Here is a 102,414-nt window from a genome sequence, read left to right as displayed (position 1 = left end):
ACATAAAATAGGATTTTAGGTCGTCTATGGGTATTCTGGTAATTTGTGGTTGCTTATGGGCTTAGGTCGGTCTTGAAATATACTCGGCCCGCATTATGGCATCATCGTCGATCGACACCAAGGGTGCACCGTCGACCGGCGTTCCTTCATCTCCTCAACAGCTCTCTCTCTCTCTCGCGAGACAGACTAACCACTCTTCAGTAAAACGAGCATAACTTCTGATCTAACCGTTGAATTGACCTCAAACCGGTGGCATTAGAAATCTAACATGGAGTCGAAATAGAATATTTTTCCTTGACTCTAAATATTCGTTCTGTAGCGAGACGGGACTATACGAATATCAAGTCACATGATACAACCATGGCAGACGAGCTTCACTTGTGAACGCCCTATCGAACTACTATTTCTACGGAACACTCTCTGGACTTACGCTATAGGATTTGCTGGTTTGCGTTGTGTAAAAATCGTTAATGAATGAATGAGAGACATGTTTATTTAAAGAGAAGGAGAAGACCCACTTCCCACAATAACTGCTGTACATGGAAGAAAATCTTGCAGAGATCGAGGAAAGTTGAGTTGCGAAACTTATTCAGCAAGACGCTCTCTTTTTGTTTTAAAAAATTCTTAGGCGAACAGACAAAGTGCTGTTGTTTTGATACTAACTACACGTCGTTTAAAAACGAATTGAATGCTGTTTTTTATTCAGAAATGGGCCAAAAACGAAAAGTACTTTCGTCCAGAAAGAATCTTAAGAACCGAGCCATGAAACGTCGCGCGCGGGGGTAAGGGCAGAACCGAGCTGATCAACTTCCGTGAAGCCTTTGACAATTGGTATGTCTTAACACATATTTATAGTATAGAGAAACATTCAACTTACCCGATGTGGGACAAGTTGAGTTTATAACACTTGTCCATTTTGACAGTGTTTCACATTCCGAGTTCATCACTTCATCACATTACTTCTCATTCAATTTAGCTTTGTTTTTGACATATGAATATACTGGATTGTATCTCTCGTTACAAGTTTTCTAACAAGCTAATAATCCGGTCATAAAGACCACCTATTTGGCCGTAAAAGCCACCGGAAAAAGTCAAAAAGGTCAGCCTTTATATTTCTTTTATAAAACAGAGTTCCAACACCAACAAAGGTAATGAGTGAGCCAATGTTACTGACTTAAGCTTGGTTTCTTATAATCTGACATTATCTGGCATCTGATGATCTGATACAGGGGTTTAGTAGAGCAACACTACAAGGTGATGGTAACTGGGAGAAAGTCAATCATTTTGTTGAATATGAGTCTGAGTGGAGATATCGTTTAGTATTTTCAGCTATTGGAGAGATATTATATGGACATTCTTTTGTTGTTTCACTATCTGCGACTAGAGGGTGTGGTTATTTGTGCTTCAGTTGCATAGCACAATTATTCAGTTGTTGATTGATCTTTTCTGTAGACCAATATGCATCTTATAGTATATTACCTCTTGTGCAAATTGAGTTTGTTCGCTTCCTTGTTTCTCATGTAGACTCTCTTATTTTGCATCCTTTGCACCAGATACTAGAGACAGCTATTTGTTGCTGAGAGATACACTCGGGATTGATTAGATCATCTTGGCACTATCTGTTTCAGTGTGTCACCGAAATGCTGATATAGCAGATGGTCGAGTCATAATACAGAAAGTAGTAGCTTATCATCTGGCACAACACGGCATGGCATATCTGATTGTCAACCACAATACACACCGTGCTGCAAAGACTGGGTGTTATTACACTTCCAAAACTAGACGTTTTTGGAACATCTCCATAGCGAACAGCTCATGAGTTGTAATTCCCTCCAACAAAAAGTGTTTTGATTATGAGTTATGTAATTTATATCATCTCTTTAATATATACCACCCTAAAGAAGCAATCAACTATAGATAAATACAGAGTCAATACCCTTCTGTATACAATCATATTGTAAGTGAAATGGCAAACTTCCAAAAAAAACTAGGAGATAACACTTGTGCTATATATACTTGTTGTGGTAAGGACCTTATGATGAGGCTTGGCGTGTACGTAGGAGTGCATTGAGTTAACGACCAGTTAAGCATCGGCGATGAAGAAGACGGTTGTTCGAAATGTGCTGCGCTCTCCGGCGGTGGATGAAGCTCTGTGTTCATAAACAGCTCGTTGTCCATGCTCACAAGAATGAATCAGAAAGCAGAGATCTAAATGCTAGCAAACAAGAAAGGATGGTAATAGTCAAACTTGACGTAAGAGATTTCTTCAGACAAGAGGAAGTTTGGAGTGTGCCGGAGGAGAAGAAGAGCGCAAGTGGTAAGGAAATGCTGAAATGGTTGCAGTGGGATTTTTATAGTTGTGTAATATTTAAATTAACCAATAAATTATGTTTTATTAATACTACTAGGTAAGGAACCCGTGCGATATCGCACGGAACTCGTTTTGTATAAAAAAAATATAATGCAATCTATATAAATAATCAAGTTAATCTCAATGATTAAAATATGATTTGCAAAGTATATATATATATATATATATATATAAACCGTAATGTTCCAGTTATACTTTTATCAGAACAAATATTGCATACAATTATGTCTTTATCTTTTAAAAGGTTTTCTTACAATTTTAAATGATATTTAGCTCCAACCACTTCTTGAAAAAATTCAATTATTTGATTAAACCAGAAAATAATATTTTAACAGTTGATTATAAGTTTCTTCCACCGAGTTTAATGATACTAACCAGAGATCTAAATGTATTAAAAACAAAAAGTAAATAAGAAAAAAAAACAACCAGCGTTGGAGTTGGCCAGAAATCAAAAGAAAATTGTTTAACAGTCGCTTGGAGATAGCCGGTTGAGAGCGAAGATATGCATAATAATGAGAGTGAAATTATGATGGTATGATGGTTCAACAATTTTGTGAACAACACAATTTTATAGAGTTCAAAAGACATAAAATGGAAAAGATACAACTTTATAACAAAAAGATACAACCGTAATTACCGTTAATGATTATAAACGAGAAAATACAACAAACAAACATAAGTATCTATATATAATAGCAAACCTGTTTTTTTGACCTGCTGATGTCACCTTTTTTATAGGAAAAAAAAGTTTTAATCGAACGGTTGAAATTGTTTTAATTTGATGATCTAAGGGATAAAAAATTCTCTTCTTTTGAGTAGCTGACATCATCAAAAACTGTCGTTGTCATCTTCCCCGAATCGTTTCCTACTCTCAAGCAACACAACTCTCAAGTCACAACCCTTAAATGGTGTCCCTTATCAATCTATATATCTATGTTCCATGTTTTCTACACATCTTTTCACCCAGAATCTCACAATCAATTTTTACGTGATCGCCTTCGTAAAAAAATTGACAAATTCTCGCTATCCCCAATTTTTTAAAAGATCTTGCGTCTTTTAGCGTTGTTAATCTTTCATTTTTATGTGTACATGTTCGGCTGAATCTCGTCTTCTTTTTGGCTACGAGCAATCTGTTTCTATAATTATTTTTTTATTCCAATTTTTTTGTTTTCGAAACCCCCACTTTCGTTTCTGTTACTGGTATTTTATGATTCGCTGTGGTTTTAGTTTTTCGTTAACTCATGATTGTTTGGTGTTGTATCAGACAAAGTGGCCTTATCTTATCATATTATACTTTCTCTAGAACAGTAGTTATTGATGGTTTTGATCTAATACTTCTATTTATAACTTTTTTTTGACTGACAACTTATTTCTAATGGAATGGATGTAATTTCGAGTGGTTGATGTCTGGATTTTAAAAAAATATTGAACAATACTGAACAATACTTTCATTAAGCACGTTTAGATCTCACAACAGGAATGGCAAACATACAATCCAAACTGCTCAAAATATTGAGAAGCGAAGCAGGCAGATAATACGTTATCTCCTGATACTAAAGCTCCGCACAAGGAGACTGATGAAACTAAGAAAATTACAACGGATACGGTATGTAAACGATGCTTCATGGAAGAAGAAACAGAAGCACATCTGTTTTTTGATTGCCTATATGTGAAGCAAATTTGGAGGGCATCTGGAGTTCCAAATTCTGTCTTTAATGATATCAATGCGACACTGGAAGACAAGATTCAAGCATGTTTGGAGTTTGATTCCTCGACCAGGTTATCGCATTTTAATAACCTTCCCATATGGGTCTTATGGGATGTATGGAAAAGTAGAAACAAACTCCTCTTTCAGAATAAAAATATGCACTGGAGAAATGTATTGAGGTTTGCTAGAAATGATGCTATAGAATGGAAAGTAACTGATGCTCATCAGGAGAGGGTAAATTCAACAGATCAGACGCAGAATCAGAGGGTTGATGAGCTGAAGAGGTGGAGATTACCAACACAGGGAAGATTAAAGTGTAATGTGGATGGGTCCTTCTATAATGAGACTATAGAGGCTGCAGCAGGTTGGGTCCTTCGTAATGAGGAAGGACAATTTATAGGAGCAACACAAGCTAGGGGTGGTAAAATCGGTACAGCACTGGAAAGCGAATTACAGGCTATTTTAATGGCTCTGCAACATTGCTGGGCTCTGGGGCACAGAAAAATTATTCTTGAGAGTGACTGCAAGAAGGCCGTTGATATTATCAATAACAAGAGTCTCAACTTTGCAATGTATAATTGGACAAGGGAAATCAGATGGTGGATACAGAAGTTTCAAGAAATCAAGCTTCAATGGATTAAAAGGGAAGGAAATAAACCTGCTGATAAGCTTGCAAAATCCATCACGTCTACAATGGCTCCATTTTATTATCATTTCTATGTACCAAATGTCATAACTGATCTTCTTCATGAAGATTATGTATTCTCACATTTATCATAAATGGAAATAGATGTTTAAAAAAAAAAGAAACAAAGAAAATTACATATACGATCAGTCAAAAGTCACAACACTTCCTTCTTAAACCAAGGCAAAGGATCGCTGGAGACATTGAAAACCAAAGATCTAAATAGACAGGACCAACAGAAATTAAGAACATGGTACGGACCCCAACATTGTATGACCCGGCGAGGCCACAATGATAGTTGTGGGAGACCAACAACTTCTGATAGATCTATCAAAAACAAAGGCTAGAACTATAGAAGCCAAGAGTAAACACTACCGGCAACCGCAATTAGATGAGCCATTGACTGCGGAAAGAACCCAGTCCGGCAAGACCACCAACGGCAAAGACGAGGAAACTGAGAAAGCTTTCCTCAAGATATCGCATCCGTACGAGGACGTTCTTCCACGAGCAAGAGAAGCGGATACGTGGAGGTCACACCCAATTACCCAAACACCAGCATCGACAAGGCCAACGAGCGCTACAACAGCAAGGGCGATCACAAGACATGGAGCAAACTAACCACCGCAAGGTGAGCGCGTTTAAGTGAGCAACTCTGGACTCATAAAGCGTGGACAGTTTTGTAACGTGCATGTGTATTAATGTATATACATGCTTCTGAGTTTTGAATGATTGAAGTTTAATTCTTGTTAAGACATTCTTTTTCCATATATGGTGGTGGTAAAGAACATGGGAAATTTATGTACCAAAATTTTATAATGAGCAATGTGAAAATATTTCTATGAATTTAATAAAGAAACTGATGTCACTGTAGTTAATGGTAACTGTTTATATATTGAATTAAAAGGTATTTATTTTAAAGGGTGCTAATTAAGGATTCCAGTTTTTAAAGAGCAGTTATAAAAATAACACCCTTTAAAAAAAAATTGTGTGTTTGTTGTTTTTTTTTTGTTTTTTTAATTTTGTAAACAATAGTCCAATAATTACCATGATTTAGGTTATTAGTTTTAAGAAAATACGACATCAGGATGGAAAAATCGTTACTGTGTGTTACTATAATTTAACAGGCAATGTTTTAGAGTGACATTTAAATATGAGAAAAAATCATTCTTTGGAATAATTACAGATATTTTCAATTATTTAATTACAGATATTTTTAAATAATTGAAAAGTTCCATATTTTGTGATTCTAGAAATTGAAGACAAACAAAAACGTCATTACCACTTTGAGCAAAAATAATTAATAGGAGAAGTGCTAGAGTGACAGTCTTGGACGAATATGTCTTTAAGAAAATTAAAATTTACTAACTCAACAAAGCAATGATGCCGTGATAGTTAAAATACTAAGTAATATAAACAGTAAATAAAATATTATTTACCAGAAACAATATAAAATTTTGTCTAATATAAAAAAAGTTTCTACAATAATTTGAAGTGTCACTGTAATTAATGGTAACTGTTTATATATTGAACTAAAAGGTGCGATGTTAAGGGTGCTGACTAAGGGTTCCAGTTTTAAAAGAGCAGTTATAAAAACAACACCTTTTTAAAAAACTTGTGTTTTGTATCTACTAAGACTTTGATCTTGATATTTGTTGATAGTCATTGCAAAACATAAAACAAACTACAGTTAATTCTTTAGGTGTTGATAGACATTAATACATACTTTTATTTTAATGTAAGCAAAATAAACTGTATGATACAAATATATTATGTTTACATGTGGCCATAAGCTCTGTGAAAAGTGTTTAATTAGTTGACTACAAATAAACGGTCTTTGTCCTTTAATTATGCCGTTATTGTTTACCTTAAACAAATTACTATTTTAATATAATTAATTATAATGTAATATTTATAAAGTACAACACACCCATATTTACTTTCTCTTTTCAATATTGGTCTATATTTTTCAGATGTAATTCATTATTTTATTTAAGAACACCAACTAACACATGATAACAATTGTTTTTCTTATACTTTCCGGTTTTACTCTGGATGAACTTTACTTGTAAAAATAGTATTAAATATATTTGGAAATATTGTGACCAAATATATATCGGCTATTTCTGACTTTGTAGTATAAGAAAAACCAACTTAAATGTAAAATAACCGCATAGATATTAGGATCAAATCTACGAATGGTGGTGAGTAGTGAGATGCAAGCATATTTGACATTTCCAAAAAAAAATTCTGGGAGTGTTTAGTGGACAAAGATGGGTTGTTTTTTTTACGTAACTGCTATAATTTTTAATTAATTTATTTAAAAAATAAACAGTTGCCCTCTCTGAAAATTCTTTTGTACCATTTTGTCATTTTCGTTTGATTATTATGAGAAGTGAGGAAGAGTCACGTTTATAGAACCAGCAACCAAACATTATTTCACCAATTAGTAACTTGACATAATCCTACAATACTGATTTTATGATTTATGTTTTGATAACGTGTTCAATATGTATTGCAGTGCATCCTCATATACCACATAATCTTAAAGTTAAAACTGCTATTAAAATGAGTAATTCATTATTTTTGCAACTGGAAAAGTGGGGCGAAACACAATTATTAATCCTGAATTTCGAAAACGAGTAGATCTATCTCCATTTCTCCAAAACAGTCAACTTGTTTCTAGATATCTCTTTTTTTTCCATGATTCTGTTGAAGATGATAATCCTCAAGCCCTTTATCTTCATGGTTTGGAAAGTTTATGTGTATTTGAAGAGCTACACAATGGATGCTTTTATATTGAAAGAGCCGCAAACATTGGTGATGAAAAGGCAATAGTTATGAATGCTCTCATTTTTGTATGTTTTGGATTACTTGAATCTGGAGTTGATGTACTTGACAATAGAATAGCTGACTGGAACAACAACTTAAATGCGGTGACTTCATAAAGAAATCGAATTGACTTTGTTGCAATTTTGTGTTACTGGTCATGGTGTACTTGAAGGAACTTGGTATTGTCCATTACCAGAATGCGAGTTTAACCATGCATTTTTTGCATGTTCACTTTGTTTTTTATAGGCACTCTATTATTATTAAAATCTATGTTAACTTGTAATATCTATGTTAACTTGTAATATTTAGTTTTATGTTTCAAACGTTGTCAACTATTTCTTTTTATTATTGTGAATATAGTTGACTACTATACATTTGTGACCCAGCATGGTTAAATAGGTACACGCTGAACAAATGCTAATGATTTCAAACCGTGTCTGCGGTAATGTAATATTTGATAAAATTGAAATTGACTCTCCTGCGAATATGGACAAGTTAAGAAACGCGTGAACATTGTCGTGAAAGTGTTTCTTTAATCTTCTTGCAGACGAGATGGGATAACATTTTTGTTTACACATTTTGAGACTAATAAAATTGATAATTTTAAATAATTATCGGAAATAATGAAACTACATAAGTATAAATATCAATCAAATATAAAATTTCTACTAAAACAATTGATAAAATAATATTTTCGATTAAGTTGAATAATTGCCACTTTGAAAAGTACTTATATACGAAGTTCTCTATTAAATACTTAACTGAATATGTTACATAATTAAATTACTGAAAACCGGTATAACTGAAGACATTAATTTTATGTTTTAACCATTGTAACATTTGGTTCATACCTTTAGCAAGTGCATGACTGTGCGTATAAATGATTTCTTTGTTGAGAAAGAGTGGCTACAACTTCAATCATGGAACTACCTGAAGATATTGTATGCGATATTTTATCGAAGATTTTCAATCAGTCAAATAAATATTTTGGAATTGTAGATTGGTCAATTAAGAGATTTATAGAATCTTAAAATCGTCTTTTATTTTTTAAAAATCTAAAAATTAGGAACGTAATCAAACCTCCATACGATGAGAAGTATTTTTCTAAACATAGTAACTTCGTAGACGATTGCGTTCTTCTTAATAACAATGTTGAAGCCATGTTTTTATCTGGCATAAATGAATTATATTTTAAAAGAGACAAACATAAAGTTCTCAAATGATTAAAACATGCCGCAAGTTATATGCATGCAAAATCCATATATATATTAGGTATTATTGTTATTGGAGATGGTGATTTAACACAAGGCTCTACATTAATTAAGGAGATGTTTAATAGCAAAGGAATATTTCAGCTTACAAAATGTTATACAAGTCGTAAATCGCTTTCTTTGATGCTTTCAATGAAAAACACAATTTTTATAGAGACATTTTGGACGGAATAGAAGTGCAAAAATATTGTTATTGTGTAGATTGTTTAGTATAAAAAAAACTTGTTAAATTCCTTAAATATTTTTATAATTAAATAGTAAAAATGGTTTATTATTTCCCTAAGAGGTTATTAAATGTTTGAATTTGTTGCATACGATTTATTTTCCTTACATTAAAATTAAAAAATATATATCAATCGTAAAATAATAGTTTCAGTGATTATTATGTTCAATTTATATTAAAATATTAAAATATTAAACTAATTGAGATATGTAACATACCATATGTAACTAAATCTGGAACAAAATAAAAATACCAGTTGTATTGTACCTTAATAAGGTTTTTTAATATTATATATTTTATTATATGCAACATTGGTTGATTTAGTTAAATATTTAATATTTTAAACATGTTTTGACTGCAAAAGCATAATTACAACTTTAGATCAAACAGTGTGCCGGTATCATGAGAAGGAAGCTCCTGACGGTTTTGGTTGTGGTGCTGTTGTTGACCTTCTGCAGTTGAACATGCAAACAATGGCAAAGAAGCCCCCGCTGCAGTTTCATGGGAAAGCGCCGGTGCATGTGCTTTCAACAGGGGCAGGGAAGAGGATGAAAGCGGCGTTGAAGAAAACGGAGTTATGTGATTAAGAAGTTACAGAGGTTCTACCGGTACAACATAAGAACGCGAAGACATGTTAAGGAATGAAACTAAGTTTTGAAACAGTTTGGTTGGTCCTGTGTTTGAGCTTGGAAGAACTTTTACTTAAAGTTGCATCCCTTGGCTTAGTGTCCAAGCAATCCACAAATGAAATACCTAAACAAAATGAACCAAGTATTTGAAAATGTTTATATTTAATTTAACATCGTTTCCCCCGCGAACCGCGGGGGTCTGAATCCTAGTAGTTATAAAGAAAAAAAGCAACCGTTGAATTAATTGGGATTGCCCATAGTAATTGTAGGTTGGAGACACGTATGCCAATCTTGAAATTTTATTTTAAAAAACAAATATAGAAAAGGTTTTATAACTAATTTACAATTATGATAAAATGAAATTTTAGATTTTATCAAAATGGAAATATTAATGTGTTATTTTAATTTTAATATATAAGTTTAATACAAAGATAACCAGTATAACTACATTGTCAATTCCATATAAAGGTAAAATTATAAACTTGATAAAAACATATACACAAACAATGAAAAAAATAATCAATTTGGATACTTTGTTACTTTTTAAAGCAGTAAAATCTATAGCATGTTACTTATATGTTTAATTATATTTTTGTTTTACAAAAAAAAGTATTAAGAAATCGAGGAAAAATAAGCCAAGTTACAAAAAAAGAAATCGAGGAAAAATTACCTGGATTGATATCGATTGTCTTCTCGTTGCAGACCTTTTTGCACCAGTTTTTTTTTGTAACTTGATCAAAGGGATAGTTATATTTATAGTAAAATAAAACAGTTAGTAATAATTACTGGAGAAAAGACACGTCCCTCTATAACGTAACTATTATTACATTCGGATTTCTTAAGTAATTATAATTAAGAAATAAGGTACATAATTAAGGCTAAACATTAGAGTTACATTCTTTGTGGTATGATCAGAGAAAAATATATATCCAAAAAATATATATATATATATATATAAGAAATCAATTCATAAATAATTTTTTTAATGATGGAAAGACATGGCCCTTTAAAAAATAATTATTCATTCGAAACAGTTAACTTATTTTACATATAATGGATGGTTGAAAAAAATGACTGTAGAAATCTAGTGGATAATTTTACATAAAAAATGAAAAACAAAATTAATTTTACCAATAAATATCTTTATCACAGTTTTATTTCCTAAACAAACTATAGACTTCCATTTCTATTTAATAAAAATTAAAGTTGTTTTATACTGTTTTATGATTTTGATAAAATATTTACAAAAGTATAATTTTAAATTTTGATTGGGGCAGTGGAAAATGTTAGTCCGGCACTGGTTGGACCCCGGATCAGTGGGGGCACACTCGTTACAAATTATTCAATGGTTTTGTTGATAATGCGACAAAGCAAAAGCAGTCGAATGCACCTATACGCGTGCTTTAAATGATAAGTTTTCTTCACCTCAGTACTTTGTCATTACATCACATTACATAATAGTATGTTACTGCAATCACTATGCCATTTTGCTTGACAAGCTGGAGTAACTTCAACAGACAATGCAAGATCATGCTGATGCGTGGCCTTTCAAAGAGCCAGTTGATTCCCTCGATGTCGCTGATTACTATGACATCATTAAAGATCCCATAGTTAAGAGTACACTAAATTATCATGCTACGTAAATTCGTTTTGTTATCCTTCTACTATCCCTCGAAGCATTAATACCCTACAAATAAAGTTAATAATTTAGGAATAAATGCAACCTAGTCAAGAGACCTTCTTTATCTAGGATGAACAAATTTGCAAAGTAGGAGACAGGCCTATAATGTTTGTTCTGTAAAGAAATATTTGAACCAACATGGTGTATGTGAACACAGAGCTGAAGACAATTGCAAAGAGAGTAGAATCAGAAGAGTACTACGTGACGCTTGATATGTTTGTGGCTGATGCGAGACGGATGTTCAACAACTGTAGAACTTACAACTCTCCGGACACCATTTACTACAAATGTGCAACCAGCCAGGTAACAAGGCTTCTTTATTTTCTTAATTATGTTTTATTAATACTATATAATTAGAATTAGTAAATCAATATCAATCTGTTGCCGGGCCTTTGACGTTGAGCGATATATTGCTGATAAATGTGTGATTGTTTTACATTATCGACGTAAAATTTTACATGAACACAAATAATGAATTCTTGTAATCAGGATGAAGATTGAGATAAGACTGAGAGGAGTGTGGTTAATGATGAACTATTCAACGTGAGAGGATGAAAAAAACGAAAGAAAAACATTTCATAAAATCATTCATTTGGTAGAAATTTTGGTTTAACATATGAGTGACTGAACCAAACTCCAGCATTCATCAAACTTATTTCTTTTGTTGCTCGATTATCATGGGCTCAAAACGCAAAGATTCTCCGCCAAGACACGGGTCAAAAGAAGATGTTGCATCGCCACAGAAGTTCCTTGAAGGTGATGGCACTTTGCTTCCAGAAGATACCTCACCAGATGCTCCAGCCAACCCCAAGGGAAGCTTCAAATTTGGAGCTACCGGTTTGGAATTCGCTGCAGTCTGGACGGAAAGAGAGTTGAAATGCTCTTGAGATGTTAGAACTGTCATCTGCACCATAACAAATCAAGTGAATATGATTTTATTCTCTAGTGGAATCTGACCAAAGAAATAGCTTTGGAAGTTTTCAATTTAATTTATGATAAAGCTAACCCACATCGTCTTCCTGCTTCTGTTGCTCTCTTCATCACTCTCTTCGTAACGTTCTTCGTCACTTCCTACGAAGAAATCACTTAAGAAAGCAATTTTTTCGTAGTCTGTTTGTGAGATATCCATGACTCGTGCACCGCATCCTTTTATCTCTCCAATGGTAAAATTTTTTCGTGGCAGCCAAAGCAGCTGCCGCAGTAAAAATCTGAGAACCCAACAAACCCTCCACAATATCGATTATTATCACTACAAAACTCAAGTAGTAGAACGTTGTTGTTCAGTTCAGATGGCGAGTTGTTAACTCGTTTTATTTGTAAACGTAAGATGAACAAAACCAGATGGTCCGTCTCGTACGTGCACGCGTCCACTTTAACATCACAAGGATCTCTTCTTTTTGTCCTCGAAAGGACTGAAGAACTTTGAAGTATCTGGTGGTGCGGTGACTTGAAGGTCCGACCACTATGCAAGTTTTAAGTAATAGAGATTCTTGAGAAAGAGAGCTCTCAGACAAAAGGATACTTAGGGAACTTCCACAAGCACGATATGTGAAATACATAGGCACTTCTCCACCTGGTATAACGGTCATGTTTGGGTATGACTGTATAATGATTTCTTGTGCATCTCCATCCAAACTGAAGCAATTATTGAACTTGAAAGGAGCCTCTCCTGGAAATCTGTAAGAAGAATATGAAGAAATATCAAAGAAATCATTGTGCGGCTGCCCTGGTAAGTGATCACAGATTGTTGTGATAGCATGGTCTTTTGCTTGAGTAAAATCAAATGGGCTGCAGTAAACGCAAAACCTATCTTTTTATTGGGTTTAAACAACAAAATTTTATTATTATTCAACAATTAATAGAGTAATAGTGTTTAGTTAAGTTGAATAAACCGTTTAAAGAAAGAAGAGGAGAGAAATTTATGTGACGATAAGAAAACAATTTTTATATTAAAAACATAAAGGCAATAAGAAAAAGAATAAAGTATAGGTTCATAAGAGTTTTTTTGACATGAAAAATTGTGTCTAAAGCACTAAGGCTCTGAATGGTGACTGTGGGTTGAGCGGTACGGGACAAGCGATTTAATTGCAGTGCAGTTCTAACAGTTATAAAAATGTATAGATATAAAGTATATATTGAAATTTTTGTTACTGTTAACTGCGGAGCGATAAGTTGGTTACCATTCGATGCCTAAATGTCTTATAGAGAAATTGGAAAGCGAGAAAGTGTCTTCGATGTAAAAAACTCCTCATTCACATAGAAAAAATGAAGAGATAAAAAAATATTTTGTTTTTTATTTGTTTCTGATCTTTTGATCAGATATACATATTCGGCTTGTCCGATCTAATTAATACCTTCCGGCTAGCGGAATCATCTTCGTTTTGACGAGCTTTTTGCAGTGTCTATCAACTTAAAAAGATCGGACTTCATGAATCTTATGTTGTTTTCCGATTTAAGTTGATATAAGAAAGTTTCAGGCTTCACTAAACTAAAATTCGTTTTGCTCTGTTTCATATTCCTTTTGGTAAAGACCGAGTAAAGTCCCAATCATCTTTGATCGGATGACTTATGGTTTTAAACACCTTTTCCTCTTCTAAAATTTATAAATCCTGATATATACTGAGAATTACTTGCTTTTCTCTGGACATGCTTGAGACTAAAATTATATTTTTCCAAATCACAAAAAGGAGAAAAAGGTAAGAGGTAGTCTGGCACAAGTCAAACTTTATGTAGATGACGAAGCTAAGCTATTCTATTCAACATTCCCCCCTCCTTCCTCAGCCTTTTAACTCCTTTCACATCCCAAATCTCTCACCAAATCCAACAGTTACACTACTACCAAAACAGTACAAACTTGGACATACTTCGAAAAAAATAATGAAAAAGTTGCAAAACAAGAAGCCTCATTAAAAAAAAAACATATTATACGTAACACAATATGGCTCGTTTTCCCCGAAGCATATAAAGCTTATCGTTTAGATTAATTCATATTCTTTTTCCCTACGCATAAATACACATACACAACTTCAAAACCACACGGTATTTTTAAAACATACTCCAAAGTGTTGTCTCACTCGCAATCTGTCACGCTTGTGGCTTCAAAGCACCCGTGTCGGCAAAAAACATCTTGAAATGCACCCAAACCCTCCTCCCCTTTTCTGCAGTTTAAATTATCAACATTTAAAATACATTATCCTTAACAAAACTCGATGAATTAAAGCTAATTAAAATGTTAAAAAAAGCTACGTACCTTTGTGGATTTGAGGGAGAGAAGTCGAGGAGACACCTTGTACAAGTCTTCATCCACAGGCTTAGGCCTCGCCGTCCTCGGCTTCACAACCGGTGTTGGACAGCTCCTCGGCGCGTTAGACTCACGCGCATCCTTCTTGAACTTGTGTTGCTCCTTGGAGGTGGTTCTTTTCGGCTCCTGGCCCACCTTAGCCTGAGAACAAACAATGTCCCAGGAACATATAAATCAATGCGTCGAGGAGGAATGTTAAATTTGGGAGGGAAGAAACTAAGTACCCGGCGTCGAGGGAGGAGGATGACGGCGGGAGCGACAAGGTGGTGGTTGTCGTAAAGATCACCAGCGAGGTAAAGATCACGGTCTTGAGGGTAAGGAGGGTAGTGGTGGAGATAAGAAGGCTGCTGAGTTGTTGTTGCTGTCTCGAAGCACTGAGTGAATGGTACGGCGTCGTTCCAGTCCCAACCTCCAAACGCCGGCACGTGTCCCCTCCTGCAGTACTCTCCTCCGTATTCCTGAGTCATAAAGAAAGATATAAAGTTCAAATACTAATGTATCCAGAAGAAGAATAAGAAAGAGAAGGAGCTTACGTAGTCCATGGGTGTAGTCGTGAATGAGTTTGAACTTTGATGATGTTGGATCTCTGCTTTAATAGAGAGAGTTTTAATTTATAAAATGGCCAGATGGTTATTTTACATTACTCAACACTGAGAGTCTTAAAGTCTAGTTGTAGGAGAGGGGAGAGTCTAGGTGAGAGAGAGAGGAAGTGTATGTTATAAGAAAAATTCAGTAGGGTAAGTGAAAAATTAAAATAAAGTTGGCTTATCTACTCTTCTGCATCTTTTTTTACTTTTTACAAAATTCCACTGTTTTTTGAGTCGTCTTCTGAATTTATTTTTATATCCAGTCTTCTGTAGTCTGTCTTTGCTTTTATTTATTTATAATGTTCTACTCTTATTTATTTTGTTTTATTGGCTTTAGATTTTGTTTTACATGGGGTTGACAGACAAACAAACAAATGAATTAACGTTGCTTTTACTGTGAAACCAATAAACAAGAAAAGTTATTACATTGACCAAGTTTCATGTCATCTCATAGAGCTGATTCAAGCATTCGATATTATTTACTTCTTTGCTAATACCGTTACTGTTCTGTGTTGAAAAAAGGCAAGTAATATACTTCTACATTTTTTGTGAAGCAGATAAAAAAGGGAAGTAATATACTTCTACATTGCTGATCTTTATGAGAATATCCAATTTGAAAATTAAGAGACAAAAGAGTTAATAAAGGAGCTTTAGGAAGAAGGGGCCACATGCAACATTACCTCTATTATGTAACAATGTGCTATGTGCAGTGTGCAACCAGCATTGCCACGATTCCAAGCAATCCCATTTATTATCTTTTGTCAATTTCTCACCCTTTCTACTTATAAAATTCCATTTTTACTAGCTATAACTTTTGAATACCTTTTTTTATCAGAGGTTTTATTTGACAGAGGACAGGTGGGGTAAGGTCTATTCATACCAGCATAATTCAATTGCAACTGCTCATTGCAGCCTTTGAAATGGAGAAAGCAGTTAAAAAGACATACATCAACAGAATGGCCTTAATAAATGTTTTGGTTAGGTAAGTTAATCCTTAAAATTTGGTATAATGAGAAGAGGACTAGAAATATAATTACATGCCTAGAGAGTTCAGCGTACCTAATACATGAGCGTGTTGTACTGCGTTTATCATTTCAATTGTCCTCATGGATCCATAACACGTATTTACACATTGGGATATAGAGATTTGAAAATAGTATTTTTATTTATCGTTATGTTTTGGCTTTCAGTCTATTGTCTAATTTGCTTTGTCCACTATTTTTAAATTCTAAAACGTTTAAAATTTATATCATTAGTCCTTTCTATCTCTTCATCTAATGTCTCTATCATTAATCCACTGGGTTTGTGTTTTGTTACGGTCAATTCCTTGTTTATATCCTCTTTTACCGTTGCTAAAAAAAAGTCCTCTTTAACCAAAAATAAAGAACCTTTTTAGTTTTACACCATTCATCAATTGTTTTTAAAATGCGAAAATTGCATGTTAATTTCTCCTTTGTCGAAAATCGTTGGATGGATTCCGAAATGTTTTTTCATATAGTTCTTGTTTATTATAATTGTACATGGTTATTTGTTTAGTCGCTAGAAGTATAACTAACCACATATTGGATATTCGAAATTGAAGATGTCAGGAGTTTTATGAAAACAAAGTTACTCGAACCCAACCCGAAGTACAAAGATACCCGAACGAGTTTTACACTTCTATAGCAAAATATCTGAAACTCCAAAATATCCGATCCGAACCCGAATGGGTACCAACGCCCACCCCTGGAAATTGGGTAAACCCCAAGAGGAATAAACATATCTAATAAATGGGTTCGAATCAGGCTCATTAGCTGTGTGATGCTATCTAATGTTCCTTTTTCAAGAAATATCTATATTATTAAAAGAGAAGTACAAAATAGAAATACCCCTTAGTTTTACCATTTATTTACATTAGAATGCCACTGAGATATTTATTGAATCTATATTTAAGCATATTTGTCTTTTTCTAATTTAAATAATAGATTTAAACATTTAATGTCTTTCCAAAATTTAAATAATAGATTTTCTTTATCAAATCATAACCAAAATAAATTTCCTGATATATTTCGTATTAACATATTCAATATTTTTAATATTTATAAGTAATAAATAATAAAATAATAAAATCACACATCATAATCAATTTATATAACATATAAATAAAATATAAAATAGTTTATTCATATATTAGTATAATGCTTTCATAATATAAGTCTAATTAGTTATAAATATTGGATTTGTTTATATGATACATTGTGATATAATAGACGATTAAAATCACAAAATATAATTATTCAAAGTAATAAATAAAATTTTTATGTTTAAAAATGTTATATTAACAATTGAGTAATATATTTTAATTTACATATATATATATATATATTATACCATTAGTACAAAGAAAAAAATTAAAGTGAAATCAAATATTTATACGGTCACGGGTCAAGCTCTAAAAATAAATAACAACATCAAGATTATTTTTTTTAACAAATTTATTTTAATTGAAACTATAGTTCCATATATGTTTATATATTTTATGTATTTATAAATTTATTTTCTTTGTCTTTAAGGAAGCTTAGATTTTGAAATTGGAAAAAATATGACCACCTCTATATTATTTTAATTAGGAAATTTAAAATTTATATCAGAATGTTTTATTAAACTTTTAATTTTTATTTTATTATAACTGCAAACATTAATTTTCAATATGAATTTATGTTTCAATATTACAAATGCATCATTTAATATAAACAAAAAAACTAAAAAACATAAAATAAATACTCGTCCGGTTGGGCGGGTCAAGGTCTAGTATTATTTTAAAGAAATGCACAATGTGTAGTTTTATTGTGGGGATTTATTTTAAAGAAATGCACAATAACCTATGATTGGTTGAATGATTTTTAAATTATTTTTTAAAAAAAATCGAATTTTTTTTTAATTCCACTGCATTAAGTCAAAACATCAGTATTGTAAAACAGAGATCATTTTCACTATGCAGTTTAAACTACACAATTTTGAAGCAAAGTGCAGTTTAAACTACACAATTTTGAAGCAAAAGTAAAATTTTGAACTGAAACTGTGGTTGGGTAAAAATATTTAAAAAAATACAATTTCTGAAACGTTAGTTATTATGAGAAGGGAATATAAAATATGATAGTTGTAACCTATAAGACACACCAGAGCTAAGTAAACATACAAGACACATAATATATAACATTCATAAGATCATTGATTTGTAATTTGTATATATGGTTCTTTAATGCGACATGGAGATAGTATTTAGGTTTTACACATGTCACAGCTCATTACTTCTTTAGGGCTCTCCACAAGTCACAGCTAGTTGTGGACCTGTGGTCAACACACGATAGTATTAGGTTACACATCACAGCTCATTAGGCTCTACACAAGTCACAGCTAGTTGTGGTCAACACACCATACTATTGTGCTTCTCAATGCAACATAAAATCTATTTATAGTCTACCGGTATAGACTAATAATCTAATAATCTAATTACATCTATCAACCCATCAAATCTGAGCAAGATTAGATGTTGGAAGATATCAATTATTAACGACAAATACATTAATTAACGATTCCTAGACAAAATAATCGTCATGGTGGAATATGACTTTTACCTAAAGAAAAATGGTAAAAGGCTAAAGTTCAAAAATAAAGGAATAGTGTTGTTTATAAACACATAAGGGTAAGAACTCCGAGAATCTAGAGATCTGAATTCTCTCAACACTCCCCAAAGAGAGAATGAATGGAAAGGCTACGTCCACAGCTCTACATGCCTCTTAAGAAAATTGTCAAATGCTAGCTTTTGTTTTCTTCTTCTTTTATTTTCAACTTCTTACTTTAAAATTTTTGTTTCCACATTTGTGAGCAAGTCTGAAGTGTGCAGTAAACTTTTTAGCTCTTTTTATTTTTCAAACGTCTGAAGTCGATGTGGTAATTAGACCAATGAGAAAGCAGCTGACATGATATATTCTCTTGCATTCCATCCACATTTTGTCGTATTATATACTAACTGATGTTTTTATTTGCTTTGTAAACAATGAGCAAAAAAGGTAGCTTACAGATTTTTATTGGCCTGTCTCTTCCGATTATTTACGGAGCTAGTAAATTTTAGAAAGCCCACAAGGATATGAGGTAAACCCCAAGAGGAATAAACATATCTAATAAATGGGCTCAAATCAGGCTCATTAGCTGTATGATGCTAAATAATGTTCCTTTTTCAAGAAAAAAAAATTATTTTAAAGAAATGCACAATGTGTAGTTTTATTGTGGGGATTTTTCTTCTTCCATTTCCAATAAAATATATGGAACTTGGGTAGCTGATAATTCATATACCAATCAATTATTGCAATAAGGGCTCTATAACCAATACCCCATCCCAATAATGAAGTAAATATTCCAAAACCCCGTGACGAATGGAATAATCCAACAATCTGGTTCACGGGTGTCTCCAAGACTTAGTATATATACACCCTTCTCATACACATTCACTTTCACATCACAAACACAGCAACAAAATTATAAGAGGATAAAATGGCGAGTAAGAAGGTGGGTGTGATGGTGATGATGATGATGATAGTGGTGGTGATGGCTATTTTTGCCGAGAGGTCAGTGGCGATTGATCTTTGTGGCATGACCCAGTCAGAGTTGAATGAGTGCAAACCAGCGGTGAGCAAGGAGAATCCAACGAACCCATCAACGCTTTGCTGCGACTATCTGAAACACGCTGACATCAGCTGTCTTTGCGGCTACAAGAACTCTCCTTTGCTCGGTTCTTTCGGTATTGATCCGGCGCTCGCTGCTGGACTCCCCACCAAATGTGACATGCCCAACGCTCCAACTTGTTAAGCTTTATGTGTGCTTTTGTCTTTCTCTAAAAATCATGTGTTAATGTTGTCCTTTTATTTTAATTATCACAAGAGTTTATTGGGTAAACCCAAAAAAGTGCTCAAAAAGGATAAAACCAAAGTGAAAACTTCACAAATGACGAGGCCCAAAAACGCCCATACAAGAATTTGAATTTCGAGAAGAACACATACCGGCAATTTCTAAAAAAAAACCAATAAGCGATACAAGTACATAAAAAAAAGCACGGACCCAGAGGCTTATGATTTTACTACACCCGACAACAAACTGACACCAGACTAACATTAATTACTCGCAATTACATTCTTATCTCTAATCTAACCATTCATTTTTTTTTTGGACAAATCTAACCATTCATTTAAATTTTGAATAGACGGTTCTACCTCTAAAACGAAACCAGCAAAATGACATAAAACTACAGAGAATATGGAAAATATATAAGAGAAGCATAAATCAACTGAACATTAACATCCGAGATTAATTTTTGTTTTCTTTCACCAAAGTATTGTCAAAATGGGTGAAAATTAAACTTGAAATAAAGTCATTTAGCTAACCGATCCGGTTTATTGATACCGGAGATTCCACAAAAAGACAAACTAAAAGCATAAACAGACTAGGATAATAAAAGTTTGTTCAGAAACCGATCAGACAACGACGACAGTTAGACCTCTTTGGTCTCGTCGTTCTCACTCTTCTTCGCCGGAGAAACAAAGATCCATGTGAAACCGAAGGGATCCGTCACTTTACCCTTGACTCCACCTTCAACCTCCTCCTCCACTTTGACAGCTCCGGCGCCAACGGCTTTCATAACAGCAGCTTCCACGTCATCAGTTTCGAGAATCGCAGGCATAGTCCCTATCTTCGCACTATGTAACAACATGACAACAGCAAAAAAAAATGTATTTAACAATAAAAACATAATTTTTTTTGTCAGCAATAAAAGCATAATAATACTTGTAAAACGGTTTATAAAACACAAACTACTCTCAGTTGTGTTCCAAAAAAAAACACAAACTACTCTCAGAATACTCTTAATATCACAAATATAATCCAGATCTGAAACCCTAAAACAAGTGGACACAAGAGAGGGTTAAAGAGCTTACTTAGAGTTAACGGAGACGTCAGAAACAACGACGGTAGTGCCAGCGAGCTTGAGCTCGGCAGAGACAAGGTGAGGAAGCTCTTGGTCAGCCTTACGCTTAGGGTAGAGAGAGTGTCCAGTCTCCTCCGCACCAAACACGGTCTTGTAGAAGGCAACAGCGTCACCGACCCTCTGAGACTCCACGATCAGCTGGGGCTTGTACGCGGTGAAGGTAACAGACTTCTCAACAACCGAAGCAACATCTTCCTGAGCCATCTTTGAGAGAAAGGAAAAAACAACACTCGAGAGAAAATGCAAATGGCGTGTGTGAAGGGTACTATCTGGTTATTTATTTTGGAAGCGGAGAAGCGGAATCGTTTTGTAACCGTACGATGATTCTAAACGGGTATAAGAATTGCTTTCACGTCCGGAGACTCACCCTTACTTTTCTTCTTATTTACGATTATACCCCTATTTTCCTAATCCAATTGTCTATTGGGCTATGTGTCTTGTCTACTCGGCGTGTCTCGTCTCAACTAATCCGTTTGCAAAAGTAAATTAATCATTTCGTTATTAGTTAATGCAAAGATTATAGTTGGAATCGAAGGTATCCAGTTTTCCTTATCCAACTGAATGGTTACAGAGGATAAATTAACAATATCTTTCAGTGTATAACCAGATGGGCACAACATTGGTCATATTAAACCAACCAAATATTACAATTATTAAATAGTGACACATCAAACCTTTCCTTGCAGCTTGTAACAGTGGTTATACTAATACGTGATTTCATCAAGAACTTGGAAGGGCGTCTTGTGTACCTAATAACCACAGGTGAAATAACATATATACAATCTTTAAATCTTTAATATGAACGCAGACAAAGAGAGACATTGTATGCAAGTATCTGTTTTTCTTTTACTAAGGAACTCACCCATTCTAGATGTGATGTGATATCAGCAGGATGCATCACACGTGTATATGCTACCCATTACCTACCGAGATTGGATTAAAAAACATCGCACACAATGGGCGATATTCTTTTTCTATCATCTTTTTGGACAATGTTAATCAATTAAATGGCTCAAAGTTGAACCCAAAGTTTCAGTTTCTGGGTTTAGTTTGGCTTGAATGAACAAGAGGAGAAAGGAAATGAGCAAATCATCAAGGGAATAAGAGATTCTCTTCTCCGATCAGATGGAAAGGAGGAAAAACGAAGATGAATAGACTACATAATGAGGAACAGTTGAAGGAGACACAGAGGATAAATGATAAAATATTCATTAGAATAAAAAATAATATTTCGCCGACTGTGGGGATCGAACCCACGGCCACGTGATTAAAAGTCACGCGCTCTACCACTGAGCTAAGTCGGCTTTGCTGATTTAGATTATTAGTAATAGTAATATATTTAATAAAACTGAAACCAAACCACTTCTTAAATAATAAATAAAGATTGGTTATCAATATTGGTTTGGTACACAAATTCAGGTTTTCAATTATGGAAATCTTCTGAGCTGATCAGCAAGGGACCAAATAAAATAATGGTGTTTTATCATTCTTGTTAGAGAAGTTCATTGCCCACTTGAAAAGTGCGAGTGAACGATCATACAAATTTGTCAATAATATATCAAGGTTAATATTTTGATCAACTCATAAGATGAAAAGTCATGTACTAATGATTCAAGGTAGGACATAATCGCTTATCAATGTAATTTTGTTTTCATGAAGTGAGCAAGCCGCAAAGCATGGCAAAGGATTGCTTCATACTGGCTCAATTAGTACAAAACATCTCTTTCTTTCTCATTCAGTATGTCTGGCACATGCTTTATTTCCAAATCTTCTTTTATGTGTAGCTTTATAATACACCGTTGCAATCAGATGTTTCTTTCATGCATATATATAACACATGTTATCTTACTCCATATTAACTTTTACTCCATTTTAGAGAAAAAAATGGAGTAGGGATGGAGATGCCCTTATAACAGAGGTTACACAGTTACTACTACTTATTAGTAGTTGACCACCAAAAGTTAAAATAATTTAATCTGATCAAAAACCTTAACTAGAAGAAGTACCATAACACATGCATTTCTGGCATGGTTCAATTTGCTCAACGAGTTATATATAGGCCGGCGCTGCAACTTGTACAAGCAAGGTTGTTATATTACAATAAGTGACATATTTATCATTGTTTTTTTTTTAACACTGAACTTCATTCATATGAGAAACAAAGAAGGATACAAGGTAGGATTCAGATGCAGAATACAATAGCTGGCAGGTTCCAAACCTCCAGAGACAAAGCCTTAACATGGAGACATAACCCAAACAGAAGATACTAAAAAGAAAACCAATCGAAACAGAGTTGGGACAAAATCACCAGCCAGAGCACACATGCCATAAACCAGAACATCACAGACAAAAGATGCTAGAGAATATGATCAAGTGAACGGAAAATACTGCAAAATGTAAATAATCTTATTGGGGATAAAGAATATTACACAGGTACACATCTATTATACATTACATACATATTATGTATTATGCTACAAGGAGAAAAAAAAAATACATGACAAAGTGCAAAACATGATAAAACAAAACATTCAATCACCTATGATCGCTCCAACAACCGAATCTCAACATTCCATACAAAACCTTCCCACACTTGTTCTTCCCGTCTAAACTTGCGCTCACATCTCATTTCCACTTCAAACAAAGTGAGTATCTGACCTCAAACAGAAGGTTGTGTGTATGTGTATGTGTCTTCAAAAATAAATCCATGAGCAGCCTAAAAGTTTCTAAACTTGTATACTTTAAACACATCTTCATTACAACATTCATCAACCCTTTTGGCGCTACACAATGTCTCTCCCATCACTTTGATCCACTTCGTGGAATTGTAACATAGATGACCGAACCTGCACACAAACACCCATGACATAACACGTTAGTATAACAATTACATATCAAAATAAATAATGAACGTGTTACAAAATGGTGACAGAGATTCAAAATCAATTACCTTATCATCCCCACGAAACTCAGCCTCGTTCTCAACAGCAACACAATCCTTAGGCGTCTCGAACAAAGACATGGAGTACTGTTTGCGAACAACTCCGACATCAAAGTATATAACACCGGAACTAGGTATGTCCACACGGATCCCTTTAACCGGAAACCACAGGAACAGATCGTGAGCCTTTATACCGGACAAACCACCGATGCTTCCGTAGCCTATCGTCCCCGTGATGTTGGCCTCGTAATGTATCTCGCTCTCGTATTTCGCTTCGCACGACCGGTTTAGGTAAACCGAGAACTGTCCCGTCTCCATATCAACGTTGAACTCTTCGACGCCCTTCGGTAACAGCCCCATCGGTAACGCGTGTGCTTTAAGGACATCGTATATAGAATCATTCTCGGCGAGGATCGAGATCGCAAGAGTGGCGATGATAAGAAGGTGGAGAACGCGATGCGTCATCTCTTCGACTGTGTTTGCTTTCGCGATTCAGGAGAAGATGAATGAGGAAGAAGACATTGATGACAGCTTGAAACAGAGTGGAGGAGGATCAGAATTATTGAAGGCGAGAAAGAGGTACGAATCCTCTGCTTCTGTGTTCTCCCTGTCGGAAAAACGAATCAGCCAGTTAAGTGATGCCACGTGGATTAATAAATACTGTGATTGCCTTGGAATGTGAGGGTAACATTTATGATCTGTCTGTCCTGAAGGATGATTGGGCCTAGAGGGTGGAAAATTAATGGACCTTGTCACATGGGAAGTGTGTTGCGGGAATACAACACGCTCGTTTACTCAGCGTGGGAAACAGACGCGAAGCCTTTCTGATGGTTAAAAGTATCAAACCTGGAGGCGCGTGATGCAACTGGCGAGAAAAGCTTAATCTGACAAAAGAATCTCCAAAACGACGATCTTTTTCAAAATAATTCAAGGCTAATCTTTCACACTTGCATGGCTCGCATGTGCGTCTCTTTTGAAAGGATTGTTTTTGTCTCGAAGTTGTAAACTTAGTCAAAACTCTATTTATTACTAATTCTAGACAGTTGTTTGTTTCTTTGTCTTGTTACCATCTTTTCTTTGTAACCACAAATTCTTAGATTTTAAAAATTATATCCGCAATTGACGCACTTACAAAACACAAACTTTAGCATGGGCAAAACCTATAGTAAAAACTCATGCCTAATTTCCTTGTATTAGTTAGAACGTCCATCCTTAAAATGTTTTACGGAAGAAGGCTAACACAAGGTACGTCGTTGATAGTTGAGTCTGGTGAAAACATCTTAAGTGGCAATGCAATTGATTAATTTCTAAGTTAATGTTTGCCATGGGACGAGATGAAAAAGCTTCACTAACTATCCCTTTCATAGTCCTTGTCCATATCTCCGCAATTCATTTGTAAGGACTCTGATCCTATTTTTTCTGGAGTCTTCACTAGCTCAACATCCACTGCTGCCAGCTCTCTCAATTCCTTGCTAGAAAAGCAAACACACACACACAGTAACTTAAATCATTACTAATTAGCTGTAGATTGTTAGTTTCCGTTGTTATACTAATATAAGACAAGAACATGCAAGATCTCCGATCAATAACGTACAACAAGTTGATACCTACATGCACTATAGATGAGTATTAAAAACTAGACAATGAACATATGAATATCCATAAATAAACATAAAGATAAGAGTACGTAAGCAAGAGTTTAAAAATAACATAAACAAGGGTTTCTCCGCAAAACATCATTTCTAGCTAGAGATGTTAAAATGGGTCGCTATATTTAACATCTCTATTCCAAGCTAAATCTATTAGAACATGAGATTTAGTAACTATTCAGTTCATAGCTATAAATGATAGGATATGGATACCTTAAGAACAACACTTTAGAGAAGAAGAACAAACAAACCAAGCTGGACGTTGTCAGCATTATTTCCACTGCATATGATCAATGACTTTCCGACGCCTTCTCGGACACTTTCTTTGCTTCTCGTAGCTTTTCCAGGCCCAGGGTCTCTCCATTCTTTCTAGCCTTTCTCTCAAAGCCTGTTGAGGCTCTAGACCCTCCTACATTTTTCTTGTCTAGGAAGTGATCCTTTTTTTAGCTTTAAAGTGGATATAAAGGGTAGCATTTCCATTTCAAATTGCTTACATGCAAGCATATGGTGGGGTAAATCAGATTCAGATCTATCTCGATCAATACTACACAACAGAGTGATCCCACATTTGAAAACAAGAACGTAGACCAGTCGTAAAGCTCTTCAACATACTTTATACTTTTAACATCATAAATTTTTTTTTTTGTCACAATTTATAATATCATAAATAAACAAACTTTAAACTTTAGCCGAGTAGACCATTGTCTTTTCTTAATATGAACAACTTGACAAACGAAAGAAGTAAAGTTATAAAGGGCATTTATTAACGTTGTGGTCCGTAAGAACGTTGACTCTTAACTCTTAAGCCTACAGCTTTAAAAACAGTATTCAATTTTTTTTTTATAAAACAAAGATCTCGGGGAGTCTGGGTTGATTTGAATATATTCTAAAAGATTGTCGGAATTTTAATAATTTATCTGAAATAAGTGGGACCCATCAAGTATTGTGCTCTTTTGGCGCCTTGGGCTGTAATCACATTCTCTGATTCTTTCTTTCTTTCTCTATCTCTCCACACACGGTTAAAAGCTTTCCCACTAGTCTCTGCACATGTCTTCTCCGTTCATACACGAAGGTTCGTAGAGAAAGAGGGAGAGATCCAATGCGGTGCTCCCCACCGCACTTACCGTGCACTTCACTGGTCGTATTGTTCTTGTCGGTGGCAACTGTCTGCTTAGCCGCCGACCCTTACGTTTTCTTCGACTGGACTGTCTCTTACCTGACCGCTTCTCCTCTAGGCACTCGCCAACAGGTTCCTTCTCTTTCTCTCTCTCAATCTTTCAATCTTGAGAGCAATGTACCAAGTTCTTGAGATCTCGTTGTAGGTTATTGGGATCAATGGGCAGTTCCCTGGTCCCATTCTCAATGTTACTACAAACTGGAATGTGGTTGTGAACGTGAAGAATAATCTTGATGAGCCCTTGCTTCTCACATGGTATGGCTGGTGAATGGTGATTCTTGTTCAAATCTAATAACTTTTTTTTTTGTGATTATCAAACATTGTTCTGTTGTGTTGTAGGAATGGGATCCAACATAGGAAAAACTCGTGGCAAGACGGTGTTTTGGGCACTAACTGTCCTATTCCTTCTGGTTGGAACTGGACTTATGAGTTTCAAGTCAAAGACCAGATTGGTAGTTTCTTTTATTTCCCATCTACAAACTTCCAGAGAGCAGCTGGTGGTTATGGTGGCATCATTATCAACAATAGAGACATCATTCCAGTTCCTTTTCTTTTGCCTGATGGAGATGTTACTCTCTTTATCAGTGATTGGTTCACTAAGAGCCATAAGGTCTACACAAAAATCTGAAAGTTGCTTCATTATTAGTTATCTCTTATGTTTTAACATTCTCTTCTTTTATCAGAAGCTGAGGAAAGATGTTGAGAGTAAGATTGACTTTGGAGCTCCTGATGGCATTCTCATCAATGGCTTTGGACCTTTTCCTTACCGTAGTGAGCTCGCTTCGGGTGGGTTTCCTTATGGGACAATAAACGTTGAACCAGGTATATCCTTCATCTTGATAGCATAATGTGAAAATGTCTCTAATCTAGTTTAACAATCTCATAGATGACCAGAGGTCGTTAGCTCAACTAGAATGGTCCTGACCATTTTGTTACAGGTCCCCAGTTCGAATGACCGCTAGGACGAAACTAATATTATAAGCTGTGGTTTCGGGTCCGGAGGGGCCCGAAACTCCTAGTATTAAAAAAAAAAAATCTCATAGATGTGTTACGCTTTATAATATGATTCTTATTGACCACACTTTCATTTACCAGGAAGAACATACCGTTTCCGTGTTCACAACAGTGGCATAGCAACCACCTTAAACTTCAGAATACAGAATCATAACCTACTTCTTGTTGAGACAGAAGGTTCATACACAGTTCAGCAGAACTACACAAACATGGACATTCATGTGGGTCAATCTTTCTCCTTTCTAGTCACTATGGACCAGTCTGGTAGTAACGACTACTACATTGTAGCCAGCACAAGGTTTACCAAATCATCCTCATCCCCCAAAGCTACCGGAGTCGCTATCTTGCACTACTCTAGCTCCCAAGGACCCGCTTCAGGTCCACTCCCTGATCCTCCTATTGAGTCCGACACATCTTTCTCAATGAACCAAGCACGATCCATAAGGCTGAATGTCTCAGCTGGAGCTGCTCGACCAAACCCTCAGGGATCTTTCAAGTATGGTCAGATTACAGTAACTGATGTCTACGTGATTGTCAACAGTCCACCAGAGAAGATAGATGGGAGGTTGCGTGCCACTCTTAATGGTATATCGTACTTGCCTCCTTCAACACCACTAAAGCTTGCTCAGCAGTACAACATCTCAGGGGTGTACAAGCTGGATTTTCCGAAAAGACCGATGAATAGGCATCCTAAGGTTGATACCTCTGTCATGAATGGCACTTACAAGGGGTTCATGGAGATTATATTTCAGAATAGTGACACTACTGTTAAGAGTTATCACTTGGATGGTTATGCATTCTTTGTTGTCGGGTAAGGTTGCGTTTGGTTATATATATCAGATTCATTTACAAGTAAGTTGATTGATGTTTGTTTTGAAGGATGGACTTTGGTCTGTGGACAGAGAATAGTAGAAGTTTATACAACAAAGGGGATGGGGTTGCTAGATCTACTACGCAGGTGTTTTGTCTCTAACAACTTAAAACTGATGTGTCACATTTGTTTCTCACATGGTTATTAAACGGCTAGCTGCTTGTGTTTACAGGTGTTTCCTGGTGCATGGACGGCTATCTTAGTTTACTTGGACAATGCTGGCATGTGGAACCTTCGAATAGACAATCTCGCCTCATGGTATCTAGGACAAGAGGTGTACTTGAATGTAGTTAATCCTGAGATTGACACATCTGAGAATTCTATTCCTGAAAACACCATTTACTGTGGTCGGCTCTCACCATTACAAAGGTAAGATTTCTCAGAAACACAAAATGTTCTTGTAATATTTCTAAAATTTTGAAGAACTTTCCATAAATAGAATAGAAAGAGCATTGTTTTCTTCTCTTTCCAAACATTTGTTGGTTCATATCATATGCATCTCTGAGATTCAGATATGAATTAGGTTTCATTTTTAATAAAAAATGCTATCTAATCAGATGGACATATCTGCTCAATGTAAAATGGCTGGATTCTTGTTTTTTTTCTCAGTTAATACCTGCCTGAGACAGTTTCATTGGAGACTATTTTTTTCTAGTGATCCTAGGTCACATGTAGTAGTTGATGGAGATGAACTTGTTGAGATGAACCTGGGTCTTGGTGGTTTGTCTGCAGGGATCAGTCACAGAGGGTAAACTTCTCGGGATCAGCGAGGTCTATATTGGCGACAAGCAGAGGGATTCTCCTTGCTCTTTTTGCAATCTTGATTAGTAGTTTAGCCAGATGAGGACTCTGAGGTTTTCAAACAGGACTGGAGGAAGCTGCCAGCCACTACCATCATTATTAAAAGTTGATAATGTTTGGTTTAGTAGCTTGAAGGTTACAGATGCTGTTTTGTTAGTTATGGTGTAGAAATTATTCAACTATCCATCAAGGCATCAAAATATATGTTTATGCTTGAATTGTAATAGAATATTATTTTTCAAGTTACAGCTGAGTATGGTGGATATAAGAACTTGGTTATTAAGACAGCAGTAATCATGTTTGTAATAATCAACATAATTAGTGATTTTACTGCCAAGAATTTTGTTAAGGACATGTCAAGAGATGCATTGATGTCTTTAAGCTATAGACTCATGTACAAGAACATGAGCACTTATATCAAGGATACTACGAATGTTACTTTGAACCATTCGAACCGCATTCTCGCTAATGGGGTCATCAAGGGGACTAGGATGGATAGTTCTGAGGATCCTAAGATGTACTAGTCGTTGCGAGAGGTATATGTTGAACCAATTCACAGGATAAAACCATGACAAACTATTCACGCGGCACTCCCATCTATCTCGGAGCCAGTGAATGAGAAGTACTCCAAGAGCAAAAGCTGAAGAAACTCCAGTGATCATAAACACACCGTGGAATCTGTCAAGGGTTATAGGATTTGATGTATCATCTGCTGTGAATGGAAGTGGAATCTCATGCCATCGTTTCGCAATCTCGTTTAGCCTCCCTTTTGCCCTCAGCTTCGAGATTTCTCTGGACACTTTAGGCGCCAACTCGTCACCCTTTTGAAACATCTGAAACATGGTTTAATTATCAGCAAGTATAAAAGAAGATGAAGAGTAAAGAAACTGATGAAGATAAAAGAGGGATGGATACATACAAATCCGAAACCACTGGTGGTACATTTTGTCTTGACCATGAAAAACTTTGCAGGATTCTCTCCAAGGAGGACTTTGAGGTATGGCAACTCATGAACAACAAATGTGACAGTTTTATTCAACAAGAATTTAGCATATTCTTCAGAAGTACTAAGACCCTTCATACTCGCTACGTGGTTTCCGGGATTGTGGAAGGCAGCCATTGCGACCTCTGATCCAAAAAGGTGACCAACGTGGTTTTTGTTGAAGTTGAATCGTATCTGTTGCACCGTCATCATTGCTGTCAATGTTGCAGTGTAACTCGTTGTCAGTATCAGCACTGCAAATACCCAAACTGTAACTACAAATCTTGATAAGTTGTGTTTTAGCTTCTCCCCTGTCACAAAGGGTAAGCAGCAAATGGTGAAAAACTACATTCAAAACTAAATAAACTAATAGTTGCTCAAAAAAAAACTATATAAACTAATAATGTTGATATTATAGTATTTCATAAATTCATGGAGAATAATTTACAGGAAATTTACTTCTATAAATTTTTATGTTTTCACATATGTTTTTATGAAAAATAAGAATAAGAATGCTTTCATGGGTTATAAATTCATTTTTCAAATGTGTAAATGCGTTTTCAGGAGTAAACTGATAAAATAATATATAAGTATTTTGAAGTGTTAAAAAATAGAGCTAAATTCCATTGTGAATAAAAAACAAACCATACAGTTTTTATTTATATTTATATAAATTTATATATAATAATTATTAGTGCATGATTTTAATATGATTAATATGTTTATTTATTTTAAAAAAAATTATATAAACTTATTCAAATGTATTATATTTTAGTTTAGCGAATATTAATGTAATTTATAGAATTTCTACACTAGTTTAAAGCACCACTCCAATTTCTTGTGACCAAGATGGGTATATAAGAGATAAGAGCAGTACTTACTGTGCGCATAAACAAGGGTAGAGAAGCCAAACCAAAAGATAACTCCAATCTGTTTCGACCAAGATCCCTGAAACTCTTTGTTCTCAGGTCTTTCAATCAACCAAACTATAACACCCGTCAAGACAAAGAAAGCTCCTGTTGTTAACCAAAGGTGTGGTGTTAGAGGTTGCAAAAACACCCACATACTTCTCTCTTTTGGTGCTACAATACCAATACCCATTTCAGTGAACGGCATTGTAAAATCAACATAACTTGATCTATTAAAAGTGATTGTAATATCTCCCACGGCCGCGTCATATTTGTCTTTCTGTATGACGCAAGTGGAGGTAGTTGAGTTTCCACACAATATACATAGATGAATTTTTTTTTTGTAATTGTAAACTTAAGAGTTATGGTTAGTACCTGGCTACTAAGTGCATATGCAAGATCATCGTAGTTACTACCATTGCGCCAAGGTATGAATTCCACTTCATAGTTGAAAGGTCTAATGGAAGCTCGGAAGACGTCTATACAAAACCCTTCAGCGGTTACTTTTTTTGTTACTGGATCAGTCGCCACCTTCACCAGTCTTGGGAACCTGTTGCTAGATGTGACCAGAACTCTCAGTGTTTTTCTCTTTCTTTCTTCTAGTTTGCGCCCTTGCGGACTTTGAATAGTCCCACCGGGCCAGATAATAGTCTCCAAATTGTTATGAGTAGAAGAAGACAAATGTCTTGTATTACTGAAACTACCATTAGAGTTCCAAAATCCTATCCTTCTCTCACCTGATCCTATCAAATTCACAATCTCAAACTTGCTGGACAACAACTTCTTATGCTTGATATGGAAGTCACCACTCAAACCCTTGAACCTACACTCTTTGATAGCCTCAAGAAGAGTTGATGATACATTTGGCATCCTTGTAAACTCTGCGGCTCTCGCCAGCGCCCAAGCGAAATCGTGAGCCCATACGCCAGAGATGCTAAACCGAGTTATCTCAGTCCCAACAGCCTCTTCAAGAGGCAGTGTTTTTCTCCATCTTGCAGTGAAGTTGTGAAGCTCATTTGACACTGGAATGTAAGACCTGAAACCAACCACACCTTCCATTGCTTCTTTTGCATATTCGTGGCCGTTTCTTCCTTGTAAGCTGTTCATGGTTTTGGCAGTGAGGACCCAAGCAAAGCCTTCACACATCATTCTTAATCTCCCAGCACATGTGAAGAGATGAGTTGCTACAAGCTCAGACATGTGCACCACAAAGACAGTGGTTCCCGATTTCTTCATCTTCCTTAACCGATTCATCATCATTTTCTCGCTTGAAGAGACTGTAAAACCAACCTTGGACTGTATACGAACTCCGTTCTCATGGAAATGGTCCACCATGAGCTGCATACTCTCTCTCCAGTCATCGTCATCCTCATAAACAAGAGCAACACTCTTCCACTCAAACCCATGGATGAATGCTGTAATGCCCTTTGCCTCGGACGACGAATCATACGTCGCTTGGATCAAATGACTGTATTTTCTCAATGACAATGACGCTGGAGAGTTGAGTGAAATCACAGGAACCCTAGCTTGCTCCCCAATCTCAGCCAAAAGCTTTGTTTCCTGCAACGAATCCCCACTGATAATCGCCTCCACTCCTACAGTTTGCAGCAGATCAACAGCTGTTTCATTCACAAAGACAGAACATATATAGATTGTTAGTGAATATTAAGACAAAGAGAAGAGAAGAATGTAATTGTTGGAGATAATCTTGAAGTTAACTTAGGACTTAAGTTAAACTAATCCTTATCTAGTTAGGAAAAGGAAACTAGGTTTACTAATGCGTTTTAGGAACTTTGTCTCTATATAAGAAGATGGTGAGATGTGCCATGAACTTGTGAGTTTTAGAGATTGTGTTTGAGAGCTTGAGTTTTGAGTGATTTTCTCAAGTTAATAAAGAGAGTGATTCTTTATATTGTTTGATCATATTCAATCTTTAGAACTTATATTTGGTATCAGAGCAAAACCTTTGCAAAAGAGAAATTAATAATGGGCGATATTACAACCGTGGCTATCAAGAAAGATGGAGGAGGATCATCCTCGATCAAGTGTCCGATGCTTACCACTACAAACTACACCGTTTGGGCCATTCGTATGAAAGTCTTACTTAAGGTTCACAAGGTGTGGGAAGTAGTTGAGAATGAAACCGTTGAACCTGAAAAAAATGACATGGCGACAGCATTAATATTTCAGTCTATTCCAGAGGCGTTTATTCTTCAAGTTGGCGAGCTGGGAACGGCAAAACAAGTTTGGGATGCCATTAGAACTCGTAACGTTGGAGCTGAGCGAGTCAGGGAGGCGCGTCTACAAACCCTAATGTCTGACTTTGATAGATTAAAGATGAAAGAGACCGACACCATTGATGACTTCGTTGGTAAATTATCAGAAATCTCATCTAAGTCAGCTGCATTAGGAGAAACTATGGAGGAATCAAAGCTCGTCAAGAAATTCCTCAAAAGCCTGCCAAGAAAAAAATACATTCACATAGTTGCATCACTTGAACAAATCTTAGACCTCAAGACAACAACGTTTGAAGACATCATTGGTCGTCTAAAGACGTATGAAGAGCGTGTATGTGAGGAAGAAGATGACAATCAAGAAAATCAAAGTAAACTCATGTATGCAAACATGGAGAATCAACATAACAGAGAAAACTACGGCGGCTACAGAGGAAGAGGACGTGGTGGAAGATACAACAACCGAGGAAGAGGACGAGGGAGATCATATTGGGACCAACCTCTCGATATGACCAGAATCACATGCTATCGGTGCGATAAGACTGGACACTTCGCATCGGTTTGTCCTGATCGCCTACTCAAGCTGCAAGAAGCAACGGAAAGTAAAGCGGAAGAAACACATGAGGCTGACGGCTTATTGATGCATGAGATTGTATATCTCAACGAAAAGAATGTACGTCCAAAGGAGTTTGAATCCGGGAAGGATGGAGATCGTATATGGTATCTAGATAATGGAGCATCGAACCATATGACAGGAAATCGAAGTTTCTTTTATCAGATTGATGAAACTATCACTGGAAAGGTACGATTTGGAGATGATTCAAGGATAGATATAAGAGGAAAAGGAGATATTTTGTTTATAACTCAAAACGGCGATAAGAAAGTGCTAGCAGATGTGTACTTCATCCCAGACCTCAAGAGCAACATAATTAGTCTTGGACAAGCAACAGAAGCTGGATGCGATGTAAGAATGAAAGATAGTTACCTTACTCTACACGACAAATCCGGAAACCTAATAGTCAGAGCAAACAGAGCTAAAAATCGTCTTTACAAGGTGATCATGGAGATAGACGAATCTATATGCCTTCAACTTGAAACTCAAAGTGACTCAAGAAAGCTCCACGCAAGGCTAGGACACATTGGGTTCAATGTAATGAAGGTAATGATGAGTAAAGAGTTGGTTTCAGGACTTCCTAAAATAAAACTTGAGAAAGAAACATGTAGCTCATGTCTCCTTGGGAAGCAAGCAAGGGCACCTTTTCCCAAAGCAACGTCTTACCGTGCGAGCAAACTACTTGAACTAGTGCACGGAGACCTCTGCGGGCCAATATCACCATCCACAGCCGGCAAGAAACGATATGTATTTGTGCTCATAGATGATCACTCAAGGTATATGTGGTCTATTCTATTAAGTGAGAAGGGAGAAGCTTTTGATAAGTTTAAACGTTTCAAAGCCGCAGTAGAACATGAGACTGGTGCGTCCATCAAGACGTTAAGAACAGATCATGGGGGAGAATTCACGTCTACAGAGTTTCAAAGTTTCTGTGAAATAGCCGGGATACAAAGACACTTGACAGCCCCCTATACCCCACAGCAAAACGGGGTAGTAGAGAGGAGAAATCGAACTCTTCTAGAGATGACAAGAAGCATTCTTAAACATATGGGAGTTCCAAACTACTTGTGGGGGGAAGCTATTAGACACTCTACATATCTTATTAACAGAGTCGCAACCAAAGCTCTCAATGCTCAGACACCATATGAAGTATTCAAGGGACGAAAACCTGACATCAATCATGTAAGAGTATTTGGATGCATAGGATACACCAAGGTCGACACACATAATGTTAAAAAGCTAGACGATAGGTCTCGTACTCTTGTTCACTTAGGTACGGAACCCGGTTCAAAAGCTTACAGAATGTTTGATCCTACAAGCAAAAGGATAATAGTCAGTAGAGACGTAGTGTTTGACGAAGATAAAAGCTGGAAGTGGAATAAACAAAACACAGAAGAAAACGAGCAACCAGGAAACTTCAAGGTTACGTTTGGAGACTTTGGTAACCAAGGCCTAGAGCAAAGGCCGGAAGAAACAGAGAATGTAAGTCATACCGACGAAGGAAACGAAACTACTAGCATTAATGAGCAAGAAGAACAAACCTCAGTCTCAGAGGATGATGAAGATAACGAGATGGAACATACAGAGCCGAGAAGATCGACAAGGGTTAGCAAAAGGCCAGGCTACCTAGATGATTACATATGCTTGGCAGAAGAAGAAGGTGAACGCCTGTTACTTTTGTTAAACGAAGAGCCATGGGATTTTAAAGAAGCTATGGAAGATAAAGTATGGAGAGATGCATGTGAGGATGAGATTAAGTCTATAGTCAAGAACAAAACATGGAGCTTGGTCGATTTACCGGTGGGAGCCAAGGCAATCGGATTAAAATGGATCTTCAAGTTGAAACGTAATGCAGATGGAAGCATAAACAAACACAAGTCGAGATTGGTCGCCAAAGGATATATCCAGAGGCATGGAGTTGATTTCGATGAGGTCTTTGCCCCTGTTGCACGCATTGAAACCATAAGGTTCATCATAGCACTAGCAGCATCAAACGGATGGGAAATTCACCACTTAGATGTCAAAACCGCATTCCTACATGGTGACCTAAAGGAAGATGTCTACGTCAGCCAACCTGAAGGTTTCGAAATCAAAGGTAGTGAGGGAAAAGTTTATAAGTTACATAAGGCATTATACGGTTTGAGACAGGCTCCAAGAGCTTGGAATGAAAAGCTAAATCAGGTTCTCGAGTCTTTGAAGTTCACAAGATGCTCTAAAGAGCCCTCTCTGTACCGGAAACAAGTGAAAGCTCAAAAACTGTTGGTGGCTGTCTACGTAGATGATCTTTTAGTCACAGGTTCAAACGTAAGAATGATCTACGAGTTCAAAGAAGAGATGTCAGCCAACTTCGAGATGAGCGATCTCGGTCTATTAACCTATTATCTAGGTATCGAAGTGAGTCAAGGTGAAGATGGGATAAGGTTAAACCAAGAAAGGTACGCCAAGAAGATCTTGTCGCAAACTGGTATGGAAGAGTGCAATGCGGTATTAACTCCAATGGAGTTCGGCTTAAAGCTATCAAAAGCAAGTGATGAACAGAGCATTGACGAGAAGGAGTATAGGCGAAACATTGGATGCCTACGGTATCTACTACACTCACGGCCTGATCTTGCATTTTGTGTAGGGATGCTGAGTAGGTACATGCACGATCCAAAGAAGTCTCACGGGGCAGCACTCAAGCAGATTCTACGGTATCTAAAAGGAACTACCTCTCTTGGTTTTCACTTCAAAAGAACGAGCAAAACAGAGTTGATGGGCTATAGTGATTCAAGTCACAACATCGATGAGGATGATGGCAGAAGCACCACCGGGCATATCTTCTACTTGAATACATGTCCAATAACGTGGTGCTCACAAAAGCAAGGTACTGTGGCTCTGTCCTCCTGTGAAGCAGAGTTTATGGCCGCCACCGAAGCCGCAAAGCAAGCCATTTGGTTACAAGAACTCCTAGAAGAAGTATCAGAGAAGCCGTGCAACAAAGTGATGATCCGACTAGACAATAAATCTGCCATTGCCTTGACAAAGAATCCAGTGTTTCATGGACGCAGTAAGCATATCCATAAACGCTACCACTTCATACGAGAGTGCATCGAAAACAACTTGGTCGACGTTCAACATATACCGGGAAGTGAACAAAAGGCAGACATCTTGACTAAAGCACTTGGAAGAATCAAATTCAAAGAGATGAGAGATCTTGTTGGGATGGAAGATATTAACTTCAAGATTAAGGGGAAAAATGTTGGAGATAATCTTGAAGTTAACTTAGGACTTAAGTTAAACTAATCCTTATCTAGTTAGGAAAAGGAAACTAGGTTTACTAATGCGTTTTAGGAACTTTGTCTCTATATAAGAAGATGGTGAGATGTGCCATGAACTTGTGAGTTTTAGAGATTGTGTTTGAGAGCTTGAGTTTTGAGTGATTTTCTCAAGTTAATAAAGAGAGTGATTCTTTATATTGTTTGATCATATTCAATCTTTAGAACTTATAGTAATCACTGTTACCAGAAGCAAGAGCAAGGATAGGTTCCCCGCGAGAGTTTCTGACTGAAAGAGAGACTATTGTTTTGTAGTCACTATTAACGGCGTAGAAATCGGAAAGCGCCATGGAAACGGAGCTTCCAAGTATCTTGCCCTCCACGGAACCCAAATCCAAAACTAACCCTACCCTGACTTGGACTCGAAACGGAGTCCACTCATGCTTGGATCCGACGTCGTTTTGACTCGAAGCAAAATAGTTAGAGGAGATGATGAGGAGAAATGAAACCAGAACTGGATTTTGAATCCCAAGCCTCTCCATAAAAAAAAAGAAGTTTCCAATTTTGAATTCAAAAAAAAGAAAAGAATAAGTTTCCAATTGAAAGACATGTGTACTTGTTCATTTTTATTTATATAACCGAGTCTAGCTAACCAAACACATGCAGTGTTTTGTTTTTCCACTGTTAATTATTCAACTATGGTAGAAAAGGTTAAAGTTTCATTTTTTCAAAAGTTACAAACACATGTCTACTTTTAACTTCATTTTTTTTCAGTCAAAAAGGTTTCAAAATTTTCCATTGGACGGTAGTCAACGAGAAAGAGTTATTTCTTTGGATTACCAATTCAAAAGGAAACTTAAGGTAGGTTTCCGAGATTACTCTTTCGGTTAAATCATCGTTTAAGGGAATTCGATTATATTTTTCTAAAGATTTTTTCAAAGAAAAGTAATTAATTAAGGCAAATGAGGATTCTACCGTGTGAAAAGTTTGTTAACGGATCAAACTTTAGCAACAACAAAAAACACCCCACACGGGCAACATTTGTCAACGGCTGTAAAAACAGGTATGTTATCTTTTGGTATTGACTTATTAACCAGACTTGTTGCGACTGTGAAAGTAACACCTTAGGAAAGAAGTAGAATGTTTTTCAAAATCCCGAGGACGACGAGTTGAGTTGGTGTATACTCACTTTCGCAAACGAAGAAATTGCACCAAACACATGGAATTAATGGTATCTGAACTTGTTTTTTTCTTTTTTACCGACCAAAATAGATGGGACAAGGCATAGACTGTTCTGAAAATTTGAAGAGTATAAACAATTTAGTAATAGTATTTATAATAAACCTTTTTGTTTTAGAAATTTGGAAACTTATGTTCATGTAAATTATATTTAAATTTTGAGGATTATAGACTAATGTTTTACTTGCATATGCTCAGAACCGGCCCTAGAACAAGGAATTATGGAGTAGCACAAGATAGAAAACTGTAGCAGGTTAATGGAGTAAGTTAACGGAGGAGACGAGAGGAGTTATTGGAGAAGAGAAAGAGGAGGGAACTGGAGAATAGGGTTTGTTCAATTGTTTGTTCTCTATTTTTCTCTCTTCAGAAGATGGTTATGTAGACCATTAATTTTGTTAGCCCAACCCAAAAGAAAACCCAATATTAACAATCTGGAAAACACTAGCCACATCTTAATCAGAATGGGGAAATATATTGTTAACTGTATATTCTCATTAAATTTAATTTATACAAAACAAAAATATCATTTTAATATGTGTTTCTTTTTTTTTTTTTCTTAAGCTTAGAAAGTGAAGTAGATAATCTGATTACAAACTATAATTTGTATTTTACATTAAGATAGGTAAATATATTACAACAATTACATCTATAATCTACAAACACGGATTGCTCTAAACATTCATTATAATTTATACCTAAGCTATAAACTCATGCACAAGAACATGAACATCCATTTTTTTTTTCAAAAAAAAAAAACATGAGCATCCACTTCATGTTGTATTAAGGATGCTACGAATGATATAATGGACCTTTTGCTATGTGTGAACCAGTTGCTATTGTATGTTACGTTGAGCTATTTGAAACGTATCCTCGTCAATAGGGTCAGCGAGGGGACTGATCAGATAGATAAGTTTTGCGAAGAGGTTCCTCAGATGTACAAGTCGTTGCAAGAGGAATATGTTGACCAAATTCACAACATATTCCCATCTATCTCGGAGCCAGTGAATGAGAAGTACTCCAAGAGCAAAAGCTGAAGAAACTCCAGTGATCATAAACACACCGCGGAACCTGTCAAGGGTTATAGGGTTTGATGTATCATCTGTTGTGTATGGAAGTTGAATCTCGAGCCATCCGTTCGCCAGCTCGTTTAGCTTCCCATTTGTCCTCAGATTCGAGATTTCTCTGGACACCTTAGGAACCAATTCGTCACCCTTTTGAAACATCTGAAACATGGTTTAACAAACCAACACCTTTTGTCAGCTAGTAAAAATAAGAATAGAGATTAAGGAAACTGAGGGATACATACAAAGCCGAAACCGTTGGTGATACATTGTGTCTTGACCAAAAAAAACTTCTCAGGATTCTCTCCAATGAGGACTTTGAGGTATGGCAACTCATCGACAACAAGTGTGGCAGTTTTGTTTAACAAGAGGTTAGCATATTCTTTAGAACTATTGAGACCCTTCATACTCAGTACTTGGAGGCCGGAACTGGCGAAGGCCGCCATTGCGATACGTGATCCCAAAAGTCGACCTACGTGGTTTTTGTTGGAGTTGAACCTCATCTGTTGCACCGTCATCATTGATGTCAAGGTTGCAGTATAACTCGTAGTCAATATGAGTACTGCAAATACCCAAACTATAACTACAAATCTTGATAAGTTGTGTTTTAACTTCTCCCCTGTCACAAATGGTAAGCAGAAAAAGTTGAAAAACTACAATAAAATAAAACTCTATAAATTAATAATGTTGGCACCACCGTATTTTTATTAATTTAGGAAGATTAATACACATAAAATTTAATTCCACAACTTCTTAAGTTTTAATCTGTTTTTATGTAAAATAGATTTTTCCGCAATTTATATACTGATTTAATTTCATAAATTTGGCTTTCAAGTTTTTTAATTGTATTATTTGATATGTAAAATATATGTATCATATAATGTAAGTGTGTTTTTAGATGTAATCTAATAATATAATATCAAACTACTTTGAAGTGAAGAAAAAAATAAACATGAATTCTATTGTGAATAAAAATAAGCTATACAATCTTTTGTTTATATTTATATAAAACTTCTGTATATTAACTATAAATTTTATTATTCTAATATGACTATATATTTTTTTTTCTAAAATTCAGTATCTTATCGAATTGATTTGTATTTTGACATTGGTCAAAATTAGTACTATTGAAGTTTATAAATTTATCTGAGTATTAATTTATAGAATCTCTACATTATAAAGCATCACTCCATACTCTTATGACCAACGTCATATAATAAGACTGCGAAAAGGTGGTACTTACTGTGCGCATAAACAAGGGTAGAGAAGCCAAACCAAAAGATAACTCCAATCTGTTTTGACCAAGTTCCTTGGAACTCCGTGTTCTCAGGTTTTTCTATCAACCAAACTATAATGCCCGTTAAGACAAAGAAAGCTGCCGTTGTTAACCAAAGCTCTGGTGTTAGAGGTTTTAAGAACACCCACGCACTTCTCTCTCTTGATGTTATAATGCCAACACCCATTTCTGTGAATGGCATCGTAAAATCAACATAACTTGATCTATTATAAGTGATTGTAATATCTCCAACGGCTGCATCATATTTGTCTTTCTGCATATATGAAAGTAGTTCAGTTTCCACACACTATATATAGATGAAAAAAACACTTGTAAGTGTAAACTTAGAGTTATGATTAGTACCTGGCTACTAAGTGCATATGCAAGATCGTCGTAGTTGCTACCATTGCGCCAAAGTGTGAATTCCACTTCATAGTTGAAAGGGCTAATGGAAGCTCGGAAGACATCTACACAAAACCCTTCAGCAGTTACTTGATTTGTTAGTGGATCAGTCTCCACCTTCACCAGTCTTGGGAACCTGTTACTGGATGTGACCAGAACTCTCAGTGTTTTTCTTTTGCGCCCTTGCGGACTTTGAATAGTCCCACCCGGCCAAAATATGGTCTCTAGCTTGTTATGAGTACAAGATGACAACTCTCTTGTGTTGCTGAAGCTACCATTAGAATTCCAGAATCCTACCCTTCTCTCACCTAATCCTATCAAGTTCACAATCTCAAACTTGTCTGACAAGAAATTCTTATCCTTGGTATGGAAGTCACCACTCAAACCCTTACACCTACATTGTGTGATTGCCTCCAGGAGAGTTGATGACACATTTGGGATCCTAGCAACTTCAGATGCTCTCGCCAGTGCCCATGCTACATCATGAGCCCATATGCCGGAGATGCTCAACCCAAGTATCTCAGACCCAACAGCTTCTTCTTCAACAGGAAGTGATTTTCTCCATCTTGAAGTGAAATTTTGAAGCTCTTTTGACATTGGAATGTATGACCTGAAACCAACCACACCTTCCATTGCTTCTTTTGAAAAACCGTCGCCACTTCTCTCATGAAAGCTGTTCATGCTTTTAACAGTTAGTATCCAAGCATTCCCTTCACCCATCATCCCTAACTTCCCAGCACATGGGAAGAGATAAGTTGCTACAAGCTCAGACAAGTGCACCACAAAGATACTCGCTCCCAAATCCTTCAGCTTCCTTAACCGATCCATCATACAATCATCATTTGGAGATACAGCAACCTTGGACTGTATATGAACTCCATTCTCATGGAAATGATCCACCAGGAGTTGCATACTCTCTCTCCAGTCATCTTCATCTTCATAAACAAGGACAACACTCTTCCAATCAAACCCGTGGATGAATGCTGTGATGCCCTTTGCTTCGGAGAAAGAATCATGTGTCGCTTGGATCAGATGGCTGTATTTTCTCAATGACAATGAAGTCGGAGAGTTAAGTGATATCACAGGAACCCTAGCTTGCTCCCCAATCTCAGCCAAAAGCTTTGTTTCCTGCAACGAATCCCCACTGATAACCGCCTCCACTCCTACAGTTTGCAGCAGATCAACAGCTGTTTCATTTGAAAAAAAATAGAACATGTCTAGATTGTCAGTGAATGGCAGAGACGAATCAAGAAGGTGGAAGAATGGAGTATGTTACCAGACGCTAGAGCAAGGAGAGGCTTTCCTTGAGAGTTTCTAACTGAGAGAGAGACTCTTGTTTTGTAATCACTGTTGACGGCGTAGAAATCGGAAAGGGCCATGGAAACAGAGCTTCCCACTATCTTGCCTTCCACGGAACCCAAATCCAAAACTAAACCAACCCTAACCCTAACACGTTCTTGCTCGGACACGGAGTCTTCGTTAACGACATCGTTTTGACTAAAAACAAAACCGTTGGAGATAAAGAGAAACAAAACAAGAAGAAATGAAACAAGATTTCTCTTTTGAATCCAAAACCTCTCCATTAAAAAGAAGTTTCCAGTTACGAAAACATGTGTACTTGATCATTCTTATTATATAACCAAGTCTAGCCAATCCATGCCGTGTTTTGTTTTACCTCTGTAAAGTAAGCCTAAAGCCAAAAAAATTCTAATTGGGGTAAAACTTTGGTTTTTTTTTTTTTGATAAAGGGTAAAACTTTGGTTGCTCATTATTATTTTTATTTAATTATATATATATATACATATTTCTCATATATATTTTTATTTTATTTTATGAATAAAATAGTACAAACACAATATATAGGTAAATAAATGGTTACACTGTTAAATAGCTTATTAAAAAAATATATAAAGATGAATGTAATTTCAGTTAATATTCTTTTTTGTTTTATATGCTAACAGTCATTTTTATTATAATGAATTTTTTTTGATATATCAAAATTTATTAATATAGGGGCCCAGATATTTGGGGGGACCTAAAATTATTGTCTTATTTTTTACAAAGGAGGCACATCTTTGTGCAAAGTTATTCCACTATGGTAGAAATTTTTGAAGTTTCAGATTTTCAACTGGACCGGCTTATCTTAGGGGTTACAAATTCAAAAGGAAATTCAGCGTAGGTTTCCGAGGTTACTCTTTTGTCACATAAAACATTATCTTAGGGAATTCGATTCTGTTTTTCTAATAATTTTGTCATGGAAAAGTAAGCCAAATGAGGATATTCTTTAGTGTGAAAACATCTGTGTTTTCTTTTGGTATTAACCTGACGTGTTACGTAACCTCTTTTACATTGTCTTAGCTTTTGTTAGCAACCAATAATTCGGCAATAATGTTATACGGTCGAGGTTATATACATACATCTAGAAGTAGAGGAAATGATGAAGTAAGTTTCATCTCAAATGACCAAGTAGAGGAAATCGAACTTGGTCAATATCCTTTGTCTTAAAGTACGTTTATGCCGCAACTTCAGACCACCAATCTAAATCGTCTTTCTATCACAAGAATGGTTATGTAGCTTAACCAAATCTGACGGTCAAAATAAAGAACTCCCTTGAGAAATGAAAAATCTAAGATAATATTTATGTTTAGATATAGATCATAGATGCTAGGAGAAACAACCTGTCAACCTAGTACAATATCAAACGAAGAATGATCGGATGCTTATGGCCTTATTAACTAAACCAACTATAATAAGCTTTTGTACTTTTTCAAAAATAATAAGGTTTTGTAGTGGATTTGGTGTGGACGGGTCTTGAAAAGTAGGTTTTAAGTATCTTGTTCAAAATTATATTTTCATGTGTAAAAACTATCTTTGTTGCCTTGTTGGGTCTTTTATACTAATTACTAATTAAGGATATATATGTGAGCAGATCATATATATATAGAGTAGCCAAAGCTTTGGTGTGATGTAGATTTACGTAACACCAAAGTGTATCTACACACAATGTTTGGAGGCACTTTCACCGGCATTATTTGTATGGATATTCTGTCCTTTCAACGGAAATGCCCACCATAAAGATAGTCGTCGAGGTTTTTGTTGGGAATACTTATGACGATTTTCTGATGGATTTTTTTCCTGACGACCATGTTTTGTTAGGAAAGTCGTCGATTATAGTCATTCTCGACGACTTTCCGAGAGAAATGTATGGAATGAGTTGTTTTCGTGTAGTGTAAGATAACATATTAGCGACTGGAAACACGTTACTTTGCGCATAAGCAATTTCAACGGCAAGTTATGGGGCGTCTACTTTTCTCAGCACAATGTAGGATTGTTAATGGAGGCATGTGAGCTATAGTTCTTGGAAGGTGGAAAAAAAAACAGTAGTTAACTCGTCACTTCATGATCATATAATGTTCTCGAAACCTAGGCTTGTGTTGCAAGGCAACGGCAATAACGGAATAACCGAATAAGAAACGACATGGCAAGAAGTGCCAAGTTGTTGGACAGTGATCTGGTATAAGATGTGATTGCAGGACACATATTGGTTAATCAGAGTAAGAAATCAATAGAAATCATATGCAATTTACAAGCAAGTATTGGTCAAAACATCATTTATATTTACAGACGGTTTGAATCAAGCAAGAATCATATCACAGTCGACTAACGGACCTATCGAGAAAAAAGGGCAAGGTTGTTCGGTGAGGCTCTAGGTCAGAGTCAGAGACGAACAACATCACAAAATTTGTGTAAGCTAAAGACTCAGGCACCAAAAAACACAAGACACATGACCATCCACTTCACTTGTAGTATTATACACAACTACACAAAACATAGAACCATCCACTTCAACTGTACTATTATGCACAAGAACAAAACCACCCACTTCACTTGTATGGACCTTTTGCTATATTTGAAAATGTTTCTATCTGTTAAGTTGAGCCATCTGCACTGCATTCTCGACAAAGAGGTCATCGAGGGGGCTAGGATGGATAGTTCTTGCAAAGAAGATCCTGAAATGTACAAGTCGTCGCGAGAGAAATATGTTGATGGAACTCATAAGATATTCCCATCTATCACGTATCCATATAATGAGAAGTACTGCAAGAGCAAAAGCTGAAGAACCTCCAGTGATCATAAACAAACCTCGGAACCTGTAAAGGTCTATAGGTTCTGATGTATCATCTATTATGTATGGCAAACGATTATCAAACCATGTTTTCGACATCTCGTTAAGCCTCCCTTTTGTCCTTAGCTCCGAGATTTCTTTGGACACCAAATGCACCAACTCGTCACCCTTTTGAAACATCTGAAACATGTCCAGCACGTTTTGTCAGCAAGTTAAAAAGAAGATGAAGAGTAAGGAACCTGAGGGATACATACAAATCCAAAACCGTTGGTGGTAATTTGTGGCTTGACCATGAGAAAATGATCAGGCTTCTCTCCAAGGAGGACATTGAGGTATGGCAACTCGTCGATAATGAATGCGACCGAGTTGTTCAACAAGGCTTTTGCATAATCTGTAGAGTTAATGAGGCCTCTGACATTCGTTGCATTGATGTTGGTACTAGCTAGGCTCGCATTTGCTATGAGTGAGCCCGAAAGGTGACCTATAAAGTCTTTATTGGAGTTGAATCGTATCTGTTGCACTGTCATCATTGATGTCAATGTTGCAGTGTAACTCGTAGTCAGTATCAGCACTGCAAATACCCAAACTGTAACCACAAATCTTGATAAATTGTGTTTTAGCTTCTCCCCTGCCACACAAGTACAAAACAGCAAAAGATGAAAAACTTTTTTTTTGTCAACTAAAACCAATAGAAACTAAGTGAATTCATGTCATGAGCATAGGCTAGTGAAATATTGGTCCATCCCCTCCCCTCCCCCCCACCCCCGCCCCCAAAGATTTTTTTGAAAATATTATATATAAAATCTTCAAATTTTTTAATAAAAAATATATATAAACCATTACTAAATTGTCTATATAGCCCCAAAATCTGAAGATCGGTCCGTCCTGACTCATGAGTAAATCCATAACTAATGACTAATTATGACTTATATGGAAAAAATTAGGCACAGGCATTTAAAGCATCACTTCAATCTCTTTTGACCATACTATTGGCATATAAGAATTAATGTGGAGAGATGTACTTACTGTGTGCATAAACAAGGGTAGAGAAGCCAAACCAAAGCATAACTCCAATCTGTTGAGACCAAGATCCCTGGAACTCCTTGTTTTCAGGTTTTTCTATCAACCAAACTATAATGCCTGTCAAGACAAAGAAAGCTGCACTTGTCATCCAAAGATCTGGTGTTAGAGGTTGAAAGAACACCCACATTCCACTCTGCTTTGGTGCCACCATTCCAAGACCCAGTTCAGTGAATGGTATAGTAAAATCAACATAACTCGATCTATTGGAAGTGATTGTAATATCTCCCACGGCCATATCATATTTGTCTTTCTGTGGGATCAATGGAGGTGGTTGAATTTCCACACATTCTACATAAAAAAATATTTGTAATCATAAACTGAGCCAAGGTTAGTACCTGGCTACTAAGTGTATATGCAAGATCGTCGTAGTTAGGACCACCAGTCCAAAGTGTGTACTCCACATCATAGTTGAAACGCCTAATGGAAGCATTGAAGACTTGTATACAGAACCCATCAGCAATTATCTTTTTTGTTACTGGATCAGTCCTCCAACTCACCAGCTTTGGAAATCTGTTGCTAGATGTAACCAAAACCCTCAGTGTTTTTCTCTTGCTTTCTCCTAGTTTGTGTCCTTTGGGACTTTGAGAAGACACACCTGGCCAGATTATGGTATCTAGCTTGTTATCAGTAAAAGAAGACAGATGTCTTCTACTGCTGAAACTACCATTAGAGCTCCAGAAGCCTACCCTTCTCTCACCTGATCCAATCAAGTTCACAATCTCAAACTTGTCTGACAAGAAATTCTTATCCTTGATTTGGAAGTTACCACTCAAACCCTTGAAACTACACTGAGTGATTGCCTCAAGGAGAGTTGATGATGCATCTGGCATCCTTGTAACCTCGGCTGCTCTCGCCAGTGCCCAGGCTACATCATGAGCCCATATGCCAAAGATGCTCAACCGAGTTATTTCAGACCCAATAGCTTCTTCAACAGGAAGTGATTGTCTCCATCTTGAAGTGAAATTTTGAAGCTCTTTGGACATTGGAATGTAAGTCTTGAAGCCAACCACACCTTCCATTGCTTCTTTTGCATATTCGTCGCCATTGTTCCCATGGAAGCTGTTCATGGTTTTGGCAGTGAGGATCCAAGCAAACCCTTCAGACATCATCCCTAATTTCTCAGCACATGGGAAGAGATGAGTTGCAACAAGCTCAGACAAGTGCACCACAAAAACAGTTGTTCCCAAGTCCTTCAGCTTCCTTAGCCTGTCCATCATAACCTCCTCAGTTGAAGAGACTGTAAAACCAACCTTGGACTGTATATGAACTCCGTTCTCATGGAAATGGTCAACCATGAGCTGCATACTCTCTCTCCAGCCATCTTCATCCTCATCATAAACAAGAGCAACACTCTTCCAATCAAACTCATGGATGAAAGCTGTGATGCCCTTTGCCTCGGAGAAAGTATCATGTGTCGCTTGGATCAGATGGCTGTATTTTCTCAATGACAATGAAACCGGAGAGTTAAGTGATATCACAGGAACCTTAGCTTTCTCTCCAATCTCAGCCAAAAGCTTTGTTTCCTGCAACGAATCCCCACCTATAATCGCTTCCACTCCTACAGTTTGCAGCAGCTCAACAGCTGTTTCATTCACAAAGACAGCAGTTATATATATCTTCATTCAGAAAGGGAAAAAAAAGACAAAAACATATATAGATTGTGAGTGAATGGAGACATAATAAGAATGAAGAAGGTGAAAGAATGTAAATATGTAATCACTGTTACCAGAAGCTAGAGCAAGGAGAGGCTCTCCTTGAGAGTTTCTGACTGATAGCGAGACTCTTGTTTTGTAATCACTGTTGACAGCGTAGAAATCTGAAAGCGCCAAGGAAACAGAGGTTTCCACTATCGTGCCCTCCAAGGAACCCAAATTCAAAACCATACCAACCCGAACCCTAACTCGTTCTTGCTCGGACACGGAGACTTCATTAACGTCGTCGTTTTGGCTCGACACAAAACAGTTATAGGAGATGAAGATAAACAGAACAAGAAGAAATGAAACCAGAGTTTGGTTTTGAATCCCAAACCTCTCCATTAGAAAGAAGTTTCCAATTGCAAAGGAAAAAACAACATACACGTTCTACATGAACATTTTTATTATACTTTTACTATATATAACCAGTTGATTCTAGCCAACCCATGCCGTGTTTTGTTTTTCCTCTTGTAGAACTATTCCACTAGAATAAGATTATAATACAAAATATAAATATTCGTATGGTTGAAATGTTCCAAAGTTTCAGCTTGTATTTTGAGGTTGGCTACTCTTTTGTCAATCATATTATTATTTTAGGGAGTTCAATTGTATTTTTCTAATGTTTTAGTCAAAGAAAAATAAGGAAAATAAGGATTTTATAGTGCAGAAAATCGTTAAGACGGACCAGTGTTAGCAACAAAATATTTGTCAACGGTTGTAAATAACAAATGTGTTTTCTTCTGGTATTGACTTATTAACCTTGACCTGTTAATTGTGTTTCTATCGCAAGAGCTGCTACTTAGCTTAATTAAATCTGACGGTAAGATACTAAGATGCTAGGAAACAAACTAGTATCAAATGAAGAAAAATCATTATGATCTTATTAATCGCAATTAGTCACTTTATAGGGAATTATTGTTTAGGCTGGGTCTACACCAATTTTTTAATTTTCTAGATCAATTTTATAAAAAAATTCTACAAAAATTGTTTTTTAAAATCCGATTTGCTGTCTAGACAGGCATCTAGTTTCCTGCATCAATCTGTTTTCCACTGTTCGCTAGAACTTCAATCTCACCTGCAATTAACGGAGTGGTGTCATGGTAAAGGCACACAATGTCATATGACATGCAATAGAATCAGCCATATATCTTTTAAATTAGAGAACAAACCAGGCATTTTTTTCTGACAATCCAAGAGAATGGCAAAGCTCAGCTGCCTGACGACAACGTGAGACGGGGGATCAGCTTCAAGAGTTCATCTTCTTTAAAGTCCGAAACAATACCAAAAGTAGCCAGTAGTTGCAAGAAAGCATGAGCCTCCAAAGAGTTACCATTGCCAGCATTCATGTCAAGAGTTGCCAGCAGTGGATTCCATTCTTCTGCAACACCTTTTGCTCTATCCTTAACATTTTGTGAGAAGACAGCAGCAAGGGAGCTGCTGTCTAGACCAGATAACAGAATGCTAAGGCTAGGCACTCTATCAACATCTACACACACTGTTTGGAGGCATTTTCACTGCCATTGTTGTATGGATATTTTGTCCTTTTAACGGAAATGCCCGCTTCAAGTTTCTATTCATGAAGACAGTCGTCAGGTTTTTTGTCGGTTAGATTTGTGATCGTTTCCGATGAATTTTCAATAGAAACAGTTAGTCCCAAAACGACCACGTTTTGTTAGGAAGTCGTCGGCTATAGTCATTTTCCTGACGAACTTTCGAGGAAAATGTTTGTCTTGAATGAATTGTTTTCTTATCGTGTAAGATAACATATTGGTGACTGGAAACACGTTACTTTGCGCATCAGAAATTTCAACACCAAGTTATGGAGCATCTACTTTTCTCAGCACAATGAAAGATTGTTAATGCATGCAAGTGAGCAATAGTCCTTCGAAGGTAGAAAAAAACCCAATAATATACACGATCACATAATGTTCACAAAACCTAGACTTGTATTGCAAGGCAACTGCAATAACGAAATAAGAACATGTTAAGTTTTTTGGGTTTCCAAGTTAAAACTAATTGGTTGTAACTGTAGTGAGCCAAAATTCCTTTATATTATCTAAATCTCTTTCATATTTTCAGCTTGGGATCTTATCTCCAACAAAACACATGGCAAGAAGTGACAAGTTGTTTGGGCTGTAGTGTGTGTGGGATACGAAGTGATTACAGGACAGATTAATCATAGTAAGAAATCAATATATTACATCTGCAACTTACAAGAAAGGATTGGTCAAAACATCATTTTATATTTACAGATGACGTCATCCGGTTTGAATCAAACAAGAATCATATCACAGTGGACTGACGGACCTCTGGAGAAAGAAGGGAAAGGTTGTTCGGGTGAGGCTCTAAGTCAGAGTCAAAGACGAACAACATCACGTACGCTGAAGACTTGAACACAACAACACACAAGAACAGGAGCATCCACCTTCACTTGTACTATTACACACAACAACAAAACCATCCACTTCTATTGTGTGTTACGTTGAGCCATTTGCATTGCATTCTCGCCAATGGGCTCATCGACGGGGCTGGGAGAGACAGTTCTTGCAAAGAGGATCCTGAAATGTATAAATCCTCCCGCAAGAAATATGCTGATCGAATTCATAAGATCTCCCCATGTGTCCCGGAGCCAGATAATGAGAACTACTGCAAGAGCAAGAGCTGAAGAACCCCCCGTGATCATAAACAAACCTCGAAATCTGTAAAGGTCTATAGGGTCTGGTGTATCATCTATTGTATATGGAAAACGATTCTCAAACCATGTTTTCGCCATCTCGTTAAGCCTCCCTTTTGTCCTTAGCTCCGATATTTCTTTGGACACATTATGCACCAATTCGTCACCCTTTTGAAACATCTGAAAACATGGTTTAACAAACCAACTTATTTTGTCAGCAAGTAAAAAAAAAGAGTAAGGGGATGAAGATAAAGATGAATACATACAAATCCGAAACCGTTGGTGGTAACTTGTGGCTTGATCATTAGAAAACGTCCAGGATTCTCTCCAAGGAGGACACTGAGGTATGGCAACTCATCGATAATGAATGCGACTGTGTTGTTCAACAGGGCTTTAGCATAATCTTCAGAGGTATTGAGACCTTTGGTATTCATTGCTTTGAGGGTCTCATTTGCAATGAGTGAGCCAGAAAGGTGACCCACAAAGTCTTTGTTGGTGTTGAATCTTATCTGTTGCACCGTCATCATTGATGTCAATGTTGCAGTATAACTCGTAGTCAGTATGAGCACTGCAAATACCCAAACGGTGACTACAAATCTTGATAAGTTGTGTTTTAGCTTCTCCCCTGTCACAAATAGCAAGTCAACAAAAGGTGAAAAGCTAATTTAAACAATCATTTCAATCTGTTGTGTCTAAATTATTGACATCCAAAAAAAAAAAAAAATTATTGACATCCCACAATTGTTGAGAGGGTGCTAATGAACGAAAGTTCCACATCAATAGTCGAATAATATATATAGAGGTTTGTGTCAATCTATTCATTGCCAATTGATTTTAAGTTAAGCTCATGATAAGTCTAAATTTAACATGGTACTAGAGTTTTTTTTGTTGATCTAAATAGGGTGGTCTAAAAGGTCACTACCATTGTTAAAGTGAGATCCATTTAGAAATCTCAGCATAATATATATAAGGTCAATTTACTTATTGCCAATTAAATTTTGAGTTGCAAACCAAAGACATACCCAACTTTAATAATTATTGGCATATAAGAATTAATGTGAAAAGATGTACTTACTGTGAGCATAAACAAGGGTAGAGAAGCCAAACCAAAGCATAACTCCAATCTGTTGTGACCAAGATCCCTGGAACTCAGTGTTCTCAGGTCTTTCTATCAACCAAACTATAGTCCCCGTCAAGACAAAGAAAGCTGCACTTGTCATCCAAAGGTCTAGTGTTAGAGGTTGAAAGAATACCCACATACTACTTTGCTTTGGTGCTACCATTCCTAGACCCAGTTCAGTGAATGGAATAGTAAAATCAACATAATTTGATCTATTGGAAGTGATTGTAATATCTCCCACGGCCGCATCATATTTGTCTTTCTGTGGGATCAATGAGGCGGTTGAGTTTCCACACACTCTACATAGATGAAAAAATATTTGTAATTATAAATTGAGCAAAGGTTAGTACCTGGGTACTAAGTGTATATGCAAGATTGTCGTAGTTAGGACCACCAGTCCAAAGTGTGTACTCCACATCATAGTTGAAACGCCTAATGGAAGCATTGAAGACTTGTATACAGAACCCATCAGCAGTAATTTTTTTTGTTCTTGGATCAGTCGTCGCGTTCACCAGTTTTGGGAATCTGTTGCTAGATGTAACCAAAACCCTGAGCGTTTTTCTCTTGCTTTCTCCTAGTTGGAGTCCTTGCGGATTTTGGATAGTCCCACCAGGCCAGAATATGGTCTCCAGCTTGTTGCTGAAACTACCATTAGAATTCCATAATCCCACTCTTCTCTCGCCTGATCCTATCAAATTCACAATCTCAAACTTGTTGGACAACAACTTCTTATTCTTGATACGGAAGTCACCACTTAAACCTTTAAACCTACACTCTGTGATAGCCTCAAGAAGAGTTGATGATACATTTGACATCCTTGTAAACTCTGCTGCTCTCGCCAGTGCCCAGGCTACATCGTGAGCCCATACACCAGGGATGCTCAGCCGAGCTATCTCAGACCCCGCATCTTCTTCAACAGGAAGTGATTTTCTCCATTTAGAAGTGAAATTGTGAAGCTTTTTTGACATTGGGATGTAAGACCTGAAACCAACCACACCTTCCATTGCCTGTTTTGAAAAATCGTCAAGGTTTTGATTAAAACTGTTCATGCTTTTAACAGTGAGGATCCAAGCAAACCCTTCAGACATCATCCCTAATTTCTCAGCACATGGGAAGAGATGAGTTGCAATAAGCTCAGACAAGTGCACCACAAAAACAGTTGTTCTCAAGTCCTTCAGCTTCCTTAGCCTATCCATCATAACCTCCTCGGTTGAAGAGACTGTAAAACCAACCTTGGACCGTATATGAACTCCGTTCTCATGGAAATGGTCTACCAGGAGCTGCATACTCTCTCTCCAGTCATCTTCATCTTCATGAACAAGAGCAACACTCTTCCAATCAAACTCATGGATGAAAGCTGTAATGCCCTTTGCCTCGGAGGATGAATCATACGTCGCTTGGATCAAATGACTGTATTTGCTCAATGACAATGAAACCGGAGAGTTAAGTGAAATCACAGGAATTCTAGCTTTCTCTCCAATCTCCGCCAAAAGCTTCGTCTCAAGCAACGAGTTCCCGCCAATAATTGCCTTAACTCCTTCAGTTTGCAGAAGATCAATAGCTGTTTCATTTGAAAAGACAAAACATATATAGATCAATAACTACATTTACTTTAGTTTGGTTCGGTTTATATACCGTCGGTTTTCGGGTTTTTTCGGTTTTATAACAAAAAACCATAAATATATTATATTTTATAATATTTTATGAATTTCGCTTTATATGATTAGATATTGGTTTTAATATAACCTTAAAATATTTTGATGTCTAAATAAACTTTTTTTCTTTTTTTTTCTTTTACTATTTAAATAATTAATTAGTAAACATATTAAGTTAACAATGATAGTTTTTTAGAATAAAAATAAGAAAATTAGTAATCCATAATATTATTTAATTACTAAATAAGCACACATATTTGTCTACAAAAAAAAAAAATTGTGTTTTGTTTAATTTGATAAAAAGTAAAGAATATATATTAACTTATAACAAAATATTATATTACAAAAATCAACATTTTAAGTATGAAGATCATATCAATAAAATAAACTATGTGTCTATTATTAATTTTATTAGATAATTTATACATATAATTATACTACTATATTTTAGCTGATCGGTTTATATACCAAATCATATCCATATACCACGGTTTCTTAAAAATAACATTCATTCGGTATACTTGGTATTACCAAATCCAAACCACTTTCTCTAATTCGATTCGGTTCGGTTTTACCGGATTAAACATTCTTAAGTGTGAGTGAATGGAGACAGAGAAGAATGAAAAAGTGTTAGTTTCTGATTTATTATGGACTTCTAACTTAAAACTAATTGGTAGTAAGTGAATTGGTCCTCATTGAGATGATTGTTTTTATCGCCCAGAAATCTTGTAAACATTTATACACAGTCGAGTGAATTTAGTAAGATATTTTATCCCTAATAAGAAGCTTGAAGAATGGAGTACGTTACCTGAAGCGAGAGCTAGGATAGGCTCTCCGTGAGAGTTTCTGACAGAGAGAATGATTCGTGTTCTGTAATTACTGTTAACAGTGTAGAAATCAGAAAGCGCCAAGGAAACAGAGCTTCCCACTATCTTTCCCTCCACGGAACCCAGATCCAAAACCAACCCAACCCTAACCCATTTTTGCTCAGTCCCGGAGACCTCACTAACGTCGTCGTTTTGAGACCATGCAAAACAGTTAGAACAGATAAAGAGAAACAGAACAATAAGAAATGAAACCAGAGTTCGGTTTTGGATCCCAAACTTCTCCATTAGAAAGAAGTTTCCAATTGCAAAGGAAAAAAAACAACATACACGTCTATTATGAACATTTTTATTATAACTTTTACTATATATAACCGTCGATTCTAGCCAACCCATAATGTGTTTTGTTTTTTACTCTTGTAGATTTATTCCAAATTTCCACTACAAAAGATTATAATACAAACAAGATTTAGACCGAGCGTCTGCACTGGTTATTTTCCGATTTTATTACCATTAGACAAACACAGTAATTGATAGATTTTAAATAATTGATTTCAAAAATAATTTAACTAATTATTCTCCTATGGTTGAAATATTCCAAAGTTTCAGATTGTATTTCGAGGTTGGCTACTCTTTTCTCAATCGGATCATTATTTTAGGGAATTCAATTGTATTTTTATAATGATTTGGTCAAAGAAAAGTAAGAAAAATGAGAATACTGTAGTGTAACAAAAAAAACGTTGAACGGATCAATTCTAGCAACTACAAATGTGTTTTCTTTTGGTAATGACGTCTTAACCTTGACTTGTTAAGTAAGTTACTAACCCCTTTTAGATGGTTATTTACACTAAGGACAAGCTTAAGTATGCAAGAAAGAAAACAATACAACAGTAAATATATAATTAAAATAAAATTCTGAGTATTTTTTTGCTTTGGGTAGGTTGATCCTTAAAAATACTAAAATCATCCATACACAACAAAAACATCAAAAGGAAAACGACTAGTAGGAGAGGGGGGGTTAAGGAGCTGCCACTAGTTAACACCATAGGAGAGAGAGTCACAGTCACATTCACCATTATCACTAGTGAAAGTAAGGAGGAGCCTGGTACTGATAGCAGTTCCCGTAGAAGTTACCGTGAGCAGCAGCTGGACTGAAAGTGTAAGTCTGAGGAGGAGGAGCCTGAGCTGCCATGATTGGACCGCTAAGGAACTGTCTGTTGTCATACAAATACTGTGGATACCTCTCAGGGATGACTCTACCATATCCTGTCTTGTTGTTGTTGTCAGTGACTCGGGGTTGAGGACCACGTGGTCGCTTTGTCTGAGGCTTTGTGGGTTCTGTTGCTCTCTTTTTCTCTGCTTTGGTCTTCTCCAGCTGGAGAATCCTTTTGTGTAGTGGCTCAACTGGGTACTGCTCTTCCAGGTTATGCTCTTCCACACACTTTATCACAGCCTTAAGACCTGTAAGCTCCCTCTCATTGAAGTCATCCTGCATTGGTACACATATAACTATGATAATCTGATCCTGAATGCATCTTTTAAAGGGTTTAGAACTCTGAAGTAGGCCTGCGGATTTGTCCGCATCGGACCAGCCAGACCGAACCGAAAGTTTTGGTTTGGTAACGGTTTGAGTTTGGTATGACTTTAAAAAATTAATTCAGCTTTCGGTTCGGTTGGATATTTTCAAAGGAAAAAAATAACAGAAAACTAAAATTAACCGAACCGGATTAAGTCCGAACTAACCAGAAACAAACTATCCAAATGTTTAAATAATTATACCAAAATCTAACCGAAACTCCAAAATCGGTTATATTTGGAAAAAAAAATATAAAACCGAACCGATTTTATTTTCGATTCATTTCGGTGGGATTGTGGCCTAACCGAATTAACCGACACCGTAAATACCGAACCGAAAAAAAGAAAAAAAAAACTAAACCGCAGGCGGCCCTACTCTGAAGTAAAAAAAAATGGCAGCTAACTAAACAGAGCTCAGAGATGTTCCAACGAGGTAAGACTTACTGGACTAAAGAGCCAAATGCACAAGAAAAGGTAAAAAATCAAATAAAAGATCAAACCACTCGTTCTAGGCAATGTGCATTAAGACATCCTTTCATTTTCTCTAGCAAGCAATGTATAATCTAGGCTATCAAGTAAAGGGAGCACTAGCCTGAACAGCAGGAGATGCATTGCCTTGGGAGGAAGATCTACTTGTCTCAGTCAAGTAGCATTTAAGTAACTCAACAGGTGGGAACTTTTCTGTGAGTCCAAACGCAAATGCCAAGTTCACAGCATCAATCTGTTTACCACTGTCCACTAGAACTTCAATCACACCTGCAATAAACAGGGTTAAGACCAATGGTGAAGGAACATAATATCATATGACTTAAAATTAGAGAACAAACCAGGCATTTTTTCAGACAATCCAAGAGACCGGCAAAGCTCAGCTGCCTGACGGCGACGCGAGACCATAGGGATCAGCTTCAAGATTCCATCCTCTTCAAACTCCGAAACAATACCAAAAGTAGCCAGCAGTTGCAGAAACGCATGAGCCTCCAAAGAGTTACCATTACCAGCATCCATGTCAATAGTTTCCAGAAGTGGACTCCATCCTTCTGCAACACCTTTTGCTCTATCCTTAACATCTTCCGAGAGAACAGCAACAAGAGAGTTGCTGTCTAGACCTGATAACAGCACGCTAAGACATTCCATCAACATGATACATGTCCTCCGCATTCCCAAGAGGTTAGCGTCTTTCTTCCCATCAGTGGTTGTGGGATAAAACCCTTCCAAAGAGTCCAACACTAAACTAGCCGGGTTAGCTGCTGCCTTTAACGCCACAGGAATCTCCTCCTTTAATAATGCAAGGTTCTTACGGTTGTCTGATACAAACTTATGAAGCCCTGCTGAGTCCATATCCTCACACAGCTTCACCAACTCTGGATAAGCCTTCACAGGTGAGATCTCAGCATCTTGCACAGTACCATCAAGATTCTCATCCTCAGCAGCAAAGGCTTTTGCACTGATGTTGGGAGCGTTATTGTTGTTGTACTTATCCAAAGCAGTGTTGATAGCAAACACAGCTGCGTCTCTCTTCTTCTGAAGCCTCTCTAGAGACGCCTTCTCCTTGGCTTCAACAGCTGCTTTCTTTTTCTCCAATAGCTCTTGAGCTTTCCTTGTTTTGGTTTCGTACTCTTTCTCTTGGTCCTCGAGCTCGTGGAACCGTCGCTTCAGGGACCTCTCCAGACCGTGGAAATGCTCCTCGAGTTCGTTCCATTTGAGGTTGAATGTTACGGCGCACTGGCTTTCGAGTTCGGCAAAGGCCTTTTGAAGCTGCTGGATCTTGGATGACGTGGAGTCCATGAGGGAAGCAACTGACCTGGTGTCCTCCATCATGAAAGAGCTACTACACAAGGTGAAATAAAAAGCCTTTTAACAAATAAGATGAAAAAAAAACTAAAGAATAATCAAATCTATATATATAAAAATATGTTCGCCTCCCTCCTGTGATGCCACATCATCAAGTCGTGCGTTATGGGAGTGACACGTGTCCCATTTTATATTTGGAGCCAAAATAAAACCAAAAACTCATCACATCATCAAGTCGTGCGTTATGGAGTGACACGTGTCCCATTTTATATTTGGAGCCAAAATAAAACAAAAAACTGTCAGGGGTAATTGAACCCAGCACCTCCAGCACTGGTAATTTTTCTTAGAACCACTAGGCTAAAGTCACTTTTTATAAATATGTGGCCGCGAAAATACTTATTATCGTGCTGGCTGGAAGTCCATGTTTCTTCTGCTTGTGGCCAGGACTGGCACTGAACTGATGTCAAGATGAAGATCGTGAAGTTAAAAACTTTGCTCCAAACAGTTTTGCAATGTTTACAACCTTTATAACTTGATGCATATAATATATATCAAAATACATTTGTTGTACACACTTTTATTAGTTTTGCTTTTAAAAGAAGGTATTTGCAGTTATAAATGTTTTGTGCCAGTGAAGTAATAGTTGAAAAACCTCTATACATATGTCATTTTAAAATAACACCCAACTTCTATATATAGTCAATACATATGTCCATGTTATATTCTAGATTAAATATTTTCTCTTTTAAAAATATAGAAAACAGTTTTTTTAGTCTACAAGCAAATGTTGTAGAGCAAGTATGCATTATACAAAATAATATATATTTAAAATCCATACGCAAAAACATAAAAGTTGATATAAGCCTCTTTCTGACACATGCACACTCCACTATGAATAAGAATTAAAAAAAAACAGTATTGTCATCAAACTTTATCACAAATCCACATTTGTACATCTATAATTATGAGTTGGACAATTAGTTAATTTGATACAATACCAAAGTAAGAATAATCGAAAAACAACTATACCACTGCATACTAATAAGTAACACATAACAGATAACCAAATTCTTGAATCTTAAAACAAATTTCAACTCGAACATTTAGTGAATATAAAATTAACGAATATTCCGCCCGTAAGGCGGGCCGACCCTAGTAGTATAGTAAAAATATACTCTCTCTGTTTTTAAAAGATGCATATTCTAGACTTTTCACATATTTAAAAAAAACTCATTAAATATGCATTATTTTTTGTGAATAACAATTTTCCATAATTTTTAGCCAATAGAAATTCAATAAACACCATTAAATTTTTTGAAACTTATAATTTTTTATAAAATCATACATTGAAAAGGTAAAAAATGTATCTTTTTGAAACAATTTTTTTTTCCAGAACATACATCTTTTAAAAACGGAGGGAGTATTAAATACTGGATAACAACCACACATGTCAGAAAAAAAAAACATAATTTTCACTTTTATTACCATATATTAAAGAATAATATATCCACACAGATAAGGGAATAATATAAATTTAGAAACGACAGTGTTACCAATTCAAAACAAGTCCAATCTCCAAGCTGTGAAGTAGAGCGCTTAGATATATCCCAAATGACAAACAACTACAGAATTAAATCATCAAGAACAGAAAAATAAAGATCAATCAATACTAATAGCCACAGGATTCAAGAATCCAGTGACATTTTCATTCGTTAAAGAAACAGCAAAATTGAAAGCCAAAGCGATCTGCTTTTGGAGAAAATCAGCAAACCCTAGCTACAGTGGAGACATGATCAAATAAAGACAAAACACTACAAGAGAAAACAGCTTTACCTGGAAAAAAATCAGACCAAGTGATCCCCTAAAAGAAGAGATCAAGAAGCAGCGGAAGATGGTAGATCCATCTCGAGCGATCGCGAAATTTTCGTGAGAAGAGAGGAAAGTAAAAAAGTCGATGGGAGGCAAAACTAAAGCAAAGTGATTTACACACAGAGACACTTTCTTCGTTGTCTTTCTTCTTTTTTTTTTGGTAATAAGTGAAGGCACGTGGTCGTTGTTCAAAAAAAAAAGAAAAAAAAAGAAGTGAAGGCACGTGGTGTGTTAAAAAAAAAAAGTGCAGGCACGTGACAGCAAAGAGTGGTGTGTGTGTGGGTGGGGTGGCTCATTCTCCACCATCCGGCTCCACGAGACAAACGTAGTGGTGGCTCGAGTCATGAATTAGAATGTCCTTTTGAAGTTTTAATTCGTCACGTGAGTTTGTCTGAATCTAGTAATTTACTCTTTTAGTAAAAAAGGGCCAATAAAGCCCATTTAATAGTATTGGGCCGACATTGTAATGTCTTAACAAACTCGATTAGAAGATGGTGTTGAAAAGTCAAAGTCAAAAAGAGAAAGAACAAAAAACATTAAAACGCGGAAAGACCGGTTGGTTTAAGTCATTGTGTTCTCATCAGATTGTCTTTGCCCCATTCTTTACGAAGTCTGAATCTTCCACATAACGATCCAGTCAACGACACAACAGACAAAGACAGACGACTCCACACTCTTTGTTTATTTTATTAAAGAAGTCCTTTCTTTCATTCACGCTTTTCCTCCTCCTTTCATTAACACACTTTCCCCCAACAGATGCGCGAACTTCTTCTTCTTCTTCCTCGTTCAACTCTAACACACTTGAAACAGAAGTACTAGCACGACCAAGACCAAAAGCTCCTGTCTTTTATCTCTAATTATTCCTTCGTAAGTAAAACTGATGACTTTCTTGAATTATCATTACCTTTCAAGTCAACCCATTTCAAGATCGCTTTTTATCTTTCTTGTTTTTGTTTCGAATTTTCCACCTGATTTGTTGCTATTTATATCTTTTTGCTTCCAGGACTTTGGATGCTCATCAGAGATTTTACTCTCTTTCTATGATGGTGAGTAGTAGGTTAGTATTAGCAGTTTTTATCACGAACTCTCTCTGGTTGCTCCTCCTGTCTAGCTTGATCGATGCAAACGAGGCCAACGTTAACTGCTTGAGGACCATTTATAACCAAGTTAAAGATCCTAATGGATATTTAACGAGCTGGGTGTTTGGCAACCAGACTGCTGGTTACATCTGCAAGTTCACTGGTGTGACTTGCTGGCATGATGATGAGAATAGAGTTTTGAGCATTAAGCTCGGTGGTTATGGTCTCACTGGAGGGTTCCCTCTTGGGATTAAGAACTGCACTGATCTAACAGCTCTAGATCTTTCTAGAAACAACTTCTCTGGACCTTTACCATCCAACATCACCGATAGCATTCCACTTGTTACCATTCTAGACCTCTCTTACAATCAGTTCTCTGGTCCAATCCCTCCTAGTATCTCAAACATTACCTTTTTGAACTCTCTTATGCTTCAGCATAACCAGTTCACCGGTACCCTTCCTGCCGAGCTAGTTCTGCTCGGACGGCTCACTAGTTTCTCTGTGGCTGGCAATCTTCTCACAGGTCCTATCCCAGCTTTCAATGAAACCACATTGAAAATTGGGGTGGATGACTTTGCTAGTAATCCAGGTTTGTGTGGTAAGCCTCTGGATGCATGTAAAGGTCCTAAAAGCTCTCGTGGTAAAGTTATTGTTATAGCAGCAGTTGGTGGACTGTCTGTGGCGGCACTAGTCGTTGGGGTTGTTCTCTTCTTCTACTTCCGTAGATTGGCTGTTGTTAGGAAGAAGATGAGAGATGATCCTGAAGAAAACAGATGGGCAAGAATCTTGAAAGGACAGAAAGGTGTTAAGGTAAACATTTATTTCACACATACTAATGTTGTTATTAGGCCTGAGAGTTCGGGTATTTTGGTTTTCGGTTTTAGAGATTTAGGAACTGTTTGGTTATTAACAAAATTTGGTTTGATTCGGTATCGGTTTGCAAAATTGGGAACTGGCTAATATCTAAAGTAGTTTTGGTTCTGGTCGGTTTCTGTTCCAGAAATATACATCCTGATATTTATAGAATTTGGCTCGGTTTCAGTTATTTTGGTTTGGTATGGTTCGGTTCTTCGGTTCCGGATAAATGTGTCCGTGCCTATTTGTTATGTTCTGAGTTTCTGATTATATATGTTTGGTGTGTGTGTGTGTGTCTTCAGGTTTTCATGTTTAAGAAGTCAGTTTCAAAGATGAAGTTAAGTGATCTCATGAAGGCAACAGAGGAGTTCAAGAAAGACAACATCATTGGGAAAGGAAGAACAGGAACTATGTACAAAGGAGTGCTTGAAGACGGTACTCCTCTTATGGTAAAGAGGTTGCAAGATTCTCAACATTCTGAAAAGGAGCTTGACTCGGAGATGAAGACATTGGGATCTGTAAAACACAGAAACTTGGTCCCTCTCTTGGGTTACTGTATTGCCAAGAAGGAGAGGCTTCTTATATACGAGTACATGCCCAACGGCTACCTTTATGATCAGTTACATCCCTCAGATGAAGACTCTTACAATCCTATAGACTGGCCTTCTAGGCTGAAGATTGCTATTGGCGCTGCAAAAGGACTAGCGTGGCTTCACCACAGCTGCAACCCGAGGATCATTCATCGCAACATAAGCTCCAAATGCATCTTGTTGACTGCGGATTTTGAGCCTAAGATCTCGGACTTCGGTCTAGCTAGGCTGATGAATCCCATTGATACTCATTTAAGCACATTTGTCAATGGGGAGTTTGGTGATTTCGGTTATGTTGCTCCTGAGTATTCGAGAACCATGGTGGCAACTCCTAAAGGAGATGTATACAGCTTCGGGGTTGTGCTTTTAGAGCTAGTAACGGGGCAGAAAGCAACTGGTGTGACAAGAGATTCTGAAGAAGAAGAAGACAAGGAAGAAAGCTGCTTCAAGGGTAACCTTGTGGAGTGGATTACAAAGCTATCAAGTGAGTCAAAACTGCATGAAGCGATTGACAGGTCTTTAGTTGGGAAAGGTGTGGATGATGAGATATTCAAAGTGCTTAAAGTAGCATGCAACTGCGTTTTACCGGAAGTAGCAAAGCAGAGGCCTACCATGTTTGAAGTGTATCAGTTTCTGAGAGCTATTGGAGAGAGCTACAACTTCACCACTGAAGATGATATCTTGGTTCCATCTGAATCAGGAGAAGCTGATTTCATTGAAGAGCTCATAGTTCGCTGATCAAAGTGGAAGGGTAAGAGACTTATGAAACGATCTTCTTTAGTCCTAGCAGTGCCAAGATATACATATATATATATATAAGTATTGGTTTTGTCTTTTATTTATTTTTGGTTTCTACTCTTTGATGGTGTGGTTGTAAAATAAAATATTGTTAGATGCACTCTCTTATTACTACTACTACACTGAGCTTTGAGTGCTTTAAGTACAGCCACTGGTTTGGTCTTGTGGCTGCATCTGTGCCGTTTTTCAGTTTTTTTTTTTGGAAAGCTAGAAAGGCTACTAATTAAATTTCGTTTGAAACAAGGGATTCCAAAACTCCATACACTCCATAAGACAAAACTTGGTTCTGTTAAAAACACTAATATAAAGATAAAAAATCCATCGATAAGATGATGTTGTTCAAAAAAAAAAAAGATGATGATGTTGAACAGATTATGGGTGATCCACGGTGTTTACTCGTTGTCCTCATCATCGTCCCCAGCAGATGAGTTCAAAGCCTTCGCTCTCTGGATCAGACTATCAAAATCTTCCATGTTCCCAACTTAAAGAGAACTAGGTTTTGACCCGCGCTTTGAAAAGCGCGGATTTTGTTTTTCATTTACTGAAATTAATTTAAAAATTAATATTATTTTCTTTTCATATCTTAACAATAAAAATTTTTAAACTTTTATCATTTTCATTTTTTTCAAAATATGGTATTTTTCGAAATAGATTTAAAGATGATATGTGTGATTTAATAGTGTATATATATATAGAGTAATGATGTGAATTGTCGATTTTACACTGAAAATGAGTTTTTCTTGTCATATATTTGTATTATAGTTCTAACCATCAATATACAAATATTTTTTTTTTATCTTTATTAGATTTAGAAGCTAATAATATTTTTGAAAGCACACCAGTTTTTTATGTCAACATTTTATTAGAAAATAAATAATTTAATGTTAATTTATTATAATGTTTGAGGTTCAAGTACTATTTTCATATCTGATCCAAATCAGTGGTTGAACCGATCAAGATGAAACCATGTATATAATCTTGTTCGGATTCAATGAAAAAATCTTTTATTAAAATCTGATTGAAAACCTTGGTAAAAACCCAACAACTTGTTATTAACCAATTATGATTTTGCTGTGACAATATTAGTTTATTGATATGATAATATTAGTTTATTTTTTATTAATAACCTATTATAATTTGTATTTTTATTTTATATTTAAATTTAATTTTATAATAATTTTAAAATATTCTTACACTTATAATTGCTATATCAATATTATGGACAAAATGACATAATAAATGATTTTATGTTAAGGTACTATATAATATAAATATTTACATAATTGTTTATTTGTATTTAACAATTTGAAATAAACGATAGAAAATAAATTATAGGTTAGATGATAAAATCAGTATTATAAAATATATTTTTGTTTAAAAAAATAAGATTGGGCCTTAAACTCGTTAGATAAGTTAACGGAGGCATTTTGGTTGGATTTTTTTGGTTAAACGGTCTAATGAAATCGTTTCAATAATAATAGGCCTTAATTAAATAGATTAGTATGTAAATTTATTATGGTTAGTGAATATAACATTTTTTTAAGGAAGTAAATATCCAACGTATGCCTAAATGTCCTCAGAATTATAGCATAACTGATTTTATTTCTTTTTTCATTTGATGTTAAATGAGGCAAAAATAATTAGAAAAAATCTAAATAAGGGAGTGGCATACATTTGTAAATAACTTGAAAAACTAAGGGTAGAATCCTATTAGGGATTCTGCTTTAATAGTATAGATATTGATCATTTGTTTGATAATATGAAAATTATATATTTTCCTATTTCGATAACAATGTTTTCTTGTTTTGATAAAGCTAAGGTTTAGGGTTTATATATTTATGTTGACTTAAATCTTATACAATGCTTATAATTTTAAAGAGAATAAATCAAATTACTTGAATAAGAAATTGTACCAGCAACATCCACGAATCAATCAAGAAAAATCATACATAGAATATAACATTTCAGATAGCTAGAATTCCTCGGTGACCAGATGAAGTATTGAAATCAAGTGAATGAATTGGAGTAAATATTGCATCTTTCTATCACACAAAACAAAATTAACACATGGATGAATTCGCTACTAGGATTATTTATTAACTTTTTTTTTGTTTGCCTATTAGTCATACATATGACTTTTATCTTGAGAATATGTCAGCAAAGCAAGGTACTTGACTACTTGTGGACTAATGCTTTTGGGGACTGGTGCATTTATATTGTGCAAGTGAGATGGTTAAATATTACAATCGAGTTTTAGTCAATTTATGTTATATTGTGTTTTTGACATTGCAATATGTATGAGGTAAGTAAAATATTAGGCTTCAATTGGTGGTAACCTATTAAAAGAATACAAAAAATAAGAAGGAAAAAAATGAAGAGGAATAAAATAAAAAAATGTAGAAAAATATTTATTATTTACGTTCATCTTCTAATTTGATAAAGAATATAGTCTAGTATTACTTAAATGTAAAAAAATGTTAAGGAATTGTAAGTAACGATTATTCCTTGTAAATAGTGTAAACTATAAGAAATGATAAAGAATACAATATTTCCACTCATTCTTTGATCACCATTTAGAGCATTAGTCCTTGTTTGAATATGTCTATCAAATCTTGACAATTTCTCATTTTACCTTTTTAGTGCGTTTGATTTAATTCTTTCAGTTTTGTTAAGCTTCATCATTGTGAATAGGTAAAATATTTGTAATCTTCTGATAAAAAAAATCAAAAGAATCATTTCTTATTTCAAAATATGTGGATTGATCATATATTGGAATACTATGGAAAAACTAATATTGAGTAATTTGTATTCTTATGTTTTTTTATGAAATACTGTATGTTTTATATTATTACTTTGTGTATTTTGTGTTATAGTAAATGTATTTATATATATATTATTTTGATATTTTTAATGTATATGTATTATTTATTTATATAAAGCTTAACAACTATAATTAATTTATATTAAAAAGCTGAAAACTAACATACAAATTACATTAACATTTTAAAAATTAAGAGTCACGTCATCGTAACATATAATCAGAAACATTTTTAATTAAGAGTTACATTAACATTTGTATGTTACACAATTTAATTATTGTTTTTATTTGTTGTTACAAATTAAAATTAAAAGAGATAATAAATATGTTGACTTATTCAACATATAACAAAACTTTTTTAGATAAAAATAATTTTTTTATCATATCTCCTTTTCCCAGTACACTAATGTGTATTCAAAGCTTTGAGCTTTGTAAATAATTCTCCATTTTATATACAACTAGGGTCGGCCCGTAGGGCGGGATATTAGTTAATTTGATATTCACTAAATGTTCGAGTTGAAATTTGTTTTAAGATTCAAGAATTTGGTTATCTGTTATGTGTTACTTATTAGTATGCGGTGGTATAGTTGTTTTTCGATTATTCTTGCTTTGGTATTGTATCAAATTAACTAATTGTCCAACTCATAATTATAGATGTATAAATATGGATTTGTGATAAAGTTTGATGACAATACTATTTTTTTTTAATTCTTATTCATAGTGGAGTGTGCATGTGTCAGAAAGAGGCATATATCAACTTTTATGTTTTTGCGTATGGATTTTAAATATATATTATTTTGTATAATGCATACTTGCTTTACAACATTTGCTTGTAGACTAGAAAAACTGTTTTCTATATTTTTAAAAGAGAAAATATTTAGTCTAGAATATAACATGGACATATGTATTGACTATATATAGAAGTTGAGTGTTATTTTAAAATGAAATATGTATAGAGGTTTTTCAACCATTACTTCACTGGCACAAAACATTTATAACTGCAAATACTTTCTTTTAAAAGCAAAACTAATAAAAGCGTGTACAACAAATATATTTTGATATATATTATATGCATCAAGTTATAAATGTTGGAAACATTGCAAAACTGTTTGGAGCAAAGTTTTTAACTTCACGATCTTCATCTTAACGTCAGTTCAGTGCCGGCCTTGGCCACAAGCATAAGAAGCATGGACTTCCAGCCAACACGATAATAAATATTTTCGCGGCCACATATTTATAAAAAGTTACTTTAGCGTAGTGGTTCTAAGAGAAATTACCAGTGCTGGAGGTGCTGGATTCAATTACCCCTGACAGTTTTTTGTTTTATTTTGGCCCCAAATATAAAATGGGACACGTGTCACTTCCATAACGCACGACTTGATGACATGGTATCACAGGAAGGAGGCGAACATATTTTTATATATATAGATATGACTTTTTCCTCATAATTCCAATGTGGGACATTTTACAAATGTTACATTTTAAGCTTTACTAGCAACCCATTTGAAATTTTCATTTCTCATTCAAACTAACTCTATTTTTGACATATGAAAAACACTTTTTCATGATGCTCAAAAATAAGTTCCAACATATAACAAGATCATCTCTATACACATAATTAAGATATGGAAACTTTTTCTATATAAAAAAAAAAACAAAAAACAAAACAAAGGGTTTGGATAGAGAGCATAAATCTTTATTGGTCATCCTTGTTTCTCACGCAAGGAATCTCATGAACCAGTGAGTCTTTTGTGTAACCAAAATGTGCCCAATTGTCAACCCGAGGATAACTCCAGGTGCTAAGGCTATGGCAGCTGCAGTCCAGCTCAGTACTCCTTCTTCCTCCTCCTCTGCTTCCTCTGCTTCTGGCTCTTGTGATTGCTCTCCACACTTTTCACTGAGAGGAAGACCACACAGTCCAAGGTTTCCTTCAAAAGACGAAGCAGACTGAGTTTGAAACTGTGTACTTTGCGGTATTGGACCGTGGAGCTGGTTGTTGGAAACCTTGATGTAAGATAGACTAGAGAGATCCCCGAGAGAAGGTGGAATTGACCCTGAAAGCTTGTTATTCGATAAGTCTAGTGACTCGAGCTGACTCTGATTCCCAAAAGATGAAGGTATGTCACCAGTGAAACCGTTGCTTGATAGATTGAGCACAATAAGATCCTTGAGCAGACCAATGGACTCAGGGATCTTTCCACTGAGTTCATTTCCTGACAAGTCAATAGCTGTTAAGAGTTTCAATATCCGTTCCAGTTTCATCTCTACTCCTTTACTCATCAAGACCATTGAATCATGGTAATAATCATTATATCTGATGTAAATAACTCCCGACCGATCTTCACGTCTTGTCATGTTCCAGTCTGCAAAGTAATCTGATGGTAGTGTCCCGTTGAAGCCATTGTTGGATACATCAATGATTTGCAGCTTGGGAAATCCGAAAGGATGATGACGGTGTAAAGGTCCTTTGAAGCTGTTGTTGCGGAGGACAATGACTTTTAGCTCAGGCAAAGTGTTCAGCCAGAAAGGAAACGTGTCGTCGATTCCATTGCTTCTCACGTTGAGAACTTCGAGGCTAGTGCAGCTCTTCAGTGACCTTGGAAGCTTCCCAACCAACCTGTTTTGGCTGACGTCAATGGATACTAAGTCAGTGGCGTTGTTGAATATTTCTGGAATACTTCCATTGAGTTGATTATGGTGGAGGATAAGAAATGAAAGATAACTGTTCAGATTCTTTAGACATTGAGGTATTGAGCCTGTGAAGCTGTTGTTGGATAAATCAAGGGTTTGTAGATATCTCTGCTCACATATGGATTCAGGGATCTTTCCTGTGAAGTTGTTGTTGGAGACGACTAATGCTTCTGTGGAGACTGGTGGGTCGAACAATGGTCCTTGGAACGCGTTTGAACTCAAATCTAGAACAATAAGCTCCAGTCTAGATGAATCATTTGAGTATCTTTCAAGACCGGTGAAAGAGTTGTTGCGTAGATTCAGGACTGATAGCATTGGTAGATGATTCCACAGCCAATGTGGCACCTCACCTTTGATTTTGTTGTCTGAGAGATCCAACTGAGACATCTTTTGTAGCTTCTTTAGGAATTTTGGAAACTCTGTGATACCACAGCCTGACAAGTGCAAGGTGCCTAAGTTCGTTGGTAGATTGGAAACTAAACCCATTTTCGCGGTCGAGACATGTACCCCTGACAGCTGCAGTGAAGATAGGGACTTGAGATGTAAGAAGATGGTACTCAAGTCAACTATATTTGTGGTGTTTATATAGCTTATGTCCAGATCTATGAGACCCTTGAGTTGTGATAAGAAACCAAAGTCTACTGACATCCCCGTGTTGTAATAAGAAAGGTCAAGGCTGTAAAGATTGACTAAGCTTGAAATGGATATTGGGAGAGACCCTTTGAAATGGTTATTGCCAAGTGATAACCTTTCTAGCTTAGATGGTGAAGAGATATTCCCAAACTCAAGAATGGCATTGAGTTGATTATCTTTCAAATCGATGTAAGTCAAAGAAGGGGTGTTGAAGAGAGTAGAAGGGAGAGTTCCAGTGAAAATGTTTTCACTTGCTTCAAAGGTCTCTAAGTTGCAAAGTGCACTTATGTTTGGAGGAAGTGTACCTGTGAAATGATTGTTGACCAGTGATAACTCTGACAACTTTGTGAGATTGAGTAATGGAAGAGGAAAGTTACCACTAAGCTTATTGGAAACAAGACTTAAGGTAGTAAGTTGATTAAGATTGGCAAAGGAAGGTGGGATTTGGCCACTAAGTCTATTAGAAGAAAGGACTAAAGAGGTAAGATGGAGAAGATTTCCAAATGAAGAAGGGATATGACCATTGAAAAAATTAGATGAAAGGTCAAGAGTGGATAGGTTAGTTAAGTTTCCAAGTGAAGATGAAATCTGTCCATGTAAATTGCAAAACCCAAGTTTCAAAGTAGTCAAGTGTTTAAGGTTGTTGATGGAGACAGGTAAGTTACCTAGGGATATCCAAGAGAGGTCCAAGAAAACAAGAGAGTTATTTCTATTAAACTCTGGAAGAGATCCTACCATATCTTGATTGCCTTGCAAGTTAATGGATTGCATAGTAGGAATCATAAAAATACTGCTTGGTAATTTACCAAACAAGTTACATTCATCAAGAGAGAGTGATTTGAGAGAGGATAGTTTTGAGATATTTGGAGGAATTTCTGAAGAAATGTCTACAAGACCTAGGTTAAGCTCCTCTAGGTTTGTCAAATTCTGGGAAAGATTGTTAAGAAATGACTTTTGAGCTGATAATGAATTAGAAGAGAGGTCAAGAGACACCAACTTGGTTAGATGAAGAAGCTCTGTTGGAATTGGACCAGATGACAAAGTGTTTGAGAGGTTGAGTAGTGTTAACTCCTTGAGTGTTCCGAGCTGGCTAGGTATCTCAGAAGAGACGAGATCGTTGTAAGCAAGATTGAGGACACGGAGCCTTTGCAGTTTAAAAAGACTGCTTTTGGAACTTAGTTTGCCGTGGAAGCAACTGGAACTTAGGTCTAGCTCGACCACTTCACCAGACTTGGCATGACACGTGATACCGTCCCATGAACAGCAATCACTCTTGTTGCTCCACGAGTTCGTCTTGGGGTAAGAAAAACTAGAAAAAACAGCATCGTCAAGATTCCGAATCTCAAACTCATTCACGAACTCCAAAAGGGCATTTTTTTCGTCGGGTCGGCACAAGTGCCGTGTAGGAGAAGCAAATGTGTTAAGAATGTTTAAAACGAAGACGAAACAGATTGAACGAAGAAGAAAGCTCATTCTATGAATATTTTTGGACACAAAGTATTCAAAGTAGTGAAAATGTAATAGTTTAGTGGTGTGGATCTCTAGTCTCTGCGTATGTATGTATATATATACAAAAGGCTTAAGCTCTTTTCCTTGACGTTGCATGAAATGCTCTTTGACTTTTTACAGATAAATGTTTTACATGCCATGAGCTCCATCAGCATTATCTGAAGTGTCATTTTGCACAGAAATAATTGATTTTCTTGCATGGTTTGTGTATTTCTATTTTATAAATAGTATGTTTTGTCGCTCTCTACTAAATTGTAACCCAAAACAAAAGGTGTGGACTGTCTTTGTAAAAGCGGCAATGCTAGGACACACATGTTTTTTGTGAAATGAACAAGAGGAAAAGACATGGAACCATGTGTGAATGAAGCTCATGAGTTTCCGCCTCTTTCATATCTTGGGAGAAGACAAGTAGTGTGATGGTGAAACTTTGTGAACGTGTGTCTATATAAAGATATGAATGCTATTATGTCTCTATCTGTGAATAGCTTCTTGCCGTTATTTCATCAAATATCATTTTAATTTTTCTGTTTTTCCAAAATAATGTATATTAAATTATATAATTTTGATGAAAATGTATTTACTATATTCAACGCAATGAACAAAGCTAATAACTCGATTTTATTCTAAATGGAATCAAAAATAATTTGTGGTTCAATATAAAAATGTAACTTAATATATTTACAGTATTATTAACTGGGCCAATCTAAAACCTTATATTTAAAATCAAAAGTTTAAGTGAAATAGCAAGTTAGCAATACATATTCTTATTTATAAAAATATTCTACTATAATTTATACATATAAATTATAGAATGATCTAAACATATAAATAAATGAAAATAAAATATTAATCAGTTACTATAATTGAGTTGTGTTATAAAATGTATATATGTGCATAAATTTTTACAAGATTATTGTTATAAGTTTTTAAAAGTTTATTGTTATGTTCATTTTGTATCGATAAAATTTTATTTATTTTCCTATGCTCAAGTAGATGAAGAAATCATATAGTAAGTTCCCTGTGAAGTAATTGTCTGATAGGTCAATGATTCGCAGCTGCGGAAACCAGAAAGGTCCTTGTGGATTATATTGTAACGGCTCGTGAAACTCGTTTGACCTGAGGATCAGGACTTGTAGGTTCTTCAGGGACTGCAACCAGAATGGGAAAGTGTCGTTGAATCGATTGTGTTCCACGTTTAGGACCTCCAAAGAAGAGCAGCTAATCAAAGATCTTGGAAGTTTCCCCACGAAATGGTTGTGACCAAGATTGAGTGACCTCAGACTGGTGGCGTTCTTGAATATATATCTGGTAGGCTTCCAGTGAAAGTGAAGTGATTATCACCAATGTCTAAAACTGAGAGAGACTTGGCAGTGAGATTCCAAAAACACTTCGGAGCTGATCAGCTAAATCAATAGTTCCCAGAGAAGATGGGATTTCACCACCAAAAGTGTTGCCAGAGAGGTGGATATTTTGTTAAACGAGAAAGGTTTCCAAGTGAAGAAGGAATCAAGCCACTGAAATTGGAGTCGTGGAGTCTCAAAACATTCAGATGCTTGAGGTTGGTTACTGATAGAATTTGGTATATTACCCGAAAAGGATGTAAGAGAAAGGTCCAAATATGCAAGAGAGTTGTTTCCATGAAACTTTGGGAGGGGGGCCTTCCAATCTTTGAGGGTAAGGAGAGTGATACTCACCGACTTCCAAGAGCCTTCCATCTTTCTCTACGGTCTAGAAGAGAGCATCAATGCGAAAATCAAAGATGAAAATTGGTGAGGGTAATATGGCTTTCACGGCATCTCTTTATATGCTTGCTTGACTCACTAGTGAAGACGCCGAGACTTACCATTTCCCCCCCCCCCCCCCCTCACAGATTCATTACAGTTATTCTCTCAAGAGAAGGTCACAATCTCAACCAACCATTGACACCTCTCAGCTATAGCTTAGCGAATTGAAGCCAGAACGTTGCAGCACCGCTGCCTCTTTTGTTTTTGCGAAGTTCAGAGTGTGGAGAAATGTGGTGAATTTATGGGCGTCGAGTCGACATGCTTATTTAGGATGATAAGGTATTATTATCCACGCTGATTGTGTTTAATCATTACCATCATAAAGCTTTCCGACTTTATATTAAAAATATAAATCTTACTTGATTCTCTGCATTGTTTTGCTTGGCATGTACACTGAATACTCTGGGTTTTTTCGTTGGTTTGACAGTGTCCGAAGCATCAAAGGAAATGGAAGAGCGTTCCCAATTACACAAAGTCATGGTATGACAGAGGTCCAGAGATCTACCAAGCTGAAAAATACAGGAAGGGGGCACGTAAAAGTATGTCTTTCTCTTATTTTGAAACCTTGGTTATATTGACAGATGAAAAAAAATTGTGTTTTCTTTTGTTTCTAACTTTTCCCGTTTCTTTAAATTGTGATGTGACGCACAATGCTAAGGCGTGTATGGATAGACCGTGAACTCAACTGTGATGGCAAGAGGGACAGATGGAATTGATACGATCCTTCAACCTACCATCTTTATGAAGCAAAAGAGGATGAGCAAAGAAGTATCTCGAGAGTCTACATGTCCACATGTCTCTCTAATTGTTTACATTAGTGTCACATACCATGTTGTGTCTTTGTGTACACCAGCCGGCAGTGTCTCCGAAAATGGGATGCTTTACACTGGTGTAAAGAAACTCGAGACTGTAATGGTGGACGCAGTATGCTTTAGCACCTTCACAAGTTTCCTCATAGTCCAGAGCTAATCCCACGTAACTCATTGGCATGCAGACTTATTTTTGTTTGCTGCCACGCATAACTTAGTTCTCTCAGTTCAAATTTTACAAATAAGGGTTCAGATATTTGGTCCACCATAAAGTTTAAGATCGTGTGCCTCCTTTTTTTTTTGTATCTTATGTGTGTGTCCCTTTTCATTATGTTACTTCTTAATATTTCTCATATTTAATATGAAATTCACATTTTGACCAAAAAAAACTCTAGGAGACACTTGGTAAGGTCCAAATTATAATTTGGGAGATTAGTTTAAGATTCACCTATAATGTTCTACGTGATTGGAAAAAAAGTAATCAGCACCTTTAAAAACAACAATTGTAATGTAATCCCACTCAAGAGTAAACTATTGTAAGGTAGTCCACTCAGAGTCATTAATTTAAATGTGCTACTCACCCGTATCAATAGAATCTTGAAGTCATAAGAAGAGTTCTCACAGTCACATTTAATAAATAAACGCTTCAAGAATCAAACTATCTTAAGAGCATGGTTCTTAGGATGGAGTTCTTATATTCCGCTAAGAACCCCATCCTAAAAACCCCTCCATTAAACATGCTCTTACGACTTTTATGCTTAATTATTTACTCTTTCTTCAATTGGCGTCTGGATTTATACATGGACATATAGGGTCTGGTAACTGGTAACACCATCTACGTAAGGTTCAGTATTAGTTGCAAATCGTAGAGGTCTCCTCCCAGCAGTCCCTAACGTACTTCTCCATTATTTATGTTCTCACAGGAGGACACTTCATAATTTACGTGAGTTGTACTCGTAACATGGAATTGATAACAATTCTCAAAGCTTATGGAGCAGCAAAATTAGTAAGAAACAAAATGATGGATCTCCAGAAATCATTGAAAAGTCATGGGGATGATTGGTTGAACTGTAGATGTAAAAATGTAGCTGTAAGATTTAGACTGTAATTTTTATTGTTGTAGCTTTATATTTTTTTCTGTAAAAAAATAATACAGTTCCTAAAACACTTTAAGAGTTGTTTTAATAAAAAAAGTAAAACATGAAAAAAAAAGCTGTAGATGATGTAGCAAGGTTTTAACTTTAAAATTAAAGCTACATCATGATTGGTTAGAATTAGTGCTTTAAAAATAAATAAAGCTAAAGTCTTAAGCTAAAGCCCAACCAATCATCACCTTTGTAAGTTTCAAAACAGAAACTCTACAGTTTTGATGTGCATAATTGTTTGCTTAATGACATATTCTTTGATTGTTTTGCGCTGGAATATAAAGCTAATATGTTGTTTTGTTCTATTTTGTTATGTAGTTATATATGATTTTCTATGTTTGATTAGATAGGAATTATATATTTGCATTCAATATAGCCAACACGGAAAAGATTAAAAAGTTAGTTACTTTCTTTAGTTTGTTGTTCAAAGAAAAAAAATAATTTTCAAAAAACATTTGTATCCAGTTTGGTTCATCTTAATTTCTAGATTATTAATGATTACACTTTATTTGATATCATAGGGTGTGAAACTCAAGTAAAGTTCTGCTAGAAATATAATATTTTATTAATTTATAACACCATTAATCTATAAAAATATTTTCAATTAGCATGTGCAAAATTTCCAACAAGTTTTTTTTATAAAAAGTTCAACCAATGCTAAAATAATTTACATAAACATAATTTTTAGTCAAACATTAGAAACTAAAGAAAATTTTCATTATAAATTGAAAATCTAATATAAAATCTAACTATTATTTATGACATCAATAAAACTATTCATATATTACTTTAAAATATAACTTTTTATAATTTTATCACATTAGATTTGATTTTAAATTGATCTAGCTTGGAGGTGGTTGTATTAATTTATTATCGTGAAAAGTTAGTTATTGTAATAATATTAAAATCTGATATTCTTAGAAATAAAAAAAAAATATTAGTTGTTCTTACTTTAGATTTCTTCAATTACATTAAACTGAAATGAAAATCAAATATAAAAATATAAATCATTATATTTTCCTTAATTTTTAATTTAATAATTTTGTGTTTTCTAACAAAAAATCATTGTTAGTGGTTTTTTTAATTCAAAACCAACAAAATATACTAAAATTTAAAATATAGTTTTAGAATAAAAAGATATTACATTTATTATATCCAGTAAAAAATAAAATTTCAAATATTTTATAACATTAAAATATATTTTGATATAAAATTATTTTAGTGTAAAATCACCTTTCTGTAGGGCGGCCAACCCCTAGTATTTTATAATATACCAAACTAGAATGATGATTTAGCTGAAAAGACAAACAAAAGAAAACTCAATTTTTATAAACATTAATTAGTTTTACGGGAAAAATAGACGGAAGAAAAGCATGCTAAGGGTGTTTTCCCCATTTAACATTGAACTTTGAAGGTTTTCCATCATCCTCAAAGTAAACTCCATCGTTTTTAGCGATCGATGAAAGTAATCCTTTATTACATGGAGGTTTTGAAAAGTCTATTCTAAACAAAACACTATAACGATCCGTTTGAGGTCCTTGTTTAAACATCACACATATCCAAGATCTTGCTTTTCCCGCACGGGCTTCATATTGTTGTTTCTCATTAAATTTTACAACTCCGCGTCGCATACTAGGATATGAACAGTGATATATCAGAGTCTGACCAGGAGCGATTTTGTTTTGAACTTCTACCATTCGACTGTTGCATACTAACGGTAGCGCTTCACCCAATCCAATATACATAGCAGCAACAGTAACTGACACAAAAAGTATGAAATTCTTCATTTTTCTTTTGAACAAAAGAATATTTTGAATTAGTATGAATATAAAACATCAAAAAGTGTAGTATTTAAACACAAAAAAGTAGCATCGCAAACGTATTTTCGCTTAGCTATAAATAACTTTATGGCTTTATCTAAATTTAAGCACAAACATAAACCAATTACTTCTATGGCCACAAAAAAAGAATCCAATGTCGAAAAGCAAGGTTGGCCGATAAAATTAAACTATATAAATTAGAGAAAATTACATATTTATTTACTAATTAGTTACATGCTTATTGACAAAATAATTAATCATAACTGATATTTATTACAATATTAACATCTCTCTTATTAAAACATAAACATTCTCTTGTACATGATTTTTTTTGTATAACTTTACATTAAGTACACACTTCTCTCGTACTCTTTTCATTAAATAAACCAAAAGTAAACCAAGCAACCCTCCTAAATTTTCACCCTCTTAAATTTTCAGGGATATCCAAATATGATCACTTTCCACTTACATTTTGTATCCCTAGAATATCTCTCAATTCATGTCTGATGGGTTCTTCAATCTTATGACTGAATTGAATCGAAGATTTTTTGAAATTTATATGTCCATCCGATACCGCTTCGTATTCTTTTAAAATCTTGAATATTTTTTTGGCACTCCTCGTTTTGTGCTTTATAAAAGAAGAGATTATTGTCTGTAAAGAACATATGAAAAATTGAAGGGCATGCCATTGCAATCTTTATGCCAAAATTGAGGGGCAGACTCTTGCAACTTTTATGCTTGTCAATTTTTTTGCTCTCTCAACCTTTTTAATATTGGCTACCAGTGCTTTCATACACATAATAAATAAATAAAGAGATAAGAAATTCTCCTGTCGTAGTTTCCTCTGTAGAATTATGTGTACCTTTGGTTGACCAGTCAATAAAACTCCGTACTGTACCGAAGAAGTATTTTCCACCATTAATTGTGCCCAATGATGATCAAAACTTACACTACAAAATATATGAGTATTGATAGCCGTTTGCGGTAGCACCAATTCACCAACTGCTACCAAAAGTATCAAAATTGGATCACAATTAAATTCGCCCTAAGATAGAATTTCATTAAGCGGGAAGCCAAAAATCACTACTATAGCTGAATTTTTATTTTAAAACCAACACTTAGCCATTTTTTTGGATTTTCCAAACTTCTTACCAAAAAAAAAAAAAACTCTTTTTCATTAGGGTTGTTATCTCTCTCGAGTCTCTTCTCTGCGTTTCCCCTTTGTTCGATCTCGAGCTCCGTCGTCTCCACTCACCCGCGATTGAACACGGTGGCGTCTGTTGTCCACTCTCGAACCTCACCGCCGTGTAACTGCTCATCAATCCGCCGTGCTCTGCTTCACACCGCAACACGATAGCACCTGCTCCAAGTCAAGCTTCTCTGGCGCCACAGCAGGGGCGAAGCCAGAAGAATTATTTAATGGGTGCATTATTAGTGATAAAAAAAAAAATCTACATGCAATGGGTTTTGAACTCAGGACACTATGGGTGCAAACCCCGTTTTTTACCAATTGATCCACTGAAACTATAATAACTTTAGGTGTAACATTTCAAATATCAATAAATAAGGGGGTGCACGTGCCACCACACCTCTAAACGTGGCTTCGCCCCTGCGCCACAGCCGGCATCTATCAACACTAGCTCTGTTCTTTTCGAAGACGCGGACGCAGCTGCTTGCGGCAACATAAACATTAAGTAGTTTTACGAAGTTATAAGCCGGACATGATACTGGTGGGGGCAATCCAAAAGCTTTGATATTTTCGATCTATAAAGGACCTTCACCGTTGGATCGTTATAGTATTTTGGTGAGAACAAGCTTTTCAAATCTTCCATGTAAGAAAGGATTACTCTCATTTGTTGCTAAAAATGATGGACTTTACATTGAGGAAAATGGAAACACTGCGAAGTTTGTGAGTAAATGGCAAAAACTTCCTTAGCGTGCTTTTCTTCCTTCTGTTTTCCTGTAAAACTACTTAATGTTTATGAAATTTGAGTTTTCTTTTGTTTGTCTTTTCAGCTAAATTATCATTCCAGTTTGGTATTAGAAGATATATGTACCAAAATATTGTAATAAAAATGTATCTCATGTAATAATATTTACGTAATGATTGGATCTCGATCGTATTAGAAGCTACGCGTGTGTGTAGAAAGCTACGCGAGTGTGTAAATGAACTAACGATTGGACTCGATCACACTCACTTTCAGTTTACCATTAGATTATCTGTGCAAAAAGTGAAATTGAACGGCTTTTGCTTGTTCTGTAATCAACAATCATGTTTCTTTTCTTTTGTTATGGCACCTCAATAACAATAGACTTATGGAATAAAATCAAATACTACCAAAAAAAAAGTAAACAGATAAAATTTGTTTGGACTGTTGTCAAAAAAAAAAATTTGTTTGGACAAAAAGTATTAAATATATTTTTGAGAGAACAAAAAAAAACTATTTGCTACAGAATTAAAGGAAGAAATTTTATTTGAATAATGTGAAATATAACCTGAGATTGCGGTAGGATTTGACATCCGAAACTTGTTTGCTAGCTATAGTAAATAATAAGGTAACTAGGTAGAGATCTTCGTCTTGCGCGGACTGAAAGTATCGGAAAATAATTTAATTTACTTAGCATTTTTGTGCATAGTTTGAAGAATACATTAATTAACAACATGTGTAATATGTGCATTGTTTGAGCTCTGTGCATTGGTCTGAGCTCGGTGCATTTTTTTCTCTGTTGATCTTAAATATTAACTACCTAAGTTACATTCTATTCAAAATAATGAAAATCGTTTCTTCAGAAAACATTTATAGTATGTGAAGTTCAATAATAAGCATAAAATACGTTTTGAAGACTTAAATTGTTATATTTATATGCACATTTTGGGGATATTAAAAGATGGACCATGGCTTGTGGTACATTTAATGGTCAGAAGAGATGATGGGTTTTTGATATGAAGAACAAATTATTACAACTCAGTGTTTCTAAATCTTGTTATCTTCAGTTTCATGTTTGTGTTTGTTTTAGTCAATCATGTTTGTCCATTTCTCCAGTTCAGATTCCACATTTCCACTGAACCTGTAGAGATGGACATTTTTATTTACACAGGAAAAGCATGAACAGATATATGAGCAATCAGAAGAGTTCTCGAAGGAGCTTAAGTTAAACGTCCTTGAGATATTAACAGACCAAGAGTGGCTTCTTCCAATTCAAAGGTTAGCATCGGAATTTCTAAGTTGTTGTTTAATTGTTTTGGGACTGATTCAAGCACACTAGCTATGTCCTAGAAATAACTCGTGAGGCTAAAACTAAACAAATACGTTCACAGTGTTAAACTTACAAAAAAAATATGTAGAAAACTTCATATAAAAACCTTAACACAAACTCTGAACATAATTTCTGTAAGAAGACATAATATAGTGAATCACAAATTAAAATGTGACAAGAATACAAAATATATAGGAAGAATCACAAATTAAAACGTAGAAAGAATATATATAACTAAAAGAACCACACTCGTAAGCAACCATTTTTGTTATAACGAATCACAAATTTCTTATATGTTGTATTTTAATACGAATTTTATTCTAAAGTAAAAATTGACAATGAAAAAAATTGAAAAGCTAAATAAGGTCAATCTAGTTAGTGACAATATTATACGGGAAATTAACAAAAATACCACATTCTTAATACCTTTTTATTCTCACTTCTTAAAAAAAAAAGAAAAAAACACTTAATTCTAAGGTTAACTAATCTATACTAAGAGTTTAGAATTGAGAGGTGTGGTAGGTTTTAAGAATATGGAATTTAAGATTCTAATAAATATATAAATAAATACTTATTTTTTTTTAATTTTTTATGTTAATTAAATATAGTTAACTCATATAAGTTAACATAAATATATATATATATGTTAACTAATATCGAGCTCCATAAACTTCGTTATTTATTTAAAGATTTTCAATCATATGGCCAAGATTAACCAATCAACCATCATCATAGCTGAAATTTTTTTATTAGAATTTAGTTCAGAAGATGCTGATAAAAAAATTACACCTTGGTATCTCTTGGTAAAAGACTTTCATGATAATAACAATATTATCACATTTCATAGCGCGATATATATCTTCAAATAGTTCTACTTGTCCAGCTCATAATGTTGCTTGTATTTCAATTTCACTATATAGAATAGAGTTTTTGTAGAAATAAAAAGAAAAAAAAACTGAAATTGCTTAATTGAATTGGACTAATAATTCTTAGAGAAAAGTGCTACAGTTATTTATAGAAAATTACCTCCTTAACAATTAAGTTAGAGTAACTCTTCGGAGAACGGTTGTAGTCTGACTATGAACATCAGCTTTTTCATATTATTGATATACTAATTACACATCTGTAACAAAAAAAATTATATATATGTATATAAATGCATGAATATTATCATCTAATTAATAGTTTTTTGTATCTTTAAGTTGAGCAAAATCTATGTAGTTGAAATCAAATTTTTTTCACAATAATACAACACAATCACAGCCTCAGCCTGACAAGTGCAAGGTGCCTAAGTTCGTTGGTAGATTGGAAACTAAACCCATTTTCGCGGTCGAGACATGTACCCCTGACAGCTGCAGTGAAGATAGGGACTTGAGATGTAGGAAGATGGTACTCAAGTCAACTATATTTGTGGTGTTTTTATAGCTTATGTCCATATCTATGACACCCTTGAGTTGTGATAAGAAGAAACCAAAGTCTACTGACATCCCCGTGTTGTAATAAGAAAGGTCAAGGCTGTAAAGATTGACTAAGCTTAAAATGGATATTGGGAGAGACCCTTTGAAATGGTTATTGCCAAGTGATAACCTTTCTAGCTTAGATGGTGAAGAGATATTCCCAAACTCAAGAATGGCATTGAGTTGATTATCTTTCAAATCGATGTAAGTCAAAGAAGGGGTGTTGAAGAGAGTAGAAGGGAGAGTTCCAGTGAAAATGTTTTCACTTGCTTCAAAGGTCTCTAAGTTGCAAAGTGCACTTATGTTAGGAGGAAGTGTACCTGTGAAATGATTGTTGACCAGTGATAACTCTGACAACTTTGTGAGATTGAGTAATGCATGGAAGAGGAAAGTTACCACTAAGCTTATTGGAAACAAGACTTAAGGTAGTAAGTTGATTAAGATTGGCAAAGGAAGGTGGGATTTGGCCACTAAGTCTATTAGAAGAAATGACTAAAGAGGTAAGATGGAGGAGATTTCCAAATGAAGAAGGGATATGACCATTGAAAAAATTAGATGAAAGGTCAAGAGTGGATAGGTTAGTTAAGTTTCCAAGTGAAGATGAAATCTGTCCATGTAAATTGCAAAACCCAAGTTTCAAAGTAGTCAAGTGTTTAAGGTTGTTGATGGAGACAGGTAAGTTACCTAGGGATATCCAAGAGAGGTCCAAGAAAACAAGAGAGTTATTTCTATATTAAACTCTGGAAGAGATCCTACCATATCTTGATTTCCTTGCAAGTTAATGGATTGTATAGTAGGAATCATAAAAAAGACTGCTTGGTAATTTACCAAACAAGTTACATTCATCAAGAGAGAGTGATTTGAGAGAGGATAGTTTTGAGATATTTGGAGGAATTTCTGAAGAAATGTCTACAAGACCTAGGTTAAGCTCCTCTAGGTTTGTCAAATTCTGGGAAAGATTGTTAAGAAATGACTTTTGAGCTGATAATGAGTTAGAAGAGAGGTCAAGAGACACCAACTTGGTTAGATGAAGAAGCTCTGTTGGAACTGTACCAGACGACAAAGTGTTTGAGAGGTTGAGTAATGTTAACTCCTTGAGTGTACCGAGCTGGCTAGGTATCTCAGAAGAGACGAGATCGTTGTAAGCAAGATTGAGAACACGGAGCCTTTGCAGTTTAAAAAGACTGCTTTTGGAACTTAGTTTGCCATGGAAGCAACTGGAACTTAGGTCTAGCTCGACCACTTCACCAGACTTGGCATGGCACGTGTGATACCGTCCCATGAACAACAATCACTCTTGCTGCTCCACGAGTTCGTCTTGGGATAAGAAAAACTAGAAAAAACAGCATCGTCAAGATTCCGAATCTCAAACTCATTCACGAACTCCAAAAGGGCATTCTTTTCGTCGGGTCGGCACAAGTGCCGTGTAGGAGAAGCAAACGTGTTAAGAATGTTTAAAACGAAGAGGAAACAGATTGAACGAAAAAGAAAGCTCATTCTATGAATACTTTTGGAAACAAAGTATTCAAAGTAGTGAAAATGTAATAGTTTAGCACTACAAGAAAACATCGGGATACTGAGGGAAAAAATCGTCGGTATGTCGTCGGAATAACGCTATTCCGAGGACATACCGACGAAAAAAGTCCTCGGAAATAACTCCTCGGAAATTCATAATTCCTCGGAATTCCGTCGGAATTTTCCGACGGAATTCCGAGGAAACAAAATTCCGAGGATACTCCGAGGACACGAAGTTCGTCGGAAGCTTCCTCGGAAAATACCGAGGGAATTCCGATGGTCCAATCCTCGGAAGTTTCGACGAAATATTCCTCGGAATGTTTATCGGAAAATACCGAGGAACAAATGTTCCTCGGACTTTTCCGAGGAACTTTCTTCCCTCGGAATTTTCCGAGGGAGTGGTGTTTCTCGGAAAATTCCGAGGAACTTTTTCCCTCAGAAAATTCCGAGGAACTTAAAGTTCGTCGGAATTTGCCGAGGGGAGAAAGTTCCTCGGAATTTTCCGAGGAACCCCTTTCCCTCGGAATTTTGAAAAAAATTATTTTTTTAAAAAATTTATTTTTTTTTAAAATTAATTTTATTTTTAAAAATTAAAATTTTTAAAATTTAAAATTAAAATTGAATAAAACATAAAATAAAACATAGTAGATAATATTCAAATTTAAATAAAACATTCAGAGTTTTTGGAAAAAAAAAAAAACTACGGGTCTTGAATGTTCGGGAACGTCTCGTTCGGGTACATCCTCTTCATCATCTCCATCATCTGCTCGTTCAGCCTCTTCTGGGTCTCATAGCCCGCCTGTTGAGCTGCCATCTGAGTCTCCAACGCAGATATCCGATCATCCTTGTCCTTCAGCTGAGCCGTAAGAACTTCTGGATCAACATACGCATGTGGTGCAGAAGAAGGAGCAGCCGACCGGGAGCGACGACCCAAACCGACCAAACGTCCCTTTTTCTTTGGAACCGACTGAAATATAAATAACCAAGTTTAGATAATTTAAATTGATGATAAAATAAAAATCAAGAAATAATTAAATTGAACTTTTAAAAAAAAAAACTTACCGATTCAACGATTTCGTTGATTCGAACCCGAGACAAGTTGGTCGAGGCCGTCGAATCGTCATCATCGGTTTGAAGCTGAGACACTTCGTCATACACCTGAGTTTGGACCAGGTCGACCACGTCCCTCACAAGACCATCATCAATCTGGCCGGTCTTCTTGTTGGTATACACCCTTTTCATAAGGGCGAGATCATCAACTGGGTGGCCTTCATTTTCTTCCGCCTTGAAAAAAAATAAATTAGACAAACATTAGAAATTTGAAAATGCAAAAAAATAAAATTCTGAAACTTAAATAATTGAAGAAAAAGCGGTTGAGCTTACCATGCGATCCGCCAGAGTGGCAATAGATTGAGCACCCAAGTTATGCTTGTAGATGCCCTTTCCTTTACGGTCGCTCCTGCGGTTGTTGGAGTTGGTGGAAGAAGTTTCTTTCGTCTCTTCTTTATCCCAATGCGCACACAACTCCTTCCAGACCGTGTCGTTCATCGACTTTGGGACCTTTTAATTTAAAAAAAAAAAGTTTAATAATTTTAAAAATAGTTTAATAAATTAAAAATTGTTAATAAATTAAAAACTACCTTGTTTACTTCCCACTTCTTCTTCCACTCGTACATCTCCTTCCCATAGTTGTCCATAACTTTATGGACAAAATGGTGATAGATAGAGAGCGTATCATCGGCATTCCAGTTGAATTCTTGCTGAAATAGTTTAAAAATAGTTTTTAAGCACAAAAATATAATAGTTTAATAATTACAAAAATCGTCGTTTTAATAAATAAAAAATAGTTTAATAATTAAAAAAATAATTTAATAATTACAAAAATAAGTTTTAATAATATTTAAAATGTCTAATAAATATAGAAATTAGTTTAATAATTACAAAAATAAGTTTTAATAATATTTAAAATGTCTAATAAATATAGAAAATAGTTTAATAATTACAAAAAATAGTTTTAATAATATAAAAAATATAATTTAAAAATTAGAATACTTACCGCAAACTGCTGAAACCACAGATGCTGCTTCTCGACAGGGAAGTGAGTGAAAGTCGGATGTCCGCTGTCGAGGGCCGAGTACATCATACGGTTGATCCATGCGCTGATCCCATTCCCGGATCGGTTGAACCTAATAAAAAAAATAAATTATTAATAAAAAAATAGTTTAAATAAAAAATAGTTTAAAAAATAAAAGTTTAAATTACCATGTTTGACCATGTCCATGTGGATACTCAGTGAGATAGGGAAGATGGTCACGACCGGGCTGTCGAACCAACTCCGCAACCCTCATCACTCCCAGAGGACCGGGTGCAGCAGCGGGACCAGGAGCGGGTGCAGCAGCGGGAGCGGGAGCAGCAGGAGCGAGTAATGGAGAGGGAGATGTATGGTATGAGCTGTGGGGCGAAACGGAATCCTGAACATGGCTGGAAGAACCCCGAGACTGGCTCCCCATACCACCCCGGCTACGACGCTGGCGAGGCCGGATCTGATCATCATTAGACCTGTAAATTAAAAAAATAGTTTAAAAATTTAAAAATAGTTTAAATAAATCCCAAAAACATAATAATTACGAAAAATAGTTTTAAAAATGTTTAAAATGTTAAATAATTACAAAAATAGTTTTCATAATATTAAAAATGTTTAATAAATATAGAAATTTATATTTTACATATAAAATACAAAAAAAATGTTTTTAAATATTATATAAATGATTTTTAATCTTAAAAAAAGTTTTATAGATTTTAAAAATGTTTAATAAATATATAAATGAATTTTAAATGTAAAAAATAGATTTTATATACAAAAAACGTTTTCAATATATATATATAATTTCAAATTCGATTTTTATAACCACAAAATTAATAAAAACTAAAATCTACCATTCACCCTAACAAAATCTATAAATCTACCATTCACCCTAACAAAATCTATAAATCTCATTCCAAAATCATCAAATCTACTTAAAAACCATACAAATCTAACCTAAAAGAGTGGGATAGGGTTCTTACATGATTATGGGGAGGATTAGGAAAACCTATCTGTCCTCGGAATTTCCTCGGAATTTTCCTTTAAAAAAAAAAAAAAAAAAAGGTCGACGCTAGTCTGTTTCCGAGTCGTCATCACCAGATGAATCTGAATCTGGATCTTGGTGAAACTCTCCAATCACTGGTTCATCCTCTACGTGAACGGCGGCTTCTTCTCCGAAGTCGGTTAAATCGACTACAAGGCCAACTCCACCTAAATCTTCTGCTGCACTTAAGTTGCCGGCTGTGCTTGGTTGTAGTGGGTCTTCCAGCTCAGAACTTCCCTGAACTCGGCCTCTCGGGTTGAGTCTTGTAACAGTAACCCATGGATCATCTCTGTTCCTTACCCGGGGGTACTTGATATAACAAACCTGATCGGCCTGAGAAGCAAGAATGAAAGGATCATAATATTGCAGCTTCCGTCTTGAATTTACTGATGTAACACCAAATGCATCTGTTCTCACACCTCGATCTGGAGTGTTGTCGTGCCAGTCACAATAGAAAACAGTACAGCGCAATCCAACCATGCCCAAATACTTGATTTCCAAAATCTCATTTATGTGTCCGTAGTATACATCATCTCCTGATGCAGAACAAACACCAGCATCGTAAGTCGTACTCGAACGTCTCCTCTTCTGAGTTGTGAATGCATATCCTCGAGTACAAAATCTCGGATATGACTTCACAACAAAGTTTGGTCCAACGACCATCTCGCGTATCCAATCGTCAAATGTTTCACCTCTTGCCAAACCATCACTCACATAAGTAAACATCCATCCACCAAATTCTCTCTGCTTCATTTCTTCTAGTTCGTCCTCTGTGGCGTATCTATATTCGAACCGCTTTTCTGCCATGAAAATCCTTTCATATTGAAGAACATCTTCGCAGTTGGTGAGTAAATATGTTTGCAAATGACTGCGCTCCTGATCAGTAAGTCGACGGTCCTTTGGTTTTCCGCTAAGTCGTCCAACGTCTGTGAAAATGTCTGGAACCTTCCAATGATATGTTGCCCGTTCGCCTCTATCATCATGCCGAGCAGGTCTTCTGTTTTTGGTCTGAACTTCTGCTGGAAAGTAGTACTCGGCAAAGTTTGAAGTTTCTTCATTGATCATCTGTGCGACTATAGACCCTTCCACCCTACTTAAATTTTTCACCATCTTCTTCAAATGGAACATATACCGCTCATACAGATACATCCATCTATACTGCACAGGACCACCAAGTTCCAATTCTCTTACCAGGTGAATAACAAGATGCTCCATAACATCAAAAAATGAGGGAGGAAATATCTTCTCAAGGTTGCACTGAATCACAACTATGTTAGTCTTCAAATTTTCAATACCTTCAAGCGTCACTGATCTTGTGCATAAATCGCGGAAGAAACCACTTATCCCTGCAATTGCTTCATGAACATTTCGTGGTAATAGTTCCTTGAAGGCAAACGGAAGGAGGCGCTGCATCATTACATGGCAATCATGGCTTTTCAAGCCAGTAAACTTTCCTTCCTTTCTGTCGATACAGTTACGCAAATTAGATGCGTAACCGTCTGGAAATTCCACATCGTTTGAAATCCAGTCAAAGAACGCATCCTTTCCCGCTGCATCAAGTCGGTATATGGGAAAAGGAGCCCTACCACTCTCATCAACATGAAGTTCTGAACGATCACATATATCGACTAAATCGAGTCTTGACTTCAAATTATCCTTTGTTTTACCTTGAACATTAAGGATCGTGTTCATGAGATTGTCAAAAAAGTTCTTCTCAATATGCATGACATCTAAATTATGCCTTAGTAGATGATCCTCCCAGTATGGCAGATCCCAAAAAATACTTTTTTTGTGCCAGTTATGTAGGTTTCCAACACCATCTACCGGAAAACGCTCATGTCCACCGACGTCTGGCGTCCTTTCTGCACCAAAATCTCTAAGTTGTGTCTTCAAATCTTTCCCACGAATTTCCGGAGGTGGACTGTCAAACACCCTCTTGTTCTTCGTAAACAAATTCCTACTTCTACGATATGGATGATCTGGTGGTAGAAATCTCCTGTGACAGTCAAACCAACACGTTTTCCTTCCGTGTTTTAGTTGGAAAGCATCAGTGTTATCTTGACAATATGGACATGATAGCCTTCCATGCGTTGTCCATCCAGATAACATACCATATGCTGGAAAATCACTTATTGTCCACATTAGTACTGCCCGCATTTGAAAGTTTTCTTTACACGAAACATCGTATGTTTCAGCACCTTGAGCCCATAGTTGTTGCAACTCATATATTAGTGGCTGAAGAAACACATCAAGTGATCTCTTAGGATGCTCTGGTCCGGGAACGAGAATCGAGAGAAACAAAAACTCTCGTCGCAAGCACAAGTTTGGGGGTAGGTTGTATGGTGTAAGAATGACTGGCCATAGAGAATACTGTCTTCCACTCTTGCCAAACGGGCTGAAACCATCAGTACATAATCCAAGGTAGACATTTCTTCTCTCATACGCAAAGTCGGGATACTTTGATTGGAAATGCTTCCACGCTTTTGCATCTGAAGGATGTCTGATCTCACCATCTGTTGAGTGCTCCGCATGCCATCTCATTGGTTGCGCTGTGCGTTCAGACAGATACAGCCTCTGCAACCTTTCCGTCAAAGGCAAATACCACATCCTTTTATATGGTACTGGAACTCTTCCACTCGTATCTTTATAACGAGGCTTCCCACAAAATTTGCATGAAACCCGCTGTTCATCCGCCCTCCAATAAATCATGCAGTTGTCTCTGCATACATCTATTACCTGATACGATAAACCAAGACCAGCTACAAGTTTCTGAACCTCGTAGTATGAGCAAGGAGCTACATTATCTTCGGGTAGAATACCTTTTACATAATCAGCAATCGCATCCACACAGTCTTCAGCCAAATTATAATCCGTCTTAATGCCCATCAATCTTGTAGCAGATGATAAAGCTGAATGACCATCTCTGCAACCTTCGTACAATGGTTGCTTTCCAGCATCCAACATATCATAAAATCTCCTAGCTTCGGCATTGGGTAAATCTTCCCCTCTAAAATGATCATTTACCATCTGCTCAGTACCTACACCGTAATCTACATCCGTTCTAATTGGATCTTCTAATCTAACCGCTGGCTGAGGTTCGCTAGTACTACCAAGTTCATAATCAGTTTCTCCATGATGATACCAAATTTTGTAACTTCGTGTAAACCCACTCAAATATAAATGAGTCCAAACATCCCATTCTTTAATAACTTTTTTATTTTTACAATTAGAGCAAGGACATCTTAACATACCTGTTTTTGCTTCCGGTTGTCGGTGAACTAACCCCATGAATTCGGTTATACCTTGTTGGTATTCTTCCGTAAGCAATCTCGTGTTCGGATCCAAATGAGGTCGATCGATCCAAGAACGAAAATAATTTGAAGAAGACATGTTTTTTATGAATCAAATTCGTGTGTAAAGAAAGTGAGAGGGAGGATGAAGATATGGTGTGAATGAAGAGGAAGAGGGGTGCTTGTATTTATAGTTGAAATCCTGCCGACGGTCCGAGGAAATTCCGACGGAATTCCGATGCAAACGGCTAGTTCGTCGGAATTTCCTCGGAATTTTTAAAATCCCCCAACGGCTCTCCAACGGCTCTCTAACGTCTATAATATTTCCTCGGAATTCATCGGTTTTTTCCGAGGAATACTAGTTTCCTCGGTATTCCGTCGGAATATTCCGACGAAATGAATTTTCCTCGGAATTCCGTCGGAATATTCCGACGGAATTCCGAGGAAACAAAATTTTGTGTTTCCTCGGAATTGCCTCGGAAATGCCTCGGTATATTCCGAGGAATTCATTTTCCGTCGGAACGTCCGTCAGAATACCGCTGTTTTCTTGTAGTGGTGTGGATCTCTAGTCTCTGCGTATGTATGTATATATATACAAAAGGCTTAAGCTCTTTTCCTTGACGTTGCATGAAATGCTCTTTGACTTTTTACAGATAAATGTTTTACATGCCATGAGCTCCATCAGCATTATCTGAAGTGTCATTTTGCACAGAAATAATTGATTTTCTTGCATGGTTTGTGTGTTTCCATTTTATAAATAGTATGTTTTGTCGCTCTCTACTAAATTGTAACCCAAAACAAAAGGTGTGGACTGTCTTTGTAAAAGCGGCAATGCTAGGACACACATGTTTTTTGTGAAATGAACAAGAGGAAAAGACATGGAACCATGTGTGAATGAAGCTCATGAGTTTCCACCTCTTTAAATATCTTGGGAGAAGACAAGTAATGTGATGGTGAAACTTCGTGAAAGTGTGTCTATATAAAGATATGAATGCTATTATATGTCTTTATCTGTGAATAGCTTCTTGCCGTTATTTCATCAAATATCAACAATTCTCTCAAATAGTTTTTTTTTCAAGTTTTTGTCACAAAAATAACTTTAAAAAAAATACCAAAATAGACTTTATATTTTGAAAATTTTAATATTTATTTTTTCATTTTTTAATTGAAATCATATCTTCAAAACTCCATCCCTTAACTCTAAGCCCTAAATTTAGATTAATTAACCCTAGAGTATAAATATACTTTTACTCTTTAATAAAAAAAATTTGGTCATGTTCCTTTTTAAAAGCTATTTTTGTGACAAAAACTTAAAAAGACTAACTCGATTTTATTCTAAATGGAATCAAAAATAATTTGTGGTTCAGTATTAAATGGACCAATCTAAAACCTTATATTTAAAATCAAAAGCTTAAGTGAATAGCAAGTTAGCAATACATATTATTATTTATGAAAATATTCTACATATAAATTAAAGAATGGTCTAAAACATATAAATAAATGAAAATAAAATATTAATCAGTTACTATAATTGAGTTGTGTTATAAAATGTATATATGTGCATAAATTTTTTACAAGATTATTGTTATAAGTTCTTAAAAGTTAATTGTTATGTTCATTTTGTTTCGATAACATTTTATTTATTTTCCTATGCTCAAGTAGATGAAGAAATCATATAGTAAGGTCCCTGTGAAGTAATTGTCTGATAGGTCAATGATTTGCAGCTGCCGAAACCAAGAAGGTCCTTGTGGATTATATTGTAACGGCCCATGAAACTCGTTTGCCCTGAGGATCAGGACTTGTAGGCAGGTCCGGTCTGGAATAATTGTGGACTGGAAGCCCAAAACAATTTAGGACCTATTACATAATAAAAATTGATGAAAGTAGTTGGCTGACTTTGAACCAGTAACTCCAGACATACAAATTATAACTTTAAACCAACTGCTCTACCGGAGACTTTGAGAAATTGATGGCCGAAAATTTACATATTCTGAACAGGGCCGGAAGCCAATGCTTCTTTGGCTTGTACCCAGGGCCGGTACTGCTTGTAGGTTGTTTAGGGACTGCAACCAGAATGGGAAAGTGTCGTTGAATCGATTGTGTTCCACGTTTAGAACCTCCAGAGCAGAGCAGCTAATCAAAGATCTTGGAAGTTTCCCCACGAAATGGTTGTGACCAAGATTGAGTGACCTCAGACTGGTGGCGTTCTTGAATATATATCTGGTAGGCTTCCAGTGAAAGTGAAGTGATTATCACCAATGTCTAAAACTGAGAGAGACTTGGCAGTGAGATTCCAAAAACACTCCGGAGCTGATCAGCTAAATCAATAGTTCCCAGAGAGGGTATGGTGAAGAAGAGAGTAGAAGGGATAGTTCCAAAGAAAGAGTTTTGGCGTGCTTCGAAATTTTCCAAGCTGGAGAGTGAACTGATATTTGGAGGAAGAATCCCTGTGAACTGATTGTAAGAGAGTGATAGATATGTCAGCTTTGTAAGATTGAGTAGTGCGATGGGAAAGTTACCGCTAAGCTTATTGGAATCAACATCTAAGCTGGTCAACTGGTTCAAACGTCCAAAAGAAGGTGTGGGAGTTTCACCACCAGAAGTGTTACCAGAGAGGTGGATATTGGCTAAACGAGAAAGGTTTCCAAGTGAAGAAGGAATCAAGCCACTGAAATTGTAGTCGTGGAGTCTCAAAACATTCAGATGCTTGAGGTTACTGATAGAATTAATCTTTAGCCTGAAAAGGCTGCTACTCGAATTAATCTCTCCCTCAAGGGAATTCACACCAAGGTCTAGCCCGATCACTACCCCCGACGTGTTATCCGAAAAGATTGTTTGAACCCGTTCTTTAACTCTAGAAGAGCATCCCTCTGGTCTTAAAGGCACAGATGGATCCTCAGATGCGCCTACAAAATCTGCAATAAAGAGGAGAAAAAAGAGAGAGTGATACTCACTGAGTTCCAAGAGCCTTCCATCTTTCTCTACAGTGTAAACTAAGGTCAGTGACTGAGTTTTGTAGAGATTAAGAACCCCATCCCAATACTGTTTTTAATAGGAAAATGTATAAGTTATGCTTCTACCAATTTATGCAAGGAAGGAAACAGATTGCTATCCAAATGCTATGGTTGTGCAGTGCTCATACTAATATCAATTAGGCAATGCATAAAGAGAATTATCGTGTTATAATTGCATGGGAAGATATCAGTACGTTGATTTGGCCTTAGAGATTTATTCATGTGACCAAATAGTAATAACATTGATTCTTTAGTCATTACATTTGGTCGTTGATCAAAAAAAAAAAATCATTACATTTGGTCATTTCACAAACTGTGCTCTCTTCTCCATCAAACCCATTTCACATAGAAATATCTTCTGTTTACATTTGGTCAACGTGGACATTTCTACAGCAGTTTTCAGTGCAAAACTTCTCATCAAGAAGAACAAAGAACCAAGACGTGGTGCTTCCAAACCGAATTATTATTATTTTATTTTATTTTTTTGGTTAGACCAGTTAAATAGCGACTAACACTAACCTTGTGTTTGTGTTTTGTCCCAAACAAAAAAAACTAAGCTTGTGTAATGAATGTGATGTATAGTATGTTGTGTTATAAACGTTCCGGAAATTAACAGAATGTTTTCAATCTATGTAACATTATGATTTAGTCACCGAGTGAATTAACGAGCAGAGACCCATATTAGCAAAAACATATCGAAATCATTGGGAAAATATTACTTATATTAAACAAGAGAAACTTTCGTTGGGATATTTCGTCGAACACCTTAAGTACTAACTTAACAAAGCAACTACACCTAATCAAACCAAGTAGATTGCTCATTGAAGAACCAATCAAGCTCTTTCGCCACGGATTCTCCTCGCGAGCTGGATATCCTTCGGCATGATCGTAACCCTCTTAGCGTGAATCGCGCAGAGATTCGTGTCTTCAAACAACCCAACGAGGTAAGCCTCTGCAGCCTCTTGTAAAGCAGCCACAGCGCTGCTCTGGAACCTCAGATCCGTCTTGAAATCCTGAGCGATCTCGCGGACCAGACGCTGGAAGGGGAGCTTGCGGATGAGAAGCTCGGTGCTCTTCTGGTACTTCCGGATCTCCCTCAACGCCACCGTTCCGGGACGGAACCTGTGCGGCTTCTTCACTCCTCCGGTGGCCGGAGCTGATTTCCTCGCCGCTTTGGTCGCGAGCTGCTTCCTCGGGGCTTTGCCTCCGGTTGATTTCCTGGCGGTTTGCTTGGTACGAGCCATAACGAAATCAGATGGTTAATGTGAATGTGAGATTTGATTGTGAGGAATGAAGAAGAAGATGAGTTGCTTTTATTATGAGTTTTGTTTAACTTTAGTCCGTTGGATTCGGAAGTGCTATCTACGGCTGATATTTTTAAGATGTCGATCTGCGTGTTCTCTTGTTAACCAATTAAAACAGGCCACGTCATGTTAAGCATCTTAACCCATCCGCGTGATGTTACTATGGACCAATTAAAATCATCGTGGCAAGACCCCACGGGACCTTTACCGCTTACTTCCAAAGAGTTTAAAAGTTTTTCGCGCCACTCTGAAATTTGGGCCATGAAATTATTTCAAAAAGATGAGTATATACAACATAATAATGGTCTCATGTGCGATGAGTTCATAAGAAATACGACATACTCTCTCCATTTCATAATGTTACATATTTTAGAAAAATAATTTGTTTCAAAATGATTTTTTTTATTTATTTACAATGCGTATTTTATCAATTAGTAATGATTAATTGCAAGTTTCAAAAAAACTCAATTGTGTTTGGATTAGAACTATGTGAAAAAGATAATTACAAAAATTATGCATATATAAATAAAATTTAATATATTTTATTAATATGTGTGACAAGTTTAAAATGTGTATTATTCTGAAACATATGAAGTATTTATTTATACGAGCCTCTAGACCAACTATTTATTTAAAACAATTTGTAAGAGCAAAATTAACGTAATAATGTGCCTTCTGAGAGCATCTGGACTAATATTGTGTTGGATCCTAACCCACCCTCCGGCCACCCTCCAACAGGTCTTAGCTCTAAAGTTGATATGGATGTTGTTTGCAGCCAGAGGGTCTTTGTGGGTTTCGTGGATAAGATTAAATAGGATTGGATCCGCCAATTTCTCAGAGCTGCAACCTCGTCGAGGAGACAGTTGGATATGGAAGAAGTTATGCAAGCTAAGATCAAATGCCAGACTTTATTGTATGAGAGGTGCGCCGGGGATCACAACTGGCTTTTGGCATGATAATTGGACGGATCTTGGTCCCTTGATTCATCTCACTGGTGAGCGGGCCCGGCAGTCTCGGGTATGCATAAAGACGTGAAAGTGGCAGATGCAATAGTAAACGGTGAGTGGTGGTTGAGTGCTTCTCGTAGCAGGAATTTCGTCATCACCTTGCTAAAACAGTGCCTCCCATCGCCTGATCCTATTGTGCAGTCATCTACTGATGACACTTACTTTTGGAAAGTGGGAAATGATTCCCCTTCAAACCGCTTCTCTACAGCAAATACATGGATTGCTCTTCACCATGCTAGACCTTCAATCTTTTGGCACTCGCATATATGGTTTAAAGGTAGAGTCCCAAAACATGCATTTATCTCATGGCTAGTTGCTTGGAACAGACTAGCAACGAAGGATAGATTGAGAAGATGGGGACTCAATATTTCATCGAGCTGTTTGCTTTGCTAAAGAGCTGATGAATGCAGGCAACACTTGTTTTTTTACTGTGTCTTTAGTGCTGAGGTAAGGAATTACTTTTGTTCCCAACTCAACTTGGTGCCTCCGGTATTGTTTGATGATTGTTTGCGATGGTTAAAGGCTCCCATTTTGGATGCTAATAGCCTTCTCATTATCAAACTGATCTTTCAAGCGGCCATTTATTCGATACGGAAGGAACCCGACTTCATATAAGTATTTGTAGACCTGCTCAAGCTATTATTCAGGATGTGAAGAAGACTCGATCCAATTAATTGGTCAGATGCTGTTAACATAAAGTAAAGCTATGAATCAATGAATATGATATCATTTCAGGCAAAACCCATAGTGTGTTTAGATTTGTAGAACACGAAACAAGTCAATTTATCTGTATGTGAACTGTGTAATTGATAACACATTGAATCATATCCAAGTAGAAGAAGATTTGTGCCTCTCACGATAAAGAAGACGAAGACATTTCGATGAATCAAACCATAAAAATTTAACCACTGATATTTGATTTGTACTTATAGCAAGATCTTATAAAGCCATGTTTATGAAATCAAAATTTGGAAATCAGATCATTATATGTGCATAACAGCAAAACAGAAACTTGATTTCTTCTGATTTATTCATAGATTGCAAGTTGATAACATCTGAAAAGGATTTAAATCTTTGAAATCTGTATGAAATTGTCAGTTTCATGCTTGGTGAAACCAAATGAAAACCTACAAACCTAAATAAACGAAGAAATGGTAAAGAGACAAAAACGTATTGATATTACTAATAACTTTTTCCTATCCTAAATGAAAGTTAACGTAGAGTTTGTTTTATTTGGTACTAGGTTTCTGTCCGCACTTGCGGGTTTAATAATTTTACAAAAATCTATAGATAGATATTTTATGAATTAAAAACATTAGAATAACTTATTTTTATGATGTTGAAATATTTACTAATTAATTAAATATTAAAAAAATTATATACGATAAATTTTAATTATTTTAATAAAATATATTCTATTACGTAAAATAAATTTAAAACATTTATATATACATAAAACTATATTCATGGATTTATGTTAATTTTTAAAATAATATGATGTAAAATATTTTTGGATAACATAATATAGAATCTTTTAGATAATGATGATTATCAGACTAATGAAATTCAATTCTAATTAATGGGTAAGTAATTATATATTAACAAATATATTCTAATTGTTTATTAAGGGTAATAAGAATTTTAATGCTTTAACTTTTAACATGAGGAAGAAAAACTACTTTGAAAATAATATTATAATATATTTTTTTATTTATTTATAACTTTTCAGAAATTACCACAACGAGTGATTTTGATTGTCCTAAAACTTTATCTAAAAAGATTGATAATTCATTTTATCTTATGTGATATATATATATATATATAATAGGGTCGGGTTAATATTACTAAACCAAATATAATATAAACGTATATATAATACATTAACTCTGATATTATTAAAGTAAATATAATATAAATTTAACTATGATATTATCGCAATAAGTTTTTTATTATCCTCAGGATAGTAATAAATTATAAGCTAAATTACTAAAATGATCAATTAAAATTAATTAATAACTAGATCTCGACCCGCGCAACCGCGTGGATTTTGTTTTCATTTATTTGTATATAAATATTTTGTTTTCAATTATAAATCGGTATATATTATAATATATATGTGTCTATCAATTTTTAAAACCTAATAAGTTTACTGTATATTTTTTTCATTGAATAGATTGTTTCAAACTTTCACATGTATATGTATCTTCTTCTATATATATATTTTCAGAATATTATTTTCATTATTAAACTCGTAACTATATATATAAAGATTAGTAAAATATTGTTTTATTGTCATATTCAAAGATATTGTAACATTTCACAAATTTAGAAAGTTTTTTTAAAATTAAACTTTTCGCTTCATTGATTTATATTATCGAGTAAATAATTAAACATTAATTTTTGTTTAATTTTTAAAATAAACTATATAGTTTAATTTTTTTTCATTTGTTTAAGATAGTAAAGATTAATCATTGTTAGATAATATGATTTTTGTTATTTAAAAAAAATATTTATAATTTTAAATGTTAACATCGACAAATATTTAAATATTTAGCATATAGGGGTATAGTATTACAACATTAAATTATATATATTTAATTTATACTATCTATAAATCTAATGGATCATCTATTATTTAAATTCAATTATTGATAGCCCAATAAAAATTTCTCGTAAACCCAAAATTTAAATGATAAGATTATATATTAAATGTAATATGAGATTTTAGAAATATGTCCATTAGGTACATTTTTAAAAAAAATCATACATGAATCAAGGTTGTGACTTATGTTTTAATATATAAGATTGAACATAAAATATGACTAAACCTAAATTATAGAGAACATGACAAATCATCACATTCACTTTCTCAAAGTATATATTAAGCCATAAGATATATATATACATAGGCCATTATGTTTTTAGGCCGGCCCAATTTAAATTAAATTTTTAGTAAACTATTATATAGTGTTTTACACACAAAAAGGCCATTGTAATTTCACTTTTGTGTAATTGTTTTAATTTTTTGATAAAAGAAATATTATTTTAAAAATTGACTCCCTTGCTTAAATGTTGTATATATGTATATATATATATATATATTTGTTTTACTTCAATTCAATTGTTTGAATAATATATCAAATGCTAAAACCATCCATAAAGTGGAATACACATATATCAAGTAAAAAAATAAACTTTTTAAACTAATTATCCTCTAATATTATACCTAACATCTATTTAATTATAACAATACAAAACTAGAATATAAGTTACTAATTAGTATATTATTAATATGAAATTTATAACTAATATATACAAAGTAAATTTAAAAGTTTGCTAAAAATATTATTTTATACTTTAAATTTTCTCTCTTTCTACTTTAAATTTCCTTTATTTCTACTTTAAATTTCTTTCATTTTAATTTTAAAAGAATTATATTTTTTTGGTAAGTGTTACAAGTGTTAAAACTATTTAAATTATAAATCAATGTGTGACTCATATAAAAGTGCAAACTAGCTTATCATAACCAGTTTAAAATGTGTATACGCAAGTACTCTAAAATGACAAATATACCTAATGTCTAGAAGATTGATTTGCAGATGAACTACTTATTTGGTCCTTTTGTTCTGGTACCATTAATTTCATTGGTCGATGAACCATTTACCTGGTTTCCTTGAGAGTTTTTGTTTGATTACAACAAAAAATACTATTGATTTTTAAACAATAAATATATAATGATTTATCAAACAATAAAACAAATAGATAAATGAAATTATAAAATAAACAAATTGAAGAAACCTTGTAGTTTGTGATTCTGTTAAAGCTCGTGACTAAATACTAGTTGCTTATGTATGTCCACGCATTCAACATTTTCACGATCTTTAGTCAGTAAACAAGAACAAAGAAATATATATTGACATGCAAGTACAAATTTGATCGGGATGGAATGCACAAATAAAAGATTAATTAGAAAAATAAAATTTTCGTCATTGGTAGAAAAACAACTGACTACAACGAAATGGTTTACAAATCTTTTACATCGGTATAACAACAACTTTATGAGAAAACATGTTAGGTATAGTCCACTACAAATACGTTTTCACCAACCATTTCACTTTTACTCAGACATTCGTCGTTGAATAATTATAAAGATGATCCTTGTAAAATACTCGTTATTTTACAACTGAGTTAAGACGAATCACGAAATTTCACTCTAGTGATCTAGTCGTAGAGTCGTCGTAAAATTACATGTGTTTTAGGTAATAATATCCTTGTAAATTTATTTGTACTTTACGATGAATTTGTTTTTCCACGTAATTTACTCGTTACTTACGACAACCAATATTTCTCGTAAATGCTTCTAGTTATGCGGGTGTTTTCTTATAGTGTTTATATATTATATCATATACATTATCGGTCTGGAACAAGGCAAATGAACTGGTCGCTTAGGACATCAATTCTAGTTGTATGTAAAATATTATGGAAAAAATTATATAAGAATACAAACTTTATTTGAGTGTAAAACATTATGAAGATAGAAAAAATGTCAGCTGTGACATATATCACATGTTACATACGTTTTGTTTGAACTTCACAAAGCCATTTTTACCTTCTTTGCCAATATTAACATGTCTCAAATATAGACTCCTTCTTTATCGGTGTTCCATCAACCAATCTCTCAAGAATCTTCCTTCTCCCTCTCTCCTTTGCTCTCCCTCTTGCCAAACTTAAAAAGTTTCTATCTATTCCCAACTGAATCAAAACAAACTGATTCGGTTGTCAATTTGAATAATCACACAGAAAAACCATTAACAAAATCACCATTTTGGCAAAACTCTTATTACAGTTGCTCAAGAATTTGCAATTGCATGTTGAACAAAATCTTTGTTATATATTGTTTAGGTGTTGATTCTAATAGAGATGTTATCTTTTCGAATCCCATCTATCCGAACCCAACCTACGGCGTTTGCAGCTAAAATAACAGACACCACAAAGACCGTGGCACAACTCAAATCAGCTGCAACCCCCACGCCTCATAGCACAGTCACGTGCGGTTATCAAGCTCACGTGGCGGGTTTCTTTCGAAACATAACTGTTTTATGGTCCAAGAATCTCATGAACCATTCCCTTACCGTCATGGTCTCGAGTTTAGACAATGACATGAACTATTGCTGCAAGATTGATCTCGTGAAGCCATGGCAGTTCTGGAGCAAGAGAGGATCAAAGTCATTCGACGTAGAAGGAAACTTTGTGGAAGTCTTCTGGGATCTAAGGGCGGCGAAGTTGTCAGGAAACGGTAGCCCCGAGCCGATGTCAGATTATTACGTGGCAATAGTTTCTGATGAAGAGGTTGTTTTGTTATTGGGAGATTTAAAGCACAAGGCTTACAAGCGGACTAAGTCAAGACCCGCGTTGGTCGAAGGGTATATATATTTCAAGAAAGAGAGCATATTTGGGAAGAAAACTTTTTCAACTCGAGCAAGATTCGACGAGCAGAGAAAAGAACATGAAGTGGTGGTGGAGAGCTCACACGGTGGAGATGATCCAGAGATGTGGATAAGCGTGGACGGGATCGTGATCATGCACGTGAAGAATCTGCAGTGGAAGTTTAGGGGGAACCAGATGGTGTTGGTGGACAAAACTCATGTGATGGTGTACTACGATGTGCATGATTGGTTGTTTGAAGTTCAGAGTCGACGGCAAGTTCAGGGTTGTTTGTGTTTAAGCCTGTGGCGGTTGGAGGGATGGTAGATGAGTATTTTAGCGATGCGGAGGAAGGAGACAGCGGAGGAGGGAGTAGTCCTTTGAGTCGATACAACTCGGCATCAAGTGGTTATGGGACATTAAATGACTTTTGTTTGTTTCTGTATGCTTGGAAAGTTGTGTGAGAAATATTTATACCATAGCAAATTTGATAGTGCTTTTTTAATTTACTTATCTTATGTTAAGTTATTTGATAACCTATATAGATTTGGGGTCGAGACCAGACTAGTTTTCAAGATTTGTCATTTAAGAGGTCTTGAATAGCTAAGAGGAATTACAACAATGTTGAAAGATAGTGAACCTTGATTTCTAACTACCAAAACAATTTTCTAACCATGGGAAGAAAAACCAATGCATGGGCCTCATGTTCTTGGTTAGGTAGAGTAGAAAGAAAGATTATGATTTTTCAGCTTAGAGATTATAGAGCTGCTGATCTGCATTAATTAACATGATGTAAGTTGAACCATCAATACTTGGTTTCCAAAATTTTAAGAGTTATTATATATGTAGCATGACTTTCAAATTGTCCATTTTTTTAATTAAAATATTTATAACCTTTTGAATTTTAGTTCTGCCCATGAGTTGGAACACAAATCTTTCAATCTTTGCCAATCAAAACAAATATAATCATTTGTGCGACCGTTGGAAATTTAACATGTCTGATTTTTTTTCCCAAAAAACTTACCGTAACAATTAGCCAATCAGGGGCCAGACCTATACATAGCAACTAAGTCATGGCATAGAAGTATTGGACTGAATGAGTTTATTAGAGTGTATAAAACAGTATTTATACTGTGTACAAGAGGTATATACTAGGGATTACATAATGACTCAAACACCCTTATATACATATGTCCTACAAGAAGTTAGGACCATCAAATGTAGGAAAGACTTGTAAAGATATACACTTCATCTCTAGTGAAATGCCACTGTATTGGTTGAATCAATAGCATGGTGCGCATTATATAACACATGCATTGTTTATCGTTAAAAGGGGAAAGAGCAGACAATTATTTTAAAGTAGATACCGACACTGCGTGTCAGTGGTTACAGATTACATCAAAATATCTTTCTGTGTAGACGTATCTACATAAATATCTCCACTTTTAGGCAAAAGATATTTGTTCATGTGAGTGTGAAAAAAAAAAAAAACACACACACAACAGATATTTTGGTTGTGCAAGGTCAAAGCAAAGACCACAGTGTTGTAATGAAAGCGTAAAAGTATCTAAAAGGAGCATAAAAGAGGTTGGCGTGTACACTCCACATCGCGAGTATGACTCTTTTTCCCTACACGAAAGCGCGTGAGATAACACACCTAAAATATCTGTGGGGTCCTCGAAAAATGAGACTTTTTGCACTTTTCCCCATAAATTTTTAATAGTTCTATCTTATGTCACATGCCTACATGTCCCATTGAGGACAACCCAACCCATTGTCTATCTATCCATCTCTCTTTACCCTCTTTCACACGCAGACACAAAATCACTTCTCTTCTCAAGCCTTCTCAAGCTTCTTTGTGTTGAAAACGTTGTTGTTTCTGCTTCAAAGATACTCAGACGATCTCTGTTACGTGGTCCTTGTTATCTTACAACCCTAGCGTTTTATTTGAGTGTGATTCTTTTTTGGCTGATCTAGAATGGATCTATGTTGGTGTTCTCTATGGTTCTTTCTGGTTGATAATTTGAAGCTTGAGCTAATCTTCTGTGATTTTTTTGGTTTCTCTGTTTTGTTTTGATTACAAGCAGTCTCTGTTCTGTTTTGCTATGTTTTGTTCTGTTTTGCTATGTTTTGCTCTGTTTTGCTCTGTTTTACTCTGTTTTGCTCTGTTTTGTTTCGTTTGCTTTTTGTTTATAGAAAGTTACAACCTTTATTAACAAATATTCAAAAGACTGAATCTTTCTTATATTTCTGGACTAGCTTTTGTATACCAAGTTTGAATCTTTACTTTTATATAATTATAATGTATCTAAGTCAAGAGGACTAACATAAACGGTTTTAATTTTTTTA

The 102,414-nt window shown here is 35.5% G+C and overlaps 15 protein-coding genes, 1 non-coding gene and 1 pseudogene across 24 annotated transcripts; 5 read left to right on the top strand and 12 right to left on the bottom strand.

Moving 5' to 3' along the window:
* The first annotated feature begins 4,235 nt into the window (after nt 1-4,235).
* On the top strand, nt 4,236-4,859 carry LOC106414789. The gene has a single exon (XM_013855373.1). It carries the CDS (start codon nt 4,236-4,238, stop codon nt 4,857-4,859), a length of 624 nt encoding a protein of 207 aa, XP_013710827.1.
* A 9,268-nt stretch (nt 4,860-14,127) lies between these two features.
* BNAA02G30220D lies at nt 14,128-15,399 on the bottom strand. 2 transcript variants are annotated; one of them, XM_013865896.3, is made up of 4 exons: nt 15,232-15,399; nt 14,923-15,156; nt 14,648-14,839; nt 14,128-14,555 (listed from the first exon to the last, which is right to left on the bottom strand). In XM_013865896.3, the coding sequence occupies exons 1-4, from the start codon at nt 15,238-15,240 to the stop codon at nt 14,496-14,498; spliced, it is 495 nt and encodes a 164-aa protein (XP_013721350.1). In that variant the 5' UTR covers nt 15,241-15,399; the 3' UTR covers nt 14,128-14,495. The 2 variants fall into 2 exon arrangements, with proteins under 2 accessions (XP_013721350.1, XP_013721355.1); XM_013865901.2 differs by lacking the exon at nt 15,232-15,399 and having other exon boundaries at nt 14,923-15,165.
* Nucleotides 15,400-19,763: 4,364 nt separating this feature from the next.
* Nucleotides 19,764-20,150, top strand: LOC106425178 (putative lipid-transfer protein DIR1). The gene has a single exon (XM_013865906.3). It carries the CDS (start codon nt 19,819-19,821, stop codon nt 20,131-20,133), a length of 315 nt encoding a protein of 104 aa, XP_013721360.1. The 5' UTR covers nt 19,764-19,818; the 3' UTR covers nt 20,134-20,150.
* Nucleotides 20,151-20,556: 406 nt separating this feature from the next.
* BNAA02G30200D (uncharacterized protein At5g48480) lies at nt 20,557-21,610 on the bottom strand. Its single transcript, XM_013865912.3, has 2 exons — nt 21,255-21,610; nt 20,557-21,017 (listed from the first exon to the last, which is right to left on the bottom strand). Exons 1-2 carry the CDS (start codon nt 21,506-21,508, stop codon nt 20,813-20,815), a joined length of 459 nt encoding a protein of 152 aa, XP_013721366.1. The 5' UTR covers nt 21,509-21,610; the 3' UTR covers nt 20,557-20,812.
* A 926-nt stretch (nt 21,611-22,536) lies between these two features.
* Nucleotides 22,537-22,608, bottom strand: TRNAK-UUU. The gene has a single exon. It is a non-coding gene; the product is annotated as a tRNA-Lys (tRNA).
* A 1,081-nt stretch (nt 22,609-23,689) lies between these two features.
* Nucleotides 23,690-24,904, bottom strand: BNAA02G30190D. Its single transcript, XM_013844174.3, has 2 exons — nt 24,255-24,904; nt 23,690-24,150 (listed from the first exon to the last, which is right to left on the bottom strand). Exons 1-2 carry the CDS (start codon nt 24,708-24,710, stop codon nt 24,088-24,090), a joined length of 519 nt encoding a protein of 172 aa, XP_013699628.1. The 5' UTR covers nt 24,711-24,904; the 3' UTR covers nt 23,690-24,087.
* Nucleotides 24,905-26,843: 1,939 nt separating this feature from the next.
* On the top strand, nt 26,844-30,106 carry LOC106403338 (monocopper oxidase-like protein SKU5). Of its 2 annotated transcripts, none has more exons than XM_022705287.2 (8): nt 26,844-27,143; nt 27,217-27,326; nt 27,411-27,681; nt 27,755-27,893; nt 28,167-28,896; nt 28,965-29,043; nt 29,129-29,325; nt 29,612-30,106. In XM_022705287.2, the coding sequence occupies exons 1-8, from the start codon at nt 26,994-26,996 to the stop codon at nt 29,706-29,708; spliced, it is 1,773 nt and encodes a 590-aa protein (XP_022561008.1). In that variant the 5' UTR covers nt 26,844-26,993; the 3' UTR covers nt 29,709-30,106. The 2 variants fall into 2 exon arrangements, with proteins under 2 accessions (XP_022561008.1, XP_013699636.1); XM_013844182.3 differs by having other exon boundaries at nt 26,854-27,143; nt 29,689-30,106.
* Nucleotides 30,107-30,282: 176 nt separating this feature from the next.
* LOC106414800 (glutamate receptor 1.2-like) lies at nt 30,283-38,301 on the bottom strand. Its single transcript, XM_048745454.1, has 4 exons — nt 37,996-38,301; nt 32,023-33,266; nt 31,621-31,927; nt 30,283-31,050 (listed from the first exon to the last, which is right to left on the bottom strand). The coding sequence occupies exons 1-4, from the start codon at nt 38,288-38,290 to the stop codon at nt 30,533-30,535; spliced, it is 2,364 nt and encodes a 787-aa protein (XP_048601411.1). The 5' UTR covers nt 38,291-38,301; the 3' UTR covers nt 30,283-30,532.
* A 692-nt stretch (nt 38,302-38,993) lies between these two features.
* On the bottom strand, nt 38,994-43,367 carry LOC106414809 (glutamate receptor 1.3-like). Its single transcript, XM_022709264.2, has 5 exons — nt 43,003-43,367; nt 41,688-42,913; nt 41,292-41,598; nt 40,294-40,667; nt 38,994-40,210 (listed from the first exon to the last, which is right to left on the bottom strand). Exons 1-5 carry the CDS (start codon nt 43,307-43,309, stop codon nt 39,821-39,823), a joined length of 2,604 nt encoding a protein of 867 aa, XP_022564985.1. The 5' UTR covers nt 43,310-43,367; the 3' UTR covers nt 38,994-39,820.
* A 2,036-nt stretch (nt 43,368-45,403) lies between these two features.
* On the bottom strand, nt 45,404-49,001 carry LOC106425199 (glutamate receptor 1.3-like). Its single transcript, XM_013865923.3, has 5 exons — nt 48,662-49,001; nt 47,271-48,517; nt 46,879-47,185; nt 46,107-46,480; nt 45,404-46,032 (listed from the first exon to the last, which is right to left on the bottom strand). Exons 1-5 carry the CDS (start codon nt 48,969-48,971, stop codon nt 45,649-45,651), a joined length of 2,622 nt encoding a protein of 873 aa, XP_013721377.1. The 5' UTR covers nt 48,972-49,001; the 3' UTR covers nt 45,404-45,648.
* A 1,804-nt stretch (nt 49,002-50,805) lies between these two features.
* LOC106425208 (glutamate receptor 1.3-like) lies at nt 50,806-55,558 on the bottom strand. The gene is made up of 5 exons (XM_013865933.2): nt 54,887-55,558; nt 52,774-53,984; nt 52,379-52,685; nt 51,570-51,928; nt 50,806-51,483 (listed from the first exon to the last, which is right to left on the bottom strand). The coding sequence occupies exons 1-5, from the start codon at nt 55,296-55,298 to the stop codon at nt 51,097-51,099; spliced, it is 2,676 nt and encodes an 891-aa protein (XP_013721387.2). The 5' UTR covers nt 55,299-55,558; the 3' UTR covers nt 50,806-51,096.
* Nucleotides 55,559-55,783: 225 nt separating this feature from the next.
* Nucleotides 55,784-60,305, bottom strand: LOC106403348 (FRIGIDA-like protein 3). 7 transcript variants are annotated; one of them, XM_022705271.2, is made up of 6 exons: nt 60,102-60,274; nt 59,822-59,890; nt 58,665-58,725; nt 57,305-58,305; nt 57,070-57,233; nt 55,784-56,391 (listed from the first exon to the last, which is right to left on the bottom strand). In XM_022705271.2, exons 4-6 carry the CDS (start codon nt 58,293-58,295, stop codon nt 55,984-55,986), a joined length of 1,563 nt encoding a protein of 520 aa, XP_022560992.1. In that variant the 5' UTR covers nt 58,296-58,305; nt 58,665-58,725; nt 59,822-59,890; nt 60,102-60,274; the 3' UTR covers nt 55,784-55,983. The 7 variants fall into 7 exon arrangements, with proteins under 7 accessions (XP_022560992.1, XP_013699645.1, XP_022560995.1 ...); XM_013844191.3 differs by lacking the exon at nt 58,665-58,725 and having other exon boundaries at nt 60,102-60,273; XM_022705274.2 differs by lacking the exon at nt 58,665-58,725 and having other exon boundaries at nt 57,305-58,302; nt 60,102-60,273.
* Nucleotides 60,306-60,735: 430 nt separating this feature from the next.
* On the top strand, nt 60,736-63,595 carry LOC106403374 (probably inactive leucine-rich repeat receptor-like protein kinase At5g48380). The gene is made up of 3 exons (XM_013844214.3): nt 60,736-61,004; nt 61,141-62,026; nt 62,374-63,595. The coding sequence occupies exons 2-3, from the start codon at nt 61,178-61,180 to the stop codon at nt 63,397-63,399; spliced, it is 1,875 nt and encodes a 624-aa protein (XP_013699668.1). The 5' UTR covers nt 60,736-61,004; nt 61,141-61,177; the 3' UTR covers nt 63,400-63,595.
* A 4,398-nt stretch (nt 63,596-67,993) lies between these two features.
* On the bottom strand, nt 67,994-71,074 carry LOC106403381 (receptor-like protein 6). The gene has a single exon (XM_013844220.3). It carries the CDS (start codon nt 71,072-71,074, stop codon nt 67,994-67,996), a length of 3,081 nt encoding a protein of 1,026 aa, XP_013699674.2.
* A 10,117-nt stretch (nt 71,075-81,191) lies between these two features.
* LOC125585071 (receptor-like protein 32) lies at nt 81,192-82,665 on the bottom strand. The gene is made up of 2 exons (XM_048753444.1): nt 82,224-82,665; nt 81,192-81,703 (listed from the first exon to the last, which is right to left on the bottom strand). The coding sequence occupies exons 1-2, from the start codon at nt 82,663-82,665 to the stop codon at nt 81,192-81,194; spliced, it is 954 nt and encodes a 317-aa protein (XP_048609401.1).
* A 10,366-nt stretch (nt 82,666-93,031) lies between these two features.
* Nucleotides 93,032-93,630, bottom strand: LOC125580626 (histone H3.2). Its single transcript, XM_048745411.1, has one exon. It carries the CDS (start codon nt 93,572-93,574, stop codon nt 93,164-93,166), a length of 411 nt encoding a protein of 136 aa, XP_048601368.1. The 5' UTR covers nt 93,575-93,630; the 3' UTR covers nt 93,032-93,163.
* Nucleotides 93,631-98,828: 5,198 nt separating this feature from the next.
* Nucleotides 98,829-100,686, top strand: LOC106428118 (annotated as a pseudogene).
* The last annotated feature ends 1,728 nt before the right edge of the window (nt 100,687-102,414 follow it).

Source organism: Brassica napus, chromosome A2, assembly GCF_020379485.1.
Source record: "Brassica napus cultivar Da-Ae chromosome A2, Da-Ae, whole genome shotgun sequence".
Taxonomy (NCBI): Eukaryota; Viridiplantae; Streptophyta; class Magnoliopsida; order Brassicales; family Brassicaceae; genus Brassica; species Brassica napus.
This window is presented reverse-complemented; position numbering and strand designations above follow the sequence as displayed.

What these genes read in the sequence shown, in the direction of transcription:
- LOC125585071 (XM_048753444.1), bottom strand. Translation starts at nt 82,665, where the DNA reads ATGGGACGGTATCACACGTGCCATGCCAAGTCTGGTGAAGTGGTCGAG. An exon ending in ATCACTCTCTCTTGATGAAT is followed by an intron (nt 81,704 to 82,223) that starts GTAACTTGTTTG and finishes ATCATTTCACAG; the next exon opens with GTACACTTCCTCCTAACATA.
- BNAA02G30220D (XM_013865896.3), bottom strand. An exon ending in TCCTCCTCCCTCGACGCCGG is followed by an intron (nt 14,840 to 14,922) that starts GTACTTAGTTTC and finishes GTTTGTTCTCAG; the next exon opens with GCTAAGGTGGGCCAGGAGCC. An exon ending in TCTCCCTCAAATCCACAAAG is followed by an intron (nt 14,556 to 14,647) that starts GTACGTAGCTTT and finishes TTTAAACTGCAG; the next exon opens with AAAAGGGGAGGAGGGTTTGG.
- LOC106403338 (XM_013844182.3), top strand. Translation starts at nt 26,994, where the DNA reads ATGCGGTGCTCCCCACCGCACTTACCGTGCACTTCACTGGTCGTATTG. An exon ending in GACAATAAACGTTGAACCAG is followed by an intron (nt 27,894 to 28,166) that starts GTATATCCTTCA and finishes TTCATTTACCAG; the next exon opens with GAAGAACATACCGTTTCCGT. An exon ending in CGGCTCTCACCATTACAAAG is followed by an intron (nt 29,326 to 29,688) that starts GTAAGATTTCTC and finishes GTTTGTCTGCAG; the next exon opens with GGATCAGTCACAGAGGGTAA.
- LOC106425178 (XM_013865906.3), top strand. Translation starts at nt 19,819, where the DNA reads ATGGCGAGTAAGAAGGTGGGTGTGATGGTGATGATGATGATGATAGTG.
- LOC106403348 (XM_013844209.3), bottom strand. Translation starts at nt 58,295, where the DNA reads ATGATGGAGGACACCAGGTCAGTTGCTTCCCTCATGGACTCCACGTCA. An exon ending in ATTGTCTGAAAAAATGCCTG is followed by an intron (nt 57,234 to 57,304) that starts GTTTGTTCTCTA and finishes TGTTTATTGCAG; the next exon opens with GTGTGATTGAAGTTCTAGTG. An exon ending in ATGCATCTCCTGCTGTTCAG is followed by an intron (nt 56,392 to 57,069) that starts GCTAGTGCTCCC and finishes GTACCAATGCAG; the next exon opens with GATGACTTCAATGAGAGGGA.
- LOC106403374 (XM_013844214.3), top strand. Translation starts at nt 61,178, where the DNA reads ATGATGGTGAGTAGTAGGTTAGTATTAGCAGTTTTTATCACGAACTCT. An exon ending in AAGGACAGAAAGGTGTTAAG is followed by an intron (nt 62,027 to 62,373) that starts GTAAACATTTAT and finishes GTGTGTCTTCAG; the next exon opens with GTTTTCATGTTTAAGAAGTC.
- LOC106414800 (XM_048745454.1), bottom strand. Translation starts at nt 38,290, where the DNA reads ATGGAGAGGCTTGGGATTCAAAATCCAGTTCTGGTTTCATTTCTCCTC. An exon ending in TATCCTTGCTCTTGCTTCTG is followed by an intron (nt 33,267 to 37,995) that starts GTAACAGTGATT and finishes TGAATGAAACAG; the next exon opens with CTGTTGATCTGCTGCAAACT. An exon ending in CATATGCACTTAGTAGCCAG is followed by an intron (nt 31,928 to 32,022) that starts GTACTAACCATA and finishes TGCGTCATACAG; the next exon opens with AAAGACAAATATGACGCGGC.
- BNAA02G30190D (XM_013844174.3), bottom strand. Translation starts at nt 24,710, where the DNA reads ATGACGCATCGCGTTCTCCACCTTCTTATCATCGCCACTCTTGCGATC. An exon ending in AGTTTCGTGGGGATGATAAG is followed by an intron (nt 24,151 to 24,254) that starts GTAATTGATTTT and finishes GTTTGTGTGCAG; the next exon opens with GTTCGGTCATCTATGTTACA.
- LOC106414809 (XM_022709264.2), bottom strand. Translation starts at nt 43,309, where the DNA reads ATGGAGAGGTTTTGGATTCAAAAGAGAAATCTTGTTTCATTTCTTCTT. An exon ending in TCTCCTTGCTCTAGCGTCTG is followed by an intron (nt 42,914 to 43,002) that starts GTAACATACTCC and finishes CAAATGAAACAG; the next exon opens with CTGTTGATCTGCTGCAAACT. An exon ending in TACCCTTGTTTATGCGCACA is followed by an intron (nt 40,668 to 41,291) that starts GTAAGTACCACC and finishes CATTTGTGACAG; the next exon opens with GGGAGAAGTTAAAACACAAC.
- LOC106414789 (XM_013855373.1), top strand. Translation starts at nt 4,236, where the DNA reads ATGCACTGGAGAAATGTATTGAGGTTTGCTAGAAATGATGCTATAGAA.
- LOC125580626 (XM_048745411.1), bottom strand. Translation starts at nt 93,574, where the DNA reads ATGGCTCGTACCAAGCAAACCGCCAGGAAATCAACCGGAGGCAAAGCC.
- LOC106425199 (XM_013865923.3), bottom strand. Translation starts at nt 48,971, where the DNA reads ATGGAGAGGTTTGGGATTCAAAACCAAACTCTGGTTTCATTTCTTCTT. An exon ending in TCTCCTTGCTCTAGCTTCTG is followed by an intron (nt 48,518 to 48,661) that starts GTAACAGTGATT and finishes TGAATGAAACAG; the next exon opens with CTGTTGAGCTGCTGCAAACT. An exon ending in TACCCTTGTTTATGCACACA is followed by an intron (nt 46,481 to 46,878) that starts GTAAGTACATCT and finishes CTTGTGTGGCAG; the next exon opens with GGGAGAAGCTAAAACACAAT.
- LOC106425208 (XM_013865933.2), bottom strand. Translation starts at nt 55,298, where the DNA reads ATGGGTTGGCTAGAATCGACGGTTATATATAGTAAAAGTTATAATAAA. An exon ending in TACCCTTGTTTATGCTCACA is followed by an intron (nt 51,929 to 52,378) that starts GTAAGTACATCT and finishes TATTTGTGACAG; the next exon opens with GGGAGAAGCTAAAACACAAC. An exon ending in CCACCAACGGTTTCGGATTT is followed by an intron (nt 51,484 to 51,569) that starts GTATGTATTCAT and finishes CCATGTTTTCAG; the next exon opens with ATGTTTCAAAAGGGTGACGA.
- BNAA02G30200D (XM_013865912.3), bottom strand. Translation starts at nt 21,508, where the DNA reads ATGGCTCAGGAAGATGTTGCTTCGGTTGTTGAGAAGTCTGTTACCTTC. An exon ending in GACGTCTCCGTTAACTCTAA is followed by an intron (nt 21,018 to 21,254) that starts GTAAGCTCTTTA and finishes GTTGTTACATAG; the next exon opens with TGCGAAGATAGGGACTATGC.
- LOC106403381 (XM_013844220.3), bottom strand. Translation starts at nt 71,074, where the DNA reads ATGAGCTTTCTTCTTCGTTCAATCTGTTTCGTCTTCGTTTTAAACATT.